At 50.6% G+C, this 103,548-nt stretch overlaps 4 protein-coding genes across 6 annotated transcripts; 1 reads left to right on the forward strand and 3 right to left on the reverse strand.

Moving 5' to 3' along the window:
• Window positions 1–3,717: 3,717 nt before the first annotated feature.
• Window positions 3,718–38,833, reverse strand: TNKS1BP1 (tankyrase 1 binding protein 1). Of its 3 annotated transcripts, none has more exons than XM_049891977.1 (12): window positions 38,701–38,833; window positions 35,444–35,552; window positions 33,722–34,355; window positions 32,176–32,245; window positions 25,089–26,471; window positions 20,988–23,137; window positions 13,222–13,582; window positions 12,817–12,967; window positions 12,318–12,454; window positions 5,963–6,120; window positions 4,697–4,769; window positions 3,718–4,194 (listed from the first exon to the last, which is right to left on the reverse strand). In XM_049891977.1, exons 2-11 carry the CDS (start codon window positions 35,535–35,537, stop codon window positions 4,709–4,711), a joined length of 5,199 nt encoding a protein of 1,732 aa, XP_049747934.1. In that variant the 5' UTR covers window positions 35,538–35,552; window positions 38,701–38,833; the 3' UTR covers window positions 3,718–4,194; window positions 4,697–4,708. The 3 variants fall into 3 exon arrangements, with proteins under 3 accessions (XP_049747934.1, XP_049747935.1, XP_049747933.1); XM_049891978.1 differs by lacking the exon at window positions 38,701–38,833 and adding an exon at window positions 35,883–36,017; XM_049891976.1 differs by lacking the exon at window positions 38,701–38,833 and adding an exon at window positions 35,883–36,017 and having other exon boundaries at window positions 35,444–35,594.
• Window positions 38,834–39,859: 1,026 nt separating this feature from the next.
• Window positions 39,860–49,371, reverse strand: SSRP1 (structure specific recognition protein 1). Its single transcript, XM_049891979.1, has 17 exons — window positions 49,237–49,371; window positions 48,579–48,753; window positions 47,969–48,154; window positions 47,004–47,109; window positions 46,533–46,723; window positions 46,223–46,453; window positions 45,972–46,075; window positions 45,744–45,872; window positions 45,244–45,465; window positions 44,485–44,557; window positions 43,922–44,060; window positions 43,720–43,765; window positions 42,130–42,259; window positions 41,587–41,757; window positions 41,299–41,387; window positions 40,574–40,760; window positions 39,860–40,350 (listed from the first exon to the last, which is right to left on the reverse strand). The coding sequence occupies exons 2-17, from the start codon at window positions 48,630–48,632 to the stop codon at window positions 40,279–40,281; spliced, it is 2,130 nt and encodes a 709-aa protein (XP_049747936.1). The 5' UTR covers window positions 48,633–48,753; window positions 49,237–49,371; the 3' UTR covers window positions 39,860–40,278.
• A 1,925-nt stretch (window positions 49,372–51,296) lies between these two features.
• On the forward strand, window positions 51,297–87,212 carry P2RX3 (purinergic receptor P2X 3). The gene is made up of 12 exons (XM_049890180.1): window positions 51,297–51,415; window positions 61,204–61,339; window positions 61,781–61,852; window positions 62,076–62,139; window positions 62,873–62,966; window positions 63,310–63,387; window positions 64,554–64,695; window positions 65,260–65,396; window positions 85,581–85,674; window positions 85,966–86,031; window positions 86,615–86,692; window positions 87,099–87,212. The coding sequence occupies exons 1-12, from the start codon at window positions 51,297–51,299 to the stop codon at window positions 87,210–87,212; spliced, it is 1,194 nt and encodes a 397-aa protein (XP_049746137.1).
• A 6,796-nt stretch (window positions 87,213–94,008) lies between these two features.
• On the reverse strand, window positions 94,009–97,637 carry PRG3 (proteoglycan 3, pro eosinophil major basic protein 2). Its single transcript, XM_049889699.1, has 6 exons — window positions 97,580–97,637; window positions 96,949–97,086; window positions 96,247–96,539; window positions 95,848–95,979; window positions 94,970–95,081; window positions 94,009–94,193 (listed from the first exon to the last, which is right to left on the reverse strand). Exons 2-6 carry the CDS (start codon window positions 97,007–97,009, stop codon window positions 94,135–94,137), a joined length of 657 nt encoding a protein of 218 aa, XP_049745656.1. The 5' UTR covers window positions 97,010–97,086; window positions 97,580–97,637; the 3' UTR covers window positions 94,009–94,134.
• Window positions 97,638–103,548: the final 5,911 nt, after the last annotated feature.

A 103,548-nucleotide genomic window follows, 5' to 3' on the forward strand; every position in this document is an offset into this window, starting at 1 on the left:
GAAATTCAAGCCAGATTTAGAAGAGGATGTGTGACCAAGGATATCATAGCTGATGTCCGATGACTCCTGGCTGAAAACAGAGAATACCAGAAAGATGTTTACCTGTTTTTTATTGACTGGACAAAGTCATTCCACTGCGTGGATCATAACAAACTATGGATAACATTGAGAAGAATGGGAATTCCAGAACACTTAATTGTGCTCGTGAGGAACCTGTACAAAGATCAAAAGGCGGTTGTTCGATGTCTTTAGATGAAGACGCAGTGGAATGACTTTGTCCAGTCAATAAAGTCATTCCACTGCATGGATCATAACAAACTATGGATAACATTGAGAAGAATGGGAATTCCAGAACACTTAATTGTGCTCGTGAGGAACCTGTACAAAGATCAAAAGGCAGTTGTTCGAACAGAATAAAGGGATACTGCAGGGTTTAAAGTCAGGGAAGGTATGTGTTAGGGTTGTATCCTTTCACCATACTTTTTCAATCTGTATGATGAGCAAATAATCTGAGAAGCTGGACTCTGAAAAACATGGCATCAGGATTGGAGGGAGACTCATTAACAACCTGTGTTATGTGGGTGACACAACCTTGCTTGCTGAAAGTGAACAGAACTTGAAGCACTTACTGATGAAGATCAAAGACCACAGCCTTCGGTATGGATTACACCTCAACATAAAGAAAATAAAAATCCTTACAACTGGACCAATAAGCAACATCATGATAAACAGAGAAAATATTGAAGCTTTCAAGGATTTCATTTTACTTGGATCCACAATTAACAGCCATGGAAGCAGCAGTCAAGAACTCAAAAGATGCATTGTATTGGCCAAATCTGCTGCAAAAGATCTCTTTGAAAGTGTTGAAAGGCAAAGATGTCACCTTGAAGACTAAGGTGCACCTGACCTAAGCCATAGTGTTTTCAATCGCCTCACATGCATGCAAAAGCTAGATGATGAATAAGGGAAGACGGAAGAAGAACTGATGCCTTTGAACTGTGGTGTTGGCGAAGAATATTGAATATACCACGGACTGCCAAAAGAACAAACAAATCTGTCTTGGAAGAAGTACAATCAAAATGCTCCTTAGAAGCAAGGATGGCAAGACTATGCCTCACATACTTTGGACATGTTATCAGGAGGGACCAGCCTTGGAGAAGGACATCATGCTTGGTAAAGTAGAGGGTCAGCAAAAAAGAGGAAGACCCTCAATGAGATGGATTGACACAGTGGCTACAAGAGTGGGCTCAAGCATAACAACAACTGTGAGGATGGCGCAGGACCAGGCAGTGCTTTGCTCTGTGGTACATAGGGTCACGATGAGTGAGAACCAACTCGATGGCACCTAACGACAACAGACCACATTCAGGGACAGGATCCTGGAGGAGGAGTAGCCCCTCAGGAGACTCCCCACAACACCCCACCTCACCCTAAATCCCACGGCCACCATGGAAAAATGGTTCTTTTCTCGGACCCAGCTGCTCGACCATGGGAATGTGGGAGAGCACCAGGGACAGCTCCTGGGCTCCACTCCTGTCCAGTTCCCAAATGCATCCTCCACCATCCTGGTATCCAACTCACATGAGGTGGCCCTGGGGGAGAACCTCAGATGCAGGGAATAGGGGAGAGATAGTGTTGGGACATTTTCATTGTCACGGGAGGGGGCCAGATTCCCTCTCTGCGAGTTACCAACAAGAACCCCAGACAGGGACGCCTCGGCTTTCTAACATGAAAGAGTTCTGATTTTTGCGTAAGCACATGGGGTTGTTGCCTTCAAAGTTGTCCCTGAAAGACTGTACACCTATTCTAGGGACTCTTCCAGAGCTCATTCAGCTCTTCAGAAACTGCCTTAGAAGCCACCTTTGGCCAAAGATGATCACCAGGTTGGTCATCCAAAGTATTCCCCAAGCGGGTATCCAAGTGACTTCCAGCTATTTCCAAAATTCATATCCAGGTTCAAAAGCCCAAGACTTGCCCCTCTGAGGACATGCCCACGAGCCCCAGACACATTCTGAGAAGCAGCTGCCCAAGAATGAAGTTACTTTCCCAGGGAGCACCCACTCAGTGCATTATTTGTCTGACAAAGATCATGTGTGTGGCCTTCCTCTCTCCCTGATTCCCAGCAAAGGCCCCCCCCTGACAGAGGGGGAGTCCGGACACCCCCACCCATGAGCCAGATTCAGCTCCGACTTCCCCAGAAGCGGGGCCCCAGCCTCTTCTCCCTGTCAGCACAGAACCCAGGCTCCATTTGTTCCACTAATGAGTCTTAAGTGTTTGACTTGGGCTCCTGCCAGTCCTACAGAGTGGAGGGGGAAGGAGAAGGGGACAAAGCTGGTGCCAGCTCGGCTCTGTGGGCCCTGGGACGGCTGGCACAGGGGCAGCCAGGCACACCCACCCAGGGGTGCAGCTTGGTGCCCACTGAAGGTCCGCTGCCTTTCCATTTCAGGGAGCTTCTCAAAATGCAGGTTTCTGAGCACATCCTCCTCACACTACCGAACTGGATTCTCTGGGAGTGGGCCCAGGAATATGCATTTTTAACGAACAACCCAGGGATTTATGCACAGTGAGGGTTAAGAATCACTGTTCTAGGAAGCAAATGATGGGGACCCAGGCTCTGAGAAATGCCTGAAAATGGTTTGTAAAGTGTGCATTTTTCTGAAGGAGAGTCTATATCTTTGGTAAGATTTTGAAATTAGGTTTACAATCCTCCGCCTCCCCAAAAAATAAGTAAATAAGGCTAAGAAACACTGGTGGAACCACTGGTGGCGTAGTAGTTAAGAGCTACAGCTGCAAACCAAAAGGTCACAGTTCAAATCCACCAGGCGCTCCTTGGAAACTTTATGCAGCAGTCCTACTCTGTCCTTTAAGTTCACTATGAGTTGGAATCGACGCAACGGGTTTGGATTTGTTTTAAGAAGCAATGGGTGAATGAGATGGTTTCTATATTAAGTAGTAGCTCTGACCTGCTACAATCAGGGCCCCATCAAGGGTGAGGCCACAGGATCCTCTCCTTTTACCAAACCGCAGGGAAAGACAATGCTGGCCCTGAAAGAAGTTGGCAAGTCTGAGGAAACTAGGATACCAGAAAACCGGGCTGAGGCACAGCTGGACACCAATGGCCAGAGGCTTGGGTGGAGATCAGAGACCATGTTTCAAGGCTTTTGAGGGAAGTCAAGACTCTACAGAACATTCCAGAACATCTGAGCTAAAAGGACCCTTAGGGATCACAGAAACCAACCCTCCAGTGAAAAGGGTGAGTTTTCACCTGTAACTAGTCCTCTCTGGCCACACAGCCAAATTACATTTCCCAGCCTTCCCTGCAGTTAGCAGGGGCCATGAGTTGAATCCTGACCAATGAAATGCAGGTCCCCCACAGGTCCTCCCCACCCTCCACTGGATGCAGCTGAGGGCTCAAGGCCCCTGAAGATGGCTGAGCCACAACAGGGCAGGAGGTTGGGTTATGACTGACTGCAAGGTAGAGGGCACCCCCACCACCAACCCGCACTCAACTGTGCCATGATGAGGAACAGACCTTTTGTGTGAAGCTGCTGAGATCTGGAGGTGCTCTGAATAAGCAATTAGACTATTGTAACCAATGGGCCACTCATCAGGGAAACAGCCCAGAGAGTGAAGCAGCAGAGGCACATCAATGCCAGAGTCAACTCCAGGGCCAGTACTAGGACTTCCCAACTTGAGCCTTGCACAGAGGGACAGGAGCCATGACCACACGCCACAGCCTGGGCAGCACCAATTCCCAAAAAACTTTATTGTTTCAAGTGGCAAAACGTCATTGGTCTCTGTGGGTACCTGGCAGGACAGCAGGGCAGCAGGGGAGCCGGGGAGGGGCTGGGGCAGGCTCCGCCCATTACAAAAATCAAAGGCTTTTATAAAAAATGCTATAAATTGGTATCAAAAGAAAACCCAAGGGAGGCTGGAGGAGGAAGCAGTGAGGGAGGAGGGGAGAGCAAGGGAGGGCCCAAAACCTTCAACCACTAATGACTGAACCTGGGAGGGGTAGGCAGGTAGGGGAAGAGATGGGAGCGGGGTACAAAGTGCATAAATGTGCCTCCCCAGACGCTCCTCAGAGGTGGAGAGAGACAGAGGCTGCAGCCTGGGCATGGGGGGCTCCAGCCCTCTCCTCGCCTGGGGACCCCACAGGAACAGCACTGCCTGAGACTGCCAGATAGGAGGGACCTGCAATGGAGGGAGGAACAGTGGTCAGAGGAGGGGGCCACAGTGGGTAGAGATGAGGCTTCCGTTTCCTCCTTGCCCCAATACCACCCTGGCTCCCCCCTATCACCAGGAAGATCCCTGTTGATTATCCTCAAGACTGACCTCCACACCAGGGCCTGGTGAGTCCCCTGGGGATTTGAGACCAGAAGGGCCATCTGACCACACTCAGGCCATCCACAGTGCATGGGGGACTGCCCCTGAGTGTAGCGAGGGAGGCTGGAATGGAAGCCCTCTTCCTCTTCCATGCCAGGCCAGACAGCACCCTGCCCTGGGACCACCCCTGGGAGCTGAGGGACCCACCAGCTCTCTGGAGCCTCAATTCACTTGCTTATTTTCAGCCTCTCTTCAGCCTGGAAGAGGGGAGGGTATATGACCTCCTGAGGCCTCCAGGGCCAGTCCTACCCAGCCCTGGACACCACTCCCCTAGCCTCAAGCAGGACCTTAGCCCAGAACGGGACCTCACCTCAGTGACTTCTCAGATCTTCTTCTTCTTCAGCTTTAGGGCTTGCAGCCAGTTGGGTGACGATCCTTCTGACCTAGAAGACAGAGGGCAAAGGGCAGAAGGCAAATTTTAGGGAAGCTGAACAAACTGAGGAAGCATTGTTGGGACAGACACCTGCCCTCCAATCCAAAGAGGCAGCCTGGGGTCTGGCTGAAGAGACTCTGTCACCAACTAAATACAGTTAAACTTGGGCATGTCAACCTCCTCTCTGAGCCTCAGTTTCCTCTGTAAATTGGGGTGCACTAAGTAATGGATGGAAACCCTGGTGGTGTAGTGGTTAAGTGCTACGGCTGCTAACCAAAGAGTCAGCAGTTCAAATCCGCCAGGCGCTCCTTGGAAACTCTATGGGGCAGTTCTACTCTGTCCTATAGAGTCGCTATGAGTCGGAATCGACTCGACGGCACCGGGTTTTTGTTTTCTTAAGTAATGGGCAAAGTGGGTAAATTCCACCTTTGTGCCAACTGTGCAGGAAGGATCAACATGAACCCAATCCCCAAAATGTGGGGATGGATCCAGTCCTCACCCTCCCACTTCTCCATCCTCGATGCCAGCCACCCACACAGCACTCCCTTCTCTTACCCTCGCCACCTGAAGCTGGCACATAGCTCACATGTTACACAGATGCCACCTTTCAGACCAGTTGCCCATGCAGCATTTTCTCTGACCCTAGCCACCCAGAGCTGGGTCAGAGCTCACAAGTTAGAAGGACGCTTTCTTCCAGACTGCCAAACAGGCAGATGCCAGTCCCTGCTGGTTTTCACTGCCCCTGTGGGTTCGCTGACATTGCCTCACAGAATTCAAGGATAGTACACCATACTTATGGCTACAGATTCATTACAACCAAAAAGGATACAAATGAAGAGACACACAGGGTGAGGTCTGGGAGGGGCCCTAACACAAACTTTCCATGTCCCAATAAGTGATGTGCTACCCTCTCTTGTACATGGTCACCAGCCAGGAAGCTAATCTGCATCTCAGGGTTCAGGCTCTTATCGGCCTCCCCACATGGCCATGATAGATTACATGATGCCTCCTAAGGTTTAGTCACCATCGGGCTCCCAGGTGGTCCCTCTTGGTCTGGTCAGCCCTCACTCATTAGTCTCAGGTGTTGGTCCAGTTCAAAAGAACCAAGAACAAAGGCAAAATTGCTTTCTGCAGGTGATTCCACATCTTGCATGGGGTTTCCCTTTTCAGGTTAATACAGTAAGGTCAGTTGATGTCACTTACCCTGAGGATTTCTCTGGCTTGGGAGGTAACGTGAGGGGCTTCCCCAGGCCGGGGACCTTGCAGGACTTGGAGCGCTGGACCGCGGACTCCTTCTGGGTCGATTTGCTCTCTGCTGGCTCCCCCTCCTCAGCTGAGCGGTTCCGGGAACGCAGCTTAGCCTGTGAGGCACGACCAGATTCACAGAGACATGAGTGGAGACAGGCAAGGGCATCTGCAGGAGGCTAGGCTTTCTCCCAAGAGCATGCAGCCCCCCAGAATCAGGCACATACCCCTCTGCAGTCCCTTTACCCTGATGGACACGGAATTGCTTTAAGACGAGGTCTGCACCTGGCTCAGCCGAGCTTATCCTAACAGCTGAGCCATGCTTTGTACACAGCAGGTCTTCAGAAAGACATTGCTGAACTGAATTCCTACAAACTGGGCTGGATGAACCCAGTGGTGACTTCCTATCCATGTGCCTTTGCTCATTCTGTTCCCTCTGCCTGGAATGCCACCCCATTCCCCATTAAAAACAACAAAAAAAGTTGCCATTGAATCCATTCCAACTCATACCAAACCCATGTGTGTCAGAATAGAACTGTGGTCCATAGGGTCTTTTTTATAGATACATTTTTCGTTATTTATATTATGCTGTAATAAAAAGTTAAAGCTATAAAGCTATCATCCTTGAACTAATCTTGTCAGATAACCGACACTTAAAATCCTGCTACAAGGAAATTGAAACCGTATTTCCTCCAAATTTCTCAGATAACAACCTGCCATCCATAAGTGGGAAGACAGAAAGCATTTTGGGCATTTAAATTTTATGTGCCTCTTATAGGATCGTTATGAGTCAGAATCAACTTGATGGCAATGCATTTGGCTTTTTATTTTTCTTTAGTTTATCCTGTTTGCTGTTGTTGTTGTGTGCTGTCGAGATGACTCCGACCCCTAAAAACTAGCAACCATATATGAAAAAGTAGAACTACCCCTTAGGGTTTCCTAGGCTGTAAATTTTTTTTTTCCCTAAACTTTATTTATTTTGTTGTTGTCGTTGAGAATATACACAGCAAAATATACACCAATTCAACAGTTTATGTACAATTTAGTAACACTGATTACATTCTTTGAGCTGTGCAAGCATTCACATCTTCCTTTTCTGAGTTTTTACTCCTTCATTAACATAAACTCCCTGCCCCTTAAGGTTCCTATCTGATCTTTCGAGTTGCTATTGTCAACTTGATCCCATACAGATAGTTCTTAAATGAGCAAAATGCTTAAGGCAGACCTTTTTATTAGTTAAGTTAAACTATTGTTTGGTTTTAAGATGACTGCAGGGGTTATTTCTGGGTTAAGGTTTAAAGATTACCTCAGGGCAACAGTTTCAGGGGTTCATCCACCCTCCGTGGCTCTAGAAAGTCTAGAGGCCATGAAAATTTGAAATTCTGTTCTATATTTTCCTTCTCCCCCTCCCCGTGTTGATAAGGACTCTTCTATGGAATCTTTAATCAAAATGTTCAGAGTAATGGCAGCTGGGCACCATCTAGCTCTTCTGGTCTCACGGCAAAGGAGGTACTTGTTCATGCAGCCAATTAGCCACACATTCCATATCCTTCTCCTATTCCTGACTCTCCTTCCTCTGTTGCTCCAGGTGAATAGAGAACAATTGTTGTGCCTCAGACATCCACCTGCAAGCTTTTAAGAACCTAGGCAATCTGCAGTGAACTAGGAGGTAGAACAGATGCCCTAAAGACAATTAACTGGGATGTCCCATGAACCCAGAACTTCTAAACCAAGTAACCAAATCCCATGAGGTGCTTGGTTGAACATAAGCAGCCTCAGCTGCTACTTTTTTTTTCTTTTTTCGGTTGTTGTAAATATCCATCACACAACTTTTGCCAATTTAACTTTTTACAGGTGTACAAATTATTGACAGCCCTACCCTTAGTCAATGAGATTTTTCCATCACCGGTAATGCCCCTTTTTCTCCTCCCTCCTGCTCCTGGTAACCACTAATAAACTTTGGTCTCCATATATCTGCCTTTTTATATAAGTGAGGTCATACAATATTTGTTCTTTTGTGATTGGTTTATTTCACTCAGCACAATGTCTTCAAGCTCCATCCATACTGTAACATGTATCAAGACTTCATTTCTCCTACTGGCTAAGCAGTATTCCATTGTATGTATGTACCGCATTTAGTTTATCCATTTATCTGTTGATGGGCATTTAGATCATTTCCACTTTTTAGCTATTGTGAATAGTGCTGCAGTGAACATTGGTGTACAAGTCTGAGTCTCTGCTTTCAAGTTTTTTGGGTACACACCTAAGGGTGGAATTGCTGGATCATTGGGAAACCCTGGTGGCGTAGCGGTTGAGAGCTACGGCTGCGAACCAAAAGGTCGGCAGTTCAAATCCACTAGGTGCTCTTTGGAAACTGTACGGGGCAGTTCTGCTCTGTCCTATAGGGTCGCTTTGAGTCGCAATCGACTCGACAGCAACAAGGTTCCTTTTTTTTATGGTAGTTCTATTTTTAGTTTTTTAAAGACCCCCACACACTGTTTTCCGTAAGAGCTGTACCATTTTACATTCCCACCAGCAAGGGATAAAGGTTCCAATTTCCCTATATCCTCACTAACATTTGTTGTTCTCTGGATTTTTTTTATTTTAGCCATCCTAAACCAAAAACAAACAAACAAACCTGCTGCCATTGAGTCAATACTGACTCAGTAACCCTGTAGGACAGAGAACTACTCATAGAGTTTCCAAGGAGCGCCTGGTGGATTTGAACTGCCGACCTTTTGGTTGGCAGCTGTAGCTCTTAATCACTATGCCACCAGGGTTTCCAAATCCTAGTGGGAGTGAAATGGTATCTCATGGTGGTTTTGATTTGCATCTCTCTGATGGCTAACATTGAGCATCTTTTCATGTATTTGGTGGCCAACTGAATGTCCTCTTTGGTGAAATGTCTATTCAAGTCCTTCGCCCATTTTATGATGGGGTTATTGTCTTTTTGTTTAGTTGTCAAAGTTTTATATATATATTGGTTATTAGATTCTTATCAGATGTATGATTTCTAAAGATATTCTCCCAGTCGGTAGCTTCTCTTTTCACTCTTTTGTTAAGGTCTTTTGATGACCAAAAGTTTATTATTTTTATGAAGCCCCATTTATTTGTCTATTGTGGTTTGTGTTTTTGTTATTACATTAGACAATCCATTGTTGAAAGCTAGGTCTGACAGCATTGCCCCTGCTTGTTCTTCTACGAAGTTTATGGTTTTAGTTTGCACATTCGTGTGTGGTATGACCCATGAATCCTGTTTCATTTCTCTGCATGTGGAAATCCAATTTTCCCAGCGCCATTTATTGAAGAGACTCTTCTTTCCCCATTGAGTGGGACTTAGCACCCTTCTCAAAAGTCAGTTGATCATAGATGTGTGGGCTTATTTCTGGACTGTCAATTCTATTCCATTGGTCTATGTGTCTATTTTTATACCAGTACCAAGCTGTTTCGATTACTGCAGATTTACAAAAAGAAAACATTGCTGTCAAGTCGATTTCACCTCATAGCAACCCTATAGGACAGAGCAAAACTGTCCCACACGGTTCCCAAGGAGCGGCTGATGGATTCAAACTGCTGACCACCTGGTTAGCAGCCGTACCTCTTAACCACTACGCCACCAGTCCTCCTACTTTATTCTTCTCTTTCAACGTTGTTTTAGCTATTCAGGGCCTCTTTCAATTCCATATGAAGTTGAGGATTGGTTTTTCTATTTCTGTAAAGAAGGCTGTTAGAATTTTGATCAGGATTGCATTGAATCTATAGATCACTTTGGGGAGTATTGACATCTTAACAATGTTAAGTTTTCTAATCCATGAACCTGAAACATCTTTCCATTTATTTCCATTTATTTAAGTCTTCTTTAATCTCTTTCAGCAGTGTTTTACATTTTTCATTGTATAAGTACTTCACATCCCTGGTTAGATTTATTCCTAGGTATTTTATTCTCTTGGATGCTACTGTAAAGGGAACTGTTTCTCTAATTTCCCTTTCAGATATCTCACTGCTGGTGTATAGAAACAAAATTTTTGTTACCCTTGTACCCTGAAACTTTGCTAAATTCCTCTCTTAGTTCTAGAAGTTTTCTCATGGTCTCTTTGGGACTTTCTACATATAGGATCATATCATCCATGGATAATTTCACTTTTTCTTTTCCAATCCGGGTACCTTTTATTTCTTTTTCTTGTCTTATTGTTCTGGCTAGAACTTCTAATACAATATTGAACAGAAGTGGGGTGAGAGTGGTCACCCTTGTCTTGTTCCCAATTTCAAGGGGAAAGCTCTCAGTCTTTCTCCATGAAGTATAATGTTGGCTATTGGCTTTTCATATACGCTCTGAATCATATCGAGGAATTTCCCTTTTGATCCAATCTTCTTTAGAGTTTTCATCAGGAAAGGGTTGGATTTTATCAAATGCTTTTTCTGCATCCACAGAGATGATCATGTGGTACTGTTTTAATTACATGGTGTATTATGTTGACTGATTTTCTAATGTTGAACCATCTTTGCATTCATGGAATAAATCCCAGGTGGCCATGGTGTATGACTCTTTTAATACACTGTTGGATTCTGTTCACTAGTATTTTGTTGAGGATTTTTGCATCTATATTCATAAGAGGAAAACCCTGGTGGCGTAGTGGTTAAGTGCTATAGATGCTAACCAAAAGGTCGGCAGTTCAAATCCACCAGGTACTCCTTGGAAACTCTGTGGGGCAGTTCTACTCTGTCCTATAGGGTCGCTATGAGTCGGAATCAACTCGACAGCAACGGGTTTGGTTTGGTTTTGGTTTATTCATAAAAGATATTGGCCTGTACTTCCTTTTCTTCTGGTGTCTTTGTCTGGTTTTAGTATCCAGGTTATGTTTGCTACATAGAACGAATTAGGGAGTATTCCTTCCTTCTCTATCTTTTGAAAGAGTTTAAACATTATTGTTGTCAATTCTTCTCTGAATGCTTGGTAGGATTCCCCAGTGAAGTCACCTGGTCTAGGACTTTTTGGGGTGGCGGTGTTTGATCACTGATTCGATCTCTTCACTTGTCATGGGTCTGTTGAGACTTTCTATTTCCTCTTGAGTCAGTTTGGGTAGGTTGTGTGCTTCTAAGAATTCGTCCATTTCATCTAGGTTATCCAGTTTGTTGCCATACAGTTGTTCATAATATTTTGTCATAATTGTCTTTATTTCTATTGGGTCAGTTGTAACGTCCCCTCTTTCATTTTTTTCTTTGGTTATTTCCTTCTTAGTCTAGCTACAGGTCTGTCCATTTTACTGATCTTTTCAAAGAATAACTTCTCGTTTTATTGATGCTCTCTATTGTTTTTCTGTTTTCAATTTTATTTATTTATGCTCTGATCTTTGTTATTTCCTTTCTTCTGGTAGGTTTAGACTTAGTTTGCTCTTCTCTTTCTAGTTCCTGGAGTTGTTGAGTTAGGCTGTTAATTTGAGATCGTCTGTCTTTTTTTATGTAGGCATTTATTGTTATAAGTTTGAGTACTGCCTTCGCTGCATCTCATAAGCTTTGGTATGTTGTGCTTTCACTTTAATTTGGCCATAAGAAATTTGTGCTTTCTATTTTGATCTCTTCCTTCACCCACTGGTAGTTTAATAGTGTGTTTTTTAATTTCCATGTTTGTGTATTTTCAGGCTTTTTTTCTGTTATTGATTTCTAGCTTCACTCCGTTGTGGTCAGAGAAAATACTTTGTATGATTTCAATCTTTTTAAATTTATCAAGACTTGCTCTGTGCCCTAAAATGTGGTCTGTCCTAGAGAATGATCCATGGACACTAGAGTAGAATGCATATTGTGCTGATTTGGGGTGAAGTCCATAGAGTTTTTAATGGCTGATTTTTCAGAAGTAGGTTGCCAGGCCTTTCTTCCGAAGCACCCCTTCAGTCAGCAGCATTTAACCTTTTGTACAAACTCCTACACAAGCCTCAAAGCCAAGACCAAATGCATAATGAGGCCTTCTCCGTGTACCCTCCCATGCCCCACCACCCCACTGTTAGGAAATAACCTCTCTCTCTAAACAATCTGTACCTCTCCAGCAACAACTAAACTCCCTTCACCGCAGTTAGTTATGTGCTCAGCTTGTGACCCCTATACCCTGGGAGGTTCAGGGAACAAGAGCATGCACACAGCACAGGGCTCAGGGCACAATGGAATCTTCAGAGGGCCCTCATTGGAGAGCCAAGTGAGAAGGGGAAAGGGGCAAGAAAGACTGGAGAATGCATAGATTGGACAGAGAGAAGGAAGGCTGGATGCAAGGTAACCAGGTGGCCAGGCAACTGGATGTGTTTGCCACATGATCAGGGGGTACCTTCAGGGCAGATGGGCTCAGGCCAGGAAAGAGGTTGACTTTCAGCCCCTTGGTGCCCAAGGACATCCGTGTCCGGCGGTTCTGAGGCTCCTCCACCACCTCCTCGTCGGATGACGGCACCCGGGAAGCCCGTGGCTCTGCAAGGGCCCAGGGAGGGGGCTCAGCACAGGCAGCACAAAGCAGACCCCACAGACCTCCCCCGCCCTGCACAACCTGGGCCTAGTGCCCCTCAACACTGACACCAAAAATAACCAAACCAGTTGCTGTCGAGCTGGTTCCAATTCATGGCAACCCCGTGTCTTGCAGAGTAGAACTGCTCCACAGAGTCTTCATGTCTGTGACCTTTCAGAAGTAGATCGCCAGGCCTTTCTTCCGAAGGGCATCTGGGTGGGTTCAAACCACCAACCTTTCGGTCAGTAGCCAAGCATTTAACTTGTTTGCACCACCCGGGGACCACCTCAACATCGACGCAGACATCACCGAATGACACATGCCCTACCTGTGGAGTCCTGGAACAGGCGTGCATCCGAGTCCCCTGCATCCGACAGACCCAGGGTGCCGCCGGGCCGGATGGCTGGGGCCCGGTGCCCACGCTTACGCCCCAGGTTGGCACGGCTCCGATACATGGCACTGTCAAGGATCTCGGTGTCCTGCTCAAGACAACAGCACCGCCACTGCCACTGCTGTCCCCTGGTCCCACCCAGTACCACAGGAGCCCCTAACAGCAGTTGGCCATGAGCCAGCTGATCCCTCTTGATGTCTGGAGCTTCCTATTGACACAACACACCCACAACCCGCTCTCTGCCTCCCCCCTCATAGCTGAGGGGCAGCTCCAGGAACCACGTTGTAGGTCTATCACCTCACCCCCCACAAGCGCCCACCCACAGCCCTGCACTCCACTGACCTCAATGAAAGAGAAGTCCTGACTCAGGGAGCTGGGGGGCAGGCACTGGGGGGGCCGCCGAGGAGTCTGTAAAGGTCCCTGCTCGCCCTGCTCAGCCCCCGGAGGGCCCCAACCGCCGTCCACCTCCTCTGTCCGACTGGCTTCACCATCAGGCTGGGGCCTCCAAGAGGGCAGAGGGTCCCTGCCATGGTCCAGAGGCTCCCCTTGGATAGCTATGGCTTCTCCCTCCTGTGACAGGCGCCTGAGGGCCGAGGCCGCAGACTCTCTGTGGGCCGGTGTCTTGGAGCTGTGGACAGCCAGCATCTCCTCCAGCAGGCCCTGGGAGCCAGAGGGCGGAGAACGGGCAGGACACCTGCCAGGACTGCAAAGCCACAGACAAGGAACAAGATCAGTCACAAGCCTTTCTCTCTCCCCCAAGCCCACTTCTATGGACCTGAGTCCCCCACCTATAAACTCTCCTGTTTCTCCTTGTGACACTTTTCCCAGACTCCTTCAGGAAGGGCACAGTCAGAGCCCTGAGTAACACAGCAGTCAGGGGAACCAACCCGGTGGGTTCAAATCCCAGGTCCACCAAGAGACTATGGGTGAGTCCCTTCACCTCTCACCACCTCAGTTTCCTGTAACTTTAGAGTTGCTGCAGAGATGAAATGAGAATCTAAAGTATTTGCACAGTGCCTGGCACTAAGCACGTGCCCTACAAATAACAGCTACTAGTATTGCTGGAGTCCCTGGATGATACGAACAGTTAATGCACTCAGCTGTTAACAAAGTTTGGAGATTTGAGTCCATCCAGGGTGCCTCAGAAGAAAGGCCTGGTGATCGACTTCTCAAAAATCAGCCACTGAAAATCCTACGTAGCACAGTTTTACTCTGACACACGTGGGGTCACCATGAGTCAGAGTCAACTCGACGGCCACTGCTTATGCTTATATTATTATTACCACTACTGATGTTGCTCGTGTTTCCTCCCAGGGGACCTGTTCCGGCAATCACTTTCCTTGGGGTGAGTCAGGTACTGGCCCACCTGGCTCTTCAACCCCGTTTCCTCTTTCAGCCCACTTGTCACATCTCCCTGCACCCCAGTCTCAGAACTACCAGTGAGTTCCAGAGCACATCAGGCCCTTGTACACTAATGAGTCTTTGAACAAGCTGCTCCCTCGTCCCCCAAGCTCCCCACCTTCCCTTAACTTCCTCACCCTTCAGTTCAGCCCCTCTTCTGAAGCTGTCTGTTCCCCTCCCCCGCCTCCACCGGCCGCTCCTCCTCAGCTCTGCAAGCCCCGCGTGCCAACCTGTGCCAGCCCCGCGTGCCAACCTGCGCCAGCCCCCGCCCCGGAGTCCTGCTCTCCTTTGTGCACATGTTGCCCCACTGCTGCCTGTGAGCTTCTCAAGGACAAAGATGGGCCTCTGCCTGTGTGCCTCCAGGGCCCAGCCAGGAACAGGACTAAGTAAATGTCTGCTGAGTGAACGACAGGCTGGGTCACCTTGGGCCCCAACACACACTGCACACACAGCACGCCTTGTACAATGCGTGCGCGCTGTCCACCTGTGACTCCTTAAAATATACACACACAGACGTATGCACACACTCACAGCACATCTCATACAGTGTGTGTGCATTGTCCACCTGTGACTCCTTAAAATACACACATGTACGTGCATGCACACTCACAGTACACCTCAGTGTGTACGCTGTCTGCCTATGACTCCTTAAAATACACACCCATACACACATATACACTCACAGCACACCCCATACAATGTGTGCACTGTCCACCTGTGACTTTAAAATACCCACACCCTCACATGCATACACACTCACCACACCTCATACAGTGTGTGTGTGCTGTCTGCCTGTGACTCCTTAAAATACACAACACACACTCACAGAATACCTCAAAGTGTGTGTGCGTTGTTCACCTGTGACTCCTCAAAATACACACACAGCATACCTCATACAGTTTGTGCACTGTCTACCTGTGACTCCTTAAAATACGTGCACACACACATGCACACACACAGCACACCTCATAGTGTGTGTGCTGTCTACCTGTGACTTCTTAAAATGCACACACACGCACTCACAGCACTCCTCATAGTGTGTACACTGTCACCCCCTGCAATACACACATGAGCTGCCCAGCTGTCACTCCCTACAATATATACGTGTGCACAGACACTCTGCCCACACTCACAGCACACCCCATACAGAGAATGTGTTGTCCACCTGTGGCTCCTTAAAATACACACACATGCACACGCACACACACAGCTCATCTCAAAGTGTGTGCACTGTCCACCTGGCACTCCTTAAAATACACACTCGTGCACATGCATGCACACACTCACAGCACACCTCAGAGTGTGTGCACTGTCACTCCCTAAAATACACACACTGTATACACTCACGGTGTTCCCCATACAGGGAGTGTGTGTGCTGTCCAGCTGTCACTCCCTACAATATACACACACGTGCACATACACACACTGCACTCATACAGGGAGCACATGTTCTGTCCGGTTGTCACTCCCTACAATATGCACACACACACACACTCTTTCACTGCACACCTCATACAGGGAATGTGTGTGCGTCTGGCTGTCACTCCCTACAATATGCACACACACACACTGCACTCCTCATACAGGGAGTGTGTGTGCTGTCTGGCTGTCACTCCCTACAATATATACATACATGCACACATACTCAGTGCACACCTCACAGGGAGTGAGCATGCTGTCACTCCCTACAATATACACACACGTGTACATACACACACTCACTGCACACCTCATACAGGGAGCGAGCGTGCTGTCCTGCTGTCACTCCCTCTAAGCACACCTAGTACCCCCACACCTGTAAGCCCAGCACAGAGCCACACCCTGACACACTAACTAGTCCCTGTGTTGTGCAGGCACACAGTCAGGCCTGGGAAAGGCCGGTGGGGGAGTGCCCGGAAGTCAGGCTGCTGAGTTCCGAGCAGGACTGAAGGGGGCAGGTGAGTCAATACCAAGCCGGAAGAGGGGGAGGGAGGGAGAGAACACGTGTCAATCTGTCCTTCCACAAGCTGCTGAGAGATGGAAATTAAGGTGGAATGGGGAAGGGCGGAGGAGGCAGTGGCGCAGCAGAAGGACACAAGGCAGAGGAATTGGGAACAGGCCTGGACAGTGGCCAAAGCCAGCTCACCCTCACAGCCAGCTTAAAAGCAGGGAGGGCTTGGGAGGGAAGGGGTGGCCATGGCACCCCACCCAGCCAAGAGGCCCTGCCCAGAGCCTCTCCCTGGCGTGGGGCAGAAGGAAGGCTGAGGGCAGGCACCCATCCACCCATCAGTTGGATGGAAAGATTCACTCCCCAGATTTGGCACCAGGCCACACAGGCAGAAGTCAGGGGAGGAACCTGGGTGGGTGATCGGGGTGGGGCAGGCCCCAGGGAATGCAGGGTGCATATTCCTGCCTATCTAAACCCCACTTTCCCATCACCTCATCTCAGGGAGCTTTCCCATCTCTTCAACGCCCAGGATGCCTACAGCCTGAGCCCCGCCCCAGCAGAGAAGCAGGAGAGCAGAGTGGTCAGGAACCTGGGTGTTGAGTTCGGCCACTCTGGTCCAGATCAGGGTTCCATCACTTACTACACCTGTGGCTTTGGCAAAGTTATGGACCCACTCTAAGCCTCAGTTTCTTCATCTGTACAATGAGAAAAATAAAAGTACCTATACTTTGGGGTACAAACAGTTAATGCGCTCAGCTGCTAACCAGAAGGTTGGAGTCTACCCAGAGGCCCCTCAGAAGAAAGGCCTGGCAAGGTACTTCCGGAAAACCAGCCACTGACAACCCTACACAGCACAGTTCCACCCTGACACACACGCGGCTACCACGAGAAGGAGTCAACAGCAACTGGTTTTACTCTGCTGCGTTTGTTGACAGAAATATGTGCCCAGCGCACAGTTAGCGCTTGATGAATATGACAAACGATTAGGACAATCGTCATCATCCTCGACATGGATTCCTGGCCTGAAAGGATGCCTCGTCTTATTACCCTCTAATCCCCTCATGCTGTCTAGACTCTGAGCAGCCTGAGGACCCCGCTCCAGGTGCAAACACCCTGATGGCATGGAGCAGATCGGCCAAAAATTACCTTTCCAGTGTGCAAGGCTGCCAGGCCTGAAATATGGGAGGGTTCAGGGCTGGAGCTGGAAGGATGTGACCCCGGAGAGACAGGGGACACCCTGAGAGAGAGCCACAAGGCTGGGGCCCAAGGGAACATGATGGAGCCCACAATCACAACCCTGGGGCTCAGTTTCCCCCTCTACAAATGAGGGAGCTGGACTCAGGGATCATTGAGGTTCTTGTCAGATTCTACAAAGACCCCAAAATGGCTCAGAGGCTCCTGCATCCCTCAGGAGAGGGCCAGGAGGTGACCAGGAGGCCAGAGAGAGGACAGGATGGTAAGCCAGCTCCAGGGGAACCCAGGAGTGCTGCTCCACAGGATGAAGTGGCCCCACACACAGATGAGGGGGGCCTGCGTTCTCTCCACATCCCACCCCCATGCTAGTCTCGTCATGGCTGTGCCAGACAGCAGTCTAGTCAATGACCGCAACAGGGGTACCTTTGTCCAACAAAGGGACAGTGACAGAAATGCCCCCAAGGGCCTCACTTTAGGGACACCTCACATCCAAACTTGCAAAACAGACACAAATACAGGGAACTAACATGTTCTCAGTAACTACCACCTGCCAGGCAGGTTTCTATCATTTAAAATATATTAAGTCTCAGTCCTCACAAAAACCCTATGAAGTAGGGATGTCTTCTGATTACTCCCAACTCAAGGGCACTGGGGAGTAATTTGTTCAAGGTCACAGAGCTGGTGACAGACTCGGGCATCCAAATGTGAAAGCCAGGCTACTCCGAGCTATCCTCAAGGACATCTCATTACAAAAAGAACCTCCAAACATTTCCTTCAAAGAGAAATTTTCCATAGTATACAGTTTCCCTAAGTCATGCTCAGAGCCCTGGGGGCACAGTGGTTAAGAACTCGGCTGCTAACCAAAAGGTCAGCAGTTGGAATCCACCAGCTGCTCCCTGGAAACCCTAGGGGGCACTTCTACTCTGTCCAATAGAGTCGCTATGAGTCGGAAACGACTGGACAGCACCAGGTTTAAGTCATGCTCAGAACACTAGCTCCCTGGATATTGGTCAAATTAAGTTTGGGAAACACTGGGTAGAGAAAAGAAAACAGGTTTCTTTATTACTATACTTATCATCTTTAACGGGCTCACACATGTTCATATACATGCCAAAGTCTCCTTTATGGCCACAGAGTACACAACACTTTCCAAACTTAGTCGCAGACCAGTATTCTTCAGAACACATTTTGGGAAAGGCTGCCCTAAAGCATACAACTTAAACCAGCCCTCCAGAGAAACTGTTCTCTTTCTGCTCTGGGGGCGGCACATTTGCCATGGCACAAAATCAGGCTCACCTGGATGGTCACACAAATCCAAAACCAAACCCATTGCCATCGGGTCGATTCTGACTCATAGTGACCCTATAGGACAGAGTAGAACTGCCCCACTGGGTTTCCAAGGAGTGGCTGGTGGATTCAAACTGCCGACTTTTGGTTAGCAGCCAAGCTCTTAACCACTGTGCCACCAGGGCACCGCAGCTGAGCCCTAAACTCAGCTCACATCCACACTGGCCAGATTATCTTAACGGAGGCAGAAAAAACTGGTGGTTTCCAAGTGTGATGGCAATCAACGCTGAGTGCACAGGGCTCCCAGTGTCACGCCCCTCCGCTCCTCTTCCTGGGACCCAGTCCAGTCGCCTCCAACTCATGGTGCCCCACATGTGTCAGGGTGAACTGTGCCCCATAGGCTTTTCAATAGCTGATTTTTCAGATTACGAGGACTTTCTTCCAAGGTGCCTCTAGGTAGACTCCAGCCTCCAATCTTTCAGAACGCATCAAAAGTTTGCACCACCCAGGGACCCGGTCACAATCCTACCCCACCCTAATCCCACCCCACCCACAGCCTCTAGGCATTTTAAACAAAGGAAAAGATCTTATCGCTTCTCCTTTGAATTGTTTGCTGTAGGGCAGTTCTCTCAATCAGAGGGGAAAGGTGGAGGGCTGTGGATCCCTCTCCAGGTAGTCTAAATTGCTTCAGAGCAGGGGCCACACCTGAAAGCATTTCACATCAGTAAGTTTGAGAGCTGTATTGCTGACTCTGTGGCCTTAAGCGGGTCATGCCACCTCTCCACCTGCGAACTGGAGCAGAGAACAACCCCTTTCCTGCTTCACAGGGCAGCTGTGAAGATGAAGGAGGTAAGGCGTGAAACTGAGCACCAGAGAGCAGAGTTCTTTGAGTCCTGGGCAGAGAAATCGGGAGCAACCACAGGGACCCTACACGCTCCTCTGAACAGAAATTTTAAAGCCAGAACTCTGAGCTCCCTGAGCCTAAACCTTAGAAACCAAGGCTCAGAGAGGTTCAGCAGCTCGTCCACTGAGCACTAGTCCTGGGTACTCACCCCTGCCCTGCAGCCTTTGGTCTCCTGGCTTTGCCCCCACACTCCTCCGTCTCCCCAACAGCTGGCTCCCCAGAAAGCTCCCTGCTCAACTCCCCTGGGCATCCTCCTTGCCAATCTGCCTCAAAGCCTGTTCTGCCCACCTTCCCTTCTCCCTCCTTCTCCTCAACCCCAAATGCCTCTCCCGAGCCACTCCGACACCCCGATGATTCTAGAACCTTCCTGCTCCCACTACCACCAGCCCGTCCCACTTAGAACACAGACCCCAGCCAACACCTCCCTTCCTTTCTTCCCCACAGACCCCACGAGAAGCTCTCCTAGTCAGTAAAGGGAACAAAACCAAAACTCAGTGGACGGAAATGCTAATGAAATAGATGCAATGCCTTTTTAGCACCCTTTCCAGGTGCGAAATCACCTCGGTTGGTTTTAGAACATAAAAATCCATGAGACAGACCGTGACTGGTTCACAAAACTACAGTTTGTTCCTTTTGAAAGTTCTCTGTCTTTCAGCAACTTTGTACATGGAGGTCAAGGTCATGGGGCCAAGAGCCAGGTCGAACGCCCTTCAGGGCGCTCTGAAATCACTGCTCTTTTGTGCCTCGTGACAGAGCAGGCAAGAAGCCCCAAGTTCCTAACCAACGTCCATCCCTACCCCGACCCGTAGTGTTGTTAGTTGCAATCGTGTCAATTCCAACTCATGGCAACCCCGCCTGTGTAGAGTAGAACTCCACAGAGTGCAAGGTTGTGACCTTTCAGAAGCAGATCGCCAGGCCTTGTCTTTCAAGACACCTCTGGGTGGTTTCAAATCGCCAACCTTTTGATTAGTAAGTCAAGCACTTAACTGTTTGCACCACTCAGGGACTCCTCAACCTGAGTTCTCTTTTCTATACACATCAAAGCATCCACGTTCCCTGTCCCAGGAGCACCTGTGACTTCCAGGGTGAGAGGAACGCAAAACAGCTGCTGTGCACAAGAGAGGAACCCACCAGAAACCATCCAAGATGGAACATGAACCATTTTCCCCTGCCCGGTCTCAACTCCAAATCACAAAGAGCCTAAAGCACGGGTGGCAAAAGAGTAACACCTCAAACATGACATTCATCAAAAAAAGGAATTCATTTGTACATATCACATTTCTATTTTAAAAAATTAAAAATCCACAGTCCAAAATGTCTCAATTTTCCACACCCTGGAAGTCCTTGGGAAAAGCTATCACACCTTCCCTCCCACACCGGGATGGGCTCCCTTACCTGGCTCTGAAGCTGGGGACATCTCCCATCTCCATCCCGGGGTCTTCAGGATGGGTATCTGAGGAAGGTGAGTAGCCTTCCTCATCCGGGGTCTCTGGTCCACTTGTCTCGCCGACTCCCAGTTCCCTGGCCTCTGACAGGTCTGTGGCCTCCAGGTCTGGGGATAAGCCCCCACTGTTCCCAAGATCTAGTTCTGGGCACTGGCCGACCTCGCCCACCCCATGCTCCCTGGCTTCACTCGGGCCCCCCGAGAGCTCCATGTTCCGCAGCCCCAAGTCCTGGGCCCAGTCCATCTGCCCCACTCCACATCCTCGTGGCTCAGGGGACCCTCCTGACTCCAGGTCACAGGACACCTCCAAATTCCTCAGGCCCAGATTGTTGCCCCAGTCCATCTGGCCCACCCCAAGCTCCCGGGGCTCTCTGGGGCTGCAGCCTACCCCCGGGGCCATGTTTCGCAGCCCAAGGTCAGGTGTCCAGTCTGCCTGTCCCACTCCACGCTCCCTTGACTTAAGGAACTCTCCGGCCTCCACACCTGACCAGTCGGTCTGCCCCACACCACTCTCCCTGGCCTGACTGTGGCCTCCTACCTCCCCCACCACTGCCGAATCTCTGTTCCTCACCCCAATATCAGAAGTCCAGTCCTCCTCCCCAACTTTGATTCCCCTGGGCTCCTCGGACCCCCCAGTCTCCAAACGGCTAGCCAGGTCCATGTCCCTCAAGCCCAGGTTGTCTGACCAGCCCATCTGTCCCACAGCGTTCTCCCTGGCCTCATTCAAGCCCCTGGCATCCAAACAGCTGGACACTTCTAGGTTCCTGAGGCCTAGCTGGTCAGTCCAGTCCACAGACCTGGCAGTGGTCTTCTCGGGAGGCACGAAGTGGCCACCTCCCATTTTGTCAGAAGGGCTCAGGCCAGCACCGCTAGCTCTGTCATTGCCAATGATACCAAACTGGTGGCTCCTCTCGGTGCCCTCGATGCAGAAATCGTCACTCCAGTCTGGCCGGCCCAGGCTGAATGCCGCCTCTGGCTGGGAGTCGACCCTGAGGCTGAACTCGGTAGCCCAGCCTCGCTTCCCCGTCTCCTTATCCTCCAGGTCAGCATCACCAGGGCTCTGGCCCCCTGCCTGCTGTCTGCCCTGCAGCCCTTCGACCTCTTGGGTGGCACCACTCCCTTGTTCTCTCTGCCCAGGTACCCCATCCTGCGGCTGGGGGGTGCTAGGGCTGAACAGGCCCCCTGGCTCTCTCTCTTCTGGCTGGCTTACATCCCTGCTGGCCTCACCAAGACTGTCTCCACCACTCGGAACCTTCTTCTCAAATTCCTCATCCTGCTGCTGGGCTTCCTCAGGGCTGAACCCAGCACTCAAGGCTCTTGTGCTGAAGCCTCTGTCCTGGGAGCCGAGGAGGGTAGAGCTGCTGCCACCGCTGTAGTCACTCATCCAGGCCCTCTGCCCGAAGCCCTGGCCCTGCTGCTGCTCGGTACCCCGGCCGCCAAAGGCACCCAGTGCAGAATCTCTCTTCTCAAACTCCCGGTCGTGCTCATCTCCATCCTGGCTGCTGTAACTGCCAAGCGGCTCCTTCTTTCCCAGCTCCTGGCCCTGCTTGTCTGCAACCTGGCTGGTGTACACACCCAGGGAATCTCTCTTCCCAAATTCCCAGTCCCGAAGACTTGCATCCCGACTGGTGTAAGCACCCAGCGAATCTCTCTTCCCAAATTCCTGGTCCTGGAGTTCTGCATCCCGGCTGGAGTAAGTGCCCCGGGAGTCCCTCCTTCTGAACTCCCAGTCCTGTGCAGTGGCCTCCGGGCTCTGAGGAGTGCCAAGTGGGTTTGGCTTTCCGAATATCCAGTCCTGGGCGGCAAGCCTTGCTGCAGCAGACGCCTCCCTCCGTTCTCCACTGCCAGCCTCCATCTCCTCCTGGCCTATGCCACACCTGCTGGCCCACTCCCTGCTGCTCCCTTTCCCTGCTCCTTGCCCATACTTGCTGGTCCAGCTGCTCTCTCCAAGGCCCGGGTCTCCTCTAGGGCTCATGCCCCCAAGGCCATAGTCCTGGGAAGTGTCTTGGGACCAGCCGGAAGGGCTGAAACTGCTGGGCTGTGGGTCTGCTGCAATCCCAAATTCACTCTGCAGATCCTTCTGGGCCCAGCCCAGGAGTCCCTGGGAATCAGAAAAAAATTGAGACAAAGAAACAATGCATAGAGTCAACCCAGAATGACAGAGCTGCCTAGTGCCCGAGAGCCCCACTTTGCAGCAGAAAGTCTGGGTTTACAACCCAGCTGTGTAACCTTGAGCAAATCACTTAACCACTCTGGGCCTCAGAGTCTTCATCTTCAAACGGGATAATTCCTACTGCATTGGGCTAGTGCAAGACGATTAACTGGGGTCACTAGAGCCAAGAACTTAGCACAGCACCTGGCACACAGTGGCAATCAATAGATGGCCCCATGGTCATGTTTGGGCAACACCTGGCCAAAAGCCAGGAGAAAGCTTGCCAGGAAGAAGTGTTGTCACGTGGGAGTAGGTTGGGGGGGGAGCTTTCAATTAGAAGAGATCAGAACTCAAAGTCTCTGCAAAATCCTTTCCAAGACAAGATTCCAACACAGCCCTAACTTTCTAGCCCCCTTTAAGTTCCCAGGCCCTTCCTCCCTAAGGGGAATGCCACCCCCCTACTTAGCCTGCCCCAGAAGACCTCTTACTTCCTCCCAGGAGGAGGCAGAGCCTCTGGGACAGGGAGAAGACCCAGCCAGGTCTCCTGGCACTCCCACCCCATTCTCCCCAACTCACCCTCACAGGCAGGAGCGTCCTGGGCTCATGGCCCTGAGCCCTGCGGAGCCGGCCTGCCTCATCCCGCAGCGCCGCATTGGCCAGCAGCCGCTCCAGGACAGACATGCTGCCCTCCCCGTCCCCTCGCCAGGCCATGGCCCTCGCCCGCCCCCCTCCCCCACCCTGCCTGCCCAGGGCTGCTGGGTGCGGCGGCACCGGGGCAGGGCTGGGCTTCTTCCCTCGCCCAGACCTGTCCGACGGCTCTGGCTGCCCGCTCGCTCGCCCTGGCCCGCTCCCTCCGGAGCAGCTGCGGCTCAGGCAGCCCCGCCCAGAAGCCAGTTGAGTCACCCACACCCCCACTGCGGGAGGCAGCTCAGCCTTAACCCCTTCCTGCTCCTCTTCCTCCTCCCTGCCTCCCTCAGAGCCTCCTCCCCTCCCCCCACCCCCCACCCCCACCCCTACCCCCACCCACCAGCTCCTCCTTCCCTCCAGCTCCGCCCCCACCAGCCCAGGTCAGTCTAGAAAAATAAATTTCAAAAGCCACCTGGACCCTAGCCCTTAAACTCAGAGGCAGCGAGGTAGGAGAAAAGGCACTGGACTGGCCCAGCCCCAACTTGCTGGGTAACCTTGCACAACCACTACCCCTCTGGGCCTCAGCTCCCATCTCCAGGACAGGTCATCCGCTAAACAGTAATAACTTCTTAAAAGCCAACACCTACTCAGCGCTCAAGACAAGCCAGGCACTACTCTTAGCATACTTTACACGTATTATAATTCATTTAGCCCTCACAGTCACCCTATGAGATAGATATCAACAGTTATCCCCATTTTACAGGTACAGAAACTGAGGCACAGGACAGAAAAGTAACATGTTCAGGATCACAACTGGTGAAACAGCAGAGCCCAGGATTTTAACCTGGGCAGTCTGAGTCCAGAGCTCATGTTCTAAATCACTGTGCTCTTTTACGTTTTACAGTATGACTCATAAGTGTGGATTGAACACAGACTACATACTAAGCATGGCATCAGCAGCTTTCCACATCTCATTTTACAACCTCAGTACAACTCTAAGAGGCAGATGCTATTATTACCAAAGGACTCTGAGGCTTAGAGGTTAAGGCACAGTCCCAAGAGCACACAGCTATATGAATTTGCACTAAACCCTGACCACCATGCTGCTGCCCAGGTGCCCTCTGCTCAGTCAGCACTGCCAGACCATACAGTATGAGGTATGGGCCCACAGCTGCCTTGCTCACACCTGTATCCCAAGCTCCTGACCCATACAACTGATGTGGAAAGAATGAAGCCCACCCAAGCCCTGGCCTCCTTCCAGCCCTGCCCTCACCTCAGAGCAGGTGCCAGGCGTCTGTATGTCCTTCTGCTCGGGTTCAGCTCCCCGCCTCACACTGCCAGCACTGGGTGGCGGCGAAGCCAGGAGGTCATCTAGCCAGCGGGAACTGCTTCCAGGGCCCACCGGCTCCGGGGAGGCCCTGTAGGGGTCTTGCACCTCTGTCCTGGGCTGGGTGGTCTCAGCCTGGGCCAGGGTCACTGCCTCCTCCTCCTCCTCAGAAGGCAATGCCTGCCTGGGATGAGGGGTGTCGGCAAAGAGGATGCAGGGCTGGTCAGGTGGTGCTGGCTGCTGCTGCTCCCGGACGGGCTCCAGGATGGGCAGGGCTGCCTCCCTCGTGGCTGGAGGGAGATGGGATTCCTGTCCGGCCAGGAGCCCCCGCTCCTCATCCCTCTCCTCAGCCTGCAGCAAGGTAGCTGACCGAGGTGGGCTCCCCGCTGTAGGCAGGGGCTCAAGGGCAACAGCTGGGGACTGGGGGTCACTCTCTCCGTGCCCCTTTTGGGTTGGGGAGATTCCAGGATCATCCCCCTGCAGCCAGGAACCTGGCCTTTCCAGCCCCTCTGGGGCTGCCCACACCCCTCGCCCCTGCTCAGACACTCCTTCCTCCTCACTGGATACAACAGAGTCACCAGCCTCAGCAGCAGCCTCGGCGGCCTCAGGGGCTTCCGTAATGGGGGAGGGGGGCGGGGAGTCCAGCCGACATAAGCCCAGGCCTGAGGGCCTTGTGGGGAAGGTCCACTCAAATGACTGTGACAGGCTCCAGTTGGACTCTGTGTCACTCCCAAAGGACCGATCCAGGGCTGACTGGCTCCCCTGGGTTTGGGGCAGGGCAGCCAGCGAGCCCCCCAGCTTCTCCTGGTCCTGGCTGGGCGACTGCAGTACACCTTCGGAGAACCGGCGCTGAGCTAGGCTGGTGGGGCAGAGGTCTGGGTGACCCTCAGCTGCCACCTGCCCCTCAGATGGAAACATCTGTGTAAGGTCCAGGAACTCACCCTCCTCAATCAGAGGTCGGGGTGAGGTAGCCTGGGGCTGCCCCGGGCTATGGCGCCCCAAGACCTTCTCCAGAGGAGGGCTGCCAGGCCTTGGGGCCTCTGGGACTCCCTCAGCAGCAAGCTCTGGGTCACAGGGTTGGTGGGAGCCCTCATCCAGCAAGACTGGACTTGTGGATGCTGGAGTCACCAGGGGGCAGGGAGAAGCCCCGGGTGCTGCAGGACTCTGAGCTTCTGGCAGCTGAGAGGGGCGGGCTGGGCTCGCATCAGGTGAGTGAAGACGGGGAGACCCAGGCACAGGGTCTGAGACATCAATGGTGAGGCCAAGGCTGGCGCAGCCTCCATTCTCTGAGGACGGGCCTAGACTCGAGGGGACCCAGGGCTTGGAAATCTGCAAGAAAAAGGTCAAGACCCATCACTCACCTCTCAACTGGGTCGCAGAGGCCCTCTCCAGCTCCAGAGAGACCCCAGGTCAGCTGCCTCCTCACATTCTGACCCCAGAGACCAGGAAGAGGAAACCACAGCTCGGAGAGAAGTCTCTAGGCACCCAGCCTTTCGGGACACTGGAAGAAGAGAGGCTCCGAGGGCTGACTGGAGCAAGGGGTTCTTACACTTCTCAAGGTCACCAGTAACCAGCTGCCATGGAGTCGATTGCAAGTCATGGCAACCCCATGTGTGACACAGCAGAACTGTGCTCCACTGGGTTTTCAATGGCTGATTTTTCAGAAGTAGGTCACCAGGCCTTCTTCTGAGGCACCTCTGGGTGCATTTGAGCTGCCAACCTTTTGGTTAGCAGCCTCGTGCTTAACCATTTGCAGCGCCCAGAGACTCCTGTCAGGGCGACAGACCCCTCTTTGGGCCCTCTTACCAGAACATACACATACCTCTTTTCACACAGTATCGTTCACACCATTTCAGACAGTTCAAGACCCCAGCCCCTGTACCCCAAAGCTCATCCATAGGTCTAAGAGTCCATGGCTCATGGGTCAAAAACACTCGCTTTAGGAGAAAGGAAAATTGGAAACCTGACCATCTGGGCATGATGGGAGTTGAGAAGATGGGCTGGGCTGCCACGGAGCAGGACTCTGAGCTCAGGGCCTTTCCAGATCAGCTCCCAGGAGCAGCTACAGGGGCAGGTGGGAGTTCTCCACCCCACTCTGTGCGCTCACAGCTACCAACACTTCCTGAGGAAGCGGGAAGGTCTTGGGATGCAGAAGAAGGCCACTGGGGTGGGGGGGAGGGGCTTGGAGTCACCCCAGCACTGCCTCAGGCAAGCTATATGCCCTCCTGTATGGTGGACACTTGGTCTCCCTGGGCCTCAGCTTCCCCATCTGTAAATTGGGGTCGATGGCAACAATGCCCATCAGACAGAGTTAGGTGAGGATTAAACAGGATGTATACGCATGGCCTCCCAGTATATGACTCACCAGAAAGAGTGGATGCAGTGGAAGGATGGGGGGCGGGGAGCGGGAGAGGACACTGGGGAGCAGAAGAGGACAGAGGGGCACCTGGTATCCCATGACCACTCTACTGCAACTGTGCCCAGGCAATGAAGCAGTCTTGCTTCATTTGCCCTTTATCCTCCCCGGAGGTCACACTTCCCCTGCCGCCCTCTCCAGCGAGGCTGTGTCTTCTCCATCACCACACCATAGGCTCTGAGCAGGGGAAGGGGTCCTGCTTGTTTCTCAAGGGCCCTTCTGTTCCCTCCACCCTCTCTCTCCCTAAATACAAATTCTAGTTTTAAAGCTCATGCCCTCAACCTATCCCACCCACAGCCCCTCCAGGTAGTAGTCCCCTACAGACCCAGGTCATTCCCCCTCCTTCCTCAGAAAGTTTGGCTCCTGGCTCACTGCACTCTCCCCAAAACTGTTTTTGATGTTGTTAGCTGCTGTCGAGTTAGCCCCCGACTCACAGCGGCCCCACGCACAATGGAACGAAAAGATGTCTGTTCCTGTGCCATCCCCGTGATCAGTTGAAGATGGGACTACTGTGATCCATAGGGTTTTCACTGGCTGATTTCTGGAAGTACAGCGCCAGGCCTTTCTAGTCCATCTTAGTCTGGAAGGTCTGTTAAAACCTGCTCAGCATCATAGCAACATGTAACCTTCCACTGACAGATGGGTGGTGGCTGCACATGAAGTACATGGCGGGGGGGAGGGGGTTGAACTTGGTTCTCCAGCATGGAATCCCTAAAACGAAACCTGTTATAATTCTTAGTGATTTCAATGGCCACACAGGCGACCATTCCAACATCCTGGCTGTCTGGTCCCTGACTTCCTCTCCCCCAGTGATTCTGTGCCCACCCTCTCCCAGAATCATACCCCAGACCTTGTCCTTACTCATAACTGTACCCCTCTGAAATCTCCATTTCCAGTTCCACACTTGGCCGCCACACCTCCTATCTGTCCAGCTCACTCATTTCCCAGAGGCTCTCAGTTCTCCAGGGCCTCTGGGCAGCAGAGTCTATGAATCCCACTTCCTTGTCACTGTCCCCATCCCCCTCATCTCTCTTTTTATCGTCATTAAAGTCACTTTTTTGCACAACCCTCACTGCCCTCGTTCCCTCCTTCGTTCTGTTTAACGTGTTTCGACGCAGCTCTCCACCAACCCTACGCCAGCGCCCAAAGGCCTGGACGTGGCCGGGAGAGCAGCACACACCACGCTGCTGGGCTGACTTCAGTTCCACGGCCCTTACATGGACCCAACAGTGGCCCAGCAATACTACTACACCCCCTGCGTTCCATTCACTGCCCATTTGCCAGACGACTTTGCATCTTCTCTCCTCCAATCCCAACACCTCCTCCCCATCCCCTCTCAGATGACGCGGCCTTGCTTCCTGTGGCCTGAGAACAAGGAAGCCATCAGCAGCGAACACCCACACCCCTGCATCCCCACCCCACCCTGCCGCTCCCAGAATGCGTGCAGCGCACTCTGTCACCCCTCTGCAATCACAGACGGACAGTCCTTTCTCAGCCAAGGCCACCTCCTCCTCGCTCACTGGCATCATCGATTTTTCCCTCCCTACTGGATCAGTTCCACCAGCAAGCTGCTCTGATTCCTCCTTGTCTTGAAAAGAAACAAACAAAAATAAAACACCACCTTGGCCCCACACCTCTTCCCGGCTACCGCCTACTTTCTTGAAAGCGTTGCCTACACCCACTAGCTACAGCTCCTCTTGTCCCAGTTCTTTCTTCCACTCCAAACAGGCTTTCCTCCACCTCACCGCCTAAACTCTTGCCAAGGTCACCCATGACCTCCGTGTAGCTAAATCCAATTCTCAGCGCTCACCTTACTTGATCTGTCAGCAGCATTCGACACGCTGGTTATACCCTCCTCCTCGATACACTGTCTGCCTTTGGCCTCCAGGACTCTACCCTGGCCAGCTTTCCACCTACCTCCTCCCAGTCTCCTTCGCTGGCCTTTCTGTTCTCCCTACTGTTTTAACCCACCAGTGCTCGAGGGCTTAGCCCTTTGCTCCTCTTCACTCCTGGGTCTTCACCTACTTCCTTTGAGATCTTACCCAGTCGTAAGGTTTTAATGAGCACCCGTAATGTGGAAGGAGTCCCTGGGTGGCGCTTGGCAGCTAACTGAAAAGTTGGAGGTTCGAGTACACCCAGAGATACCTCAGAAGAAAGGCTTGATAGTCTACTTCTGAAAAATTAGCCACTGAAAACCCTAAAAAGTTCTCACAGAATCGACTTTATGGAGCCACCAAGGCTGGCTGAACCCCCGAAATTATTGTCCTGAGATAATCTTTAAACCTTAAACTTTAAACCGAAAATATCCCCCGAAGTCTTCTTTTAACCAAACAACCTGCTTGGCTTAATTAACAAGTAAAGAATGTCTGCCTTGAGCACTGTGTTCTTTTAAAATCTATCTATATGGGATCAAATTGGCAACAGCAACTCGAAAGATCAGATAGCAAATTTAGGGAGCAGTGAATTTCTGTTAATGAGGGAGGAACAATTCGGAAAAGGAAAGAGAATGGCTGCACAAGTTGAAGAATGTAAACAATGTTACCAAATCGTACAGGCAGAAATCACTGAATTTGTGTATGTTCTGGTGTGTATATTCTAAACAACAATAGCAAAATAATTTTTTTTTTTTTAAATCAGGCAATATTTAAAAAAAAAAACCTTTGGAGCACAGTTCTATTCTTACACACGTGGGCTCACCAAGAGTCGGAATCAACTCAACAACAACTGGTGCTTGTACTGAGGCGACCGGGAGATGATGAAGACATTGGTCAGTCTTGCCAAGTTTTCCTCTCCAGCTTGCTCATCATCCTCTGAACGCCAGGCCTGCGCTTCCAACTGCCCACTCGACATGTCCATTTAGAGGTCCAAAAGGGACCCCAAACTCAACAAGTCCAAAAGCAAGCTCCTCATATCTCCCCGATCCTCCCCGTGCCAAGAATTCCCGCTTTCAGTAAACTGCAACTTCATCCTTCCAGTACTCAGACCCAAAGTTCTGGGGTCATCCTTGATCCCGCATTTTCTCTCCCCCACAACAACCTATCTGCAGCAGACCCTGTCCACTCCACCTTCAAATGACAGCCAGAAGTGACCATTTCTCACCACCTTCATCACAGGCTACCTCCAGAGGCTAAGCTGGAGTCCCACCTGGACTATTCCAGCTGCCTCCTACCTGGTTCCTGCTGCTGCTCTCACCTCCCTGCAGCTAGCAGGCAAGGAGACGCTGTAAAACTAAGTCAGCTAGTGTCTCTCCCCTCCTCCAACCCCTCCGGTGCCTTCTTCCTTTCACTCAAGCCAAAGTCCTTACAACAGCCCCCAAGGCTTGATGCAATCCAGCTCCATCCCCTCTGGATCCCCACCTACCACCCATTTCCTCCTTTCTTACTGTGACTCACATGTCCCAGCTTCCTTGACAATAAGACACCAAGGCCTTTGCACTTACTGTTCCCTCTGCCAAGAATGCTGTTCCCCAAACAAACACGTGGCTCATTTCCTGGTCTTCTTCAAATGTCACCTTCTCAGGGAGAGCTTCCCCTCCCTACCCTTGTCCCAACACTCTCTGCTTTTCAGTCTTCCCATACACCACATATCTGCCGGTTTACGTGGGTCCCAGCGTTTGTGTCTGCCTCCCATTAGACGGTAAGCTCCCTGAGGGCAGGGACGGTGCAGGCACTCAGGAAACACTGTCAGATGGATGAATGCATGGAGTCAGGTCTCCATCCCAGGGAGTCAGGGCAGCCACCAGCTAGCAAGGGCTCTGGGAGGAAAAAGAGGCACCCTTTCCATCACTGACTCAGAAAAGCAGGCTGACTGTCCCCTGAGCACTCAGGTATACTGTGAGGGCAAGGAGGGGTAGTAACAGGAAACCCCCAAAACAGGGCCCTTCCTGAATCTGAACCTGGGGAAGGCAGCACAGCCAGGGAGCACAGGAGTCAGCTCAGATCCTGCCTCAGCCCCTGCTACGTGAGTGACCTGAATAAGAATGGGAGCTTTGTGAGCCTTGGCGTCCTCATCCTTGCATGGAACTAGCAAGGCCTACTATCTTGTGGTGACTATCTAAAGTCATCATAAGGATTAATTAGTTAATGTCTGTGGGATACACCTTGCACACAGAAGGCACTTCATAAATGGCTGTTATGGTTATTACACCCATCTGTCAGTTTGTCGTACCGTGGTGCCTTACGTGTTGCTATAATGCTGGAAGCTATACCACTACTATTTCAAATACCAGCAGGGTCACCCATGGTGGACAGGTTTCAGTGGAACTTCCAGACTAAAACAGAGTAGGAAGAAAAGCTTGGCAATCTACCTTCCTAAAATCAGCCATTGAAAACACAATAGAACATCCCCCGACAACAATGTGGTCATTGTAATTATTTCTCATAAGGAGTAGCCTCGTGCACTGAACCACCCTTGGCCAGCTTGGTAATCGAGAGCACTGGTCTGGGAGTCAAGAATCTGGATCCCAGGGCCAGCTATGACATCAGTGTGCTGAGAGACATTGGCAAGCCATCCCCTCCGTGGGTCTCTGTTCCTCCATCTTAACTACGAGGAGGGTGGAGAAGATGACCCTTTCAGCTCGCCAATGTTATGATTCTGACTTCTAACGGGAGAACTCACGTCAGCAGGTGGCTCAGAGCTGGCTGGCTGAGGCATGTCCCCATTGAAGGCCAGGTCGGAACGGGGGCTCCTGTGAGAGAAAATGAGAAAGAATGGAGGCCCAGAACATTGAAGCCTCCCACAGAATGGAGAAGGGAGGGCTAGTCACAGAGTCTCCCTAAGCAACTTTAACAGAACCCAAAGGTTAAACACCCCCAGGAATTTACTACTGATTCCTGCCTAGAGAGAAAATGCCCCCAGAAGATAGTGCCAATTGCCTGCCAGCACAGAAAGGGTTAAATTTCCCAGCTCCTTTGGGGAAAGTATTCTGTATGTCCAGACCCCTCAGTGGTCTCCAGAAAGACAACTCCTTCTTCCCACGACCCCTAAGGAGTTAAGGCTCTCCCCCAGGCAGGGAGCATGCAGCTGGTTCCGGCTGCCCTGCCAGTACTTCTGGAAGCACTGCAAGGGGAGAAGAAGGGGGAAGAGAGTGATTTTCCAAGGCTGAAGTTGTACCTCTTAAGCCCTGCTTGGAGCAAAGGAGGGAAGGAGATAGGAGGGCGGAACCTGATCTGAGCAATGTGTGACCTCATGGCTGCCCTGGTCTGAGACACAAGAAGGGTTAACTCCAGGGCCCTGCCTCCAGGCACTTTCAGGTGAGTGAAGGACAAGGCTGGTGGGCAGGGTAGGGCAGGGCAAGGCAGGGGCCACCAGCTTCCGGCTGGGCCCAGACCACAGCAGTCCTGCTCTTCCCAGCGGCAGGAGGCAGAAGGGAGGCTGTGAGCCCAGCGGAGCTGCCCAGGGGACAGCCGTGCTTCCAGCTGGTTCTCCACTGCCCCAAGGAAGGCCTCCTCCATGCAGCTGAGGGATCCTGAGATCCCTGAGCCTTTTCTTCCATTGCCCAGTGCCCATGACCCCAAGGGGCGCCTGCTGGCCTGCTCTGAAGAAGTGTACTTAATGCAACAGTCTCCAGTCCAGCCATAACCTGTGTGTTCACACTCTCTGGTATGTGCAGTCTTAACTCTCCCATCAGACTCCTCCTCTGGCAGAGACTGTACCTGCTCATCCTGCTGCCCCTCCCACCTCAGGCCTGGCACACTGCTCCGCCCACAGTACAGGCTTCAGAATCAAACAGACCCGAATGCAAATGCCAGCTCTGCCTCTTACTTGCTGAGGGAATGTGGGAAATCGTTTTTTGATCCTCAGTCTCCCCCTCTACAAAATGGGTCTAAGTTCCTTTCACCCAACAGATGGTTGTGGATTAAAGGGGACAAGTTTGGAAAATACCTATCTTAAGTGCCCAGCTCTCAGTGTATAGAAACTAAAAGTAAATTTCTATGTTAGACATTTGAGCTCTCTACAGTAAACATGCAGCAGCTCTGTAAGCATGGTCCCAGTAGTATGTTGCTGGAGGAGTACATCTGTGACACTTAGACCAGGGTGTACCTGCACTCAGAGCACACAACTTGCCTAGAGGTGAAGCTTGCGGCCCCAGGGAGCCACCCACGGCATCCTCAGTACCCCCGGCCTCCAGGTACAACAAAACATATGACCTCCCCACCCTCACCTCTCCTCAGGGGTCTTGCTATGCTCTTCCTGGCTCTCCTTTGGAGACTTCAGGGGCCCCTCCTGGGACCATCCCCTGGAAACGGTCCCGCCATCCTCAGCCCTGGGGCTGGTGACAACGCCGTAGGTCCTAGGGCCATAACGTGAGCTGCCATCGTGGTTGAAGGTGAGGCGGGAGCCCCAGAGGCGGTCAGGGCTGGCAGGAACCTCCTTCCGAGGCTGTTCCATCTTGGCCAGGATCTCTTCCACGGTGGTGGCTGCGAAGCGCTCTGAGGCTGGACGGAATGGGGCCGGGGCCTTCCGAACGCCGCCCAGGGCAGCACATCTCGCTGGAGGGGTCAAGGGGGGCACCTCCTCTTTGCCAGCCTCCTCCTTCCCAGTCCCTCGAGTGGATTCTCCTCCATCAGGGGCATCAGCAGTAGGCCTTGGTGCAAAGGGGAGGGGACGTTTGCTGCCACCATAGGGCTGGGGTCCCGCCAGCATGTTCATCTTCCGGGCAGAAGGCAGCTCAGCCAGAGGGCCCCGGGGGGGCCGAGGCCCTACAGGCACCAGTAGGCTGGGCTTGGCAGGCAGGGCTGGCTTGGTGGGAAGGGCCCGGGGCTTGGGCTTGACAGGGGGTTTGGCCCGAGAGTCACCTATCAGAACAAAATGGTTGGGGGGCAGCTGTCAGAACAGCGAGGAAGCAGAACTTCTTGTGTTTCCTGTTCCACCTCATCTCCCACCCTCCCATCTCAGAATGTTCACATCCTTCTAGGCACAATTCAAATGCCACCTCTTCCACGAAGCCTTCCTTGATTTCCCACATGCATCCTAAGAGCATCTTCTCCCGTCTCCAAACTTCTAAAATGTTTAGGCATTTCCCCCGTATAAGTTACTGCTATTTAAGGGCCCAGCTGGTACCCTGTTTGGTACCTAACACAAGGTCTTATCAAAAGAAAGAAAAAATGAATGAATGAATGAATGAACAGGCAAAAGTGTCCATAAATAAATGCCTGACCACCCATATCAAGCCATGTGGCCAACCATCCCCCTATCTAGTCCTCCCCCTTGTATTCTGGGATACTCTTTTATCGATACTCTACTATCGCCCATGACAAAACTCTTAAGCCCAGCTGGGCTTCCGGGCCCTGCCTCCCTGCTGCCCCCGCCCCCAGTATACTCCCAGGCCACCTCCCCACTGTCATCTGGTAAGATCAGGAATGCAAATTTACTATTGACCTAAGCCAAACAGAAGTCAATCTGCTACAGCAAAAAAACAAGACCAGAAAACTGCCTTCTATATAAGGCATTCCAATGCCAAAGAAAGACCTTGGAATTACTCATGGCCACCTCCCTTCTAATAGAATCCGGTATGATCCCCATTCAGCTCAGTGTAAGAAAGCAGTCTAGACAGAGAGCTAGGAGGCCTGGGTTCAAACCCCATCTCTCCCTTCTGGGCCTCAGTTTCCCCTCGATAATACATGAGGCTTGATTGATCACATCATCTTGAAGAGCCCTGTCTGCTCTTACCTGCTGGGGGCTCTATGCATCTCAAACAGCCCCAGATGGTCTCAACAGCCTCTTCCGAAGGGGCTGAGACCTTTACAAACTCATCTGGACGTCCTCACTCCCACCTCAACAGAACCATTCCTGGCCCACCTCCACAAAAACAGAATGGGGGTGTAGTCTCTGCCCCTCCAACCCTCCTCCTCAGCTACCCGCCCCACCCTGCACCCATGGGTACCTGGCTCAGAGCCAGTGAGCACCAGCTCCTCCTCCATCTCCCGGGGCGGTGGGGAAGCCATGGCTGTGCCTTCCCTGAGAGTTGAAACTTTCATCACATGCGGCAGACCCTGCGTGAGATTCAGGGAGCAGAGGGGCATGAGCTGGGGCAGCTGAAGACCCAGGAAAAGAGAAAAAGGAAGAGAAGGAAAAAAAAGTTGGGCGTTGGCAGTAGGCTCAGCCAAGGGAAGTCTCCTAGCACAAGGCAGAGAGTGGGACAGGAAGAGGGAACTTCCGAAGGAGGCTGGGGGAGGTCAAGGGAGGACTCCAGCTGCCAAGTCCTCTCCTCTTCCCAGCTCACCCTCCAACCAACTCTTTCCTCCCGACCCCAGAGTCCTGGACCTTCAGGGAGCCACCCACTGCTCCCTCTTCTGGCAAGCTCTCCAAGTCACCCCACTTACCGTTCCCAAGGCACCCCTTGGGTCCAGCAGCCCCGCTGGAGTTACCTACTCGAGGTAAAACAAGGAGGGCCAAAAAGTCTGAAGTCTCCCAGTGAATCACCTCATGGGAGACGGGAAAAACCCGCTCCTCCCCAACCTGGGGCTCCGCCCCACTGCCTGCCTCCCCCTTCCCGCTCACCCTCCTTCTCTCCCTCCCTCCTCCAGCTGGGAGTGGTTCCCTCTCCCCCTGCCACCCCCCTTCCACATCCCTGCCCCTCTCCCGCCTCCCTCAGAGCCGTCTAATCCAAACACGGAAAAATAAGGAATAAAAAGTAAACATCTGGAATATATTTTTTTCTTTAATTTCTCAATCGCTTTGGCTTCAGCTTAGAATTTGATGAGGTAAAGCCAAGGCCTAGTCCTGTTGCCATAGCAATGGCCTCCCACTGGATTTCCAGAGCCTTGCCAAGAGGAAGGAGGAGCCGGCCCAGGCCTGGGCTGGGAGAATGGGACAGGGCTTGAGAACATCCGGGGGGTGGAGTGGCTTGGGGGAAAACTCCCTGGGGTTCCCCCTTCTAGGACACCCAGGTTGAAACAGCCACAGCCTATGAAAAAGGGAGATAAGTGGGCATCACTCACCAGCCTAGAGATAGCATGATGGGATTTTGAGGGGGGTGAGGAAAAAATTAAAACAAGAAACACAGTCCATGGTAGAATCCAAATAGGTATCCCTCTTCCATATCTATAACAGGTGCTTTGGGTCTGAGAGAACCACGATTCAAATGCTGGATGGGTCTACCACTTTGTAGCTATGTGACCTTGTGCACATGGCTCACTTCTCTAATCCTCGGTTTCCCTATCTAAAAAATGGGGCTATCGTGGCTGTTGGGGGGCTTAAGTGAGGTACCCATTAACCATTGCCGTCGAGTCGATTCCAACTCATAGTGACCCTATAGGACAGAGTAGAAGCGCTCCATAGGGTTTCCAAGGCTGTAATCTTTACGGAAGCAGACTGCCACAACTTTCTCCTGTAGAGCAGCTGGTGGGTTCGAACTTTTGATCTTTTGGTTAGCAGCTTAACCACTGTGCCACCAAGGCTCCTTTTATGCATGCAAACTGCTTAGCACAATGCCTAGCACATCATTAAGTGTCCAATAAACATTAGCTATTATTACTATTATTCCATTCACAGTCTCACCAATGAGCGAGCATCTCAGGTAACCACTTCCTCATCTCCCTGGACCCCAGGCTCTCAGCATTCCCATTCTTTCACTTCCACACACCGCAGTCATGTCACCTGTAGCTCAGATACTCCACCACCTCCTCAGTTCCCATCCTGGCTCCTGGAGCACCATCCCACCCACAAGACCCCCCAGGCACTCCAGCCTGGGAGATAGAGCCCTGCCCCTTGAGGTCAAAAGTAAGAGGAATGTTTCCTACGCACTTAGTGCTCACAAAGCACATGAAGGCAGCAACCCAACCCTTTCCGATATGCAAGGGGCACCACCTCCCACATACACTCCAGCTGGTCTGAGAAAAGACAGCACCAAACCCTAAGAAGGGGGCTCTGGTGCCCAACCATTGCAAAACCTATCCCACTTACCTGTGCCCCTGCCCCACTGTTTCAAACATAAGAGAGGATGTGTGAAGGGTAGAAAGAAGCCCAGGGCTATCAACTGGTCAACCAGTTAGTCGAGAACCACCCAGGGCTGCCCACTGGGTGGGAGAATAACTGAGCAGGTCCCTGTCCAAGTGTGCATGGGGGAGGAGCCACAGGACAGAAAAAATTAAATTAAGAAACACGAGATCGTTTACTTGTCCTTGAACATTATTACAAGGGACATGGTGTGGGTGGTTAGATAGAAATGGAGACAAACTGGCCCAGAACCGAAAAACCCTTTCACCTGGGGGCCTGATGTGGACCTCTGGGGTCTGAGAGGCTGCACCATGAAAGCAGTCATGAACGTGAGAACATGGATTCCCCAATTGGGGAGGGGGCCACAGCAGCTCAGAGGCCCCAGCCAGGAGCTCCAGGTGACCAGACCGTGACCAGAAGCTGCAGAATCGGAGCGGCTCCCGACCACTCCCTACCCCCAGGGGTCCCGGGGAGCCGAGCTGACTGATCCCTGGCAAAAAAGGCCGCCAGAAGGGCTGGGGAGGGGCTGGGAAGCTCGAGCCCAGGGCAGGGGCCTTGAGGCGACTCGGCGCAGATGGGATGGTCCCTCTGGACCCTGGGATCTCTGGCCGAATCTGGGGCCAGAGAGGTCAGCAGGGACGGCATGCGAACTGCTGGAGGAGGGAGGGCCAACCGGAAGGCGGAACAGCCCGGGGCGAGGGGCCGTCTGGAGGGGCCCAGTGGGGAGCTCTGGACACAGAGGGGGCGGCGGCAGCTGAGGAGGAGGAGGAGGAGGAGGAGCAGAAAGCAAAGCGGAGGACCTGTGCGCGGGATGCGAAGCAGCCGGAGAACAGATGGAGGACTGAGGACGCGGACCGGGTGGGGGCGGCCTGGGGTGGCTGGGGGCGTGCCGAGGGGCCGGAGGAGAGGAGGGAGGAAGGGGTCACCCAGCACCTCGGCCCGCCCCAGGCCCTCGCCCCCTCCCCCCTTTCTTCTGGCTCCTGCAGCACGAGATGCAGACTGTGCACCCTTCGCCCCCGCGGCCACGCGTCAGCTCCCCTGTTAGCTCGCGGCCCCCGGCCCCTGAAAACTTTCCCTGAGACCCCCGCCCCACCTCACCCAGAGGTCCCAGCAGCAAAGCGCCCACCTCTCCTATGCCCCTCCCCTGCCCCATCCCGGACCCCGCCCCCTCCCTCGCCCTACCGCCCGCCCCCGCTCACTCACGCGCTCCCCGGGGATGTGGCTCCGCTCGGCTAGGCGCCCCGACGCCAGTCCCCACCGCCGCCGCCGCCGCTGCCGCCGTCACCGCGGGACCGAGCCAGAGCGAGCACCGGCGGGGCCCCGCCCCTAGCTCCGCCCATGACCACGCCCCCAGAGCACCTCATGAACATTCATAAACCGATGCAACCCCGGGAGTGGGAAGCCCTGACGGAACTCGCCCGACCAAATGCAAACAGCGCCGCCCTGGTACTCAATTATTCATGAGTCTTGCAAATGAGGGGCCCGCCTCAGCTCGGACCCGGCGAAACTGACGCAATTCGGGAGTTTGGAATGCTCGGGCAAGATGGCCACCGAGACGACCGCCTAGAGTGGAGGCTGCCTTAGGGCGACCCGATACGCGAGCCCAAGGGCCTGTACTGATGGCAGCACCATAGAGTCACGGCAAGAAAGAAGGTAGCCGTTGGCGGACCGGAGAGGCTTCCTGTTGCCACCCCCGGAGTCCTCCTGAGCACGTACGCAACGTGGCCACCCCACGTGTGTAAATTCAGATTTAGAGCCACCGGGAGGAATACGGTGGCAGCCCTGCTTTCCTTTCTTTGCTTATCCTCTGCTACGCTACCTTCCCAAATATCGCTCCTTCCCAACCCCCAAATTTAGTATCCTCTCCCTTAAGAACAAAAGGTTTACATACTCCATCATATTTTTTCTGTGCCCTATTAGACGTGTACGCGCGCACACGCACAGACACACACCCTACTCATCTTCCCCAACTCTCCAGGCTCAGGTTTCTACTCTCCTGGTTGCAGGGAAACTGGTCAATTCAATTACCTAAAGCCTGATTCAATTACCTAAAGCCTTTGAAGACCCTTGACTCATAGGTGATTAAGGATGGAGCCAGAGGCTGCCTCCTCTTAGCCAGGCTAATGGAGTGGAACTGTGAGAGAGACTTCCTAATCAGATCAGCTCTCATTTCTACACTCTCAGGTGGCCCGTCCCGGCAGAAGAGCGTGAAAACCAATGCTTGTCCAGCTGGAAACAGAACAGGATGTACCTGAAGATTGCTTCCCAGCTGAGAAGCTGGGCCAGGGCGATACAGTAGACAACACTGGGAAAAACGGGCGCCATCCGACAGGGCTACAGAGAAGGCACAAGGACGTGGTTTCCAAAGTCAGTTCCCTTTATTAAATGTTGATTTTCGCAGACCAGAAATACAAAATAAAAGTAGAAATTGGCGCCCATTAGGAGCTACAGGCCTGGCCTCACTTGACCCCGTGCTGCGGCAACTTGAACAGGTCAAGCAACAGCGTATCCTCAAGGCTGGAGAAGCAGGACAAAGGGTCTCGATCCTGCACTGCCCTGCCTCCCAACCAATTTCTCCCCAAATTAGAGAGCCGTCTTGTGAAGCAGCAGAGGAAGACGCCTCCTCAGCCACTCCGGTGAAGTGCATACCCGCAGGAAAGCTTGGACAGATGGCCCAGAATCCAGGGCTACCTCTCATGGGAGGAGAAACTGGTACCAAAACATGGGTGGGGAGCCTTGGGGGTATAACTGGGCAAGCAGGGAGAGACAATTTCCTCCTGTCTACTCATCGGATCCTGATGCCGAGTCCTCTGAGCTGGGGGGAGTACTGGCTAGTTCCTCTTCTTCAGAGTCCTGAAAACCAAAGGTCTCTTCAGGGGAAAGTCCTAGATACCCTCCCAGCCGCTTTTCAGTGATGAAGGGCCCTCAGTTCCCTACCCCCTCCCTATACAGCACCCACCTGTCCACTCCATCTCATGCTTAGAGACCAACCACAGCCCCAGGCTGAGAAAATTTCCCCCAGACACAAATGCCCGTTCACCCTGCCAGGCCCCACAGCCCCAGACTCCTGCCACACCTCACTCCGTCTCCTCTTCTTTTTGCCCTTGTTTTCTCCTGATGAGCTCTCGTCACTAGACACAAACTCTTTGCTCTTGAAGCTCTCACTTAGCTGCCTTGATGACGACTTGGACGATGAGCTCCTAGAAGGCGTTGACTTCTTTTCCATCTTTACTTTTACTTTCTTCTTCTTCTTTGACTTGTCCCTATATTAGCAAGAGGGGGAAAGGGGCCTTCAGGCTCCCCCCATCAGCTAGGCCAAACGTCACCTAGCTTTAAACGGGCTCTTTCCCAGTCCCAGCCTCATTGCCCATTTCACACCAAATATAAACAGCCAGCCATGTCAGCTCAAAGTGCCTCAAATGACAGCATCCTAAGTGAATATGCCAGAATCAGGGGTCATAACCTCAAGCAACCCCATATGCAAACTTATTTTGACATCGCTTGCTTTATTTTAAAAAAAAAAAATTTTTTTTTTTAATTCCCCATACCTCAAAATAAAATTGACCCTCCAGGAAAATGGGTCACGTGCTATCCATTGACTTCAGGAATCCCCTAGCACATTTTTTTTTTTTCTAGCACATTACCTTTACCCGGGCAACTGCCTAGCCAGCCTTGAGAAGCACTAGCCTAATGCAGTCAGAGGCGTATCTACTGTCTTTAACATCCCAATTCTCAACTCTGACCTGCAAAAAAAATCTGCCAAAAAAGTAGTTGCTGAGCCACTTGGTTCCCAACACTCACCTCTTAGAAGACTCTCCTCGGCCCCCTTCGTATTCTTTCATGGCTTTCTCGTATTCCCTCCTGGCATCCTCAGCCTTGCGATCCCACTCCTGTCACACACACACACACAAGTGGGAAAGCCCGGGCGAAGAATGACAACTCCCCACAGTGCAGACGAAACCTCTTTTACAGAAAAGTTCCACCGCTGGCCCATCCCCGCACCCCCTATCTATCATTATATGACTCACCACCCCAAGAAAGCTCCTCTCACCAGCCTTGTAACCCAGCCCCATCTCTACTGCCACTCACCTCTTTCTTCTCTTTGGACATTCCCTTCCAGATCTCACCCGCCTTCTTGGAGAGATCGGTGATGCTGATGCCGGGGTGGTCTGACTTGATCTTCTCCCGACTGGCATTGAGCCACAGCATGTATGCAGACATGGGCCTCTTGGGGGCATTGGGGTCTTTGCCCTTCTTCACCTACACAAGGAAAACCCAAACGTCTCAGCTATCATTTCCCACAGATCCTACTTTCTCCCCAAGAAATTATCTGGATCCCCTGCTTGGGGAAAAAATGGAGAAAGGACTCTAGAGCAGGCCAGACCGAGAGCTCCCTGAGGGCAGGGGTCGTGTGTTCTTCCTCTCCATATCCCAGTGCCTAATTCAGATCTCCTAGAAGCTGAACTTTTACCTCAAGGACCAGAGAGAAAAATCTCCAAGAAGATACTCCTCCAGGCCCTAATCTGGCAATCCCAAGAGGACCGATCGACAGGTCTCACTGGTGGTGGACAGGAAGAAAGGTAAAGAGAATGGCTGCCCCCAACACCCTCTAATCCAGAGGCGAGTCCGCACCTCCACAGGCTTCTTACGGCTCTTGCGATCCTTGGCCATCTTGGCCTTCTTGAGCTGTTTCCGCTTCTTCTCATCCCGGTCACTGTCACCCTCATTACTGGAGGAGCTGGCAGAGGCATTGCTGTCAAACCTGCCAAAGAGTGGGGCTTAGACTCAGGAGGGAGGACAGCGCCCCCCAGCCTCAGGACACGAACAACACGAATCCAAAGACACCTGCACAGGAAGAAAGAACGACGACCACAGGGCAGCCTCCACCACTGATCCCCAACTCTGCTTCCTCCCCTCTTCGCTGAGGTGGCTTCAACCATCCCCTCTCCAGACCCAGCCACGGCAGTGGTTTAGACAAATCAATGAAGGAAAAACAAGTGAATCAATGAGCTTCAGCTGCTCTTCTTGGTCATGGCCTAACCCAGCCCTGTCTCCATCCCCATGCCCCAGGCAGCTGAAACAGAGCCGCTGTCTCATCCTTGCCTGGAATGTGCCCCAGGTCCATCCACTTCACCATTTCTTTTTGGTTAATCATCTTAATCCACCCTAAGGTCTTTCTGATGAAGGGATAATTTTACTGCTATCAAAAGTTGGGAAATCCAACTTCAGCCCAACCTAGTATATAATTCACAGACCTGCCCAATACAAGTGCAACTCTTCAGACGTAACCACCTTATACTTGTATGCTGCTGAACAGTTTTGAAGGCACTTTTACAAGCTTTCGCTCACCAGCCTTCAGAAGCAAGGGCACGCCAAGCTACCGGGCATCTGTTGTTTCTGCTGCCCAGTGTTCATTCCCAATTCTTCTGGGCTAAGAGTCTCAATCTCCAGTTGGGAATCACATGGCCCTCACTCAGTTTGTGGGCTTCATTCCAGCTGCGGACTCTAAAGGTAGGCACACGGCCTTGGTCAGGTGCACATCCAAGCCCAGCACACCCTGACCAATAACCTAGGTGCAGGAAGAGGCACACTGCCACCCATTCCCTGCTGCTCCGAGAGAAGAGGCACTGTCTCTGTTGGGTGTTAAACCAGTGGGGTTCAACCTACCCAGAGCTGTAGGGGCCATTTGGCCCCACTTAGGGCACGATGCCTAAAAACAAGGAAATCAGCAGAAACTAAAACAGACTGCTCACAACAACTTCTGAGAGCTTGGTTCCAGCAGTGTCTGAAGCCAGTTACATCCCTGGCTCTCTGCTCACAGGAACTTATAAAATCCCTTTTATACTAAATGCAGTTTGAGTCCTTTTTTCCGACACTAGCAACCAAAAGTCTTAACAAATATAGCCTGAAACTACTGCCATGTTACAGATGAGGAAACTAAGCCTCAACAACTTACCAAGGCCTCCCAGTTAGTGAGTAGGCAGGTAACTGGCTTGCATTCCCACTCTCTCCCCACCATTCTCTTTTTCTAGCTTCAAAATGTGCCTTGCGCTTACAAGGCCCTTGATGATTTCTAAAGCACTTTCATGTGTCGCCTCACTGGAGGTCCCTTTTCCACCCTGGGCCTGTGGCTAATGCTGGCCTGAGAAATGTCCACACATCTTCCGGTCCCATAAGTTACAGGACACCCTGTCACCCCCACAGGGTACAACCAAGACTCACTCCTCTGCCACATCTTCCTCCTCTTCACCTGGGTTGAATGACTCATCTGAAAAAGAGCATGGGACGCATCAGCTTCTGCCTCAGCGGAGATCCCGTTCACTCACCCAGACGCCCAGCTCAGCTCGGCCCCAGGGTGCACCCAGCCCTGGCCCCACGGAGGTGTCTGACTGCCCCCACGCCCAGCACTGCGAGGACCACCCACCGGTTTCTTCTCCGGAGTCATCGCTGCTGTCATTGGCATTCTCTTCCCGGATTTTGCCCTCCTCCTTCATCCGCTCCAGGTAGGCGTCGTGCTGGTCTTCATCTGAGTCGGCATATTCATCGTAGCTTGGGTTCATACCCTAGCCAGGGAAAAGACAGGAGTAAGGGCCCTAGACTCGCCCACTCTCCAGAACCCCTGCACACTCAAAACCACACCCCCATGCCTGTGAGTAAGGTCAGAACAGCAGCCCAGGAAGACCCCGGAGCTGGACTGTCCACACACAGCCAACGTGCAGGACCTGTGCCCGACTACTTCCTGCTGGCTGGGTTAGCCCAAGCCCCTCATCCCCCAGCCCCACTGGGACCCCCAAGGGGCTGCGGAGACTGAGGTAAGGCCATGCTGAGGAAACCTGAACCAGGAGGGGGAAGGGGTCACACGCACCTCTTTTTTCTATAAGGGTAAGAAGAGAAGAGAGAGTGAAAAGGAAGCCGGAAAACTCCCTGCCCCTTTCTCCCCTAAAGGAAGACAGGAGAGAGGCCCATCCTTTCCACACACAGAGGTACCTCTTTCAATCCTCGGTTTTTGATGTTGAGTTTCTTTGCATTGACAAAATCAAACAGCTTCCCATACTCCTCCCTGTGAGAGGAGACGTAGCATGTTACCACATGGGCAGGGCCAATACAGGATGGACTGAACGATGTTGTGATACACATGGGCCCAGGTAGGTGGTGGGGCCTGGACCATATTATCTAACCCAACGGCTAAGAGACCGCCAGACGACAGCAGTAAGGAAAAGTCAAACAGTAGTCCTAGAAGAGGAACCTATACGGCTCTGAAGAGGGAGAGAGGAGTCTATTTACCAAACACACACAGAACACAAGGGAGAGGGGACATTTTCATCTTTTTACTGGTCTGCATCTCATACTTCACAGGACTGTTGTGAGGGTTAAACGTAAAGATGTTTGTAAAGCGTTTAGCCCCCAGTGAGCACTCAATAAACATCAGCCACTATGTTCTTGCGCACAACACTCATTTCTAGAAAGAGAGAGCATTTCCATCATGGGGGGCGTGAAGGAGGAGAAAAGCTAGCACTGAACACACAGTGCTTACAAAAATCCTTACAGAAAAGGATTTTTTAAAGTGCAGAAAGAAAGCAATGGAGAAGCTTCCAAAGGCTGAGACCTCTGGAGAAAGGAAAAAAAAAATCCCAAAGAAAAACTCTGCCCAAGGCCTGAGGAATCAGGAAAGGGCCACAGGCCACAGCAGACTTCCCAGTCAAGGCTGGGTCAAGATGTCCGGGAGGCAAGTGCAAAGGTGCTCACCTCTCGATGCTGCTGAAGGTATACTGAGTGCCCTGCTTGGTCTCAATCTCAAAGTCGAAGGAGCGCGTGGTGGTAGTGCCACGGGCAAAGTTGACGAAGGAGATCTCGTCGAAGCGGATGTGCACAGGTGGCTTGTGCACGTAGATAAAGCCCCGCTCCAGCGGGTACAGCAGCCCTGAGCTAGCCTTGTAGGAGCAGGTGATGCACTGGGCCCCTGAGTGCCTGATGAGGGGGACAGGGAGCCTGGTCAATGCCAACCTCACCAGCAAGAGGGTGGCATGCAGCCCAGGAGCACATCCTGCAGCAGCGACATGTGTACCCAGGCCCTCAACTGGCAAGTCTCACTAATCTGCCCTGACAAGAGGTGACCAACACTCAGAGTGACACAAGGACCCAGCCAGGCCTCCAGGAGGTTGCCTTCCCATTCCAGGAGGGGTCATCCAAGGATACAGGGCATTTCCCATCCCCGGACAGGCCAGGACCCCAGCCCGCACTCTCACCCTTGGAAGTTGCCTGGGACTGTGATCTTGCGGTTCACCAGGGCTTTCATGACACGGCTGACCATCTCATAGAGGGACCCCGACATGTTCTTGGTGAGCCGTCCCTCAAAGCGCTTCTCCACCTCTTCCCTGGAAACAGAGATGAGGTCACGAGCACTGCTGCCTGCTAATGGCAGGCCTGTCTCCTGCCTGGACAGCAGCAGGAAACAAGTCCAGGGAGATACTTACTCGTTCATGTTGAGAGTCAAGGAGATGTCCTCGTCCTTAGAGAAGAGGAGGATAAGGAAGTGGTAACGGGTTTGGCCTTGCTTGATGGGGGGATCCAGGCTAATCTGGTAAGAAGACAGGACAAGGTTAAACGTGAGCATGCTCTGCAAAAACCTGCTGATTAACCAACACAGAACTCTGAATGTGGGTGAGGCCCACCTACCAAAGACGGGCATAAACAGGCCAATCCGCCTCCAGTGGTTTCTGCTTACCACAAAGAACATCTGGCGCTGGTCCTTGTGGGGCAGCAAAAACAGACGGAGTACGGTAGTATAGGGAATCTTGTAGTCGAAGGTCTTGCCGTGCAGGTGAAGAAAAGTGGGGTAGATCCGAATGTCGTAACGGCCACGGGGAGTCAGACACTGCAGCTCCCGGAAGATGCAGATGGCGTCTCCTGTGGCTTGGATCACGTCTGCCTTGGATAGCACGTTCTGGGCAAAGGCCTGCAAAAGCATACTGGTTACTGGGTGGCAAGGCCCACTCAGCACCACCCGCCCCCAAGGAATCCAGGGGAGGGCTCACCTCAACGGGGTCCACACCATCCTCCTGGGTGGGAGGCACGTAGAAGCGCACCTCCATGAGAGAGACTTCTGCGTCATCGTTCTGGTGGAACTCCAGTGTCACCTCATTCTTGCCTGTGGTACACTGGGACACGTTGCTGAGGGGTATCTCAAACACTGGCTGGTCACCAATATCAAAGGAAAGCAGCTGTCCTGTGGGGGAGGACTTATCAAGTCACAAGCTCCTCCCTGGAGCCTGCATGAACAACGTCCCCACCAGACTGTAAGTAATGTGAGGTCAGAGCACTGGGGCTATTCTGTTCACGCTGTACCCCAATGCCTGATGTACTAGGAGGTGCTCAATAAATGCAAAAACAACACACAAACTGATAGGAAACCAGAGACAATGAGGAGGAAAGAGAGCCAAGCAAGTTAAAGGCTATACGCCTTCATCCTACCTTTTCCCCCAAACGTCATTCTACCCAGGACTCACCGCCAAATTTCACCGTCCCCCAGTTCCAGCCCTTTACACACAGGTCCTTCTCCATTAACTCAAGGCGATAGTGAGTTTTAAAGAAATCAGAGAGTTTCTCAAACTCCTGTGGGTGGAAGGGAGAGAGATTGAGCCCAGTAAACCCCAGTGTTCCTAAACAGACTTGAATGTCCCGGAATGATCTATCTCTGAGAAATTACCCTAATATACTCTTTATCAGAAACCTACGCTGATTCAGTCTCAGCAGTAAGAGTTTTAAAGAATGTTGAAAGAACCTACTTCTGGGGAACGGATCTCATGCTGGGGGAGGGGTAAAGCTAGGCACTGATACTCCTGGTTATGAGCCTGGCAGTGCTATCAGACTTTTTAAACTCAGTATGGATATCACCTTAGTAAAAGTAAAGATTAAAACGAGGAAAAGTCTTGGTTAGGAAGCAAATCAAAATGGAAAATCAAAACTAAAACTAAAGCATCAAGCTAAGATTCTAAACCTGAATAAGGGCAGTGAGTGAGAGCAGCCATCACCTAAATCAAAAGAGAACATCTTCTGGAATTGAGGCACAAAGACACAATACCCAAGGTTGAGTACTGACTGCTTGGTGTCCTTGACGGCCCCACCCTAAATGTCAAAACCAGACCCAATGCCTTCAATTCCAACTCAAGGAGACCCTATGTGTTACAGACTAAAACTGCTCCACAGGGTTTGTCAGGCTGTAATCTTTACAGAAGCAGATGGCCAGGTCTTTCTTCTGAAGCACAGCTGTATGGGTTCAAACTTCCAACCTTTGGGTTAGTAGTCAAGCACAGACAGTCTGCACCACTTAGGAACCTCTGGCCTCACTCTAAGGAGCCCAAAATAGCAATTACATGGTTATCAGACAAAGGATGCCCAATTCTCTCCAAAAGATTAAAAACAAACAAAACAGCACAGCAAAAACGGGATTTATCACAACAGGGCAGCTCACCGACTCTCGGAAGCCGTCATACTTGTAGACATGGCCATTCTTTGTGAGCAGTTTAAGTCCATGACCCAGAGCAACACGGCGCCAGATGCCTTCTGTCAACTCCCCGGCCTGGATGTTGTCCACTTTGCCCGTCTTGCTGTTCTTGAAGATGATACCTTGGCGGCTTAACCTCAGTCGACCATCATTCTGTCAGAAAAATAGGCCCAGAGGTACAGATGGTAATGTGCAGTCTCACCAATGCCCCATTCTGCGGCTGGTGGGCTGGCGGGGTATCAATGTAGGAGCAACAGCTGAAGGGGTGAGGGCCAGTAAGAAGCCTGGGTTCTAATCCTGACTCTGGCACCCAGAACCCTTGCAGGTACTTAGTTTCCTCATTTGTAACAAGGACTTGGGACTGAACAGCATCTAAGATGCCTTCTTAGGCTGCGATCCTTTTACTCTAGGAATTCTGCTCAGTACTGCCTTTTGTTGGGGAAACACCAGGTACATATAATATTCTGAGTCCTCCTTTGCCACACTAGTAACGTCATCAAAGCAAGCTCTTATTAATAGAAGAACGCTACTTCCCTCCCCTTCCCTCCCCCTGTATTAAAAGCCCAATCCTTCTCACCATGGAGCCTTTCACCTCCTGATAGACATCGTTGAACTCCAGTGTCTCTGCCATGCTGACCTGGCCCCTGTTGGCCTGGGCACAGGGCCCTAGGCTGCACAAGGGGGAACAGGAGAAAATGGGAGCTGGGCCCCAACTCCTTGGTGGTTGTATAGATGCTCAGCAGGTTAAGGATCTGAATTCAAGAGGGGGATAGATAAACATAGGAGACAACACCTCACTATGCTCTCCACTGGAACCAAGTGGCAAACCCTGGCTGCGCCTGTGATGTCTCAGGATCTGCTCCGCCTGGGAGCCCCCACGGGCAGACTGTGCACAGCTCCAGGGGCAAGGCCCAGACTCGGCTGGGGAACTGGGCCTAGAACAGTGCTTACACGCCAACCAAACATCCGCTTGGGCGCCCCACTGGGCACCATGGCAAGGAGCAGCAGAACCCCAAAGTCTGCTCGGAGCCTGCACCTCCCCCCATCACAGCTCAGGATGCAGGGTTTCCCTTCCAGCGCTCCCACCTTGCCGCCCCAGCCCCACGGCTCCCCCCGTTTCCTAAAATGGAATCGCCCGCTTCCCGCGGATTCGAACGCGGAACGAACCATCCGGAGAGTCCCGCGGGGGAGCGAGGCCCGCGACCTCCTGGGGCACGAGGTCGACGGCCACCTACCTCAAGCTCTAGCCTCGCTAGGGCCCCGGCACGGGCGGTGGGCGCGCTGGGGGACGCAAGAGGGGGGAAGGGGGTAGGGGAAACGCAGAGGATGCTTTTCCCGCGTGCGCGTCCCCGCGTCCCGCCACCGGAAGCCGCGCACAGAACATAGAGAGGAGGAGCCGGCTAGAGGGGCGCGATCCAGGCCCGCCTGTGAGGCGGTCACATAGAGCGTCCCCAGCTCGGGAGGACCTGTGGGAGGTGAGGGCGCAGTGCGTCGGCGCGCCCTACGCCGTGGAATTCAACTAGAAAAGGGAGGCACATGGGGTCTTTAGAAAGCTACAGACACCCTTTCCGTGGAGGACTAGGTTCTAAAGGGAAGTTGTGGAGCTTTACTTCATCAGACTCTCCACACACGTGTGTGTCTGTGTTGGAACGATGCATGCCCCTATCTCTCTCCTGCACAGTAGGGGTTTCTGTGGAGTACAAAAGAGTCTGTGAAAGAAGCAGAAAAATATTTAAAGCTCATGGAGAGAAATGACCCTTCCCACCAGATGCAAAGAGAATGCTGGTGTTGGTGTCCTTGTGACCGTACTGCTCTCTAGCTGTGTCCTGTCAAGTGGGATTGGTCCCTTTTTGAAGTGACTTCACTGCCTGCACCCGAAAACCTCACATCCATAACTGCAATTTATGTTCTCCTGGAAGAGGCTGGCAAACGGCCATATCAAGTTCAAGTGCTGGTGTCAGATTCACCTTGGAGCCGGAACTGATTTGAAACCCCATCAGTCCCGGATTGCGAAAGCTAGGCCCTTCTCATATAGTCCCAAGGTGCATGTTGCAAAATCAGAGACCAGACCGGGAGGAGATGTTTCAGTTCATCTAATCCAACCTCCTTTTGCAGTTAGAAAAACCGAGGCCCCAAAAGGAGTTCTTAAGGTCTCAGTGAGCTGGTGAGGAAGCTGGAGACTAAAACCCAGATCTCCTTACCCCAGTCCAGTCAGTCATAATGACAGTGATGCTGCATTCAGAATACTTGATAACGTGCCCTGCATGACATTAGGACCGAAAAAACCAAAGTTGTTGCAGTCGAGGACTTCAACTCATAACAACCCATTAGGACAGAATATTTAAATTCAAGGTTTCCCTAACAATCTGACTGAAAACAGCTAGCTTGCTCACTCTGTCCTGGGATTGAGATGACAGGAATGCACCAATGCCACCTGAACTCATACCTTTAACTTCTGTGTAGTGGCTGTTCCAGCACAATCTAGAAACATAAATTCAATTGAATCCAATATAAGGGCTTATTATTAACCCAACATGTTTCTAGGCTTCCAGCAAACTGGTGAGCAAGATGGAAGTAGCCCCAACCTTCCAGGAACACGTAATCTAATGAATGATTCACATACTAAAAAAAAAAAAAATGTGATAACTGCCATGCTACAGGTAAAGCTTCAGTTACTGCCAACTGGAGTTAGAAATGTGTGATTCTGTACTCACTCCCTTCCAAGAGACCGTGCAAGAGACCCTCCCCCCGCCCCCATCCCATGCTATTGGAGGCAACTGGGAAGGCAGGGGATGGCTGCAGAATTGGGTAGCTTTAGGCATACACTCAGGAATGAAGGGGCTACTCAGCTAAGGGAGGCTGTGAAGTGGCTGGGGGATGGGACATTGCAAGGGGCTTTAGAGAAAGCGGTGAGCTGCAGTGAAGGAGAATGGAACAGAAACTGTAGACAGAATGCAGATAAAACATGAGTCCCAGAGGACCCTACTAGCCAGCTGCATCCCAGGCAATCAGGAGCCCAGGACTGGAGACCCACCCCTGCCGTGACATCACGGGGGAGTGGGGTGGAGACAAACAAAAAGGGGGTCCTCCGCCCTGGCCCTAGACTCTTGGCAGCCCAGATTGTCAATAGCAGAGAGAGCCTGGGCACTGGGCTTAAAAGAACAGGCTCCCCGTCCCCAACCCTCTCTCAGCTGCCCCATCCAGGCCACCATCTCTGTCTCCCTGCCCTGAAGACCCCTCCCTCCTGAGGCTGCTGTTTGGCTCCTTCTGGGTGGCCCCTGTGCACACCCTCAGCATGAACTGCATATCAGACTTCTTCACCTATGAGACCACCAAGTCGGTGGTTGTGAAGAGCTGGACTATTGGGATCATCAACCGGGCTGTTCAGCTTCTGATCATCTCTTACTTTGTGGGGTGAGTGTGTGGCCCTTGAGGTCCTAGGAGGGGAGGACCAACTGAAAGTTTCCTGTCCAGCTTTCTGAGCGTCTCCCCTCTGGGGGGAAACAGTTTCTTCTGGGGAGCCATGCCCTAAAGGACTGGCCTCTGCCACCCCCACCCAGGATCTGGTCCCCAGGTGGGTTCTTTACCCCAGTAAATCCTCCAGGGTTGGAGAGCGGTTCCTAGACACACACTCTGAGGAGTGGGTTCCTCCACCAGGAGAGATCCCTGGTGATCCATCTGTCTTCCCCCATTCCCTTATCTGCCCCTTAGGTAACAGGCAGACCACCCCCCCCTTTACATCCTCTCATTCCCCTTGGTCAACTATTTGGGGTCTCAAAAGATAAGGGAGCCCAGGAAGGGGGAGGGGAAGACCCTTAAACAAGGGAGATAGTGACAAGTTGACCAGGTTGGTGGCAGGGTGGAACGGAGGGTCAGTTGGGAGGGAAGGGTCCATTTAGAAGAGAGAGATTGCCCTCCTAGCATGGGGGAGATGGTGAGAGAGCTTGGAAAGGGGAGAAGCCCCTACTCTTGGAGAGTAGGATAAAGCTGGGGTAACTGCCCCTTGGGGTATGGGGGAGAAACATGGGCACAAATAATACTCGAGAGAAGAGTGGAAGAGAAAAGTGACTTTCCTGAAAATAGTGTGGAGTCCCTCCCGAAAAATCTAGAAATGCTCCCCTTTGCCAGAAAGCATAAAGTCCCTGCTTATACCTGAGTTTGTGCTGTATAGCCCATCCTGGGAGTTGCTTAAGAGCCCCCTCTGGGCCCCCACCTCTTGGAGGCTCCCCCACACACAAAGGGCCATGGAGCAGACAATGGCTGGGGAAGAAACACAGCATCTGTCCTTCTCGTGATCGTTTCCACAAACTGGTGGGCACCAGGAAATCCCCTCAAGGGTTTTCTTTTCTGATATGCGTGTCTCTAGTCTCGTGCTGTTCCCTGAGACAATGGGTCTGTGTGGGAGAGGCAGCAAGCTGGTGCCTAACTGCCATGAGTTCATTCAAGAAAGTCAGATGGGACTCCTGTGTGCACGTGGGCTGGAATCTTCATGCGAGTGAGTCTGCTTGCCCAAAAGATTGGGATAATGTGTGAGGCTGTGTGTGGAAAGCCATGTAGATGTGTACGAAGTGATTTTTTTTGCTTCGCGTGCTTGTGAGAGCCAGCGAGCTTTGGTTATATGGATGTTGTAGACAAGGCTGTACATCTGGACATTAGAGAAGGGATTCAGGTGTAAGGAAGGATGAAATGTCCTTGAGGTTCCCTTGCAACTTTGAGGTGTTGTGAGATAATGATGTTTGCAAATGTTCCATGTCTACATCTCCAAAGCCCAACCCAACGTTGGTTCTTCAACGTTATGTGTTCGTGTGTATATGCAACTGTGCAATTGTGTATACCCAGGAGATGGTATTTTGGTCCAGGTGACTGCAAAAACTGCCTCAGCATATTCTGGGACTGGCCTACCTCCATTGGCCTCAGGCAGGAGATAGATGGAAGATAGAGACAGACGGCTCCTGGACCAGCCCTCTTGGCCCCCTGCCCTTGTCTCTCCTCATCACAATCTGATACTCCGGGCTGGAGCCCAGCCTGCAGGAGCGAGCAGGAGAGGCTCTTTGGCATCTTGATATCCAACCCCATCCATTTCGCAGCCTGACAGCTCCCGACGGAGCAGCTCCTTCCAGTTACATCAATGCGCTCTGCATCCCCACCCCCTGCCGGAACCCCATCCGCATGCACAGAAACCCGTGAACACCATGACTTCAGGAATCCATTGTCCTTAATTTAGCAAAAAAATGTCTGCAGTCTTTCTTAGGTATTGTGAACCGAGGATAGAATGGGAGGCAAAAATAGATAGGGTCCTTATCCTTGTGGAGTTTACAGTATAATGCAAGAGATGAACTCAAGAGATGTACGTCAATCAAATAATCTCCACAAACGTAAAATTTCAACCATGGTTCAGGGTTTGAAGAACAGGTGCCGAGTTCTAGGAGCACTGCTAACATGGAGGTACTTGACCTGATCAGGGGACTGAAGGAAGGTTTCCGGGGGAGGCGATGTCTAAGTCAAGATCTGAAGGATGAATAGGAAGAATCTAGGTGAAGAAAGGGAATGAAGGGAGTCTAAGGCAGAAAAAAAACATCTCTACAAAGGGAAAGAGCTTGGCAAGTGGGAGGAAGAAAAGTGGGCTGTTTTGGCTGAAGCAGAAGGAGCAAAGGCGAGGGTGGTGTAAGATAGTATAAGGTCTTTTGTCTTTATAGAAGAGAAATGAATGAGAAGCAACTGAAATGGTAGACTGCGTGTGTGAGAGAGAGAAAGAGCTAGACATTTGAGTTGGGAAAATTGCTCCGGCTGATATGGATATGCTCGCAGTGGGTTGGAGGGGGTTCGGAGTGGATGCTGGAATCCCTGGGTGTCGCAAATGGTTAAGTACTTGACTATTACCCAGAAGGTTGGTGATTCAAACCCACCCAGTGGTGCCTCAGAAGACAGGCCTGGTAATATGCTTCCCAATGGTCACAGCCTTGGAAACCCTATGGAGCAGCGCTACTCTATCCATGGGGTTGCCGTGAGTCAGAATCAACTCGACAGCAATGAACAGTGACAACAATGGGAGCAGATGCAGAAAAATCAGGAGGCTGTGCAGTCATGGAGAGAGAGATGATGGTGGCGTGGACTCAATAGCATTTGAAAGGATTTTTTCTGCTGTGATTTTAAAGCCTAATACTTGAATCTCTTCCATAGCACCCCTGCCAGGTAGACAAGATGCCCAGCCTTACCTAGGACATATGTAACTTGAGCCAGCCACCTCTCATATCCATTCACAGCAACCCCCTGCCCAACAATCTCCGCACACACTCCATCCCTGCCTCCAGCCTCGGCTGCTTGTCTGTGGCTGACACCACTTCATCACTGGTTGCCTTTACCCACCCCAGGTGCACAGAGAAGCCAGGATATACCCGGTGTTCTTTATGTCTTTTATGGGCCCAGGTAGTAATCACCAGTCTCCTCTGGGGGGTGGGGCTTCCTCAGAGCAGTCCACCCCCTTTCTGATGCTGTGGGGACCTGAGGAAGAAGTAGAGGGAAATCCCTGGGGCCAGAGTCCCTGGAAGCCTTGGCTAGTGCTTGGCCTAAAGTTGGTTTCTGGGTCTTTCTGGAGAAAGCTGCTTCTCTACTAACCAGTGATGAGGGCATTTCCCAGCCGTTTGATGCTGCATTCACCAGAAAGACCACAATGGGGACCTCTGACCCAATTGCAGCCCTCCTGTCCCTCCTCTGTTGTTCCTACACTGCAAGGCCCCAGTTCACACACTCACCCCTTTGGTTCATAATACTAATTTGAACTAATTTCAACTCTTACGTAGAACCCCAATAATAAAGCAGTTAAAAGGAGGTGCTACACTGGTTTAAAGAGAACAGAAAAAAACAAACAAACCCAATGCCATTGAGTCGATTCCGACTTGTGGCAATACCATCTGTTCCAAATAGAACTGCTCCATAGGGTTTTATTGACTGTTATCTTTACTGAGAAGGCCCTGGATGTCGCAAACAGTTTATGCTCAGCTACAAATCGAAGGGTTGGTGATTCGAACAACCTACCCCAGTGGCGCTACAGAAGAAAGGCCTGGCAATGTGCTTCCGTAAAGATTACAACCAATAGAACCCTATGGAGCAGTTCTACCCTGTAAAACATGGGGTCACCAGGAGTTGGCATCAACTTAAAGGCAATGGGTTAATCTTTACAGGAGCAGATCACGGCGCCACGGGGTGGTTTCAAACCACCAACCTTTAAGTTAGTATTGGCACAAATCATTTGCAACACTAAGGATGGTTTACAGAAAGGGGCCTGAATTCTACCATCTTGACCCCCATCTCACCCTCTCAGCCCAAGGTAGCACCCTGAGGCACCTCATTGGCACAACAGGTGACAAATATGGTGGGAAGACCTGCTGGAATGCCCCATCTTACAGTGACTTTCCTCCCTGCCTCTTCTTTCCCCTCACCGCAGCCCCAAACCTGGCTCTGACACTAGGAGTGTGGCCTTGAATACATCACTTTACATCTCTCAGTCTCAGTCCTTGTATCTAGAATATAGGGTTATGAATACCTCCTGTCATGATGTTATGGGGAGGGAAGGTAACATACATACGTCAAGTGGCTCGCCTGAGATGGGTGACTCAGTAATAGATGGTAACTATTATTATTACTTCCTAGTTCCCAGAACACCTCCCCCTTCCCCTCTGCCCAGCTCATACTTTCTTATGAGGCCCCTCTCCTCCCCGCCCCACACAAGCACACTCTCCTCACACCCACTTCTGGCCTCCCCCTTGACTCCCTGGGGGTGGACAGAAGGTGCTAGGATGCCTGCTCTGGTCTCCTTCCTGCACATCCCACCTGCCAAGGAGCTGCCACCCTCCTTCCGCTCTATAAATAATAAACCAGGAACGCGAGAAAAAATAAGTCAGAGCTGCGGAGTAAATGCCAAGAATCAGAGGCTCGGTCCTGCTCCATCTCCTCAGCCCTGGCCTCTGGAGACAGACTCAGCTCCTCTGTTCTGGAAACGAAGCATCCCCTTCTTTTGAGCTGCCCGGATGACGTCCTTGGGCCCCATGGGACCACTGAAATTCTTCCACTTATTATTTAACTTGGAGGGAGAATTCCAATGTGGCCTCTTCTCCCTGCTGGGTGAGAGAAGGAGCCTTGAAGGAGGAGAAGGAGGAGGGAGGAGATTGGTTAATTGCTCCTCCGAGGCCTCGGCCCCTTCCTCCTGAGACTTCCCTAAGCCAGGAGATCCTCTCCCTAGTGATGGAGTGGAGGCCAGCAGGACAGGAACCAGGACCCAGGCCAGGGGGCCAGCCACGGCCTGGCCCTGACCCGGGGACACAGCTGGAGGCCTTATAGTGCGGTGGCTGTGAGAACGAGGACTCTCTGAGCCAGGATACCTAGTTAAGAGTCCTTGTACCAGCTGTGTGACCTTGGGCAAGTTAGCATACCCCTCTGTGTCCCCATTTCCTCATTGGTAACGTGAGGATAACAGAAGCTGTCTCATCAGATTGTGGTAAGGATTCGATAAATTAATACACGTAAAAGCACCAAGTGTGGTGCATTGGCTATGTGATAATGATATTCTGAATTTTGCTTCTCATCTGCAAAGGGTCCTAGATTTTAGGGAGCAGGCAGAGAGGCCTCAGGAAACCATGACATTAGATCAACACTCAGAGGTGTGTCCATTCTGTGGCTAGGCACACCGAGTCTGCAGAAGGGTGTGTTTCTACTGTGGCTTATGCTCGTTTAGATACATCCTCATTTTCCATCACAGGGATGCTCCCTTGTCTTCTGCTAGGACATAGCTTGGCAGATGAGATTTCTCCGTGAGACGGACTTCCATTTGAGACCCTGATGAACCTCCTCCCCCATCCAAAAGAAAAGAAAGAAAATGATAGGGAGGTAAGGCACACAGCACCACAAGCTTCCATAGAGGCGTGGTGCCCGTAAGAGCTTTTTACTAGTATGTGAATAACTCTTAATGGTGCATTAATCAGGACACTGCCTGCTATCAGGCGGCAACAATAAAGCAGGTAACAGGTTAGGAGCCATTTGCCAGCACTGACTGTGACTCCACCCTCTCTCTCCCACTCAGGAAAGCAGTCAGAATTCAAGGGAGCGGAGGAAGCCCCAGTGTCATGGATTGAATTATGTCCCGCCAAAAATGTGTGTATCAATGTGGCTGGGCCATGATACTCAGTATTGTGTGGTTGTCCTCCATTTTGTGATTGTAATGTTATGTTAAAGAGTTTCAGGGTGGGGTTGTAACACCCTTACCCAGGTCACATCCCTGATCCAATATAAAGGGAGTTTCCCTGGGGTCTGGCCTGCAACCACCTTTTATCTCTCAAGAGATAAAAAGGAGTTGAGAAGGGAGAGTGTTGATGTGTCATGGGGTTGTTAACCAATGTCATATAACAATGTGTGGACTAACTGATGAGAAACTAGTTTGTTCTGTAAACCACCTAAGTTCAATAAAAAATAAATAAATTTTTTTCAAAAATAGAGATAAAAAGGAAAGGGACGTGAGCAGACAGGGGAACGTCATATCACCAAGAAAGAAGTGTCAGGAGCAGAGTGTGTCCTTCAGGCCTGAGGTTCCTGCACTGAGATGCTCCCACCCACTGCCGTCCAGTCGATTCTGACTGACGCTCCCAGACCAAGAGAAAACTGATGCATCACGGGACCTTCCTGCAAAGCCAACAGCGAGAGAAAACCTTCCCCTGAATTCGGCGCTCTGAATTCGGACTTCTAGCCTACTGGATTATGAGAAAATTAATTTCTCTTTGTTAAAGCCATCCACTTGTATTTCTGTTATAGCCGCCCTAGATAACCAAGACACTTAGTAAGGGAATAGCCCTGAACCCTGTCACTAAAAACTGAACAGGGAACCACTTGCAGACACCAGCACTGTTTGCAGTCAGAATGCCAGCAGCACCCAGCCCACAAGTGAGTGTGACCCCAGCATGTCCCAGGAGCTGCTCCCTTCTGCAGCTTCCAACAGTAGGGGACCCCAGAGATCAGCCAATCCATCCTCTACCCGCGGAAGGAGTCTCCTCTCAGCAGACCTGGAAGGTAGGCACCAGGCCTCTCCTGAGTCTTTCCAGGGGTGTGGCACTCACCACCTTCCAAAGGAGACCATTGTGTGGACGACTGTGGTGGTTAGAAAGCTCTTGGGCTTGAAGTCCCCATCTGCCTCCTTACAAACCCTCAGATCAGCCGGAGTGCTGTCCTTGGTGGCTTCCCAGCCTGGGATTTGCTCAGCTTTCTCTTCTCTAGGCAAAGCAGGCTCGGGTCCCTCCCACTCATCCTCACCTGCTGTCGTTTTCCAACCTTTTATGACCTTGGGCAAAAAACCAAACCCGTTGCCATTGAGTCAACTCATAGCGACCCTATAGGACAGAGTAGAACTGCCCCATAGAGTTTCCAAGGAGCACCTGGTGGATGGATTTGAACTGCCGACCTTTTGGTTAGTAGCCATAGCTCTTAACCACTGTGCCACCAGGGTTTCCATGACGCTGGCTAGATGCACAAAATGACCCAAACCCAGCATTTCCAAAAGTAGACTCCTCAGTTCCATGAGTTGTCACCAAATATTTCTCCAAAACAGGGCTCCATGATTAAATGAGAGTAGGAAATGGTGGGGTTAACAAAATTTAACAAATGTATTTACCATTCACACAGCATATTCTTTCGGAGAGGGGAGAGAGCAAGCAGCATTTTCCAAACATATTTGATGAGATTTTCTGATCTGTAAAATGGGATGGTAACAGTTCTTCAGGATCACTGATGGTTCAGTGGTAGAATTCTTGCCTTCCATGAGCGAGACCCAGGTTCAATTCCCAGCCAATGCACTTTACGCGAGGAGCCCTGGTGTTACAAGGGTTAAGCTCTCGGCTGCTAACCAAAAGGTTGGCAGTTCAATCCCACCAGCAGCTTCAAAGGAGAAAGGCTTGACGATCTGCTCCCGTAGAGATTACAGCCTTGGAAACCCGTCGGAGCAGTCCTACTCTGTCCTGTAGGGTCACTACTAGTTGGAAATGGACTTGATGGCACATGAGACCATCACCTCATGCACAGCCACCACCCAGCTGTCAGTGGGCACTTGCGTGTTGTTATGATACTGACCAGGTTTCAGCAGAGCTTCCAGGCTAAGGAGAAAGGCCTGTCAATCTACTTCTGAAAATCAGCCAGTGAAAACCCAGTGGGTCACAACAATCCGATCCGCAACCCATCATGGGCATGGCACAGGACTGGGCAGCGTTTTGCTCCATTGTCCATGGGGTCGCCATGAGTCTGGCCACCTAACAACAAAGATATCTACTTCTGAGTGTGCTGTCAAAGAAGAATGCAGTCACGGATGGGGAGTTACACCCCAGGCTGGAAGTGCTATTGCATGTGATACTGACGCAGAGAGTGGCTTGAGCTTTGAGGGCTGTGACCCATGGTTTCAAATGAAAAGGCAGGCACCCCACAGAAATGCAGAGGAAAGAGTTGTCAGCGAGTGTCTGTAGGCCCTTCCTGCCCTGGGGAAGATTGGGGAAGTCCAGGGAAGGAGGTTGAGATGGAAGAAAAGAAGAGGCTACTGCCTCATCCCCGAAAAAAACAAATCTACTGCCATTGAGTCGATTCCAACTCATTGAGACCATTTAGGACACAGTAGAACTGCTCCATAGGGTTTCCAAGGCTGTAATCTTTACAGAAGCTGACTGCCACAACTTTCTGCTGCGGAGCGCCTGGTGGGTTCAAACTGCTGACCTTTCAGTCAGGGGCCGAGCGCTTGACCACTGCACCACCAGAGTTCCTTGCCTCATCCATAGCACCCCGTAACGGCTTGGGGCTGTGGGAAGACATCAGTACAGGGAAATATCCACTGGGTGGCAGCACAGTCCAAGAAATAAGGATGATGGCGAAGGCCTACCCCTCCACCACCACACCCCCATCCAACCCAACTCTATTTGCCCGCCAGATGAAGACCAGCCCAAGCCTCTCCCTTCCTCCTCTGGCCTCTGCGGATGCCTGAATGGGTGAGGATTGCCAACCAAGCACCTTCGCTGATTCAATACATGTTCACTGGACACCTACAATGTGCTAGGTACTTAGGATCAGCCACGAACCAAGCCTAGGACATAGGGGGCCAGAGATGGAGATGTAGGGTCCTCTGCTCCTTCTCTCTCCCGGGTGCCTGCTGAGAGGTGGCCTCCACTGTCAGAGCTAAGCGTTCTCAACAGGAGCAGTATCGTCCCGAATAAACAAAACAGTTACTGTCAAGTGGGTTCCAACAAATGGTGACCCCATGTGTACCAGGGTAGAATTGTGCTCCACAGGGGTTTCGGTGGCTGACTTTCTGGAAGCAGATCGCCAGGCCTTTCTTCCGAGGTACCACTGTGTGGGCTCAAACCTCCAGCCTTTCAGTTAGCAGTGGAGCACATTAACCATTTGCACCACTCAGGGACTCCATATTGCACCTAAAGAGGTGAAAATTGGTTATTGGGGTTGAAATAGATCTTAGTCTTTTTTATGTATAAAGCACAAATGTACATATAGAAAAAGAAAAAAAAAAAAAAACATTGCCATCTAGTCAATTCCAACTCATGTATTACAGAGTAGGGCTGATCCATAGGGTTCTCTTGGCTGTAATCTTTATAGAAGCAGATCGCCAGGCCTTTCTTCCACGGCATCTCTAAGTGGATTCAAACCACCATTTTAGGTTAGTTATTGTTTGCCATCAAGTCGATTCCAACTCACAGTCATCCTATAGGACAGAGTAGAACTGCCACCATAGGGTTTCCAAGGCCATAACCTTTATGGAAGCAGATTGCCACATCTTTCTCCCTCACAGCCTCTAGAGGGTTCAAACTGTCGACCTTCTGACTAGCAGCCCAGGGTTAACCATTATGCCACCAGGATTCATTTTTAGGTTTTTAGTCAAGTGCAAACGATTTGTGTCCCCATAAACAGTTATCTGTGGTGTTAAAATTTCATGCAGGTGGTGATTAGGGGGTAAAAAAAAGTCTGAAAAGGCTTGGGGGTGTTGAATAATGGAGGGGGTGTTCTATGCTAACCCTAGAGATCGCTGTAGGTTTCAACACCGCTAGCAAGGTCTTCCCCTGCCAGGCACACCTGAGTGCACACCAGATTTGGCCGACTGTTGGCAGCCTCTGCCTGAGAGGCCTGGGGACTCTTCTCCCTTTCTCTCCCTCCCTGCTGTCCTGCCCCAGGTGGGTTTTCTTGCACGAGAAGGCATACCAAGTACGAGACACAGCCATCGAGTCCTCCGTGGTCACCAAGGTGAAAGGCTTCGGACGCTATGCCAACAGAGTCATGGATGTGTCCGATTATGTGACCCCACCCCAGGTAGGGTCCCCCCACACCCTTCCTGGGGGCAGTGTGGATTCCCAGGCACTGGTGGATAGGAGAGTGGACTGAGAAAGGGAATGCAGATGGAACTCCCAACCAGAATGATCCAGGGAGGGAACCCCGAACCCCGTCTCCAGCAGTGGGGAGATGTGGGGGAAGCCTGGCCTGCCCTCTGGAGCGTGGTGTAGGGTGTCAGGAAAGCGGGCTGCTCTCTAGGCTCCGCCACAACTCCGCTGTAATCACGGACAGCTACAAAGGGAAAGAGAGAGGCCTTGTGAGGGCTAAAAAGAACGTGGTTTGGATCCCAGCCCTGTGACCTGAGCCATATCACCTACGAGGAGCCTCAGTTTCTCCATCTATAGAATGGGAATAATAACAGTACCTGCCTCACTGATTGGGACTGTTGTGCTTTTTTCTCTCCCTCACTTTCCTCTCAAGGGCACCTCTGTCTTTGTCATCATCACCAAAATGATTGCTACTGAAAACCAGATGCAAGGATTCTGCCCAGAGGTGAGGCGTAGGAGAGAGCTTGGAAGAAGAAGGCCAAGGAAGAAATTGGGGATAGGAGGTGGGGTAGGGGCAGAGAGGGGCATGGATGTAAGCTGTGACTGGGGACCCTGGAACTCTGCCCTCCAGAGCCTGCTGCTTGTGAAGCGGTAGGGGGAGCCCAGAGGCTCCTCCAGGGCCAGCGCAGGGTCGTTGTTCACCCACCTGCACACCTGTCTCCCCGCAGAGCGAGGAGAAGTACTGCTGTGTATCCGACAGCCAGTGCCAGCCTGAGCGCTTTGCGAGTGGGGGTGAGTGCAGCCCTCCTCCACCTCCCTACCCTCAGAGTGTTAAGGAAGGGGTGGGGGTGGGGGGGAGGCTGAAGGACAGCATGTCCCTCTGGGGGAGCCCGTGCTGGAAGATAGAGATGGAATCGCCTATCCCGAGTAATGCTGGGCATGTGTGGATGCCCTCCGGGTGCCAAGCCCAGCGGGAGGGGGCAGAGGTGGCCTGGCCCCGCCCCAGAGTTTCCAGTCTAGGGTAGAGGTGACGGACAGGTGTGCCATGAAGTGCTGTCACCAAGGCACAAAGATCTGGGGGACCCTGGGGGAGGGAGAGAAATTGGTTCCAACTGGGTGGCCCGAAATGGCTTCCTGAAGCACCAAGGTTTGCATGGGTCCTCAGAGTGGGCGGGATTTGGCAGGGGCGGGGGCTTCAAGAAGGGCAGTCCCGGCAAAAGGAACAGCTACAGCAAAGGCTCAGAGGCGAGGAAGAGCACACTGTGACTGGGGAACGAGGGGTACGGGGTGCTGGGACTTGAAGTGTGTTAAGAGGGTGGGGGCTGCCGCCTACATCTGGCTTGGCTTGAGGCTCGGGAGGAACGGAGTGAGAGAGCGCCCTCTGCAGTGAGAACGTGCCACAGCTCGGCTCCCCTGCCCTGCCCGCCCCTCCCTCCACCAGCAGGGGAGGGGGGCTGATGAGAACGGCAGGAGGGAGTGGCAAAGGGGCTGGCGGTCACCTCACGGCGTGGCCCCACCCTCACAGGGATCCTCACTGGCCGCTGCGTGAACTACAGCTCCACGCTCCGCACCTGTGAAATCCAGGGCTGGTGCCCCACCGAGGTGGACACTGTGAAAATGTAAGGAGGGAAGAGGACACCGCCCCGCTCCCCTTTTCCGGCGTGGGGAGCCCGGCACCTCTGAGTTTGCACAGGCTCAGTGGGTCTCTCTTTATGTCCATTCCTGAACAGGGAAGTGGCCCCAGGGCATTATCCCCCCAGCCCTTCTCACCCACCACCCTCCTTCCTCTGACCCTCAGACTTACGGAGGCCCTTCCGTCCAGTTCTCAGAGGTCCCTCATGTATGCGGGGAGACCATGACCACGTGCCCTTTGGGAGACTTTCACAGGAAAGGTGGTCCCTGCCATGAAAGCTCCCTGTTTCCTCCTCTTCCGAAGGAGCTAAGACCTGCTCTCACCTACAGGCCTGTCATGATGGAAGCCGAGAACTTCACTATTTTCATCAAGAACAGCATCCGTTTCCCCCTCTTCAACTTTGAGAAGTGAGTCCTAGCTCTCTCCATAAAAGCAACATGCAGTACCACCACCCATCTCCTGGTTCCTCAGAAGATTGGCCCCATTCCTCATGTCCTCTCCACTTCCTCTTCTTCCCCTTACCTCTCCCAGCCCACCTAGACTCCCAGGACCAGGTGGGCCTTGGGGCCAACTTCTCTGCCAGCTTTCCTGACTTGGGGCTCAAAACCCAAATGAGACTTTGGCTTGGGGGAGGGGGGGAAAGGGGAGGAGACAGCTTACACCTGGCTCTCGGATGAGGACACCTCCAGAGGCTGCGGACCAAGAGGCTCATCCCACATCTTTTTTCCCCCTCATCAAGCCTGTGTGTGGTATCCCTTTTCTCTTAGCCAACTCAGCCCCTCTTTGGTGACTTAGTCATTCAACAACTACCCAGAGGGCATTCACTGTGTGCACAGAAGTACAAAGAGTAACCAGGAGCTACTCCTGCCCCACTGGAGCCCCCAGCCTGGGAGCTGGAAGGAGATTAGATATGGACACAGATACCCTAACATCAGGTAGAGAATGATGGGTTACAAGAAGGATGCAGGGAAAGAGGCCAGGATTCAGATCCCCCTGCCTGGGCGTGGAGGGGCCCTGAAGCTCCAGAAAGCTGAGGAAACATTTGTGCCTGGGCTGTCTTCACATTAGGAGTCCCTGGGCAGTGCCAGAGGTCCCTGGGTGGCACAAATGGTTTGCACTCAACTACTAACCTAAAGGTTGGTGGTTCAAACCCAGTGGTGGCACAGAAGAAAGACCTGACAATCTGCTTCCTAAAGATTAAAGAAAAAAAAAAGATTACAGCCAAGAAAACCCTATGGAGCAGTTCTATTCTTTAACACACGGGGTCGTCATGAATCGGAATTGACTCCATGGCAATGGGTTTAGTTTTTTTGGTTTGGGTAGTGCAAATGGTTAAGTGCTAGGCTACTAACACAAAGGCTGGTGGTTTGACCCCATCCAGAGGTGCCTTGAAAGAAAGGCTTGGTGGTCTTTCGAAAGGTCACAGCCATGAAAATCCTGTGGAGCACAGTTCTGTTCTGCACACATGGGGTCGCCATGAGTTGGAATTAACTCCTTGGCAACTGGGTTTTTTAACTTTTGTTTTGTTTTGTGGTTTCATGTCAACCCCGGGCCCTGCCTCTCTCCTCTCCAGGGGAAATCTCCTTCCCAACCTGACAGCCGCTGATATGAAGACATGCCGCTTCCACCCTGACAAGGCCCCCTTCTGCCCTATCTTGCGAGTGGGGGATGTGGTCAAGTTTGCCGGGCAGGACTTTGCTAAACTGGCCAGCACGGTGAGGACACCGCTACTCTTCCATGACCCTGAATCAGCACAGCCCTTTCCTGGAATTCTGGCCCTTTGGCAGGCAGATAGGATACTCAGGAAGAGGGAGGTGTGGCCTCGTGGAATCATCCCAGGCCTGCAACTGGCTTCATACCAGAATCCTTTCTATCTACCCCTGCCCTGAGTGGTCTTGCTTCTCCCAGCCCTGCCCGCCAAGCCTCAGTTTCCATTCCCACGTTCACTCTCTGCCTGCAAGGAGAGACTTTAATCTCTGAAAAGGGCCAGATGATGGGAAATTGGATCTGTGGCGTCTCTCTCTCCTGTGTTACATACAGTTAAGGGACTGAAGATCCCAGAAGTAGGATGCAGAGGCCGAAGGGTTCTCACCCTAGCTACAGGACTTCTTCACTTAACAATGTGTGACAAGTCACTTCTCTTTCTCCCCACCTCCACCTTCCACCTAGAAAATGGAGAGAAACCAAATGTCATGCCCACCCCCCACCCCACGCCCCTGTCCAGCTGAGACTGTGGGTCAGAGGGCTGAGGAAGAGCTCATATATGCTACTTCCTCCAGGGTGGAGTCCTGGGCATTAAGATCGGCTGGGTGTGCGACTTGGACAAGGCCTGGGACCAATGCATCCCCAAGTACACCTTCACCCGGCTTGATGGCGTTTCTCAGAAGAGCAGCATCTCCCCAGGCTACAACTTCAGGTAATCCCCTAGTCTCCTGGGGCATCAGGATAAGGAGGAAGGGGTCGATCTAAAGAACTTTACCTCAACCAGCAAAGCATATTGGGAAGAAAAGGCCCCCGTTCCCCCATCAGGTTTACGCTCAAAGGAAGGATGTCCTAAGGATTCAGCCTCTCAGTGATGCCCTGAGCCATTGTGGCTTCCCCTTCACCAGAAGGCACCACACCAAGGAGTCACACTCCAGGTTGGCAGTCTCTTGAAATGTTGGGGTTCTGGGATTCTGTGATCCCATTCTTACGTCTGGCCCTGAAGTTATAACGTGCCTAAGGTACTCCCAGATAACCCCGTTCTTGCTCCTATGCCTGAATTTTCTAAGGTTTTTTGCTCCACAAAGTAAGGGCAGTAGCTGGTATCATTTTACAAGATGGTAATTTTGTATTTCTATCCATAACCAAGAAATTTCCTCTGAGTCACAAATAACAATAACGATGATCATTTGTTCTTCAATAATAATGATCATTTGTTTTTCTTCAATGCTCAAAACTGAACCCACTGCCATCAAGTCGGTTCTGACTCATAATGACCCTATAGCACAAAGTAGAATTGCCTCCATGGGGTTTCCAAGGCTGTAAATCTTTACAGAAACAGATTGCCACACCTTACTCCCATGGAGCGACTGGTGGGTTCAAACACTGACCTTTTGGTTAGCAGCTGAGCTCTTTAACCACTGTGCCACCAGGGCTCCTCACCAGAGCTCAAACCAGTCTTTAAATATCACTTCATTTATATTCCAAGTGGCAGGAGACTAAAGGGATCTTTTCTTTTTCTTTTTTCAACTGGAAGAAAGGAAAAAAGACAAACTAGGGAAGAAAGTATTTAGAACCCTGCTGAAAGTCTTTGAATAAGCCCTTGACCTTCTCCCATCCTAATTTGCCCATCTATGAAATGACGATAAAAACCAGTTGCCGCCAACTCGCGATGACCCTGTTTGTGTCAGAGTGAAACTGTGGTCCACAGAATTCTCAGTGGCTGATTTTTCAGAAGTAGATCGCCAGGCCTTTCTTTGGGGGCACCTCTGGCTGGACTCGAACCTCCAACCTTTTGGTTAGCAGCAGAGCATGTTAAATGTTTCCCTCACCCAGGGACTCCCATAAAATGTTATCTTGAGGATCCCGTAAGCCAATGCATGAAAAACTTCAGCTCCCTGTTTTGTTTTTTCTGTAATTTTTGAAGACCCAGACGTTTCTGGCATGGCCATGGTTAAGTACACAATATTATACACTAAACAGGCTAAATAGGCAGTGACCAGGAAAAAAAAATACATGTAAGAATATATTTCGGTTATATGTCCAAAGAATAGTTACTTAAATTTCTTTTGTTTTATAGCCCCATTCATCGTAGTGGGATTTTACAATATAATGGTATACATAGCACAAATAACCATTGCCTTAGTTGTTTAGAACTGCTATAATAGAAGTATCACAAGTGGATGGCTTTAATAAACAGAAGTTTATCTTCCCTGTTTAGGAGGTTAGAAGTTTGAATTCAGGGTGTAAGCTCCTGGGAAAGGCTTTCTCTCTGTGTCAGTTCTCGGGGAAGGTCCTTATCATCAATCTTCCCCTGGTCTAGGAGCTTCTCGTCGAAGCGACTCCAGGTCCAAAGGACAGGCTCCACTCTCGTTGCCTCATTCTTGGTGGTATGAGGCCCCTATCTCTCTCCTCACTTCTCTCCTTTTGTCTCTTATAAGGTAAAAGGTGATGCAGGCCATGCCCCAGGGAAGCTTCCTTTACATCGGATCAGGGCTATGACCTGAGTAAGGGCGGTACATCCCACCCTAATCCTCTGTAACATAATCTAATCTTGCCTCACTGACCACAGGCAGAGAGAGTTTAGGATTTATAACACATAGGAAAATCACATCAGGTCACAAAATGGAGGATAACCACACAATACTGGGAATCATGGCCTAGCCAAGTTGACACATATTTTTGAGGGACACAATTCAAACCATAAAAACCATTTTGCTTGTTTTCACCTTTATTTGTAAATTTAAAAAATAATGACCCACCCCGTTAAGCTTTACATTTGATAGTTTAAAATGTATATGTATATTCTCCGGGAAGAAGAATTTTTTAAAATTGAAAATGCTTTCATAGTCAACTCCAAACTTTAAAAAACCATAGGAAACAACACATATTTTAAAGTAGGTTAAAAATACTGTTTGGCTCACTGGCAGAAATTGGCATGTTTATTCAGTCGGTACATCATACTGAAATCAATACAAAGGATATTTGTATGGTGGCTTAAAATAGTAGCATATTAATAAAATTCTCATGATCCAAAATGCAAGTTTTCGTCTTCATAACTTCCCTCTGGCCACTGGGAATTCTTCAACGCTCCGAATAACTCATTTGGCAGGAAAGCGTATGAAGAGTATAACTATTATGAAGACCCCAATTATTGGTGTCAGACAGTTTTAGAACAAGCACTTTCATTTAAGAAGAACTGGTTGGGAGTTTTTTTTTTTTTTTTTTTAATCTCCTGTGTAGGGTGCTGTGGTGCCCTTCACTCTGTCCTAGGCACAGCAGGTCATGAGGTAGTCCTAGTCCTGAATAAGCTTGGAGTGTACATGGGAGAGAGGACAGAAGCCCCCTATCTCTAAGGACCCCACATATGTAATTTCTGAGGACCTAAGGGAGACCATTGAAAGGTGGGGGCCCCTCTTAACTGACTCCCTCACCAAAGATCTTCAGGCCAGCACATGAAGGGGAAAAGCTACTCAGTTTAACCCTTGGGATTTAAAACAGTGTCCAAGCGCCAAAGGAATAATACTGACATCCATGGCAAGCAGATGGGGGCGGTGGTGGTTCAGTCGTAGAACTTTTGCCTTCCGTGCCGGAGACCCAGGTTGGATTCCCAGCCAATGCACCACCAGTGCCTCTACCACCCACCTGTCAGTGGGGCCTTGCATGTTGCTATGATAGTGAACAGGTTCTAGCAGAGCTTCCAGACTAAGACAGACTAGGAAGAAAGGCCTGGCGATCTACTTCTGGAAATCAAACAGCCCAATCTGCCACCCATCGTGGGGATGGCACAGGACCGGGCAGCATTTCATTCTGTGTGCTTGCATCAGGGATGACTTGATGTCAGTTAACAACAACGACAAAGCATAGGGCTCTGCCCACCCTCCCTCACATTCCTCCACCTGGGTGCCCACCCATTGCCCTCACACTGCCTTAAAGCTAATAGCACCCCAGGCTAAGAGCCCATGTGAGGGAGGCTACAGGCCACCGTTCTGAATCGTCCAATAAAAGAAAAAGGGTCACAAGTCAGGTCTGGCCACAGCCACGGTGAAGTTTCTATGATTCGGTGTCATTTGTGCTGCACTTTAGAATTCACAGAGCAACTTATTAGAAGCGATACCACTACTCAGTGTTGAGTGCGTCTGTTGCAGAGCATCGTGTGTGTGCTTTGGCTCATTTGTTCTTCACCAACCCTAGAGATAGGTGCTACTATTCGCCCACTTCCCAGATGAGAAAACAGAGGCTCACAGAATTAAATAAGTTTTCCAAGGTCACACAGCGAGTAAGCGTGGGAGCCTGGATTCACACATATTTTCTTGGATGATCTCCATTAAGGACAGTCACACGTGTGAATCCTCAGAAAACCATCCCCATGGGGTTGGTACTCTTTTCCCTATTTAGAAGCCAGAGTATCTGAGGTCCCAACCCATTGCAGTTGAGTCGATTCCAACTCACAGCAACCCTATAGGAAGGAGTAGAACTGCCCGATAGGGTTTCCAAGGAGCAGCTGTTGGATTCAAACTGCCAGCCCTCTGGTTAAACAGATGAGCTCTTAACCACTGTGCCACCAGGGCTCCATTTCTGAGGTCCAAACCCCATTGCCATCAAGTCAATTCTGACTCATAGCAACCCTATAAGACAGACTAGAATTGCCCCATAGGGTTTCCTAGGAGCGCCTGGTGGATCTGAACTGCCAACCTCTTAACCACTGTGCCACCAGGTGAGGTCCAGGGAAGCTGAATGATTAGCAGATACCGGAAGCACAATCCATAGCCTGGCCTTTTGTCTCTCCCAAACCAATCCATTTGCCTCTCGCTCAGCAACGGAGGCCAGATTTTTCAGCTTCCTACTCTTACAGTTTTGCACTGGAGGGAATAGAGTCATCCAGCCAAGATTCAGCCTTGTTTTAATCTGTGAACTCAGACATCCAGAGGCAGTTAGAGATTTGCATTTCCATCACTAATTACTTCTGCAGCTCCTTTCCAAGTGCCCCCCTATTTTTTACAGCTCCTTGCCTATAGACTCAGAGAATTTGAGAACCAGTAGCTGTTCAAGACCCCTCAGAGACTCCTAGACTGAGGTGGTCATTTTGCAAACGAGGAAGCATAACCTCTAAAGGAAGAAGTGACTTGCCCAAGGTCACAGGTGCATGTTAGAGTCGCCTTAGAGGTCATTCAATCCCAACATTAGTCTCTCTGTGATGATGGCCCAGATAAGGCATGGCTCCATTTGTCATTGGTTAGCTCCTATTGTTAGGAAGGTGACCTCCTACTGAGCCAAAATGTGTCTCCCTTCAATTCCTACCCGTGTGCCTGGTGGGAGCCCTGGTGAGGCAGTATTTAAGAGCTTGGCTGCTAACCGAAAGGTTAACAGTTCGAATCCACCAGCCGCTCCTTGGAAACCCTGTGTGGCAGTTCTACTCTGTCCTATAGGGTCACTATGAATTGACTCGATGATAACAGGTATGTACCTGGTACCTGGTGCTGTCCTAAATGAATCTTTCTTTGTGTGATCTCCTGAAGGTGTCCACTCTCTCCCTGCCTGAAATTTGGTACAAAAGATTTTGTTTTTACTCATTTGATTCCTCATAGCTAAAGACTCCACGGGCCACTTTAGTTTAGCGTTTGTATGAAGCGTATCTTCATGTATGTTGGAAGTGCGGTAGATAGATTCGTCTGGATTTGTGGTAGACAAAGAGCAGCATTTCTGAAAATGAACACCGGTCCAAGTGCCAAGTCAGTGGGGCACAGGTGGAAGGCACCCCCAGAGGCAGGAGGTAGGCCCTGCAGCGTAAACAAGGGGCTCCTCAGAACAGGCGGTTCCTGCATCCCAGATGAACTCTTGGTTTTCGGGAGCAGGATTCTAACAGACAGCTACGTTCCCCACAGTGCTGGGAGCTGACCATACTCTGTGTGTGTGTGTGTGTGTGTGTGTGTGAGAGAGAGAGTTTGAGAGTGTGTAAGTTATGTAAGTGGGTGTGTGTGTGTGAAAGAAAGTATGAGTGTGAGTATGTATTCATGAGTGAGTGTGGATGAGCATGTGAGAGTATATAGGCAGAAGTGGTGCAATGACAGATTGAAAATACTTTATCATTCAGGGTCCCAGCAGGAAACAGATGGCACATTCAAATTGGGTAATTTGAGGCAAGTTTAATAGACTACTTCAAAGTATGGGCAGGGTAGAGGGAAGCCACAAAGGATAGTGCAGTGCCTGGGGCTGGTACCAGGACGGTGGTTACACCCCAGGCTGAAGGGGAGAGGGGAGGAAGCAGTTACTAGAAGCTGGAGACAGAGAACTGGGTAGAGAGGCAGCCTGACAGGAGCTGTGGGCCAGCCAAGCCCCCAGAAGCCAGGGGCAAGGCGCCAGCTGATACAACCAGGGCAGGTGGAGAGAGAGGAGCAGGGAATGCCCAACACAAGTCCTAACAGCTTTCATTTGTGAAATCACAGCCTTCCTTTAGCTTTTGGAGGGCTCTGCTCCCTTTAGGAGGCCTGGTGCTCAGTGGTTAAGTGCTTGGCTGCTAACTGAAAGGTCATCGATTTGAACCCGCCAGCCACTCTGTGGGAGAAAGACGTGGCAGTCCGCTTCTGTAAAGATTTACAGCCTTGGAAACCCTGTGGGGCAGTTAGTTCTACTTTGTTCTACAGGGTTGCTATGAGTCAGAATTAACTCAATGGCACTGGGTTTTCTGACGCTTTTAGATCCCTGACAAAAACATGGACCATTGCCCAAGAAAAATGGACACATGCATAGACACAAACACTTTTACAGGCATTTTTTTTCTTAAAGGATACTTTATTTCTACAAATAAGATGTAAGTACATCCTCAGAGTGATAAATCCAGGCAATCCTGGTGTAGACAGAGGAGGGACACAGAAACCCTGTTTACGCCTCCAGTCCTGCCTCCCTTGCCCGTAAAGCCCATTGCCCTCAAGTTGATTCTGACTCATAGCGACCCTTTAGGACAGAGTAGAACGGACCTGTAGGGTTTCCAAGGCGTAAATCTTTACAGGAGCAGACTGCCACCTCTTTCTCCCACAGAGTGGCTGGGGGATATGAATGTTAAGTGCATAACCATTGTGCCACCAGGGCCCCATTCCCCTTGCAGGAGGTTAATATTCTAGGCAAGGTCCCTCGTGGCACAAGCCATTTGCAATTAATTGGCTGCTAATCTAAAGGTTGGAGGTTCGAACTCACCCAGCAGCACCATGAAAGAAAGACCTGGCGATCTGCTTCTATAAAGGTTACAGCCAAGAAAACCCTATGGAGCAGTTCTACTCTGTCACATATGGGGTCGCTAAGAGTCAGAATCAACTCGATGGCAGTGGGTTTGGTGGTTTTTTTTTTCTTCTCTTTTCTTTTAAAATCCCGGACAGTTGGGCAAGTTTCCTTCCAGGCCTTTCCTTATGCGTTTATATTTACGCAGCATAAAATTCTGGGGCTTTAAAGACCTCTGTAGGGTTGCTATGAGTTGAAATCGACTCAACGGCAGCAGTTTTGGTTTTAAAGACCTCTAAAAGCCCATCTGGACACCCTGGTGGTGTAGTGGTTAAGAGTTCAACTGCTAACCAAAAGGTCGGCTGTTCGAATCCATCAGGTGTTCCTTGAAAACCCTATAGAGCAGTTCTACTCTGTCCTATCGGGTTGTTATAACTCAGACTCGACTGGACAGCAGTAGGTTTGGGTTCTGGGTTTTAAAAGTTCATCTCTGGTTAAAAACCCCTGGGGTTAAATTAGGAGCCCTGATGGCTCAGTGGCTAAGAGCTCGGCTGCTAACCAAAAGGTCATCGATATGAATCCTCCAGCCACTCCTTGGAAATCCTATGGGGCAGTTCTACTCTGTCCTCTAGGGTCGACTATGAGATGGAATCGACTTGACAGCAACAGGTTTGGTTTTGGGTTTTTTTGGGTGGCTCAATGGCTAAGCACTCCGCTGCTAACCAAAAGGTTGGTGGTTCAAACTCACCAGCTGCTCCACTGTAGAAAAGGCCTGGTGATCTGCTCCTGGAAAGATTATAGCCTAGGCAACCCTATGGGGCAGTTCTAGTCTGTCCTGTAGGGCCGCTGTGCGTCAGAATTGACTGGACAGCACACAACAACAGGGTGAAATTTGCAAAGCCTTTCACACTTATTCTTGATTTGGGCCTCACAGTTGGCCCTGTCCGCTCCTCCCCGCCCCAGGGTGGGCTTAGAATGATTTTTCAACTTGCCCAGGATTACACAGCCTGCTAAGAGGTAAATCAAGACTCAAACCTCGGAACCTGATTTATATCCGTTGCTTGCAAAAAAAAAAAAAAAAAAAGCTGTAAGAGCTATACTGGAGAGAAGAGAGAAGCAAAATGGTGCATTTAGCAACATCTAATTTCTTGTGTCTCCTCCGAGAGTTCCTAACACAGCTTTGCTACTAAAAGGCAACGCAGTTTTGGATTTCCTCTCTTGGTGTCTGGGACAAAAAACACTGGTTCAGCTGCTAGATACTCCCCGTGCTAGAGGTGTTTCTAGCGATCGTTGCTGTTGGAAATGTACCCGCCGCAGCTTTCATGAAGCTCCGAGGGTTGGCGCCTGTTCTGCTTCCATTTGAAACGTAGACATCAGCGAGATCTTAAGCAAATTGACAGAGACAGAGGCGGAGTGTGGCTTTGATCATTCTTTCCGCAATCTGGATTTTTCTCCTTCCAGAAGCCATAGAAAGTGTGTTAAAAAGCAGCCATTCCCACCATTTCCACAGAAACACTTGAAGGCCCTCTTCAATGAGGCTTATTTGCTTGAATTGTCCATGATTTGCTCTCCTCTTCACCTGCTTTAGGTTATAGCGGAAGGGGAGATCGTACCAGCAATCCTGAGCCCTGGTGGTGCAGTGGTTAAACGTTTGGCTGCTAACCAAAAGGTTGGCAATTTGAATCCACCAGCGGCTCCTTGGAAACCCAATGGGGCAGCTCTGCTCTGTGTTACAGAGTTACTATGGGTCGGATTCGACTTCATGGCAACAGGTTTGGTTTTGGTTTTATAGTTTTTGGAGTCCCTGGGTGGTGCAAACGGTTAATGTGTTGGGCTGCTAACTTAGAGGCTGGAGGCTCAAAATCACCCGGAGGTGCACTGGAAGAAAGGCCTGGCCACCTACATCTGAAAAATCAGCCATTGAAAACCCTGTGGAGCACAGTTCTACTCTGACACACTGGCGGTGGAGGTGATTATAATTTTCATGTGTTTTCTCCTCATGACGACCAATATTATTGGGTGAAAATATTGGCTAACACTCATTGAGCACTTACCGGTAAGCCAGGGACTGAGCAAGTGCTCTTTGAGGTTGAACTCAGTGGCCCTCGCAAGGTAGCATTGTATAGCTGGGAAGCCTGAGGTTCGGGGGTTCATTTAGCTGCCCAGGGCCACATAGTGCTGGAGCCAGAATTCAAACCCTGGCAGCCTGGCTCCAGAGCCTGGGCTTGTAACCACAAATATCTTGGTATACCGGGTACAGTTACCCCCATTTTACAGATGAAGAAACTGAGTCCAAAAAGATCACTCCCATGAGCAGACAGCCAGTAATCTAGCTCTCAGGTACACCTTCTAGCTCTGTGTCCTTTGATCTTTTCTTGCTTCATTCATTAAAGATAAATTATTTTTCATCGTATTTTTTGCAAATAACACACACCTTCTACATTTGTTTGCCAGCTGCTCTCATCCCCCAAGAGGTATTTTCCTAAGCCCCAGGCTATGCCAATGTATATATATGTCACCCCGAGAAAAATTAACATAGCGCTTAGGAAAATACCTGGTGGGGGGGTGGGGGAAGGGAATGGTTGGCCAACAAACGTAGAAGGCACACATTTATTTGTGCAAAATACAGTAATAACATTTTTAAAAAATCAACAGCAAACCATTTTTTAATGTCTGCCTTTGAGGATGATTGTTGTAGTTAGTTGTTAGTTGGTATTGAGTTGGCTCCGATTCATCAAGTACAGCAGAACAAAACGCTGCCTGGTCCCACACCATCCTCACGATCCCCAAACATGTTTGAGTCCCCTAGTTGCCTTCCCACTTTGGAGACTTATCTTCCAGCACCATATCGGACAGTATTCTGTTGTGATCCATAGGGTTTTCACTGGCTAATTTTCAGAAGTAGAATGCCAGGGCTTTCTTCCTAGTCTGTCTTAGTCCGGAAGCTCCACCGAAACCTATCCACCATGAGTGAACCCTGTTGGTATTTGAAATACAGGTGGCATAGCTTCCAGCATCATAGCAACGTGTAAGCCACCGTAGTACAACAAGTTGACAGATGAGGGGTGGTAAGGATGACTGTTGCTGCTGTTGTTACCTGCTATCAAGCTGATTCTGACTCATGGCGACCCCATGTATTCAGAGTAGAACTGTGCTACAGAGGGTTTTCAAAGCTGTGAACTTTTCAAAGCAGATTGCCAGGCCTGTCTTCCGAGGAGCCTCTAGGTGGATTCGAACCACCAACCTTTCGGCTGGTAGTAGAGCGAGTAACCGTTTCTGCGACCAGTTTCTGGAATAGGAGTAAACAAACATGGCTTCAGGCCCTTTTCTAAGGAGAGGACTCTCAGCCTGCTCTAAGGATGTTACCCCACCTTCTACGCCATGAGTCTGCCAGGAGATATTTTCCTATCAGTATGCGATCAACTGTAAAAGTGTGTTTCAGCTGGCAAAGTACTTCCCACCAGGCAAAAGCTTTGCTGAGAACACCACCTCCTTCACTTAGAAACCCAGATTCCAGGCCCAAGTTTTCCCTCGCAAGTCAAACCCAGATCCCGTGAGTTTGTTGCTGTTTTTCCTGCTGCTGTAACAGCTCCGCTTCCGTGCTGTAGGAAGGAATTTCCATCACTCTAGGGGAGGCTGGATCCTTTCTAAACAGATGTCTGAGCGCTTCCAAGGGATTTGTACATCATGGTTAAAACTCGCCTCCTTTCAGCGAATGCTTATTGACTGCCAACTGCTGCAAATGTCAGCTCAGCGCAGCACAGTGCAGCTCTCCGAACAGTGGGGGCCATCCAGGGCTAAAGTCAGACTGCTCTTACAGGTAGTGAGTTTCCCTCCACTGGAGGCATCCAGACAGCGGGAGGGAAACCCCTGAGGGAGATTGTGGGGAGGACTGGAAGGTCTCTTCCAACTTCCATATTATGTCACACCCTGAGCTTTGTGGCTGATATAGATTGGGACCAGTCCCTATGTTCAAGGAATTTTTAATCTAGCGGAAATGATAAACTTGAACCCAAATAACAAAAATGTATTGCACTGGGCAAATCTGCTGCAAAATTTCTCTCTAAAGTGTCAAAAAGCAAAGATGTCACTTTGAGGACTAAGCTGCGCCTGAACCAAGCCATGATATTTTCAATCACCTCGTATGCATACAAAAGCTGGACGATGAATAAGGAAGACTGAAGAAAAATTGATGCCTTTGAATTATGGCGTTCGCGAAGAATATTGAATATAGCATAGACTGCCAGAAGAATGAACAAATCTGTCTTGGAAGAAGTACAGCCGGAATGCCTCCTAGAAGCGAGGATGGCAAGACTTCATCTCACATATTTCGGTCATGTTATCAGGAGGGACCAATCTCTGGAGAAAGACATCATGCTTGGTAAGGTAGAGGGTCAGCAAAAAAGAGGAAGACTCTCAGTGAGATGGACTGACACAGTGGCTGCAAAAATGAACTCAAACATAGCAGTGCTGTGAGGATGGCACAGGACCGGGCAGGGTTTCCTTCTGTTGTACATCGGGTTGCTATGAGTCAGAAGTGACTCGACGGCACCTAACAACAACATATATGTATACACAGTGCTGGGGCAAGCCAAGAATAATTGAGATGAAACAATGATGAAGCAGAGAGAGAACTCCAGGCTGTGGATCAGGAGACCTGGGCACCTGGGTTATGATTCAGGCTTTGCCACAAATTCTCCGTGATTTTGAACAAGTCCCATCCCCCACATGGGCCTTGGTTTCTACTCTGTGAAATGGGTTGGTTAAACATAATTGTCGTTAAGGCCCCATCAGGCTCTAAAAGTGAATTAACGCGTGTGGGTGTCTGGGGAAGGCTTGGAAACCAGGGCTGCTGAAGCCTGCACTATTATTTATAGACCTATCACATCGGAATGTCGCTTCAACCTGGCCCTGCAGAGGCACAGCTGACAAATGATTTATTATGGTAATTGACGTCTGTACTTACTCATTCTTTATCCGCTGCTGTTCATGGTGTGAGGGAACACGCACGCATACACACACACACACACACACATCAGCTCAGCACCATCAGGCCTCAGAATTGTTCAGTTTGGTCCTGTGTTGAGAGGGTCCTGTCTGGTCACAGGATAAGTGTCTTAGTAAAGGTCCCAGGGCAGAACACACTCAGATGGTGTTTCTGAAGAAACTTACACAACAGGAACCAACAGGGAAGTTGAGGTACCCAGGGCCTAACAAATCAGAAAGCCGTTACCATCCCCAGACCTGCAGCCATGGCAGGAGGAGTGGGAGCTTGGTGAAGTCCTGGGTCCCTGGCAGGCCAGTGGCACAGACAGACACAGCCACTGGCAGAACACTGAAAAGCAGAAGGCTGTGAGGGGATAAATACCCCAGCCTCTCTCCTTCGCTCCCTTTTCCAGTGTCTGCCAGAGGGGACTGTTAAAAACCCACTGCTATTTTTTTTATCAATTCAATTCCAACTTCTCGGGACCCTACAGGACAGAGTAGAACTGCCCCGTAGGGTTTTCTGGGCTGTAATCTTTACAGAAGCAAAATGCCACAACTTTCTCCCACAGAGTCTCTGGTGGATTCAAATTGCCAACCGTTCGGTTAGCAGCTGTATGCTTAACCACTCCGCCAGCAGGCCTCCTTGCCAGAGGGTAATGAGGCCCATAAAGGTCAGCCTGCAGGGCGAGAAGGCTGGAGACTGGGTTTCGGGGCAAATGGAGAGCAGTGATATACCAGGTGACCAGCCTCACTTTCCTTCAAGTCTAGCCTCAGGCAGCTCCAGGCCTGCTCAGGCCCCTCCAGAGTCTTCCTCCTCTTCCCGCTCTGCGCTGCCTCCAGGCCTGCCCAGGCCTCTCTGGGCTCTGTTCCCTCCTCTGGTAGTCATGGCATCGTCATAGTCACAGCCATGCTGCGCTTTCCTCCACAGCTGAGGTGTTTTCACAGACACCAGATTAATGAGCTCCCTACCCTCTGGGGCTGCAAAGAACTCTCCTTTCTGGCTCCTCTCTTAGGGAAGTACCAGGGGCAGGGCAGGGGCTTCAGGTTCAAGCAGCCCAAGTTCAGTGCCCAGCTGTGCTCCTTGCTGGCCAGGTAGCCTGAGGACAGCTGCTGTGCTTTTCTGAGCCTCAGGTTTTCCAGTCTGTAAAATCGGGATAGTGTTGCCTAATGATCCATTGTTGTCGTTAGCTGCCATCAAGTCGACCCCAATACACGGTAACCCCATGCCCAACAGAACGAAATGCTGCCCGTGCCATCCCCATGTGATCCATGGGGTTTTCCTTGGCTGATTTTTGTAAGTAGATCTCCAGGCCTTTCTTCCTAGTCCATCTTAGTCTGGAAGCTATATTAATTGAAAGCTGTGCTCAGCTTTCACATCAGTAATTCACTTAATCCCTTCAACAACCCTACAACTATTGCTATTATCTCCATTTTACAGATACAAAAACCGAGGCTTAGAGAGGTAAAGTACTTTTCCCAAGGTCCTACAATCGAATTCAAATGACAAAGCCAGGATCAAGCCCAGGACAGTCTCATTTCAAAGCCCTGGTCAGAATCAACTGGATGGCAGTGGGTTTGATTTGGTTTGGTTTGGTTGAAAGCCACCAGCTAGGAGCCCTGGAAGGCGCAAATAGTTAAGCGCTCAGCTACAAACCAAAAGGTTGGCAGTTTGAACCCACCCAAAGGCGCCTTGGAAGAAAGGCCTGGCAATCTGCTTCTACAAGGTCACAGCCTTGAAAACACTATGGAGTGCATTTCTACTCTGCAATACACATGATTTGGAATTGACTTGATGGCAACTGGTTGGGTGTTAGAAAAGCTACCAGCTACTTTGTTGAGCTGTTGTGAGGCCTCTAGTCCAATGCTTAGTAGGCGGAGGTGCTCTGCAAACATCACGTCCTTGCTCTTTCCCCCGTTTTCCCTCCACAGGGGCTAGTTCCTGCAAGTAGCACTTACTGTCCCACCTAGCCAGCTGCCAGACCAAAACGTTTTCTCTTTGGTAGAGGAATAGCCTCTTGTTACCACCATATACCAGCTCCACCGGTCGAATTAGGAGAATTTGGAAAAACCCAAGTCAGCAGGAGAACAACATTACTAAACTCAATCTTTGAGATGTAAAGAATCGCAGAAATTCACTTATTCTTCCAGCACACATCGACTCTGCCCCTTACTGTGGGTCTAACTCTGCCCTACTGTCCAATAGGGAAAACAGACACACAAATATTCACAACTAGATGTGACAGGCAGGGGCGGATGACCCAGTAAGCAAGGAAAGCAGGGCTTCTTTGTGCTTACTCACTTATCTGGAGTACACAATTTCGCCTTTCATCTTTGATGTGGTGAAAAAACAAGTAAAATTGTGCACTATGGATTAGTAAGTAAGCACAAGTAAGCCTGTGCTTACCTTGCTTACTGGGTAATCCTTCCTTGTCAGGGATTGTAAATTTGAAAAGAGGCTTTGATTCTGTAGGAAGGTGCTGTGGGGTTGGGAGAGAGACAGATGCCAGCCATACCTAGAAGCAGAATCTTTGATGTGGTGAAAAATATGAAGCTGTTCACTACAGATGATGTAGTAAGCAAGGAAAGCACCGTGCTTACCTTGCCTACTGGATGATTTGCCCCAGTGATAGGTACTGTAGTGGAGGCCTGAACCACCACAGGTATAGGACAGGCAGCCCAGGGGGTTTGTTTCACAGCCTCAGCTCTGCACCAGTAGATCAGTTCTCTGGAGAATCACACACACAAAAAAAAGAAAACCCTGATCTGTGTTGTTGTTGTTAGGTGCTGTTGAGTTGTTGCCAACTCACAGCAACCCCATGTACAACAGAACAAAACACTGCCCAGTCCTGCGCCATCCTCAAAGTCCACCGTTGCTGTTTGAGCCCATTGTTGCAGCCACCGTGTCAGTCCACCTTGTCGAGGGTCTTCTTTTTCACTGACGCTCTACTTTACCAAGCGTGATCTCCTTCTCCAGGGACTAGTCCTTCTGGATGACATGTCCAAAGTACATGAGACTAAGTCTCACCATCCTCACGTCTAAGGAGCGTTCTGGCTGTATTTCCTCCAAAACAGATTTGTTCATTCTTCTGGCAATCCATGCTATATTTAATGTTCTTCACCGACCCCGTAATTCAAAGGCATCAATTTTTCTTTGGTCTTCCTTATTCATTGTCCAGCTTTCTTTTGCATGCTTAAGAGGTGATTGAAAATACCATGGCTTGGGTCAGGCGCAAGTCCTCAAAGTGACATCTTTGCTTTTTAACACTTTAAAGAGGTCTTTTGCAACAGATTTGTCAACGCAATACCAATTTCCATGGTGTAAATACTCCACCATGGTCAGTTTCAAGCTGCAAGCGTGAAGTCATTGAACTTGGAGCAGGGAAGGGCGTCAGCTCTGCCAGCCAGGGCAGTCAGCTCCAGAGTGCCACTGCCACTTCCCTGGGTCTATGTGCTCCAGCCCACAGCACTCTTTCAGCTTCTTCAGAAGCACTGTGTCCTCTCCCATGAAAGGGACCTGCAGTTCCCTCAGCCTGGAAAGCTGCCCTCACCCCTGGCCTTCTTGCCTTCTGACTCCCCATCCTTCAAGTCTCAGGTTTAGTGTCACTTTCATATGGAAGACTTCCTTGACCCCCTACCCCTCAAAAATCCATTGTCATCAAGTTGATTCTGACTCATGGTGACCCCATGTGTTATAAAGCAGAACTGCTCCAGAAGGTTTTCTTGGCTTTAATCTTTATGTAAGCAGATCGCCAGGCCTTTCTTTTGCAGCACCCCTGGATAGGTTCGACCTGCCAACCTTTAGGTTGGTAATCAAGTATAAACCATTTGGCACCCAGGACCTTCCTTGACCCTCCTGCCTAGGCCTGATGTCTTCACTAAATATGTTCTTAGAATATTCCTCTCTATCGCAGCCCTTATCTCTGATGCGATCATGTGGTTGATTAATATTTCTCTCCCTCTCATGAGAGTACCCCACCCTTGTACCCATTGCCATCGAATCAATTCCGATTCATAGTGGCCCTATAGGACAAAGCAGAATCGCCCCATAGGGTTTCCAAGGCTGTAATATTTATGGAAGCCGGCTGCCACATCTTTCTCCCACGGAGTGGCTGGTGGGTTCAAACTGCTAACCTTTCAGTTAGCAGCCAAGCATTTAACCACTTCACCACCAGGGCTCCCTCATGAAAGCAGAGGTCACCAATGTATCAGTTGTGCTGGCACAGTGCCTGGCATAGGGCAGGTGTACTCTACCTACTTTGAATGTTGAATGAATGAGAGGCCATCTGAGCTGGGCTCTAGTGGAGGGCTAGGAGTTTGCAAGATGGAGAAGACAAAGAGGGCATTCTGGGAGAGGGGAACAGCAGGGGCCAAGGCACAGAAGTCTACGTCTATGAAGTGCATTCAGGAAATACAGGAAGGCGGGTAGTGGGGTGTGGCTAGAACTTGAGGTGCATAGCAGGAAGGAGGTTTCTGCCCATGAGGCAAGGAAGGTGGACTTGGCCAGGTTGTGGGGGGGCTTATATTCCAGGCCAGGGCATTTAATGGTGACGTCATTCTCACCAACCCCATTTTCCAGCCAAGAAAAACCAAAGTTGGAGAGGTAAGAATCAGAGGACTTGGGAAAAATCAGGGCCTGGACTTGGTGTAGCTCAGCGCTTTCCTTTTTCAGATAAGAGGAGTAGAGGTCCCTCCTCTGACACGGTATATGTCCCCAGGGACTAGAACCTGTGTGTTCTGTTCTTTTCCCAGCTAATGACTCTGGGTACTGAGACCCACCTGGCAAATGCAACAGAACCCCAAGCTGGAGACCTGAAAGAAACGAGCCAGGACCCAGCAGAAATCAGGCAGCAAAAGGAGCAATTGGCAGTACTGGTTAAATGTGTGTGGGGTCTGAAATCTGGGTTGGAATCCCAGCTTTTTAGTCTATTGGTTTTGTGACCTTAGACAAGTTGCTTAACCTCTCTGCCTGGATTCCTCATCTGTAAAATGGGAGTGGCAGCAGTGCTTAATTCCATGGTGTTGCTGTGAGGGTTAGATGATTTAATACATGTAAATCACTTACCAGAGTGCCCAGCACATGGTAAGCACTCAATGAATGTTGGCTGCTGTTGTTCCTAGTATTATTGTCTCCAGGAGGCAGAATGGTGTGATGGTTAGGGCTGTGGGCACTGGAGGCAAATGACCCTGATGGCGCTACTTTCTAACCACGTGAGCTACTAAGCCTCAGTTTCCTTCTCTGTGAAATGAACATGATGAGACCTACCTCAGAGATTGTTGTGGGGATTAAATGAGGCCAACATGGAAATCTACCAGCATGATGCCTGGCCCACAGCAAGTATTAGGCAATGTAGATATTACTATTTCATTTTATCCTTATCTTAGGATAAGAAAGAAAAAAAAAACAGTAAACCGTATCAGTTGCTGTCAAGTTGACCCCGACTCATGGTGACCCAGCGTGTGTCAGAGTAGAACTGTGCTCCTTTCTCCTGAGGTACCTCTGAGTGGACCCAAAAGGGAATATATTTAGAACAGTGATTATGCTGGGTACCATCTCATATCATCCACCCCACAGCTCTTTTTACTCACATTTTTCAGCTGAGGTAAAAATCTCAGAGAAGTTGCTCAAGGTCAAAATCTAGTTAATGGCAGCCCTGGGAACCAAACCCATATCTCCTAGGACTTTCCTAGAGGGCTTATTCCTAGAAATATAGCATCATGAGCCCTCACTGTCCAATCCTGAAGGACACCTCAGTTTTAATTCATTGTGTGGCCTTCAGCAAATCACTAAGCCTCAGTTTTCTCAGCTATAAAACTATGGGATTTTTGTAACAGTCAGGATTGTTGTTGTGGTTATTAGCTGTTATGGAGTCAGCCCCTGATGAATGGCGACCCCGTGTACAACAGAACGGAACGCTGCCCGCTCCTGCACCATCCCCGCGATCGACTACAGATCAGACCGTTGTGATCTATAGGGTTTTCATTGGCTGACTTTCAGTCGATCACCAGCCCTTTCTTCCTAGCCCGTCTTGGTCTGGAAGCTTTGCTGAAACCTGTTCAGCATCATAGCAACAGATAAACCTCTACTGACAGATGAGTGGTAGCTGCACTTGAAGTTCATTGGCCAAGAATTTTACCCAAGTCTCCCACATGGAAGGGGAGATTTCTCCCACTGAACTACCAGTGCCTCATATAGTCAGGATTAGCATCGCTAGCTGCTGTGACTAACAACCCTCACATTTCAGTGGCTTAACACAAAGATTTATTTCTTGCTCATGGCACAGTCCACTGAGGGTCAGTGGGGGTAGGGAAGGACTTCTGCTCCATACATTCAGGGGTCTGGGCTCCCTCCACCTATTGGCTCAGTCTCCCCTAGGTCCTCAGTTACTCTCAGAGCTGATCATCAGGTAAGGAAAGAGAGAGCATGAAGAAGGTCCACTGCTCTCAACCACCTCAGCCTGCAAGCACCAACCCTCGCTTCCATTCACATTCCGTTAGCAAGAACAAGTTACGGGGCCCCATTAGATGCAAGGGGGCAGGGAAATATGGCCTAGCCACATGCCAAGACTTATCTTCTGATAACTCTGACTTTGGAGACCAAGAAGCCAGTCTCTGCCACAGTGGTGGGCCAGCTTCCAAGATCTCCACCAGCCACACTGGGAGATCAGAAGTCCTGGGTCCTTCCCCTGTCTGTAGCCTGGGCCCTCCCTCTCCCGGAGTTCTGTTCCTCCACCCTCCCGCCCGCCCGCCTGCCTGCCTGGGAGGAGAACCAGCCTTGCCAAGCCTCCTCCGAGGGTGGGTGGGTGGTGAGATAATGATCTTACCATACTTATTGCCTCTTGGAAGGCAGGTGCTGGAGAAAAACCAAGTCCACTTTGATTTTTCTCCCTGTTCCCTTCACATTCCTTCCCTGGATAAATTTAGCCAGCCCTCGCTTTGAACGCCAGTGCCCAGGATGCAGACTTTTTGTTCTCCGAGTCGATGGCAGAGCATTTTTCCTGGTGACAGCCTTGGCCCCGGGAAAGCAGTCTTCAGGACGCCAGGCCTGCCCCAAACATCTGTGACCTGTCCTCCCACCGCTTCGCAGCCCCATGGGCATCAGTTGCCACCTCTCTGAGACAAGGGACCGAGTTCACCAATGTCAGAGACAGAACACAGAACGGCTTTCAGATCTTACAGAGTCCCTGGGTGGTACGAATGATTAGAAGCCAAAACCAAAACCAAACCGTTGCTGTCGAGTTGATTCGACTTATGGCGTGCATCACTGAGTAGAGCTACTCCATGAGGTTTTCTCGACTGTAATCTTTTTGGAAGCAGATTGCCAGGCCTTTCTTCCATGGCCCTGCTGAGTAGGCTTGACCACCAATCTTTAGGTGCCAAAGACTAATACAATTTAAACCTAGGTCCAGCACTTACTGTGAAGCTAGAGGCAAGTCCCTTTGCCACCACAGGCATCTTCAAGATAGGAGTGTGGACGCCCACGTGATGGTGAGAATTAAATGTGACGATTCTTATAAATGCCCCCAGCACGGTGCCTGACACTCAGCGGCGGAGACAGGGAAGGTATGGCAGAACAAGCCTTGGACTTGGACAAATCTAGGGACAAGTCACTTAACTCTCTTGGAGCCTGATGTGAAAAACAGACCAGTCACATCCCACAGGCCTGTTGCAAGGGTGAAATGAGATGAGGCTCCTGAATGTCCCAGGCTGGTACGCATGGTTAATGCGCTGGGCAATTAGCCAAAAAGCTAGAGGTCCCAGACCACCCAGAGGCACCTCACAAGAAAAGCCTGGCATTCTACTTCTGAAAAATTAGCCACTGAAAACCTTATGGAGCACAGTTCTATTCCTACACATATCGGGCTGCCGTGCATCAACTCAGCAGCAACTGGTTTATCAATGTAAATGTATTCTGCAGTGATAATATCAGCCAGCATCAGCAAACAATTCCCGAGTGCTTGCTGTGTTCCAGGTACCGTTCTAAATACCTGATGTGTGTGCTTTCATTCAGATCTCATGACGATCCTATGAAGCAGGTCTTTTATATTATCCCCACTCACAGATTTGGAATTGAGATTCAGAGAGGTTGAGTAACTGGCCCAGGGTTGCACAACCAGAAGTGGCCGAGCCGGGATTTGAACCCAGGTGGGCTGAGGAGCCTGGGGACTTGGGGGAGGCCTGCAGTGATGTGCTGGGACACCCAGACAGACAGAGCTTAAGACATTTGGAGTCCAGCAGTTGTTCAAACTTTAGTACACATCAGAACCATTTAGGAAGATTATTTAAAAGGCAGGTTCCTGGGCTCTACCCAGAGATGCCTATTCAATGGGTTTAGGGTAGGGCCTGGGAATCTGCCTTTTTAATAAGATCCATGCAGGGGGTCGGAGCCCTGGTGGTGCAGTGGTTAAGAGCTACGGCTGCTAACCAAAAGGTGGGCAGTTCAAATCCACCAGCTGCTCTTTGGAAACTCTATGGGGCAGTTCTACTTTGCCCTATAGGGTCGCTGTGAGTCGGAATCGACTTGACAGCAACGGGTTTACGGGATGCAGGGGGTCAGCTGACCACACGGGGGTACTGTAGCAGGTGTATCACCAAGCCATCAGTAAGGACTGATGAATCACAGGACTCTAGAAGACCCTGAAGGTTTGGGTGGAAGGGATGTGAACCCACAGCAGGACCCCCTTTCGCCTCTGGCCTCCAGGTTTGCCAAGTACTACAAGATGGAGAATGGCAGCGAGTACCGCACACTCCTGAAGGCTTTTGGCATCCGCTTTGATGTACTGGTGTATGGGAACGTGAGTGCTTGGGCCGGGCAATGGGCTGCACAGGCCGGTGACACGGAACAGCTCCTGGGCCCTGAAGGGGGTCTTCTGGGGGCAGAGTTCTACCACTGACCAATTCTGAGATCCTTGGTTGATCACATCTCCCAGCTCTTCACCTGTACCATAAAGGCATGGGACCTGCTGACCTACCCAGAACCCCTCCAACTTCATAGTCTCTGGGGCTGGGAGTCCAAGTTCAACCCCAGGCCCCCGGGCCACCCTGCTACACCTCTGCCCACTCACTTTGGTCTTTGTGCACATTAGGCTGGCAAGTTCAACATCATCCCCACCATCATCAGTGCCGTGGCAGCCTTTACCTCCGTGGGAGTGGTGAGTTCAGGAGGCCGGAGAGCGTGGGGCCCAGAGTTCAGCTCCGGGGCCCAGGCTGGCACAAGTGGGAGGGGAGTGAGTGGGGTAAGTCCTGTTTCTGCCTAGAAGTGAAAGTCCAACCCCTTGGCAAGTGCTTCAGTCTCCACCTCCTCCCTCCTGCGTCAGCCTTGGCTTGAACACCTCCAGTCACGGAGAGCTCACCACCTCCCGAAGCAACCTCTCCATTTTCAGGAGGCTCCAACTGTTATGAGTCCCTGTTTCTCACTGTGAAGGTGCTGGAGGAGGCTCCAAGGTGTCCATACACCTGAGAAGCCTGGATGAGGAACAGAGCCTGGCTGGCAAGGCTGGAACATAGCCCCTCTCCCCAGGGACTTCTGCTGTCATGTCCCCCTCCACATTCATGGTTTGGGGTCACCCCAGGAGCTGGGAAGGCGGGTTTTGAAGACATTCTACAGGACTCGCCCCAGACCCTTTTGCATGCTGTCTGCCCAAGGGAAGTCCTGCCTGCTGCCCACACCTCCCTGCCACCATGCTCCACCCACCCCGGGCGGCCCTCCAGCCCACCCTGCCTCTCCTCTTCCAGGGGACTGTCCTCTGTGACATCATCCTGCTCAACTTCCTCAAGGGGGCCGACCAGTACAAAGCGAAGAAGTTTGAGGAGGTGAGCATGCAGAAAGGGGGCTAGACCCAGGGGCCATCTGTAGCTCACCTGTCGGGTTCTGAAAGGGAGTTGATTGGGCCTCAATGCATATTTGGGGTACAGACCAGAGGTGGTTTGGCCAAGACTGGGCTCTGCAGAGACATTCTGGGGCTCTGTGGGTCACTGCTGTCAACATCCCCACACGCTCATCATCTTTTCACCACCTCTGGGCCAGAGCAGACCCTACTGTGGATTGGCTCAGGTTTCTGTGTTCCCCCAAGGCATGTGGAAAGTGTCTTGGGAGCACACAACTTGCTCTAGCTCCCTGTTGTCCAGGCCGTGGGCCCCCACTGCCATGTCTGGCAATGGGGTCCCATGGGAGAGCCTTGCCCATAGAGCATGATAATGCCAGCCCTTCTGCCTGCAGGTGAATGAGACGATGCTGAAGGTCACAGCCTCAGCCAACCCGGTGTACCCCAGCGACCAGACCACAGAGGAGAAGCAGTCCACAGACTCAGGGGCCTACTCCATCGGCCACTAGTGCCTCTTCCCGGGGCCCCATTCTCACCCTAGGGCTCCAGGCCTCCACAGGGAACCTCACCTGGGCAGGGGGAGAGGTGAGAGGCTTCATTTCCACTGTTGACCCCATGAGGCCGCAGCCGTGACCCAGGTGTCCAGGCCTCCCAATGCTCTGGCAGACAGGTTACGCTCCCTGCTGAGACCTCAGTCGCACCCTCACCCCTTACCTTGCCCCTACCTGCTTCCCAGGACCCCAGGCAGCAGCACCTGAACTGTCCCCATTTCACAGAGTATCTAATGAGATAATAATAGCAATGGTGAATGGCCACAAGAGCCTACAAGGCCCAGGCACTTTCACACACATTATCTCATTTAATCCTTAGAATAATCCTACCAGGTAGATATTAGTGCCCCCTGTTTTGAAGATAAACTATGGCTTAGAGAAACTGAGTAATTTTAGAAAGACCACACAGCCAGGGATTGAGAGAGCTGGGATTTGAACCCAAGTCTGTCTGACTCTATTGCTTGAGAGAAGGATGAACTCCCAGGGGCATCCACCTCTGCTGCTTCAGCGTCCTCCACCCCAACCACAGCCAAGTCCACCTCAAACACGAGCAAGCCCACTGCAACCACAACTTAGTCAACCTCAACCACGACTAAGTCCACCCCGACCACGACTAAGTCCACCCCAACCACGACTAAGTCCACCCCGACTGTGACCAAGTCCACCCCAGCCACAACTACGTCCACCCTGACCACAACCAAGTCCATCCCAACCACGACCAAGTCCACCCCAACCATGGCTTAGCCCACCCCAACCACAACTAAGTCCACCCCGACCAAGACCAAGTCCACCCAGCCACGACCAAGTCCACCCCAGCCACAACCAAGTCCGCCCAGCCACAACCAAGTTCATCAAGCCACAACTAAGTCTACCCTAACCATGGCTAAGTCCAATCCGACCATGGCTTAGTCCACCCTGACCACAACTAAGTCCACCCTGATCACGACTAAGTCCACTCCAATTGTGGCTGAGTCCATCTCAACCACAACTAAGTGCAGCTTATTGAAGAGTAGCCCATGCTTTCCCCAGGAGCTCAGACCCCACCTGAGGGGGACCCGTTAGACAGCAGCGTGGGGTCCCATCTCTGACTTGGAGGTCCCAACTTTAGGATGAAAAAGGAGGACTACAGGATCCTAATAAGGTGGCCAGGTTTATAATGTGAGAAGCTAAGTGGGCCACGAAAACCCTCTTGTCCAACCCTCTTGTTGACAGAAGAGCAAACTGAGGCCAGTGAGGGGAAACCACTTGTCCAGTGCCACATAGCTAGGAGCCAAAAGAACTCAGGCGTCCTCTCTCTCAGGGAAGGAGGCCAGAACAGAAGCATCCAGGGCAGCCCTGCCTCCATTTCCAGACTCCCCCTACCCCTTCCTGGGCTCCCCTGCAGTGAGGGGCCCAGAAAACTCACCCAGGCAGAGCTTGAGAGCTGACCCAGGCTTCTGAGGACTGAGGTATACACAATACGGGGGACATTTAAAAAAATAATCCGAAGTCAGGTATCGATTGAAAAATCATCCAAAATCAGATATTGGAAGGGGCTCATACAAGTGAGTGACTCTGAAATTTACATGTCATTAACTTCACTTCATTAAGATAATGAAGCTAACTTCATTAGCTTAACTTGAAAGGGCTACTCATCCACGTGATTGTGAGGTCTCAGCAGAAACAGAGCTGCACTGTGGATGGAGGGTGGATCCCACAGCAGAAGGTACAGGGAAATGGGGGAAGGGGACGGCAAGTGGGCACTTGTAGAGGCCTCACGCCAATGATACCCACTCAGGGCGGAGAAGGGGTAAGGCCCCCACACACTGCCCGTCACTTCTCCCTCACTCTGCCTTCACCCAGAGCCCCATCTTCGAGGTGCTGAGATAGTATCTCCCCAGGGTCAGCCTCGGTCAGAACTCCAGGCTTCCCTTCTCCAGCAGAGGCATCAGTGAAGCAGCACCTCGGTTCCAAACTTGGAGTCCCACGGGGCATCCCTGGTGAGTCCAGATCTCAGGAGGCCAGGCTGGGACTGGGCCACCGGACTGTTGTCTGATAAGGAGATTGAGGTAGCTGTGTCATGGAAGGAGCTTCTTTCCTAAACCCTGCTTGTCCTCCTGAACCTGCCAGCAAGTGTGTGAACTCTTGTGTGTGAGCCCGAGGTTGTCTTCCACTCCTCTGAACTAACTTCCCACTTCTGTGTGCTAGACTTTGGGTTAATATCAGTGGTACCAACAACAGCTAACTTGTTGCATCATGGTTACTCAGCATAATCGCCGACACAATCACATGGACCCTCACACCAACCCTGGTGAGGCTGCCACTGTTGGGTATTTATCTTGTTTGATAGAACGAGAAGTTTACAGTACATGGAAATTAGAACTGGAGCCCATGCTCATTCTTAACACTGCTTCTTTGATTACTCAACATGAAAGCTACCATTTATTGATTCAGCCAAGCAGTGGGCTAAAGGCATTACATGCATTGTCTAATTCAACCCTCATTTTATGGAAGAAGAAACTGAGGCTTAGTAAGGTCTTGACTGGGACTTGAACACAGGGCTTCATGACTCAGGAGTCTGGGATCTTGACCCCTGTGCTGTATTTGGGGACATCAGAACATTTGCTGGCACCTCTTTTTCTATACGTCCTATTAGTTGATAGACTGGGCTTTACTGCAGCAACAAGTAAACTCCATCTCGAGGTTTAATAAAGCAAAGCAGGTCAGACAGCCCCCACCATCTGGTAGCTATGCCATGTGAGACACATGGACTTCCAGATCACTGGCGGGGAAACAGAACTGGAGAATCATGGGGAATCACTTGAAGGCCAAGCCTGGAACTGGCTTCCATCACTTCCAATCATATTTCATTGGCCAGAACTCAGTTGCATGCTGCAGAGCCCAGTTTTACAGCAAGGGATCCTGGGAAATATAGTCTTTCTGGGTCCCAAGGAAGAGAAAATGGTGGACACAGCACTGTCTCTGCTTCATTACCTCCTTTTCAATGGCTGCTTTTTTCTACCATGTCCACCAAGAGTTCCACACACCTTTCTCTTCTGTGTCCCTTCTCACAAAACCTTGTTTTTAGCAAGCTCCCAACCAATCTCTTGGAGTATTAAAAGATCACAGTCTCAGGAGTTTGTTCTCCCAAGAGCAGTTGCTTTCTGATCAAGGGCTGTTCAAGATTCACAGGCCAAAGGAATGAATATATAATGGTTGAATTCTAAACCCAGGAACAGACTGTGGGAGATTTGAAGGACAATGGTCTTATCTACTCTTGCCTACTTCAAGCAAGTTTCAGCCTGAAGGTGGCTGAGTGTCCCCGCCTTCTCCTCTCTGTCTTTATCCCTGGTGTTGGCTGTGAGGATGTTGGATTACTGGGTCTGACTAGAACCAGTTCCCTAGTAGGGAGCTAAGTGGAGGCTATAAAGGCGGACTCATTTTTAGCCATTGCTCTGAGATACCAGTCCCAAGAGGTGCCTATGGAGAGCTTGCCTTCCTGCCTATCCTTTCCCACCCCCACAGCCAGTTTCCACTGTTCTTTCAGAAGCAGAGCATTTGGGATTGGCTCACTGCAGTGTTAACCAGCGAGAGCAGGAACCTGGGTGGGTTCTGACTCCCAGGAGCTCCCCTTCCTAGCCCCAGCATTGGTGAAGGTCATTGCAATGCCAGGACCCCTTCTCCTGTTGCCAGAGGCCTGTCCATGTTCAAGGGCCTCATCCCTGCTGTTTCTTCACCACCCTCTTCCCCACCCCCCACCCTGGGTTCCCCAGTCCTGTCCTGTTCACCCAACTTCAGCACCCTTAGAAACAAAGCACATCTGGGCAAACTGTTCCTTTTATTCCCGAAACTCCAATCCCATCAGACACCTGTACAGATACACACACATACACACACAAACATAGACCTGTATCTACATATGCTCAGATATACACTGACACGTATGCCTCCTGTCTTAGATACTTGGTGCTGCTACAAGAAATTCCACAAGTTGATGGCTTTAAACAAACAGAAATTTACTCTTTCACAGTTTAGGAGGCTAGAAGTCCAACTTCAGGGCGCCAGCTCCAAGGGAAGGCTTTCTGTCTCTGTCAGCTCTGGGGGAAGGTCCCAGTCATCAATCTTCCCCTGGCCTAGGAACTTCTCAGAACAGGGACCCCAGGTCTAAAGGATACATTCCACTCCCGGCCCTTCTTTCTTGATGGTATGAGATTCCTTCTCCTCTCTGCTCAAGTCTCTTTTTTATATCTCAAAGAAATTGACTCAAAACACAGCCCAAACCTCTGGATTGAGTCCTGTCCCATTAATATCAGAGAGGTTAAGATTTACAACACATAAGATAATCACATCACAAAATGGTGGACAGACACCCAATACCGGGAATCATGGCCCAGCCAAGTTGACACACGTTTTTTTGTGGGGGAGGGGGAGGGACAATTCAATCCAAAACACCCTCACACACTGGTCAAAACACAGAGGTATACACACAGGTTCAGGCATGTCGTCATCGTTAGTTGTCATCAGATTGACTCATGGCGACCCCATGTGTGCAAAGTAGAACTGAGCTTCATAGGGTTTTCAAGGCTGAGGCCTTTTGGAAGCAGACCATCAGGCCTATCTTCTGAGGCACCTCTGGGTAGGTTTGAATTGCCAACTCTTCAGCTAGTAGCCGAGCGCCTAACCATTTATGCCTTCCAGGCACTCCTTCGATTCAGACATGTAAGGGTGCAGAGCTTGACAGGGACATACACATTCACAGACGTACACAGACGCACAGGCACATCAGGAAATGCACAGTGCACAGGAGCGTGTAACACACCCAAGTACACACTGACTCATACAGATCTGTACACATTTATATGCACATTCATATATCTGTACATAGATTCACAAGTACACAGATATCCACGTGTATACAAAGATTGACTAACATGTACACACCAGCACTAACATATACACACATGTACACGTGCACACACAGAAATACTTGGGTGTCCTCCCTGGGCCCCATGGACAGTTATATGCTCAGGAAGTCTCCCTCACAGATATGCTCTCTCCCACAAGCCCAGGCTCTGGCCCTCTTAATATGGTCTAGGGTCTGAGCTTCCTGCCTCATCTACCCCAAATCCTGCCTGGGGCCTAGCACCCCACCAAAACAAAGTTAAAGCAACAACCATTTTCTCTTTCAATGTTCCCAGGGCCAGAGAAAGTGGGGTGAGGGGAAGAGAGAAGAGCTGAGGCTTAGGCTGTAGATGTGGGAGTGGGAGCCACACCCCTACCAGACATGCTGACTTTGACCCCAAACCCCTAGTGTGGGAGGCAGCTCCCTTCTGAGAGTATTGTCGCTCCTTAGATGTGGAAACCCTGGGTATAAGGGTTACAAGATACAGCTGCTAACCAAAAGGTTGGCAGTTCGAATCTACCAGGTGCTCCTTGGGAACTCTATGGGGCAGTTCTACTCTGTCCTGTAGGGTCACTATGAGTCAGAATCGACTGGTCCGCAATGGGTTTGGTCCTGGTTTGATTTAGAGGTGGGTTGGGAATGGGGGAGGAAGAAACAGCCACCCTCCTGAGAGTGGACTTGGGCACACATCTCAAAAGAAGCTGGGTCCAAGGCTCAACACTTGGTCTTTATTCACCTGGAGAAGCAGGAAGAGGGAGAGTCAGGAATAGGAGGAGGAGATGGAATGTGCAGCTAATTATCTCCACGAACAGCTGCCTCCTTTGCTATGAGACCAGAAGACCTGGATAGTGCCTGGGTACCATTACTGACTTACTTCCATAGAAGAATTCTGATCAAAAGGGGGAAGGAAAGTGCAGAATAGAATTTCAAGTTCTCATGGACTCCAGACTTTCTGAAGCTACGGAAGGTGGATGAACCCCTGAAATGATTGCCCTGAGATAATCTTAAACCTTAAACCAAAAATATCACCAGAAGTCATCTTAAAACGGAATAATTGTCTAGCTTAACCAGTAAAGAAGGGTCTGCTTTGAGCACTATGCTCTTTTAAGAACTATACATATGGATCAAATTGACAACAGCACCTGGAAGGATTAGATAAGAACTTAGAGGGCTGTGACTTGATGTTAATGAGGGAGGAACAGCTCAGAAAAGGAGGGTAGGAATGGTTGCACAACTCGAAGAATGTAAGCCATGTCGCTAAATTGTACGTGTAGAAACTCTTGAATTAGTGTATGTCTTGCTGTGTATATTCTCAACAACAGCAAGCTAAATAAAATTTAGGAAAAAAAAAATGCTGGGGCTTTGAGCTTTCCCATAGGGTGCTGAGAGAATGGGAAATGGGGCCAGGATAGAGGAGCAGGCTGGCCCCAGACGGTATTCTTTCTCCCCCTTCCACGTGGTGTCGTCCAGGTGGATCTCAATGCTCCACCCCAATCGTGAATCAGCTCTATCAACTCCTCTTTGGAAAGCTGTCCGCCCACCCCCCGATTCCCATACTGAACCCAAATAAAGCAGAGGGCCAGTTCCCCACCCCCCACCCCCCCACACCAAATAAGCTCTTCCATCAGCGTCTGGGAGGAGGGGTGGACTCCGCGGGCTGAGAGGGGCCTTCGGGAGGGAGCCAGGGCGGGGGCACAGCCTAGCCTACGCGTCCGCCTCTAGGCGGCGCTGCAGCTAAACACCTCAGCACCACCCACCCAGTTCCAGCAGCCCGACTCCACCAGGGCTCACTCTCCTCAACGCCCCGCCCTTCGGGGGGGGGATCCCTCAAAGTGAACAGAGAAGACGGAAGAGTCGGCGAGTGCTGTGAGAAGTCTGGATTTATTGCCAGGAAAGGCTAGGGGACGAGCCTACTGCTGAGGGTGGGACAGGGGCAGCCAGGAGCGTGTGAAGGGAGGGGGCTCCAAGGGAGGGTCTCATTGCCTCTGGCTTAGATTTTTAGAAGGAGCAGATGAAGGGCAGACGCCTTTTGCATCGATTTCGTCGCCATCGGCCTCCTAGCAGTAGAGAGCATAGGCTTGTCAGCTTCCAGTCAGGATCTGGCTTGTGCCCCCCTTCCCTCCTCAGGCCCCTCATCTGTCCCCTTCACCTGCCATCATCGTTATCATAGGTCGCCCTAGGTTTCCCACATAACCCTATTAGCTAACGTTTCCATGAGCTGGTCGGTATGCTAAGTGCTTTACATGGATTATCACATTAATCCTCATAATGACGCCACAAGGTAGGTGCTGCCATCATCCCCATTTCGCAGATGAGGAAACTGAGGCTCCGTGGAGGTAAATAACTTGCCTATATCTCAGCTGCCAAGTGGCAGAGCTAGGATGTGAATCGTGGCCGTTTCACCCCAGCACAGATGGTCTTAGCCACTCTGCTAAACTCCCTCACGTCTGGCTGTTCAAACCTGGCGTCGAATCTGTCTGCTATGGGTGATTCCCACGTCTTCCCTTCATCCCCCATCCACATCTTATATTCACATCTTCTGCTCTCATCTGTCACATCAGTCACTCACATTGTCGCCCTCATATCAGAAGAGGGTCCAGGCATGCCCATGAGGATGGAGAGCCCGGTCCAGCCCTCCACGGGGAGCCCTTCATCACCTGGTTTTGGTTTGAGGACTCCCTGTAACTCCACCCTCCTCCCAAGCAGGAGTTCGGTTCTCCACGTGGGGGAGGGTATGAGTCTGGAGGAGGTGTGTCCAGGCGGCTCAGAGGGACAGTATGTAAGCGTCCTCCTTGCCACTCTTCCCCTTGCCCTGGTGTCCAGTGTCCCTTACCTCTGGTGCACAGTGCCACACAGCGGCCTTTCCCGTTCCCAGGCTGCCCTGAGGCCCAAAATGCAAAATCCCAGCGGCTTCCATCAGTCCAGAGAAACCTCCTGCACCGGAACTAGAGAAGTGATAGACTGGGTCAGAGGACAGAGATCGAGGAAGGCAGACAATTCTAGGGGCCCCAGAGAGAGCCCACTGCTGGCTCCTTTCACTATTCAGCCATCCAGGAGCCAGATACGCTGGAGTCCCATTCCTGAGGGTCTGTAGGCATCTCAAAGTTTACCATGTATACAAATTGACCAGGGATCTTTTTAAAATGCAGGTTCTGATTCAGGAGATCTGGAGTGGGGCCCAAGATCCTGCATTTCTAACAAGCTACCAAGTGATGCTGATATTGCTGGTCCATGGATCAAACTTTGAGTAGCAAAAAGAAAGAGCCCTTGTTCGGCCACAATCCCAGAGCTACCCTGAGAAAAGGTGCTCATTTTAGAGATGAGAAAACTGAGCCTCTACAAAATCACTCAGCTAGCTAGTAAGTGGTCACGTTGGGCCTGGAACCTATTTCCTGATGCCAGTGGTATGTTGGTAAATCTTTAACAACCAGCTCTGGTAGAAGGTAAGAAGGCAGGGGATGGGGAGCACGGAGTGTTGATTTGTAGCCATCACCATTTTCCATGGTTGACTCCAAGCTATAAGCATGAAGTCCCTGAACATGGAGTTGGGAAGAGATGCATACAGTCCCCAAGCCAGTGCAAACCAGCCCCAGCACATCACTGCCTGCTGCTCTAAGGACGCCTCAGTAGCTGGTCTGAGACTTTGCAGCAGCGGCTCCTTAAAGCAATCAGAAAGCACTTCTTGTACCCAGGAGCTGGCCCCTCACTTACCCAGCCCTTGAGGATGCCTCCAATCCAAACCTGGGCCTGGTTGATCCTACTGGTCACAAGCTGGATGCCGTAGTTGGAGCCGAAGCTATGGATGGAGGCAAGGTTGCCTCGGTAGCACCTGCTGCAGGTATTCTGCAGAGAGAAGAGGATATTATGAAAAAAGGTGGGGTAGAGAATTCATTCTCATTTATCTCAAGTCTTTGAGTCTCCAGGAGAGAATCCACTTTCCTTTTCAAGTCAGAAATCGGGGGCCTACTGGCTCTCCTCAATCCCACCTCTTTCTCCTTTATCAGTCGTCAGGACTTTCCCGGCAGGAAATTATAATTCTCATAATAACAATAGTCAAGCTACTTTCTTCTTCTCCCCCAGATACTCTGCAGTAGCCTGACTGCCACTTACCTGAGCTTTTCTAAATGTCCTGAGGTTCCGCACCAACAGGTAGCGGCAGGTCTTGCACCCAGGGCTGCCCAGCAAATGAACCGTGTCCTCTTCTCTGGGGCATTGTAAATCCTTCTCCGTGTCCTCCTCATCCTCAAGGGCATCTTCATACCCGAAAGATTCTACCTCCTCTTCCTCTGACTGAACCACCTTCTCAGTTAGGGCCAGCTTTCCCTCCTGCTCCCCTGAACCTTCCAGATCCTGGCTCAGGTCTGCTACTGTCTCTAGGCTTTCCAGTTTGGGGAAATCATTGCCTGGAAAAAGAGCCAACAGGTAACGTGCCACCAAGTCGAGTCCATGCTTGTTCCAGGACCGTGAACAGCTCCTAAGGTCCTGGAGACGCCAAATGGCACTAAGACTGGAAGCCTCCCTCTGTGTTGGGCGAGAAGAGATCTCTTGGTTCACACCCACAAATGGATGAGAACCTGGCTCCTGCCTGACACTACAGGTGCGTATTTTGGGAGAAGCACCTGTGAGAAGCCTAGAGGAATCACCTGCCCCTGAACAGAAAGTTCAGGCCACTGTTCTGAGTTCAGGAGAAATTTTACCAGGGGATGATCTAGGTCAACTGCAGAGGGGAGCTTTTGGTCATGGCACAGGAAAAAAAAAAAAGTGCAGGAAAGAAAAGAAAAGGATGAATGAGCTGAGAAGGGGAGGACTTACTCAGATGAAGAGCAGAAACGGTCCCCAGCAAGAGAAGGGACAGGATCAGAGGGTGTTTCATAGCTACTCAATCTTGTGGCAAGGGCACAGCTCCACCTTTCCTCCTTCGGGCTTGTCCTTATGTGTCTAGCGCAGTCCCTGGCACACGGTGAAAATGCAATACATGTTTAATTGATTGATTAAAAAACAAACTTGCTGCTCTTCCTCCAATGAACAGACCCCGAACTGGAGAATCAGGGAAAGGACATGGGGAGGGGTAGCTCAGGTCCAAAGGTCCCTTTTCCCTGAGAGTTCCATCCCTGCTCCTGGGAAAGCACTCCGCCAAGACCAGGACGCTGTTAAGCACCCAGCAATGCACAGGACAGCCCCTGACAACAAAGAATCATTTGATCCCAAATGTCAATAATGTTGAGGTTGAGGAATCTTGATCTAGATCCACAGCACAGAGGAAAGAGCACAGATTTTTTACCCGTTAAAAGTGAGAAAGAGGGAAGGAGGGGATAAGGCAGGGAGAGACAGGGATGAAGAAAGGCGTGCTCAAGGTTAGCGCTGTTTTCATTCATTCATTATGGTCCTGTGGTGTTTGCCATAAATGATCCCCCTTCCTTCCAGGCAGCTGGGATGTACTCACCTCTCTGAGAGTCCGAGGTCTCCACTCTGAGTGCCTCTGACTTCTAGGCACCAGAGGCAGCCCTTATACTGGGCTTTTGGGGAAGTGGGAAGAGGCCAGCATGATTGCCCCAGGGTGGGGAGGGGGCGGGGGGGCCGTGGAGTTGATAACATGGAGTTTGCTCAGTCTCCTCAACCCGGGCCCTGCTTTCTCTGGGACTGCAGAGACATGCCTCCTGGGGCCTGCTGCCATATGGCACCCATACATCCTGGTTTGCTCAAGAATGCCTTGGGTGTTTTGCCTATCGTCCATGTACCATTGTTACCGTTGCCCTCTAAAGAGCCCCTGTCTGAGCAATACCCCTTAACTCCAAGAGCAGCTTTCCACTGCTCCACATCCCAGGAAATGAAGTGGAGAATCCCAGGGAGCAGGTAGGAGGTCAGTGAGGGGAGGAAGTAAGGGGCAGAAGGGAGCCTCAGCCCTCCTAAGCCCTTATCTGGACCAGGTGCTGTATACACATCACAACCGTGAATCCTCACCTTCGCATCAACCTCACAAAGAATGTATGATCATCCCTACTTCACAGGTGAGGAAAAAAGAGACTCAGAAAGGGAAAGTGACTTGCCAAGGTTACATAGGAAGTGGGGGAACTGGGATTCTGAAGTCTTTTTGGCTCCAAGACTTTCTCTTTCTTTGTCTCTCTCTCTCGCTCCCTTATCCCCTCCTTCCCTCCCTCCCTGTCTCTTTTTCATCTTTAACGTGTAAGAAACCTATGCTCTTTCCTCTGTGCTGTGGATCTAGATCAAAATTTCTCAGCCTCGACATTATTGACATTTGGGGTCAGATGATTCTTTGTTATCAGGGGCTGTCCTGTGCATTGCAGGGTGTTTAACAGCATCCTGGTCTCTGCCTACTGAAGTCAGTAGCACCCTTCCCCCCAAGTCATGACAATAAAAAATGTCTAGACATTGCCAAATGCCCCTGGAAGGCAAAATTGCCTCAGGCTGAGGATCACTGATCTGGGACATGCCAGTTTGCCCAGTCTTCAAGGCTGACAAGGAGGCAGCTGCTGGAATAAAAAGCAGAGTCATTTAGACGTTCTGAGGTCCACCTTCCCCAGCCCCACAGCCCCATCTTCTGCCAGCTCTCCACCACCACCAGGGCCAAGACTAGGGAGCAGTGAGTGAGGCACTTGCCTCAGGCACAAAATATAAATACTCAGGCATAAAATACTTAAATGCAGTATTTTTTTAAATTTGAAATTAATGCAAAAAAAAACCCATGATGAACAAAATATCAGAATTTAACCAACCAGGTTTAGGGTCACAGGGCATCCCAGGTAATTGGCCTAATATAGTTTTTAGTAGTTTTGTTCTACCTCCTAGTTTGTTGAGTAGTGCCTGGGGTCTTAAAAGCTTGCAAGCAGCCATCCAAGGTACAATAATTTGTCCCTATTTGCCTGGAGCAATAGAGGAAGGAGAGTCAGGAGTAGAAAGAGGAAACGGAATGCATCCCTAATTGCTACCATGAACAAAGACCTCCTTTGCCATGAGACCGGAAGAAGAGATGGTGCTACTATTACTGAACATTTTGATCAGAGATTCTATACGAGAATCTCTGATTAAAAGGGGGAAAATGTAGAACAGAATTCCAAGTTCTTCTGGAATTCAAACCTTCTGGAGCCACGGAGATTGGATGAATCACCAAAACTGTTGCCCTGAGATCATCTTTAAACCTTAAACCAACAATATTACCTGAAGTCTTCTTTAAATGAAACAATAAGTTAGCTTACTTAGTAAAGAATGTTTGCCTTGAATATCATGCTCTTTTGAAGCACTATCTGTATGGGATCAAACTGGCAACAGCAACTAGAAATGTCAGATAGGAAGCTTAGGGAGCAGCGAGTTTATGTCAACGGGGAATGAGCAATTCGGAGGGTGAGAATAGTTGCAAAATTTGAATGTAGTCAATGTCATTGAATTTACATGTAGATATTGTTGAATTGATGTGTGTTTTGCTGTATATAGTTTCAACAACAATTAAAAAAAGAATAATTGAACCCTTTCATGAACCAATTATATTCTGCTTTCAATTTTTTCTTGATACCATGTGTGTTCATTAATGGAAGCATTCTGAATCATTGATTGTGTCTGAATTTTTGGCAGGTAGTATGGACTTTTTTTTTCTTGCCCTCTCACATAAGCCTGTCCTAAGTGTTTGGTGGGACATACGAAGTACCACAAACTATACCCCAAAGTCCCCATCACGGTCTATTGGTATATATGTGTAACAAATAAAAATTTTCTATTTTTCCTACCAAAAATTCAGAACCTCATACAATACCCTGTAAAAACAGTAATTTGTGGCACACACCTGTTTCTTTAGTTTCAAACAGTCATAAAGGCCCCTGTCTTGCATCAGCATATACTATCAGTGGTGCGGCAGCTTCCCAATAAACCGTCAGCAGCAGAAAAAGTACTTTGTCCCTAGAGGTACCTGTGAGCATGAAAGGGTTAACCAATCAAGCTCCAGACACATTCACTACGGTCCAGAAAAAGACCAGCAAGCACTGAGCCCTGCCTTCCCAGGATGTCTCTGCCAGGGCCCGTGGCCTGTAAGGCGGGGTGACTCAACTCTGTGACATTCTAGCCAGGCAGGGTGTATTTGTTCTCCATCTTCCAGCCCGGCTCTCCAGAGCTCAGGGCACCAGGGACAGGTAGCCCAGAGGGTGAGAAGGTCTGGATTCCTTTCTCTTCTCTCCTCTCCCCAGGGGCCTTCAAATGAGAGGCCACTTCTGGGCCGATTGCAGAGTAACGGCCTTCGCCCTTCGCCCTTATCTCCCCACCCAACGGACCAGACCCCAGCTTATCAACCTGGCTGTGGGGAGATTGGCCAAAAACCTGGTCTCCCAATTTCAAGCTTCAGGCTATCCTAGTGGGGGAGGGAGTGGAGGGGGCCCACACCAGGGGTGCCATTTCACTTGGTGGTTTGGATGACCAGTAAGGTTGGCCTCTCTCCTGAGCCCACATCACGATAAGCTTTAAACATGGTTTCTCATTTGAATGTCCTCATTTTACAGATGAGGAAATGTCATCTCAGAGTTTAAAGGAATTGCCCAAGATCACACAGCAAATAGGAGACAGGCCTAAACCCAGGTCTTCTGACTCCTTATCTACCGCATAGCTGCCTTCCTGCAACCCCCTCTCACTGGCCTCCCTCCCCTGCAGCCTATTCTCTCCCTCACGTTGACCCTGTTTTCTTCACACACAAACCCATCCCTTGGCACAGCCATCCCAATGACTTCGGCCTGTCCCTTAAATGACCACAATGATGTCCGTCTGATATAAAACTGAAATGACATTTTTGAAGGTCTACCCCAGACCACACACTTATGCTTCATTAAGTTTTCTACATCCACTATCTAGAAATTAGGCATTACCATCTCTAGTCTACATATTTTCTACAAAAACCGAGAGAGGTTAAATAATTCGCCCAAGTTCACACAGCTAGTAAGAACTGGCATGTCTGACCCAAGTCTATCCAACTCCCCAGTCTTTTGCTTTCTTCAGTATGCCCCAATGTGCTACCTCCAGAAAGTCTAAGCAGTGGCGCACATGGAGCTCCTAGTGTCTGGTTTACTGCTTGCATTTATGTTCACATGGGTTTCAGACTCTACATATTGTCCCAAGTTTCAATCCAGCCCCCATTTATGCAGAAAATGTATCTCGCCATCTTGAGAGGTAGTATGTTGTTTTTGTTATTAGCTGCCGTCGAGTCAGCCCCCGACTCATAGCAAATCCATGCACAATGGAAAAAAACACTCCTGGTCCTGCACCATCCCCATGATTGCTTGTGGATCAGACCCCTGTGATCTATAGGGTTTTCACCGGCTGATTTTCAGAAGTAGATCACCAAGCCTTTCTTCCTACTTCATCTTAGTCTGGAAGCGCCACTGAAACCTATTCAGCATCATAGCAATAAGCAAGCCTCCACTGACAGGTGGTGGCTCTGCCTGAGGTGCCTTGGCTGCGAATTAAACCCAATCCCCCTCATGGAAGGTGAGAATTCTACCACTAGGCCACCAGTACTTTGAGAGGCAGTGTAGCGTGATGTATAGTGAAGTCACAAGTTCCAGAGTCAGCCCTTCTGTGTCTCAGCATCTTTGTCTCTAAACTGAGGGTAATGAAAGGTTGCTGGGAGGATTACGTGATGATATCAGCTCAAGTAAAACTCTCAGAACAGTGCCTGGCACATGGAATTCATGGTGGTCCTTGTCAGTCTCCTTCTCAGGCAAGGCACATGGAGCTGGGGGTGGGCCTCATAAGGAAACCAGCACTAGTACCTTGACCCTTAACAAGAAATAATCAGTGAGTATTGATTGAGCTCCTACTGTGTACTTTATACCATGCGAGGAACTCCAGGGATTCAATCATAAAGGTGTGATTTTATTTTCACCGAGCGTAGTTAGTATCTTGTGGAGAAGAAAAATGCACACACAAATCTATATTTTGGAATGTAAAGCCATTCCCTTTGCTTCATTATTTTTTTTTTTTACATTTTTGTTGATCCCTAAAATGTACCCTATAACATGCACTGTAGAGTGGACAGCTCAATGGATTTTTACAGAGCAAACGTGCCAACATAACCACCCACAGACCAAGGCACAGAATATTATCAGGAGCCCGGAAGTCGCCTTGGTGCCCCCTCCTTGGCATCACTCCCCCAAAGGGGATCTCCATGGACTGAAGAGAAAATCACTCCTATCACGCACGTGCACACGCGCACACACACACAACAGAAAAGACTTACGAGGGACAAGACAACGTCCACCAAGCACTTAGCACAGAGACTGGCATCTGGGAATACTTACTAAATGGAAGATAATTGTTATTTTCATTACTAATATTGGAATAAGGGGAGACAACACCTTCCCACACCAGAATGTAAGGACCATGAGGGCAGAAGCGAAAGTTCTACCGCAGCCGCGTCCCCCACAGCGCCCAGTACGAGGCTGGACTCAAAACATGTGTTTCAGAATTCCACCGTCTTTGAAATCAACAATATCATGGAGCAGCAGTTACAATGGACCTACGTTGGATTTCTCTTTTTCAACTTACTGTGTGACCTTGGGCAAGTAGCTTCCCCTCTCTAGGCCACACCAAAAATTAAAGCTCTTGATTTTCCTTTCTCTAAGATTCCGGTCCCATCTGAAATTCTATGAATTTGAGGAGTCCTGGAGGAAAGGGAGAGCCCTGATGGTGCAGTGGTTAAGAGCTCGGGTGCTAGCTAAAAGATCTGCAATTCAAATCCACCAGCCGCTCCTTGGAAATCCTATGGGGCAGTTCTACTCTGTCCTATAGGGCCGCTGTGAGTTGGAATTGAGTCGACAGCAATGGGCTTGATTTTTTGGCTTGGAGGAAAGGGGCTTTAGGGCATTGACTCTACTTTCTGCTCACGTCCCTAATATAGGGGTTCAGAATGCCTTCCTCACCTCCGATTGGGGCTCCCTCATTCCTGGCTGTGTTGGGATCCTATGCCCCAAGCTGAACCCAAGGGTGAGAGAGCCTATCTTGCCTCCCACTGTGCTCCATCCCCATATGATCATGTCAGGGAGGGGAGAGCAGCCAACCCTCCCAGTAAGAGGAGCACATGGTTGAAAGAGTATGCTCTGGAGCAGATAGAGTGAAATCCCAGCATTGGTCTTATTTCAACCTGGGCAAGTCTTTTAACAGGTCATCACCTCTCTTGTCCTGGTTCTGAAGGATAGGGATAATAATTACTGATCACACAAGGTCATCTACATAAGGTACTTGCCACAACAGGGGGTACTTTGTGGGTGTTCAATAAAGGGTAACAATTAGTAGATGTCATGTTTCTTACATTATAAACACCTGTGTTCCTAAATAGCAGGGGGACTGTGTCTTGTCATATTCCCGGGCCTTATATAGAGTCTGACACATGGCAGGTTGTCTTACATTGTGTTTTCCAGA

This window comes from Elephas maximus, chromosome 7, assembly GCF_024166365.1.
Source record: "Elephas maximus indicus isolate mEleMax1 chromosome 7, mEleMax1 primary haplotype, whole genome shotgun sequence".
Classification (NCBI taxonomy): Eukaryota; Metazoa; Chordata; class Mammalia; order Proboscidea; family Elephantidae; genus Elephas; species Elephas maximus.

Excerpts from the sequence above, each read along its gene's own strand:
- TNKS1BP1 (XM_049891976.1), bottom strand. The coding sequence starts at position 35,582 with ATGCCCCTCTGCTCCCTGAATCTCACGCAGGGTCTGCCGCATGTGATG. Across the intron at positions 32,246-33,721 it reads AGCAAGACCCCTGAGGAGAG|GAGCCCCCGTTCCGACCTGG; the intron begins GTGAGGGTGGGG and ends TTTCTCTCACAG. Across the intron at positions 13,583-20,987 it reads GTCCCCAGCTTCAGAGCCAG|TCCTGGCAGGTGTCCTGCCC; the intron begins GTAAGGGAGCCC and ends GTGGCTTTGCAG.
- SSRP1 (XM_049891979.1), bottom strand. The coding sequence starts at position 48,632 with ATGGCAGAGACACTGGAGTTCAACGATGTCTATCAGGAGGTGAAAGGC. Across the intron at positions 48,155-48,578 it reads AGGAGGTGAAAGGCTCCATG|AATGATGGTCGACTGAGGTT; the intron begins GTGAGAAGGATT and ends TTTTTCTGACAG. Across the intron at positions 44,061-44,484 it reads AAAACCGAGGATTGAAAGAG|GGTATGAACCCAAGCTACGA; the intron begins GTACCTCTGTGT and ends TTCCCTGGCTAG.
- P2RX3 (XM_049890180.1), top strand. The coding sequence starts at position 51,297 with ATGAACTGCATATCAGACTTCTTCACCTATGAGACCACCAAGTCGGTG. Across the intron at positions 61,853-62,075 it reads TGCAAGGATTCTGCCCAGAG|AGCGAGGAGAAGTACTGCTG; the intron begins GTGAGGCGTAGG and ends GTCTCCCCGCAG. Across the intron at positions 62,140-62,872 it reads TGAGCGCTTTGCGAGTGGGG|GGATCCTCACTGGCCGCTGC; the intron begins GTGAGTGCAGCC and ends CCACCCTCACAG.
- PRG3 (XM_049889699.1), bottom strand. The coding sequence starts at position 97,009 with ATGAAACACCCTCTGATCCTGTCCCTTCTCTTGCTGGGGACCGTTTCT. Across the intron at positions 96,540-96,948 it reads CGTTTCTGCTCTTCATCTGA|GCAATGATTTCCCCAAACTG; the intron begins GTAAGTCCTCCC and ends CTCTTTTTCCAG. Across the intron at positions 95,082-95,847 it reads GAGGCATCCTCAAGGGCTGG|TTCCGGTGCAGGAGGTTTCT; the intron begins GTAAGTGAGGGG and ends TCACTTCTCTAG.